We start from the raw sequence: 144,179 nt of genomic DNA, 5'->3' as shown, positions 1-144,179 counted from the left end.
CTTTTCTAATGATGTTCAAGAATACGTAATGAGATGAGAAGTTCTTAAGAATTATAACTTGAAAGATCAAACCTTGAAGCACAGTTGAATGAATGAATGCCTTTTGATATTCGGAATAGAATTTCCCAAAGACGATGAAAGTAGAATGAAGTGCAAACAATCAGCTCAAGTTTCTCTACAATCTTGCAATACGATGTGTTCTTCTCTTGTTGTGTGCCTTAGTCTTGTTCTAGGGTTTAGATATTTAGTATATATAGTATCTTACGCTTAGGATTGATCTCAACCGTTGGATCAAAGAAAAAGCTTGCGAGTTCTTTTGACAAAAAACAAGTTTTTAAGTTTCCCGCAAGTTTAGGCGCCTAAGGTCGAAAGCCCAGGTGACCGAAGTTCCTTAAGCCTTTGAAAAATCAAGTTGGAATACAGGGTTAGGCGCCTAAAGAGGGAAGTTTAGGCTCCTGAAGTGGGTTCAGATGCCTGAGGTTCCAAGGTCAGGCGACTGAAGAGCCTCTGCCAACTTACTGTGATTCCCATTAATTCTTCAGGCTACCGAAGTCCCCTTTTTCCCAATTTTTCTTCTCTAGTTTTAAATTTTGCTTTACTTCTTTTCTCAGGTCTTTTATAAAACATATTTTCCATGATTTAAAAAAATTTCTAAGTCCATGAATGTCCCCTAAATATATATATATATATATATATATATATATATATATATATATATATATGAAATGCATGAATCCTAAAGTCTTTCTAAGTTATGTTGAGCCTCAAATTAAATCATATGAAAATGTAAGTACATGAGTTCTAAATAACCATTCCCAAGTTGTTCTTGAACTTTGCCGCTTGCATCTTGATTCTTGTACTCTTTGATTTCCATGGAGCTTGCCAAGATTTGTTAGCTTTACTTTGTGACTTCCATGACTCGTTATCCTTCTGTACATGCTTAATATAGTTCTTGTTCACAAGCTCAATGCACAGATTAAATAGCAAATGATTTGTCATTATCAAAACCGGATTGGACTCATAGAGTCTAGACCTAGTTTACCACACCTAAAGCAATTCGGAGTCCCAAGCCAGCACTCATCCCTATGCCTTTTATTACATTTCTGGCATACAGAGTCCACTGCCTCTTTTCCTTTCTTCACTGATCCCTGACTAACCTCTGTTTGAAAATTGGATAGTGCAGGCCTCTCTTCTTCTGCGATGAAGGCTCTGTACTGCTTTGGATACTCTTTTCCAATACCGAAGCCTTATCAACTAGAAATGAAAAACTCTGCACTTGAAACCCAACCACCAGCTCGTATATTCTGCGCCTCATGCCTTTTTTAAATTTCCTGACCTTTCTTACCTCATTCGGGATCAAGATCGATGTGAAGCGAGAAAGCACCACAAATTTCCCTATATACTCTGCAACGGTTATATCCCCCTGGGTCAGATTAGTAAACTTTTCAATCTTTCCCTCTCTGACAGATAAAGGAAAATACCTGTCAAAGAACAGCTCCTTAAATCTCTCCCAGGTAAGAGCTATCTTTACCAGCCTCTGTTTCTCTAGCAGCTTTGTAGAAAGCCACCAACGTTTTGCCTCTCCAATCATCTTGAATGCAGCATAATGGACCTTCTGTTCATCCGTGCAATCGAGTACGGCCATGATCTCCTCTATTTCCTATACTCAATTCTCTACAGCCACTAGATCAGGTCCTCCTACAAAGGTCAGAGGGTTCATCCTCATAAACTTCTTAATGCTACAACCCTAACCTACAGGTGGACAGTTCTGTTCTTTAGGGTTCTTCTTCATTTCTGCCCTAACCTGGCGAACAATACCCCGCAGCACCTTGAAGGTATCAATGTCCTCTTCAGTGGAAGTATCTGAATCTTCTCTTCCTTCAGCCTCTATATTCTTATCTCCAAGATTCGTCCTGAAAATAGGGCAGAAAAGAGATAAGAATTCCATATCATAACCCCAAACAATATAATCATTTAATTAAATCTAATAAAAATCCAAATTCTCCATATAAGGACCAATTTTACGGCTAAGAAACATCACCGTCGATGGATTTACGGTGGTTTTCTGAAACTGCTGACTAAATCAAAAAATCACAGAAGTCTGCCAAGGGATTTCTGTCTCCAAGTTATAAGACAAAATCCTATACTTATCAACACCTAACCTACCCATCTCCTATTTTTCATCCTAACTCATTCCTATATTCTGGTATAAATCATTTCCTAAGTTCTCAAAATCCCAAAATAATTGCTCTAATACCAAATGTAACGCCCTGAACCCTTAAAGTCGGTCCGACGTGTTAAACTTGATAAAAACTCGATAATCCATAACAGATATCATATATGCAGCGGAAAACATAAACATAATCTCCACAGATATAATACCAAAGTTTACTATTTCCATCCATAACCCACAATAACTAATCATCACCTGTATTCTCATATTTACACATATCTCCAAAAACATTCATTATTCACAAACACTAGTATGTTCCAACCATCATAAAATCCAGAAGACTTAGAACATAAAACATAAAACATAACTTATATATATCCCAAAATATCATTAAAATGTTTATACCCTTTTTCTCTTTCTATAATCCCAAAAATGCTATCAACCTTGAGCTCTCTAAGCTCATTTACATGGTGGTTCTAAAAAGATAAATTTGTAATCGGGTGAGACACATCTCAGTAAGAGAAGAAATAATATATATTAAAACAGCGTGTGGTCAACATGAGAATCATAAATAATATTTTAATATCATTTGCAAAATCATTAACATAATTCTGAAATCATTTTCTGAACCTAATCAAATACATGCAAAATATTCACCCACGAGATTACCCAAGGATAGGGGTGATTACCTGCTCATACAAGTAGCACCCCTTTGCTCTGATACATAAGGTAACACAATGGTCACCACTGAAGCATACTAGGACACTCACCTTACTCAGTAAGCCCTCAAGTGATAGATTAATCTCATACTCACATAGTTCATACAAAAGTTTACCGGCGAAGGCCCCTAAGAATAGGGAAATCTACCCGCTCATACAAGTAGTTTCCTTCTGCCCTAGTGCGTCATGCAGTCTACTGCTACATCTGATACTACTAGTGCACTCGCCTTTCTCAATAATCCCTTAGGTGAAGTGTTTGCCCCGCCCTAACGTAACTTGTTCTAGTAACATAAATACTTGATAATACCATAATACATTATTCTGTTTGTCATTATTCAACCATCCATAACTATTCATGTTCATAACTTTACCATTTCATAACATTTCACTTTACGTAACCTTTCACACTTTTTCATCGTTCACATTTCACATTTCATATTCATTTCATTCACATTTCCATTTCATTCATTTTCAATTCATTCATACGCACTATAGCTCCTTTTAGCTGTACATTAATTAATCTACATAGATATGCGTTAGAATCTGCTAACACAGCTCCTTTTAGCTGTCATCAATTAGTCTATAGCTCCTTTTAGCTGTCATTGCATACATGGTAGCATTATCAAACACAAGCAACGTGGTCCTTATAACATTTCATTAATAATGCATTTCTTACATAGTCTGCATCTCATACATATAACATATGTTCAAACAACATTACTATCGACTCATGCCACACATTTTAACAGAAAAGTTCATACATTGCTTGTAAAATAAGGCAACCAACATTTAACGTTTATATACTAAAAATATAATTTCATTTCTTACATAATTATCCTAAAAATATTTTCCACTTTCATCAGTTCATTTTCACATATACGTAGCTAAATAGGCAACCCAAAGCTCAGAAAATATAATTTACATGGTTGGCATTTTGTACCCACATGAACCCCTAAACACATATATAACATAATCCATTTTCATTTCATATATGAAAACCTGATTTAATATATAAAATTTCCCCCTTATCTAAATCCTTGAACTACACCGACAAGAATCCCACATAGATGCCTGCAGCGCTCACCCAGACCATGGTTCAATAATTTTGGTTCAATTAAATCAATCCTAAATAAAATATTATTTTTATATTTCCTAAACCCTTAAATTCCAAATAAATAATTATATCCTCAAATATAACCAATTTATTTAATTCCCCAAATCTCACTCTCGCTTTGAAGTGGTGCCTAAAAAACCGAAATTGAAAATTTACTCTAGTCAAAATGACGATGATCGCGACTAGGATCCCGTGGTGGTAGCTGATCATCAATTTGACTGAAGATTTAAAAAAAAAAATTGAGAAAATAGAAAAAAAGTTACCTTACCCCAAGAATGGTACCTACGCCGTTCTCACAAAAAATCCGCTCCAATAAAAATGTTGGTAGCGAAGTTAGGAACCCAATGGTACCTTACATTTCCCAATTGGCCAAAAATCCGTCGAGAAATTGAGGAGAAAAAGGAGGAGGTCGGAGGAGAGAAAAAGAGAAAATAAAGGAAAAATCCGTGAAAAGTGTGAGAGGTAAAGAGACCTACTGGAGGGTTCAAATTCCTTGCAATTCGATTTCAAAATGAAATCCAATCTACCTAATAGCATTAAAACCATCATTTTCTTTATTATTTTTTATTAACATTGTATATATATACTTATTACTTTAACCATATTTATGTACTTATTACTTTAATCATATATATCTTAACCTTAAATATATATATATATATATATATATTTATATACTATTTAATTTATTAATTCAATTAAATAACATTTTATTAATATTATACATACATATATATATATATATATATATATAAATACCCACATTACTTTATCCTATATGTATACTTATATATATCCATCCTATTATTCATTTCATTAATTCAATTTAGTAATATTTAATTAATTCAATTTTATAATGTTTAATTAATTAATTAATTATAATTAATCTTACATTTTTTTTTTTTCAAGATCACTACAACAACAATAGAAAAAATAATTTGTTGGTGAAAAAAAAAAATTAGCTTTTAGCTTTTCAAGTTTTAATTTTGTAACTTTTAAAAAACTAAAAGTTGATTTTTAGAAACTAAAAAAAATATACTAAAAGTTTACCTACCTTTATCTTTTAGAAAGGACAAGACAAAAGAGGGGAATCAAACTTACCATAAATAGCTTAAATGTTTACCTTATTATTTATGAATTAATATATTATAATTATATATATATATATATATATATATATATATATACATATTAAAATGAAGCGCTCACCTGAGCCATCCCTAATGATTTTCTTTGGTTTAGTAAATGAGTTTTAAAATTAAATTTATGTTGAACTTTTTTAATAAGTGTGAAAATGTTCTCGTAATTTTATTGTTAAGTATGCCCCTCTGAAAAAAATGTTGTTTTCAACATAAATCGTAGGCTTTCGTCTTTCCTGGCCAATGCCTCCGTGAACGAAGCGTCGGACCTCCTCAAAGCATGGCCACTCGTCACGATGCGTTACCAAGCGGTATAGGGTCCAGGACCCGCCAAGGGGAGAGTCTTCTTCCAGGGGTCGAGCGGCCCTGAGTGAGCGCGAAAGGATTTCGAATTAGACAAAAGCACCAAGGGTGACTCTTAAGGATGTGCAGTTCCCCCCGTCACGTTCTGCTGCACCACCCATTAGAGAGCAATCAATGAATTTTACCCCAGGGCTTATAGAGGACATGCCCGCTCATCCGGTGCTATTCTATACGATTAGGCCAACCATGCCATATGATTTTGAGGCTTCGCCTCTGGCGGACATTCCTGACGAGTTGGTGCCGCATCGTATCCTCAGGCCATGCAAACTACCACCCTCCTCTCTTACCCCTGAATTTTGCCGTCTTCTAAAGAAACTGGCACGGGACCGAGACGCCACTAGAGCAGTAGCCACCTCACCTTGCTCGGCTAGTTTTGATTCTGATTCTAACTCTGATTAGGATAGACTAGATGCCTGGGATCTTTTTATGCACTTTCTTTTTTGCTTATGTACTGTGCTCATGCACCATTTGCTTTTATTTTATTTTATTTATTTTTTCATGTATTTTTTTTTTACCATGCTTTTGAATGGTTGTACGTGTGCTTTGATGTTTCTCTCTACATTGTATTGCCTCTGAAATTAATGAAAATACATTGTGCTTTTGGTTTCTACCTGTATTTTGTGCTTCACTATATCATTACATTTTTCTGGCTATTTTTAGAATTTATGTGGATGTTACTTACACAAATAAGGTAGGCAGATAAGTGTTCACTTTTTTTATCCTTCTTGTGCATTCATTTGAGATTGTGCATGGTTAGAAAATCTTTAGAACAACAATGTATAAAATACAGTGAAAGGCTAAGAACTAAACGTCATATGAACTAAACTACCAAATTAATTATTATCATTTCTTGTGTTCATTGAAGTTTAGACCCGTTCAAGAATGGTTACTATACATTCATGCCTCATCGTACATGTGAGATAAAATAATTATTGAAATTCAATTGATTATTAGTCATACTATGTTGACTAATAATCAATTGAACATGTTAATTATTTGTTCACTTACGATTAGTAATGTTTGTATTTCAATCATTCTTGAATTGTCCAATGTGGACAGTTCGGGAAGTTGTATTTACATTGTCGTCATCACTCATGCTTTGTCAATTGTCATTATATATTTCGAGCACGTCTCTACTTGTGTTCTCTGGGTGCATAGTGGGGTGTCGTGATAATTTGTTAGTGATAGAAAACTAGCAACAAAACTAGTAACGCATTCCCTTCCCCCATCTCATGTACTTGGAGAACCATGGGGAGATGCTGCTGAAATTTATAATGACTACGACGAAGGAATTTGAGCAATTGATCGCAATATAAATGCAACATTCCTGAATGGGATAGGATCTGTACCCTTTAGATGGAACGTGGTTGATTATAGGATTCACGATGCGTGCGTCATAAACATTATGAGAATGTAATCAACACCATTTACTTGAACATATTATAAGGTAATTAATGAACATAGATAAGAGTTGGATGAACGCTCAGGGCAGGTTTTTGCCAGAATATGTGAAAGAGGTACATGATTTCATAGAGTTCACGCGTCCTCGTGCAGACAAAGCCAGTAGAATAAGGTGTCCCTGCAAGAAATGCCAAAACATAACATTCAAACACATTGATTTGGTTCATACACATTTATTAGACTTTGGAAAGGAGAAAAGGTACACAACATGGGTGTTCCACGATGAAGATTACGTCAATGAAGATGAGGAGGCAAATATAGTAGGTGGTGATGCACGTTCGGAAGGGTTAATCGAAATATTAGGTGACTTACAAAAGGGGATAGTGGACACGGACGATGTCAGTGTGTCGCGTACTAGTGATGAATCTACTTCAACAGGTACCATACCTTGCGATCCTAGTACGTTGAATCGACTCGGTAAACCATTTGCTAATCTCGTGAGGGATGCACGAGTGTCCTTATATCCAAACTGCAAAAAGTTCTTAAAATTAGAGTTTTTGATAAAGTTGCTTCATGCAAAGACAATGCATAGGTTATCTCATAGCACATTCAACGTGAATTTAAGCCTTACTAAGGTGGCACTGCCTGATGGTGAAACACTTCCGAAGTCCTTTTATGAGGCAAAAACATACATGCATGAATTGGGTCTCGGTTACACTCTAATACATGCGTGTAGGTATGATTGTGCACTCTTTTATGGTGAACATGAACATGCGAACAAGTGCCCAGAATGTCGTGAACCGAGGTATACAACAAATCAGAAGAAAGGTAAAAAGATTCCCTAAAAAGTTTTGTTATATTGTCCATTAATCCTGTGACTGCAATGATTGTACATGTGCAAAACGACTGCTACCGATAAGAGATGGCATCAAGAGAAACTTCTTCAAGATGGAAACACCCTTAGCTATCCAGCAGACTCCAAAAATGCATCTGTGGTTTGTTAGTGATCCTCGCAACATCAGACTTGACCTTGCTTCAGATGGGTTCAATCCTTTCAGTAACATGAACAACTTGTATAGCATGTGGTCAGTTATGATGATGTCATACAATATACCACCATCGCAATGTATGAAAGAACCCTTCATTTATATGTCTCTGCTTATTCCCAGACCGAGGAGACCTGGTAATGATATTGATGTGTACCTGCTTCCGTTAATTGATGAGTTGAAAGAACTATGGGAAAAAGGAGTGGAGACATTTGATGTGGAATCCAGGACAACATTTCGGATGCATGCTACAGTGTTGTGGACAATTAATGATTTCCCCGCTTACGGCAACCTATCGAGTTAGAGCACAAAAGGTTACTTAGCATGCCCAGTCTGTAATAAGGATGCTCGGTCCTTATCCTTGAAGCATGGATGCAAGTTATGCTTTATGTGTCATCATCATTTTCTACTACCTGGACATCCTTGGAGGACTCTTGGCGTCAAAAGCTTTAATGGAACACCTGAACGAAGGTTGCAGTCAAAGTGACTAAGTGGGGAAGAGATATTAAACCAGCTCAGGTTGATTAGAGATGTGAAATTTGGAAAACCACCAACCAGTAGAAAAAGAAAACGTGTAGAGTGGGAGTTGAATTGGACAAAGAGAAGCATCTTTTTTGAGTTGCCATATTGGAAAGATCCTCCACTATGCCACAACTTGGATGTCATGCATATCGAAAAGAACATTTGTGAGAATGTCATTTGTACATTGCTAGATATGAATAGGAAGACAAAGAACACCGCAAATGCTCACTGGGATATGGAAGATATGGGAATACGGCCTGAGTTGCACCTGTTTCGTGATGGGGACAAACTTCTCATGCCATCATCTCGTTACACATTTTCAAAAGATACGAAGAATAAATTCTTTGAATGGTTGAAATCAGTGAAGTTCCCTGATGGATATGCATCAAACATGACTCGATGCATAAACACGAAGGAAGGGAAGATGTTAGGAATGAAAAGTCATGACTGTCACGACGTTCTACAATGGGTTCCATCCATTTTCCTTCGTGGATACTTGACCAAAGATGTTCGCTTGGTGCTGATTGAGTTGGGGATCTTTTTTTAACAGTTGTGCTCCAAAAAATTGAGCGTAAATGTACTTAAACGATTAGAGGATGACATCGTGATCATACTATGCAAGCTAGAGAAAATATTTTCGCCTACATTCTTCGATGTGATGGTTCACTTAGCTGTCCATTTACCAAGGGAGGCCATAATTGGAGGACCGGTCCAATATTGTTGAATGTATCTTATTGAGAGGTAAATTATAAAGTCATTCTATAATGGTCACGTGATTTCCTCGTTTTTTTTTTTTTTTTTCCATTTTGTGTCTACAAGTCAATAATGCTATGTAAAATACACAAGTTCTTGTCCACTTTGAAGGGGTATGTGAGCAATAAGGCAGGGACGAAATGTTCAATCATTGAGGCATACATTGAGAGTGAGTGTTTTGCATTTTGCTTAATGTATCTACATGATATTGACACAAGGTTAATTTGTGAGGAGTGAAATGTAGACGTTCATGCTATTAATGTCAAAGATAAAAAACTGAGGAGCTTTATATTTTGAGAAAATGTTCAGTCGTTCGGTGCACGGGTTTACAATTTCATTGATATGGACGACTTACAAAAGGCCCATTTTTACGTCCTCAATGATTGTGATGAAATTGTTCCATATATCGAGTATGTGGTTTGAAACTTCTTACTTTGCATTGTATTTACATATGCATATTTGTATACTTACTTGACATTAACATATACTATTGTTGCATATAGCGAACATAAAGTTGAACTTCTGACCCAAAATGAAAGGAATGTTGACGAAAGACATAAGAAGTAATTTGTCAATTGGTTTGGGAGTCATGTAAGTAACAAATACTACTTGAGTATGAAGCAATGTACATTTTCAATATTGACGGTTTACTCATCTAAACTCCTGTTTATTTAATAGATGAAAGTCATGTATTACAATAAAGAACCAACATCAAGTAAAGATTTGTATGCGTTGACATGTGGCCCTGATCAACGAGTTAACAGTTACAGTAGTTGCATTGTCAATGGATTACGATTTCATACAAAGTCGCTCGAACTGAATAGAAGAACCCAAAATTATGGGGTTGCAGGCACAGAAGAAGATGGAGAAATTGACTACTTTGGTGTCTTGGATGACATTATAGAGCTTAACTACGGAGTCAACAGACTCGTCAACCTATTCAAGTGTACCTGGTGGGACATTGGCAATAAAAAGACTAAGATAAACACGAATGCCTACTTTACCAGTGTCAATTTTAGAAAGACATCATATCAAAATGACCCTTTTGTGCTAGCGACGCAGGTTGAACAAGTGTTTTACCTTAAAGACGCAAAATTGAAGGGTGAATGGCATGTGGCCCAAAAGATTCCTCCCTGATGTTTGTATGCTATTACAGAAGTTACAGATGGGGAGAAGAGTGTCAGTGAAGCTACATTCCAAGAAGATGAGTAATCTTTCAATGTAGCAGTGCAATCTGCTTTCAATGTTGTCGAAGAATGAGTTGATCCTATACCATTGAATAGGATTGGTTCCTTAGCAGAACATGTAGGGACTGCTGATATTACAATTGAACCTTCTGTAGACGTTTACTTCATCGATGATGAGGAAACTAATGGGGAAGATGAAACAGGGGTCGAGTACTATAGTGAAGAGGAAGACACTTTAGAAAGTGAGGATGATATTGATATTGAGGACGTATAGGTGGGTAAGCATGTTATGTTTGTCACTATGTATCTGGCATGTGTAAATAAATAAAAATATATTTATTATACATCCATCTAATATTCGTACTTCTTATATTTACTTGTCTAATATTTTGCAGACATTGCACCAGGAGGTCGTCGTGGCCGACTTCCTTCCAGGCTCTCGACTACATCGCATAAGGAAGATCCGGCATCCTTGAGACCGGCTGAGCTCATCGGTCCTGATGTGACCATCATTTTCTGAGCCATCAGGACCTCGGCCAGACATGGATACCTCGGCTGGGGATGACACACAGGCTGAGTTGCCCACCATGATGAGTAGTGTTGGTAAGGTTACGATTAATTTATTTCGATGTAAACTATTGATGGTTATTCACGTGTATAATTAAAATATTGTTCTTAATTTAACTCTTCTTTCAGCATCGCCATCCACAGTCAGGTCAGGTCGTGGTGTAGCAAAGAACACGGCACTTAAGAAGCATCTGGAGAGTACGGGTCAGCACATTTGAATCAACATTCCTCCAGGCTTCTCAGCCCTGCGTGGTGCCCAACGTGGACACGAGAGCTTGGCATTATATGCCGACAGTATGCTCCAGTCACCGCCTTTAGCTAGCTACTGGTGACTGAGGTGCAGCATATGGTTCTTTACATGCGCATCTTGGTAAGTAGTCTGCGAACCTTTTTTTTTTTTTTTTGACTTTATATATTAGCCAAGCAACTATTTAACATTCTAATTGTATTACCTATGCAGGAGGAGTTCAATATGGACATTCTCCATGCAGACCATGTGAAGAGGGCGGTGGATTTCCAACTATGCAATAAATTTAAGACCTATCGTGCAAAAATGCGTGAGCATTTTCGTGCGATGGGAGATCAAGCAGCAACCCACCCATACAATAAGATATCCCACTAGGATTAGGAGGTGGTGTGTCGCCATTTCCGCGATCCACACTATCAGGTGATGTGTTTGTATTATAATAACTACTTTAAGCTTTGATTTGGCTAATAAGAAGTCATTACATCTTTTTTGTAGGCTATATGTGAAAAAAATGCTGCAAACCGTAGCAAACTCCCTACGACACATTGCGGTGGTTTAAAGTTATTCGTAAATCATCGAAGGGTAATTTTTATATATTAGACTATCTGACCATTACCTGAATTAATATTAATGATGTTTTATATAATAATTTAGCGTGATCCCGATACTGGAGCAGAGGAGCCACTTTCGGATCTTTATTAGAGAACACACCAAAGGCGATCGGGGGAATGGTGCGACGATGCGCAGGGCAAACATGTAAGTCAAAGAAAATTTGTAGTTTATAATTTAATTCAAAACATCGAAGTTGTATTCTTATTTCTTCCTTTTTATCATTTTCATGACTGAAAATAGGCGAGGATGATCGAGCTAAGGGATGCACCTGTTGTAGAGGGGAGCCAGTAAATGACGGATTACCAGATAACCGCTCAGGTGCTTGGGGAACAAGCGGGGGCCTAGGTGAAAGGTCTTGGAAGTGGATACATCACCCCTACAACATCATCTTCTATGGGTGCGGTGGCTTGTGCTGAGATGGAACAAGCACGTCGAGACATCGAATCTTGGGCGAACGAGATGGTTTAGCAGATGCATACGATGGAAATGGAGAACCAGCAATTGAAAGACATGGTGTCTAACGTCACAGTGGAGAACCAGAGTTTGAAAGACATGGTGTCTAACGTCTCGATGAAGAACTAGAGTTTGAAAGACAAGGTTTCCACCGTTGAAGCCACACTCGCCGCAATTTCAAACAAGCAAGCGTAGTTCGAAGAAATGATGTGCCAATCTCTACCAAATGATGCAGGTAGCTCCTCTCATTAGAAGGTATGTAAAACGTAGTTTGAACTGCATGTTGATAGTTCTGTTACTTGTTTAATTCTATTCATATACTGAATTTTGAATTGGTTGGAGATACTGGAACTGTATTGCTTGTGCTGTTGGGACTTGATTTATCTTTTCTGCAATTTCATATATGCGTAGACAGACCCTAGGTTGTGTACTACTGCTACTTGCTTAGCTAAACCTAGGAGGAACTTTTGTGACTTGCAGGTTTGGGAAATGTTCTATTTACAGATGATATGCTACCAAAATTTTGTTAAATTCCAATGCTTAAGTTTGAATTGGATTAAATGTAGAAGGGTGTCTATGTGTTATGTGACTAGTATTCTTTCCATGAGTAATAGTGTTATACCAACATGTTCAGTGATGCAGGCATAGTGAACAATGAAAATGAATGCATGTACAACTCACCACATTGTTGACACCTATTTTCTATTTAATAGTGGTGGCTTATGTTGTTCATTTAGGTATGCACTGTTAAAAAAAAAACATTTTTTCCTATAGGTTTTGTCATCTCCTTGGGCTAAAAAAATGTTCACTAGCTAAAATATTCTAGATTAACTTGTTCAAAGTTGTTGCCTTTTTATTCGTAATTTTTTGTGTGTGTGCGCGCATGTGTATGTGTGTGCTATTGCCGCCCATGCCTTATTCTTTGAAAAATTGTCCTTTACTATTCTAATACTTGATTCTAAACCTTTCTCAGAAGAGGGATCTGTCTTATTATGGATCCAGTGATATGGTTATATTGTAGTATGTTGTACTTTCAAGAAATTACCTATGGTTTTCTTCAAGCTTAATAGTGTCAATAAGTACACTACAACTTGTATTTTTAGTGTAGAATATTTATTTCATAATTATTGTTACGAGTCATCGTTTTGTGCTTAGCTATTTCTATATGTTTTCATGCTGATGAAATAATGTTGAAATTGGTATTGTTTCCATTCCATGGTTCCCTCAATCAATTCTACGTTCTGATCAAACTGTAAATTTTACAGGTCGGAATTTTTATTGATGTTTTTATGATAATGCTGTAAATGTTTAAGAAACATCAAGACAATTAATTAAATTTCAACTCAGATAGAAATTTTTGGAGTCTTGATTCACAAAAATCTCAATTTCAATATGGACTTCAATTTCATTTAAGAAATGATGGAAACCTATACAAATGATGGCATCCTTGAAGGAACTTTGGGAGATGTTAATGGGCATGATTATGCATAGTTGGGATAAAAGATAAACTCAAAAAAATGAATTCATGACTAGTATATAGTATTTATGGTATATAAATTGCATGTGTCCAGCACATGAAGAAGTAAAGAACATCCAAATCATTACAATAACAATCTTACATTTCTTTGATTGTCCAAAATCATTATTATAAAATGTCAATCCAACTGTATGTTCCTGGTTGTTCAAAATCATTGTTCTTATCCCAGTAACTTAGATATTGGAACGAAATCTTATATTGTTTAGTGTTTATATACTTCACTGATTATAGTTTACAAAATATTGAGCAAGAGGGTACATGAGTATAATATGATCATTATAAATTATTAAATGCTAGTTATCGTGTCATTATATTTTATCTATTTTCTATCACTATAATTTATTTAAATGAATTCATTATTGGCATACTTTAAATTTTAAACATTATTATTACTTATAATGCAGTTTAAGTAAATGTAAACCCCCAACCACATATATAAACGAATATGAAATCCCAATCTCATTTAGAAGAAAAGTAGGAACTAAGAACTATAACTGAAGTTTCATAATTTTTTAAATCATTATAAACTGGAGAAATTTCCCAAAACTCGAGGTGATGTGTCCAAAATTTCAACCAAAATTTTGAAAGAAAAGCAACATTAGTTTTGTTTTTTTTTTTTTAACCACCCTTCAAAATTTGAAATTTTGAGTATATTTTTGGAAATTTTGGTGAAAACTAGTCACATGTATCAAGATGTATAGGTTTTTTTTAAAGAATTGGGTCAAGGCTTCTTTTATATGAGAGTTTGAAATTATTAAGTCATTCAAGACAGCCCAATTTTGAGTATATTTTTGGAAATTTTGGTGAAAACTAGTCACATGTATCAAGATGTATAGGTTTTTTTTAAAGAATTGGGTCAAGGCTTCTTTTATATGAGAGTTTGAAATTATTAAGTCATTCAAGACAGCCCATTACTCTGAATGATTTGGCTTTATATGTTGTGTAGCAAGAGCTATCATCTTATTGCATATGAAGTTATGTCCATATTGAAGTGTGTACTGTGTGCTAGAGAATTAACAAAATGAATTAAGCAACTCACTAGCCACAAGCTTACACTTGTTGGGAGTATTGATAATTTTTCATGGTACAGAAGTAAGATGGTTGAGCTCACTATGTAAAATGCACACATATAGGACCTACTTAACTACATATAAATATAAAATTGATTAGGGTGAGCATTGATTGTAACATCCTCAAAATTTTCACCATTGTTTTTTTATAATAATAAATTACTCCAATACCTGCATGTAATGGGCAACCCTATGCAACGGAAAAACATAAATCACATAACCACATATACATGTATATACAATACTAGAATTCAGTATTTTCAACCATAGCTACATAATACATCTCTCTCTCCAGTGTCAACTACCCAAAAATAAAAAACCCTACACAAAACTTATCCTATAACTAGGGTGACCAAGTGATCTCTATCCGCGAGCCTGATCTGCTCGCCTTGCTGGCTCACCTGAAAAATGTTAAAGTAATGGGGTGAGTCGACGCTCAATAAGTAGAAATATGCTATTACTAGTGTGTGGCAACCAAGTCATAAAATTATAATAATAATATTTAAAACTGCATGATCTGGCAAATCTATAAAACACATGTATAAAAGCTTAAAACATTTGTATCATCTAAGCTTTCTATCATTCATACTATTATAACATACAACATACAATAAAAACTATAAAACAGTATACATATATATAACTGTGTTCTTTCCCTGGGACTCTATATGTCATGATTTAACCCCTCATGACAGGGTTGTGTGGCCCGTAAGCGGGATATAACCTGGTCGGCCCCCCAGGTAAGTAATCATACTCTACAGTACCTCAACCCGACCAAACTACATCCACTCCTAAGCGCGGGACTGGTTGCTACCTCGTCTAACCGGCCCCCTCTACCCAGTGTACTGGGGAGTTGCATCCTCTCCGAGCATGGTTAGACGGTACCCACATAGTATCTGAGATATGTGGTTGCACTCTATCTGTATATAGCAACGATACCGTGCTCTGTAAACTGTATATGTATGTAATAACTCCACAGGGATCTGATACTATATAAGTACATTTATATATATATACCTTTGTTATTTTCATTATGTTTCCAAAATAACCATAACTTTATAATTCTATACTGAAAAATCTGAGTAACTGTAGCATCTCGATGCTATAACTATATAATCTGTCTTTATAAACTGTGTGTTATGGTATTCAGGGAAACATAGCATTCTGTAAAAACTATGATATACTGAACTGAATAAAATCTATATAAATCTGTCTGTTAATCATCTGTGAATAACTATACATACATGTTATATAACATGATATGCTGAAGTACTGTATAAATTTTACATCAGGTAAATATCTACTCAGGCCACACAACATTAAAACATTCATTCTGTAGAAACTGCATAATAACTGGTATATATGTATCTATGAAAACTCTGTTAATATTCTAAAAACCCTGGCATAGCATATTTCTCTTACCTTAACTCTGAAAAGCCCTAGCCCTATACCCGCAGAGTTCTCCACTCAACACCCTGAAAATCAATTCCCCCAAAACAAAACATCAGTATTTCTTCGTGTATTGTATTTCTTAAAACTGAGGGAAAGGCAAATACTGAATAAAATGCCTTACCCTGAGATTGGGACGAAATTCAAGCCAACTCCACCAACGATCAGCTCTAGCAAACTTGCAGAGAACTTCACCAGGAGCGTCATGGTAGCTTCGGATCTTCGATCTAGCGAGAAAAAGGCTCGAAATCGAAGAGAGAAGGAGAGAGGGACGTAAAGAGAGAGAGAGAGAGAAGAGGATTTCTTACGCTGAATTTTGTCTAAAATTCGGGTTTTCACTATTTATAGAGCTGGATTCATCGACGAGACACGTCACCTCATCGACGAGTCCTTTAATAATTTCGTCAACGAACTTCATCCCTCGTCGACGAATTTTAGACTGTCCCAAAAATCCTTTTCGGTATTTTCTCGTCGACAAGGCATGGCTTCGTCGACGAGGCCTACTTATGAGCTCGTTGACGAAGCCTGCTGCCCCCTTCCGTTTCTGTTTCCATTTCGCTCTCTCTTTAATATTTAAATATCATTATATTTCGGGTCATTACATTCTCTCCTCCTTATAAATTTCGTCCTTGAAATTTACTATCTGTATCTCCATCTATACACTCCATCATTTCGTAAAGGAAAAGGGTCTACTTATTTTATTTCCTGCCTTCACTTGTGGGGGAGGAATATCGTGGTTACATTTATGTTCTGGGAAATTACACATATAAAACTAAAAACTATCTACTAACTAAAATCAATACATGTACCTGCAAAAGAAACTTATCTAACTATTATGTGTTACCTGAGTACCTCTATACCTCTTGGAACAACTGCGGGTATCTCTGTCTGATCTGCTCCTCGAGTTCCCAAAAAGCTTCCTCTGTAGCATGATTCTTCCATAAAACTTTTACTAATTGAATTTTCTTGGTGCGCAGTACTTGTGTCTTTCTGTCTAAAATCTGTACTGGTATTTCTTCATAAACTAATGAATCCTTCAACTCTATCTCTACATAATTGATTATGTGGGACAGGTCTGCGACGTATTTCCTTAACATAGCAATATGAAACACGTCATGAATTCTAGCCAAAGATGGTGGCAACACTAGCCTATAGGCAACTTACCTTATTCTCTCAAGTATCTCAAAAGGGCCAATATGCCTAGGGCTCAACTTGCCCTTCTTTCCAAACCTCATAACTCCTTTTAGAGGAGTTATCTTCAAAAAATACTCGATCTCCCACATCAAATTCTAACTCTCGGCGGCAAGTATCTTCGTAGCTTTTCTGCCGACTCTATGTTGTACTTATTCTTTCTTTAATTAGTCGGACCTTGTCACAAGCCTATTGTACTATCTCTAGACCCAAAACTCGCCTGTCACCTACCTCGTCCTTAAAGAGAGGAGAACGACATCTCTTACCATACAATGCCTCGTATGGATCCAGGCCGATACTAGCCTGGTAGCTGTTATTCTAAGAAAATTCAACTAACGGCATAAACTGAATCCAACTGCCTCCAAAATCAAGCACACAAGCACGAAGCATATCCTCTAGTGTCTGAATTGTTCTCTTAGTCTGACCGTATGTCTGGGGATGGAAAACAGTTCTAAAAGCTAACTGTGTACCCATAGCCTCTTAAAAACTTTTCTAGAATCATGAAGTAAACTAAAATCTCGATCAAAGACTATGGATACCGGCACACCATGGACGCGAACTATCTCCTGAACATGTATCTCTGCCAACCTGTCCATGGAATAACTGATTTTAATAGGGATGAAATGAGCGGTTTTTGTCAGACGATCTACAACCACCCAAATCGCATTCAGTCCCTGTCGTACTGGTGGTAACCCCGTAACGAAGTTCATCGAAACGTGGTCCCATTTCCATTTTGGAATGAACAGTGGGTGCAACTGTTCTGCCGGTCTCTGGTGCTCAGCTTTAACCTGCTGACATGTCAAGCATTGCTGAACAAACTCGACTATCTCCCTCTTCATTCCACTCCACCAAAAATACTCTCACATGTCCCTGTACATTTTAGTACTGCCAGGATGGACCGTGTATAAGGATCTGTGAGCCTCCTCCAGTATAGTTCTCCTGATCTCAGTATCTGCATGAACACATAGCCTAGTATGGAATTGCAGAGCTCCGTCATCTGATATGTTGAACTCCTCTCCCCGACCATCCCACACTCTAGCCATCACCTCTGCCAACTTTGCATCATTGCCCTAAGCTGCTTTAACCCTCTCATATAGTGTAGGTTGAACCACTAGACTGGCAATAACTGCCTGAGGACTCTTCTTTACCAATTCTATGTTGAGCCTTTCCAAATCCATCAGAATTGAGTGCTGAATCTCCATAGCTGCCAGTACAAGTCCGGGTCCCCCAGATTTCCTGCTCAGAGCATCTGCCACTACATTTTCTTTTCCTGAGTGGTAACTAATCATGCAATCATAGTCTTTAATAAGCTCTAATCACCTTCTTTGCCTCATATTTAACTCTTTCTGGGTAAAGAAATATTTTAAACTCTTATGATCCATGAAAATCTCGCACTTTCCACCATATAAATAATGCCTCCAGATCTTGAGATCATACACCACTGCAGCAAGCTCTAAATCATGGACAGGATAATGTTTCTTATATTCTTTAAGTTATCTGGACGCATATGCAATGACCCTGCCGTACTACATCAACACGCATCCAAGACCCTTCAAAAAGGCATCACTATATATTACGAACCCATCCTCCCCTAAAGGAATAGCCAGTACTGGAGCTAAAACTAACCGCTACTTTAACTCTTGAAAACTCTGCTCACAGTCATCAGCCATTCAAATTTTACATTTTTTCTCGTAAGTCATGTTAATGGACCTGATAGCCTAGAGAAACCATCCACAAAACACCGGTAATAACCTACTAATCCCAAAAAACTCTTGACTTCCTAAAAATTTCCCGGCCTTTCCCAACTCACCACTGCCTCTATTTTACTTGGATCAACTAATACACATGCTTCTAAGATCATATGGCCGAGAAATGTGACATGTTTTAACCAAAACTCACACTTCTTAAATTTTGCATATAATTTACTTTCTCTCAATATCTGCAACACTAGCCTTAAATGATGCTCATGCCCCTCAAAACTCCTCGAGTAGACCAATATATCATCAATGAACACAACCACAAACTGGTCCAAATACTAATGAAACACTCGATTCATTAGATCCATAAATACTGCTGGTGCATTACTCAACCCGAATGGCATCACTAAGAACTCGTAATGCCCATACTTGGTACGAAATGCGGTCTTCGAAATATTTCCTGCTTTAACTTTCACCTGATGGTAGCCTGACCGTAGATCAATTTTAGAGTAAACCTGGGTCTCCTAGAGCTAATCAAATAAATCATCGATCCTAGGGAGAGGATATTTATTCTTGACTATCAGTTTGTTTATCTCCCTATAATCGATGCATAATCACATGGTTCCATCTTTCTTTTTCACGAACAAAATTGGCGCACCCTAAGGCGACACACTGGGCCTGATGAAACCTTTATCCAGCAATTCCTATAACTGTTCTTTCAATTCTTTTAACTCTACCAGGGCCATACAGTATGATGCTTTCGATATTGGTGCAGATCCCGACAACAAGTCTATAGTGAACTCAATCTCATGATCTAGTAGCAAACCAGGCAATTCTTCTGGAAATACATCTAGGAATTCCCTCACTACTGGTATGTCAGTTTGTCTCAATTCTTCTTTTGGAAATTCTTTTATATATGCGACATACCCGTGGCAACCACCTTGTAACAATCTCCTTACCTGAATAGCCAACACTAGCTATGGTGAGGCACGTACATGTGAACCCGCAAATCTAAATTCTGACTTGCGTGGGGGTCTAAAAATTACTTCCTTCAGATGACAATCAATACTTACGTGATAAGTTGTTAGCCAATCCATGCCCAGTATCACATCAAACCCCTACATATCAAGGACCATAAGATTGGCTAACAGCACTGTCTCTTGAATAATTACTGAAAAATTCTGGAGTACCCTCCTGCATCTAACCACAGGTCCCATCAACATACCCACAGATCGTTCTACATCTAGTAGCTTAGTCTCTACCCTAGTTATTCTGACATACCCCGCTGATATAAAGGAATGGGTGGCACCTGTATAAAAAAAAACAACAATTGTATATGGTAAAGCAGTAAGGGTACCTGTGACCACGTTTCCAGTAGTTTCAGCGTCCCCCGGTGTCAATGCGTAAACCCTTACAGGCGCGGTATTTCTCTGCTGACCTCCGCGGGGCATCTGGTATCCTCCCTGAAATGGCATAGGAGTCAGTACATAACCTGGTGTCATCTAATAGGATCGAGCCATATGACCGGGTCTCCCGCAGCGGTAGCAAACATTATCCCCTAATCAATATTCACCCGGGTGTCTCTATCCACATCTGGTACAAATGGTAGGAGGCTAACTACCCTGAAATCCATCCTGCTCTACCATCTGTCTCTGACCTCCGCCAGATCTACCTCCCCTCTAAGGGCCTCGGCTGGGACCCGCCTGAAAGCTCGAGGGTGCAGTCCTCTTCTTCTGACTCTATGTCTCAATCTCTTTCGGTAGACTCTCCTCTGCTATAATGGCCCTGTCAACCAACTCTATAAAATCCTGGATCCTTAGTATTGCCACCTGCCTATAGATATCAGCCTCAAATTCCTCTCGAACATTCTGGCCTTCTTTACTTCATCGGGGATGATATATGGGCAGAAAAGCGAAAGCTCGATAAATCTCGCCGCGTACTGCTGAACTGTCATCAACCCCTGGGGCATGCTCAGGAACTCCTGAATTCGAGCCTCTCTGACCGAAGCAGTATAGTATCTATCAAAGAATATATCCCTGAAACGGGCCCAGGTCATCGGCACTGGAGTCGTCCTCTGCTCTTCCAATAGTTTAGTGGTCGTCCACCATCTCTCAGCCTTCCCTGCCAATCTATACGTAGCGTGCATAACTCTCTGCTCGTCAGTGCAGTGAAGTACTGTCAGGATCTTCTCTATCTCCCGCACTCAATTCTCAGCAACTGTAGGGTCAGTCACGCCAGAAAAAGTTGGCGGATTCATCTTCATGAATTTCTTTATGGTGAATCCCTGAACTGGAGATGGACCTCCCTACTCTCTAGAACTCCATGAAATTAGGAATAGCTTGCCAAGAAGGGGGGTGAATTGGATTCTTTTTTATTTTAATAATTTTTGAGCTTTTGACACCAAGAGAAACACAATTAATAACTGATAATCACACTTGAAAATACTGAAATTTAAATTGACAAGCCAATCAATGAAACCAAAGCAATTCAACCACTTAACCAAGAATATTAGTACTTTTTTCAATTTCCCTATGAATGTTTACCACCTTCTTTGAGTAACCTCTTCGTATGCACTTCTCTTGATCAAGATTTCCGTAGATTAACCAACATACTCCCTTTTGGGTTTCCGCAAACCGTTAATCAAAATGTACTTTCTAAATATCAAAAGTCTTTGTTTATGTCTAACTTTAAAACCTGCAACATGCACTTTAAATCACACAACAACAACTAGTACAGAAAATAGAAAGTAAAGAAGAGAGAAAGACACAAGATTTTTTACGAGGTTCGGCTTCAACACAGCCTACATCCTCGCCCTTGGCAAAACACTGAAGGGTTCCATTATAGCAGTTCCGTTACCGGGTGGAACAACTCCTGTTTACAATTACTCCTTGGCCAAGTCTAGAGCCCGCCTTCTCCAAACAAGGGTCAACGATCCAACAGCCTGGAATCGTCCAAAATCTATAAGAGAGATATCAAAAAGCTGGTGTACAAAAGATGCTCACACAAAGAGCAGATTAGTACAAATTGAAACTATGTACTTCAAAAGATAAATATCAAGAAAGAAATACACTTTTGAAGCTTAACAAGAATTTCACCAAATTCCTTTTCTCCAGATGAGAAATCAGTAATCTTTCTTCAGGAATTGATGAGTATGAATATCAGAATCACAATACTTTTAGCTTACAAGAGATTGATCAAGGTGAGACTTTGAGAGCAAGAGAGCTTAAGAGATTTTCAATGCTTGGTGTATTTTTGATTTACAAGAACCATGTATTTATAGGCTTCCAAGCAAGTTTCCTTGTTGCAAGAGTTTCCTTAGAGAGTTTCCCAAGTTGTTTGAAAATTTGGGGCTCAAACGGCTATATTTTAAAATATAAAATTTTTAAAAAATTTCCCTTTGAACAGTGTTCTGATGTCTGAAGATTCGAGTTCATACATCTGAAGTTCTTGAAACCCTTTAAAAATTGAACTGGACACAGGGTCAGATGTTTGAAGTGAGGATTCAGACGTTTGAGGTGCCAGGTTCAGATGTCTGAAGTGTCGAGTTCAGACGTCTAAACTGCTACTGCCTGTTTCTATTTTGATCCATAAAATCTTCAGACGTCTACACTTATTCTTCAAACGTCTGAAGTAATTCTTCAGATGTCTAAACATGAAGTTCAGTCATCTGAAGTTGCCACTTCAGTCATCTGAACTGAAAAGTTCAGTCATCTGATCTGCCAAGAACCTGTTTTAGAAAATATTCTTCTTTAAAACTGATTTGCTCTCTTATTCTAATTTTTGCAAGACTTATTTTAAAAAAACTTAAATAGGTCTTTAGGTGCTCATAATTTCTTGGAAAAGCTTCAAAACATATTTCAAACGATATTTAACTTTTAAAATACTTACAATATATTTCCTAAAACTTTGTATGCCAAGCTTGACATCTTCCTCAATCTTTGCTTTTGAAGTTCTTTGCTTAAGCTACAAATGTCTTAGTTTCTCTTTGGATCATTAAATAGTTGACCCACACTTGATTCATACTTGATCTTCACTTGAACAACACTTAATCTTTACTTGAACTACACTTGATCTTTACTTGAACCATACTTGATCCTTATTTCCTGAAACACAAAAACTCAACCTTTCCAAGTTAAATAATCATTTGTTTGTTATCACCAAAAACCGATTGAAAGATCTTGTTAGGCCAACACTCCGCGCTATCTCAGCCATAACTTGTTGAGCCACACTACGTAGCATAGCATCTGAATTTCCACCTGCTGCGCTAGAAGGGCCAACACCATCATTCCCACTAACGTGAGCGCTATTGCCTCTTGGGTCCATCTTGAAAACACATAGAAAACAATTTCAGAATTCTATTTCTCTACAAACCCAACTTATTCAACTAAAACTCCAAATTTTCTATTAACCATCCCTTCTAATCCTAACCCCAAAATCCACTCCTGCAACCCAAACACATGACTCGTCGACAGTTTACTATGGTTTTCTTGAAATCTTCACCTCAGGAAAAATTACAGAAAATACCACGAAATCCTGTATCTAGATCACAAAATAAAACCTCAAATCTTTTTCCTATATTCTGGTATTGTTTTCCGCTGCATTCTAGAGTCTACAGAAGCTAGCAACCTCAGCTCTAATTCCAAAAATGTAACATCCTCAAAATTTTCACCATTTTTTTTATAATAATAAATTACTCCAATACCTGCATGTAATGGGCACCCCAATGCATCGAAAAAACATAAATCACATAACCACATATACATGTATATACAATACCAGAATTCAGTATTTTCAACCATAGCTACATAATACATCTCTCTCTCCAGTGTTAACTACCCAAAAAAACAAAACCCTACACAAAACTTACCCTATAACTAGGGTGACCAAGTGATCTCTATCTGCGAGCCTGATCTGCTCGCCTAGTTGGCTCACCTGAAAAATGTTAAAGTAATGGGGTGAGTCGACGCTCAGTAAGTGGAAATATGCTATTACTAGTATGTGGCGACCGAGTCATAAAATTATAATAATAATATTTAAAACTGCATGATCTGGAAAATCTATAAAAACACATGTATAAAAGCTTAAAACATTTGTATCATCTGAGCTTTCTATCATTCATACTATTATAACATACTACGTACAATAAAAACTATAAAACTGTATACATATATATAACTGTATTCTTTCCCTAGAACTCTATATGTCATGATTTGACCCCTTATGACAAGGTTGTGTGGCCCGTAGGCGGGACTTAACCTGGTCGGCCCTCCAGGTAAGTCATCATACTCTACACTACCACAGTCCGGTCAAACTGCATCCACTCCCAAGCGCGGTACTGGCTGCTACCTCGCCTAACCGGCCCCCTCTACCCAGTGTACTGGGGAGCTACATCCTCTCCGAGCACGGTTAGACAGTACCCACACACTATCTGAAATATGTGGTTACACTATATCTGTATATAACAACGGTACCGTGCTCTGTAAACTGTATCTCTCTGTAATAACTTCATAGGGATCTGATACTATATAAGTACATTTTTATATATATATACCTCTGCTGTTTTCATTATGTTTCCAAAATAATTATAACTTTATAATTCTATACTGAAAAATCTGAGTAACTGTAGCATCTCGATGCTATAACTATATAATCTGTCTTTATAAACTGTGTGTTATAGTATTCAGGAAAACATAGCATTTTGTAAAAACTATGATATACTGAACTAAATAAAATCTATATAAATCTATCTGTTAATCATCTGTGAATAACTATACATACATGCTATATAACATGATATGCTGAAGTACTGTATAAATTTTACATCAGGTAAATATCTACTCAGGCCACACAACATTAAAACATTCGTTCTGTAGAAACTGCATAATAACTGGTATATATGTATTTATGAAAACTCTGTTAATATTCTTAAAACCCTGGCATAGCATATTTCTCTTACCTTAACTCTGAAAAGCCCCTACTAAATTCTGGCCCTATACCCCCAGAGTTCTCCACTCAACACCCTCAAAATCAATTCCCTCAAAACAAAACATCAGTATTTCTTCGTGTATTGTATTTCTTATAACTGAAGGAAAGGCAAATACTGAATAAAATGTCTTACCCTGAGATTAGGACGAAATCCAAGCCAACTCCACCAACGGTCAGCTCCAACAAACTTGTAGAGAACTTCGCTAGGAGCGTCGTGGTGACTTCAGATCTTCGATCCGGTAAGAAAAAGGCCCGAAATTGAAGAGAGAAAGGGAGAGAGATGTAGACAGAGAGAGAAAAGAGGATTTCCTACACTAATTTCGTCTAAAATTCAGGTTTTCACTATTTATAGAGTCGGATTCGTCGATGAGTTCTTTAATACTTTCATCAACAAACTTCCTCCCTTGTCGACGAATTTTAGACTGTCCCAAAAACCCTTCTCAGTATTTTCTCGTCGACGAGGCATGGCTTCATCAACGAGGCCTACTTATGAGCTCGTCGACGAACTCCCTGCGTTCGTCGACAAGACCCTGTGTAAAATTTCCAGGTTATTCCATCCAAAATGCAATGTCGTCAACGAACGCAAAGCATTCGTCGACGAAGCTTGCTGTCTCCTTCCGTTTCTATTTCCATTTCCCTCTCTCTTTAATATTTAAATATCATTATTTTTCAGGTCATTACATTGATTCTATGGTAAGTGTGTGACATCCAAATCCAAAGTTTCAAAAGTTTGGAAATCTCTCCAAGTGTGGAGGTAAGATTGCACACATGATGCCTTACGCTAGGTGTTGCACAACATATAATATATATATATATATATATATATATATATATATATATATAGGTGTATGCACACACAAATGCTTTTTATTGATATGTATAAATTTTATCTGTTTCTCACTTCTGTTTTTAGTTAAAATATTTATTTTCTTTTCTCTTAAGTTCACTTTCATGAATCAGTACTGTCTTTTTTTACGCATCTTTGAACCTTACTGTAGAGTTTTTAAGACTAGTGAAATGACATTTCATCTTTAGTTGAGGATAGAACCCTTGACCAAAATAGACTGCATGTGAACTTTAGAATAAAAAAATGAGGTATTGAGTTACCCCCGCAGTATCATTGTTGGGGTTAGTGGCCTGGTAATTAATGGTTCACTGCCAAGTGGTTAAGAGGATGGTAGGTTACAATTTTAGAGTCATTTACATCATGATAATGATTTTTTTTAGGTAAGCTATCAAATCCTAGTATATAATTGTTCTATTCTTGTGCATAGAAAATTCAGCATCTATACCTCATACTTTTAAGTCTAATACTCGTGAACTAGATAAAAAAAAATCATGAATGGGTATACTTGGGAAAACTGATCATGTAAGAAATATGCTTAAATATTGTCAGTTGGTAAAGTTTATACATGATAAACATATATTTATGCCCACCCAGACAGGTGTGAAGAAGTCAGACACCTACATTTTTTAAATAAGCAGATTGCCTTACAATTCACATTTGGTCATTTTTAACAAATCTACCTACAGATACATACATGTACATTTTTTAAATAAGTAGATTGCCTTACAATTCACATTTGGTCATTTTTAACAAATCTACCTATAGATACATACATGCACTAAAACATGTACATATGTATTGATGCAGTGCATGCACACACTCAGGGTGAGCAACCCTTATTCGAAAATAATAAACTTAAATTCTATGGGTTTATGATGCATATAGTAGGTAAGTAATTTCCTAAAAATAAGGATACACACCTTCCTGAAATAACTAATTTGAAATAAAACTAAAAGCAAATAAATTAAAATCAATATCTTTTAATGAAGCATCTCTCTTTCCTGCCATCAGGTAATATACATTCTAAAAATGTGCATGTGTGTACTTATTTAATTCTATTCATATGTTGAATTGTGAATTGTTGGGAGATACTGGAACTGTATTGCTTGTGCTATTGGGACTTGAATTATCTTTTCTACAATTTTATATATGCGTAGACAAACCCCAGGTTATGTACTACTGCTGCTGGCTTAGTTAAACCTAGGAAGAAATTTTGTGATTTGCAAGTTTGGGAAATGTTCTATTTACAGACGGTATGTTGCCGAAAATTTGTTAAATTTCAATGTTTTCTTAATCTCCTCCCAAATAAATCTTCTAAACACTATAACCTACAAGTAATACAGGAGCCTCCCGGCCAACTCCTCAACTAAAGATCTAACAATATTAAACTCCCAACTTAATACTCAATTAGGGAAACAAAGATAAAAAGCATGCATAAAATCTAGTCAAATAAAGATCTTTATGTATGTATATATGTATGTATGTATGTATGTATGTATGCAATCATTACTGGTTGGATTATTCTGAACTGTTTAGTGTAAACACCCAGGTTTGAAACATATTTCTATGGAAAAAGTCCTATTTACAGGGGAAATGCTGCCAAAATTTTCAAAACTTCTATAATTTTGGAAAACATAATCCGATGGACTTTCATGCATATCATTGTCTTTATTTTTGGGTCATAAGGTTGTTTTGAGCACATTGAACATTTGTATGGTGCAAATTTTTTTAAAATTGCATGCTTTTGTGACTTGCGGGTTTGAAAAATGTTTTATTTACAAGTGGCATGCTACTGAAAATTTGTTAAATTTCTCCCAAAATAATCAAAGTCATATACCATATTTGTGAGAATGATTATAGTGTGCTGAATGTTAAAATATTTTTGAAAGGATGAGTGAAATTCAAATGAATTGTGAACTTCATCTCTAAATTTACTTTTGCATATGCTAAGTGAAAATTTTATCAATAATGGACTCATTTGCATTATTTTATTATTATAGTTGTTTTTGAGTTCTAAAGAAGCCATGTAAATCTCAACATCACATTTTATTTTTTCATAAAACTATAGTCTGATATAGATTGTTTATGGGATGCATAAACACATTACATTATTTAATGCTGATTATATGAAGATCTTGTGCACTAATAAAATTTATTAATTGCTAGTTGGATTATTGTGAACTGTTTGTGTAAACACCTAGATTTCAAACATATCTCTATGAAAATTTTCCTATTTATAAGGGAAATGCTATCAAAATTTCTCAAAACTGATAAAATTTAGCAATTTAAAATAGTATCATTTTTTTTTTTTTAACTTTGCCCGAATGTCTGTTTATTTTTCTATCCAATCATTGATACTTATAGTACGTATATGGTCAAAAATTGTATACTAATTTTTTTTTTTATAATTCTTAATTTGCAGGGTTTGCGGCTATCACACCATCAACACCATCACATGCACTATAAAAGGATGCAACTTTTGATCTTTTTTGTTTTTTTTTTTTTTTTTTGTCATTTGAACATATGGGATCCATGTATAAAATATTCAGAATTTGTATAATGTATTTGTATTTGATTTTGAATTAGAATTTTTAATAATTTGTGAATCTTTTTAATAATTATGGTTTAATATTATCTATGCAAAAATGTAATTACAGATTTTCACAGGAATTAATGATTTAAAAAATAATTAAATTTTAATTAATTAGTGACGGTTTCTATAGATATTAGTGAAGGATCAAAACCGTCACTAATACTATACTATTAATGATGAATATTGATCTTTTACTAAATGCCAAGTATTAGTGACAGTTTTCATCATTCACTAAAACCCAACTATTAGTGACGAATTATGATTCTTCACTAGGCTATAAGTATTAGTGACGGTTTTGATCCTTTACTAATACTCAACTATTAGTGACAAATTTAAAACCGTCACTAATACTATACTATTAGTGACGAATTATAATCTTTCACTAATGGTTAATAAGTATTAGTGACGAATTATGATCCTTTACTAAAGGTTAGTAAGTATTAGTGATAGTTTTAATCCTTCACTAATACTCCCCTATTAGTGACAGTTTCAGGATTCGTCACTAATAGTGGATTATTAGTGATGGTTTTGAAATTCGTCACTAATACTGTAGTGACCCTAATAATTATAATAATCAAATGATAATAGAGAGGGAGGAAATAGAAATGGGAAAGGAAAGAGGCAGCAGGCCTCGTCAATGAACACGAAGTTATAATTAGGCTCGTCGACGAGGGTACGTTACGTCGATTAGAAAATACCGAGAGAGGTTTTGGGAGGTTCTAAATTTCATTAACGAGGAGAGGGTTCGTCGACGAGTTGTCTTCATGACCTCATCGATGAGGTGACGTGGCTTGTCGACGAAGGTTAGTGTATAAATAGTGTTAAACGCCATTTTTTGGTGGATTTTGGCTACAGAAATCTCTTCTTTCTCCTCCTTCAATTCCCTACCCTTCTCTCTAAGATCTCGGGCCTATTTTCTGTCAGTTCGACAATCTGAAGCCACCACGACGCTCCTAGGAAAGTTCTCTGCAAGTCTGCTGGAGTGGATCGTCGGTGGGGCTGAGTTGGAAACCATCACAAATCCAGGGTAAGGTTTTCTAATCAGTATTTGGTTTCTTGACAGTCGTAGGAAGTGTAGTACGCGTAGAAATATTAAACTTTAGTTCTGGGGAATGTTATTTTCAAGGTGTTGAACGGGGAACCCTGCAGGTGCGGGGCTATTTGTTTTAGGGGTTTTTCAAGACTCGGGTAAGGGGATAAACTAAATTAGGTGTTTTTATGAAAATTATAAGTATGATTTTATAGCATTTGATTTCAGAGAAGTGTATATTATATATGCATTATGTTGGGAAATACTGCTGAAAACGATAATATGTTCTGATTATACAAAATACCCATTTTGTATGGCATGAGTAGATTTTATAATGAAATACTGTTTTCTAGGAATATGATAATGATATGGATATGATTTTCCGGCATACGGGCCGTGCTATGGATATGATTTGCCGGCGTACGGACCGTGCTATGGATATGATTTGCCAGCGTACGGGCCGTGCTATGGATATGATTTGCCGGCGTATAGGCCCTGCTATGGATATGGTTTGTCGACGTACGGGCCGTGCTATGGATATGATTTGCTGACGTACGGGTCATGCTATGGATATGATTTGTCAGCGTACGAGCCGTGCTATGGATATGATTTGCCGGTGTACGGGCTGTGCTATGGATATGATTTTCTGGTGTACGGGCCGTGCTATGGATATGATTTGTCGGCATACGAGCCGAGCTATAGAAACATATGAAATACCAGCGTGTGGGCCGATGATTTTTATGATATATATAAATATGCAAATTGATACGATGATATTGATTTGGTAATTAATAGTATGAAATATCCACATATCACAGTTTGATTATATGTTATATGTTATCAGAACCTAGTTGGCTTGGTCTAGGCTAGCACTTGCATGGTACCGATGCTATGTGTTCATGATTTATGATGATATTTGTGTTAATACTGTTGTACGAAGTAGCGTGAGGTTGGATGGTCGATGTGGTTTTAAGAAGTGTAAGTGCTCCTAGTGTACGGATCAGGTCTGGCAGACCCATCGGACTTACAGACTATACTTTTGACTTGGCAGTGGTTGGTCAACCATTGTCAGGTTCCGCCTTCGGACCACACAACCCAATCATATGGGGGTAATACATGACAACAGTCAGTTAACCTACCAGGGTTGTTTTCGTATTATTGTTATAATATAAGATAAATTATGCTTGTAGAAATCCATTATGTTCTGCTTTGAAATGAGTATACATGTTTTTCCCAAAAATAATTACATACAGTTTTACTGGTTATGTTTATATATATGATTATATGTATATCACAGGAATACTCATGTTGTCACACACTAGTATTAGTTTATTTCCCTTACTGAGAGGTGTCTCACCCCGAATTTCATGAACATTTTAGGAGCCCCTGATAGAAGAGCGGATAAAGCTCCGTTGACGTAGTACAACTGGTTTGCCCTTCCAGAAGGGTAAGTGTTTTGATAGGATCGGATGTATTTTGTGGGAATGACCCTAGGACTCCTTTTGGGTTGTAAATATAATTACAGTGGATGTAGTAACCCTGGTATTATGATGTATGGTATAATGAGGTATTTATGATTTATGTTTCCTGCTGCATAGACTTCCGTTTTGTGTTCCTGTTATATCCCTGGTACCCACGGATTCAGGATGATTATGATCTGCTGGATTTATTATATTGGTTTTATTATAAAAGGAAAAAAATGTATGAAAATTAAGCAGGTCGTCACAAATACCCTACTATTAGTGACGAATTTGTGCCGAACTAATATAGAATTTATAGTGACGGTATTAGAGTTTTAGTGACGATTATAATCTGTTACTACGACATTATTAGTGACGGTTTCAAAATTCGTCACTAATAATTAGTAGTAACGACAAATATAAAAACTAATTTAAAATCGTCACTAATACTTATAAATTCGTCACTAATACTATTAGTGACGAATTTATAAGTATTAGTGACAGTTTTGATCCTTCACTAATAACCTTATTTTTTGTAGTGACATTAATTATTACAGACCATGATTAATATTACAGGCCCAAAATAAAATAAGAAATAAATACAATTGAAATTATTTGGTCTTCATTTCCTTTACTTCTTCAAATGACACCATATAATGTGAACGTTGCAGTCCTTATGGCTTCCTTGCGTCCTTACCATCCATGCGTGCTAAGGATTAGTTCCTGTTGATAAGCTCAGTACGCAGGTAAGAACTATTGGATTTGTCATAATCAAAACAGGAATGACTCATTGAGTCAACAGAATTTATGACTTGTAATCCAAATTTTACTTGGAGAGGGTATAAATATATGATTAGTTTCAGTTATAATGGACTTTCAACACATTCAACTCAATTCAAGTAATGTAACAAACAACTATTACTTCAGCCTCCGTGCCACATTATCCTTCTATTTCTATATCTTATTAACTCTACTCCCCTAATTATATCTCGTTCTCTCTCCATCTTCTTATCTCTTCTAATCTAATTCGAATCACCTCCCTTATTTTCTTTCTCCTTTCTATGACTTCTACGACTCTCTCATTATGCCTATCCTTACACACCTCTTATGAGAACTGACATAACAAGTCCATTCATAACCAATCCACTATCTCCCGTTTCAATCACATTATCACTTCAAAAGGTGCTTAATTTTCTATCAAATGGTCTTGGATATTATCTCCTAATTAGATCTTCGAGTTGATAATCTACTTTGGCTTACTTGATTTTCAATTTTAGAGTTGAAAAACATAACTTTTTGAGCATGCATGTATTTATTCATCTTCTTTTTTTTTTTTTAAATGCTTTCCTAGGCTGCCCTGTAAGTCTTCTCACTAATAAGCTTCATTTTTCTTTTCCAATTTATTTCTCTTTTTTCTCAAATTTCAATCTTAAAAGTTGCAACTTTAATTCATACTCTAATATATCAAACATAAAAGCCATGATTGGAATCATGACCTCGTGGAACATATTGTGATACAAGATAAACTTAAAACAACAATAAGGGTATAAGAAATAAAGGGAAACTAGGCTTGAAAATCCAATTGTTCTAGTTGTGCCCTAGCATGAATACAAAATACAAGTTGATAAAGAGAAAAATTTTGGGAACTTGTTATTTTTCAACAAGCTGCATGTATACGCATGTATCTAACATAGGCTGGGGTTCTTATGTAATTGGAGAGAACATGTTATTCATGAGCTAATTTCTTTCGAGCTAGCATTTTCTACTCTTTTAATCTCTCTCTCTCTCATTTTGGGTAGATTCATTTGTCTTTTTTCAACTGCATTTGTTTTTCCTATTTCTATATTTTTCTCTTTTTTTTTTTCCAATATCAAAATTATATATATAGCTAAGAGCAAATTTCTAGAGAAAATCTTTTGAAAAGCTCGAAGGATTAGCAATTGTCAATTCTACTTATTAAACAAAGGGATGGGGATTAACCAATTGATGACTGTCCACTAGTCGATCAAAATCCCAATCATCCTGCTAGCATTAAGGTTCACTTTGGAGGAGAATTGAGAATTTGCAAGTAGGAGTGATTGAAAAAAAAACCTTCAGTTTTTTTTTATGGTCATTCTAGTCTTCACATTGAATTCCTTCCTAACAATCAACATGTTCATCCCTATAAGGGAGTTGATCCTTGTCCAGTGTTCAAAAAAAAAAAAAACTTGACTTGGGACATGAATGGGTTTTTATTAATTGTAAAGATATCGTCAAAAATGGTCATCATTCTTCATTTCTAGTTTTAATTGCTCAAATATTTGAAAGGTTTTTATTTCATTTATGTGAAATGCAACTTCAGATGCACGACGGGTAATTAATTTGCATGCATGTTTTTAGCCATTTTCTAAAGCCCAAGTGGATGGTGATGGCAAAGTTACTCAGATTGTGGTTAGGGAGAACCACTTGACTTCAAAAATAAAAAATAAAAAAAATTAGGGTGTCAATGAATTTTAATTTGTTGTAGAAAAATAGCGAGAAGATAATTATTCTTATTTCCACACTCATTCTAAAAGCTGAGTCTTTTAATACGTGAAATGAAACTTCAAATAGAGAATATGTAATATCACAAGTATTAAGAGCGACTTGTGATTTTGTGACCTCAAAGTTATAGATTTGATTTCGCTTGAGAGTTTATCCCAATGAATTACTAGGGGTGCGTCAATGGGTAGGGCGACTTTCACCCCTTGAGTTTGGTGTTGCACCATAGTGCCCAAAGTGGCACGATGGTGACTATACATTGCTATTTCTAAAGTCTAAAAAATAACGTCGGGAAGGGTACCCAAATTATCGCAAGGAAAAATAATTTGACTAAAGGAAAAAGAAGGTTTTATTTAACAAAAGGGATGTTATATCATATAATAGTGATGACTTGTACACATTCACCAGATAAAAACACAAATGCAACCACTAAAATCATGGAGGCACATCATAGATCATAAATGCACCTAGTTAGTAGACATGCGATAAAAGATTGAGACTTGCATACTAGTTAAAGGTTTCAGGATCAAATTGCATGAAGGATAAGAACGGATATGGAATGGGAGATGCCCTTCTAGTCCAAATGAAATCCAATAGACTCAAAAAGGAAAAATGGCCTTATGTCTATCTCTATAATATTAGGCTTCTTATAAAAATATTTTTGTTTATTACCTTAAATTCTAGTACACCCTCATTTCTTAATTTCCTGACCTATGCATTTTATATATCGACTGTCGAAAGCCCCCATACAAAATTCAAAAGTTTTCCAATGGAGCTGCACCACTTTGGAAGTAAAGTGGATACAGGTCATGGCGGCTTAAGGGTGGCCAATTGTCAAAGGGGTGACACTACACATGTTAAGCTATAGAACAGCAACTGGTTCAATTTCATAATTCCTTTCTTTGATGGTTTCAACACTGGCGGCAGCAGCACAAGGAGGAGGTAAGGTTGACAATAATGTTGGTTAAACCCATTAATTAAGTTAATTCTTATTTGGTGGTGGGTGAGAGTATGACATGGGCAATTGACACGTGGACTTGTACTGATGAGCAGGTGGTGTAGCTGGCAGCAAGGAGTAGCTAGGTCTTGCCTTTGGGAAGAGCTTGGGGCAATCACCTCAACATCTCCATCTCAGTTCTTATCCTCATTTTGGAAGAAGGATTTCCATTAGACCCCAACATCTTTCTATGAATCTTTGGCCAACTGACTTGATGGCGTTATTCCATTGACTTCCAATGAGAGCAAAATTTAAAAAATTCATTCCCAATAAATTAAATTCTTAATGCAAACGGATACTAAAGATCTTAGCATTCTTTTTTTTTCTTTTCACCTAACATTGAATCAGTAATATTTCAAGGAAGTCTAAGAAGTACACAATATCTATGTGAAGAAATCTGTTCTGAACAAAAGTAGTCACACGTCATTTGGTTGTATACAAAGGCAATACGTATCAATCTTATCTTTTTTCATGTTTGAAGTCCCCAAAATCCATATATAAGGAGGCTAATTTTTCTAAAAAGTAGCATAAAAGAATAAATATACTTCTTCTTCAAGTATTTCAATAAATATCGATCTTATATTTGTTTACATATCTAAATAAATCTTCGATCAAATATTATGTGTTTTCCTAGTAAGTAATGTTTAATAATTAGTGTGTAAATATTCATGTTTCTAGTGATTTCATTGAGTGGTATCAAAACTAAAACATAACTATGCTCTAATGAAAGTATGATCTTGTGAATTATTTTCTATATGTTATGACAAATTAAATGTTATTATTTAGGTGTTATTGAAAACTTGTGTATGTTATCAAGGTCTTGCTAAAAAAAAGTATTTATTGTAAAAATCATAGGTCATTGTGGAACTAATTTCTAGATTTGTTGTCCCGAGACTACAACTAAACATATACTTTCAAGAGCCTAGTGACTCGTCAATTAGTTTTAGAAATAATTTTTTATTTTCTATTTTTAATTCAAAAATAACGTATTATTTTCTAATTTTTAATTACTCATATATAAAAGATGAAAAATAATATAAGGTCACTTTTAGGGATTGATGCAAACCAGATGGGCCAAAAAAAATATTTTTTTGAAAGATAGAAAAAGATTAATAAAAATGAGAGAAAAAAGAAGGGAATATACAAAAAGCGTGAGCCAAGATTTTAAAAATGTTATAAAGCTACAAAGTTAGATTAAGAAGAGGGGCTGGGAAATTGTTCCATTTAAAGAAAGGTAAGTCGAACTTTAGCATGCTCAATCTTAATTTTTTTTTACCAAGTCTAGCTAGAGTCAAGTTCAAATTAAGTTTGAATATACTTACTTAAAGCTTGTTATTATAAAATGAACGATGTAACAAACTATTATGAGTCAAAATACTGAAATGCTAAAAAATAGTTTGGTTTTTTGAACCCTCTCACTGTGAGAGATGAAAGAAAGGGACTTATAGCAATACTACTTTAAGGTTTCTTTTGCCCCCACAATATAACTTATTGGTCTTGGGCAGTGGTCCTATTATTAAATTTAGGTTACAGAGTTTGAGCTAAACAAGCTAATGTCCAGACAACTCCTACTTTTAAGTCCACTTTTGTCAAATGAAGGACTTTTAGGGATTTGTTAGGCAAAAGGATATAAAGGGGCTTATACCAATACTACTTTAAGGTTTCTCTTGCCCCACAATACAACTTATTGTTCTTGGGCAATGGTCCTATTATTACATTTGGGTTATGGACTTTGAGCTAAACAAGCTCATGTCCAAACAACTACTACTTTAAGTCGGCTAAAGTCAAATAAAATACTTTTAAGAATTTGCTAGGCAAAAGGGTACGAAGAGACTTATACCAATACTACTTTAAGGTTTCTCTTGCCCCCACAACACAACTTATTGTCCTTGTGCAATGGTCCTATTATTAAATTTAGGTTATGGAGTTTGAGTTAAACAAGCACATGCCCAAACACAACTTATTGTCCTTGGGCAATGGTCCTATTATTAAATTTAGGTTATGAAGTTTGAGCTAAACAAGCTCATGCCCAAACAACTCCTACTTTTAAGTCCACTATAGTTCGATGAAAGACTTTTAGGGATTTGTTAGGCAAAAGGGCACAAAGGGACTTATACCAATACTACTTTAAGGTTTCTCTTGCCCTCACAATACAACTTATTATCCTTGGGAAATGGTCCTATTATTAAATTTAGGTTATAGAGTTTGAGGTAAACAAGATCATGCCCAAACAACTCCTACTTTTAAGTTCACTATAGTCATGCCTAATTCAACCTTGTTAAGCAAGGCCATCAATGAGCATAATCAAACCTATTAAGCGAATCCAACCAAGTCTACAACCAAGCCATTCACGAGCCAAAATTAGTAGAGGTTGTTCATGGCTCTGCTCGTTTATTTAACGAGCCCCAAAGTTAAACTTAAAATCGCTCATTTATATAATGACCAATCCTATCTTCTAATTAAAGAAGCACTTACTCTCATTTACCAAAGATGGCTTATCGTTTGGATTAAAAATTTTACTTGTGAAAAGGAAAGGAAAGGAAAATAAAGAGGAAACTCATTTTCCCTTATATTTTCTTTCTCTATTAAATATTATCCAAAATGAAAGTTTCTTTCAATATGATTAAAAACTAAGAAAAAGTAAACATTAACGATGTGTAAAATCAAAATTTTATTTATGAATTTGATATATTTTTTATTTTTTAATGACTTTTCTAAATAACCAAATATGAAGATGGGAATTTTTTGATATTTTTCTTTTATTTTATGAATATTTTCTTCCTTCCAAACCGGGCACAATGAAACATGCAAATACAATAGGCACGTACGTAGGTATTTGGTTATCACACCCATGTATGCTAGCTGTCCGAATCAGCCCAGTCTAAGCTAATACTTTCATTATATTCTCAAGCAGAAAAATCTAACAACTATTATGGCGCACCTCCATCACCACCATCCGAAGTGCTTGATATATTCACACGCATACAAGGACGCATGGCCTAGCTTCGCTTCGCTTAGCTTTGCTGCCTACAACACACACACACACACACACACACATGTTTATCCTGACGATTCCTCACCATCAACCGTGCCCTGCAAGTACAATATTTTCCAAACCCTGTCGTCTGATCTGACATAAAAGTGTATAATGCTGGGAACTTAATCAACCTTTTTAAGCGATCATCGCATGGTGGGTGGGTCGTGGGCGTGGATTCGCTTAGCAGCGCAAGTAGCAAAGGGAGAGCCCTTTTGGGGGAAGGGATCTTTGATATTAGCCATTGCATGCACCACAAACAGTTGTCTTAAAAGATTAGCTTACTTTAATTAGCATCCCTTTACATAATTTATTACATGCTACCGACAACTACATGGATGGAAGGAGGGCAGCCCCTCATGATACCATAGACATGGCACACATGCATGCCCCATGTATATTGCCAGTGAGATATTTGTGTTTTGTGTGGAGTTGTAACTCGGATTTAGAAGGATCATTCATTTTTAAGTGTACGTTACGTGGGTCCAAGATCTCAGACATCATCGTCTCAAAAACAAAAAAGTGGGAGGCTTTGCGCATGAACCTGACTTGATTAGCACCTCCATGTATGAAACTTTAGCTTGAGCGATGTGAGAAAGCTCCCAAGATACAATAGGGTATTGAGATAGTTAGTTAGTAACTTTATATGGTTGTATGAGGGTATTTTGAAATTTTTTTTCATATAAATACTTTAACAAAGAGTTGAAGTCTTTAGATAATTTTAATTGATGATATAGCGGAGATCTTATAGAGATACTTTGTGAATATACACACACTAGCTACCAAACCACCTAAAAAATTGTTGTGTTTTTCTTGTTTTCTTTTGTTTTTAATTTGAGTTATGCTATTTGTGTGCACAAAATCCTTGGTGTGCTTCAAGACATGTTCATTTAACTTCGTTGATCTAAATATATAAGGCACGCTTTGAAGATTAATGCTTTCCCTTTTTGAAATTTGATCAATTGGCGTATGTGACCTCAAGGTATAGCCTTCTTTACTTTACGGATGCATTCTCAAGTTAATATTAGATCCAATTGGCACTTAAAAATTATGGAATATGTCCTTCCTAACCAAGCAGGGGACATATGCTATCAGGTTATGCCATTTAGGCTAAAAAAATGCAAGACAAATATGTCCTTCCTAACCAAGCAAGGGACATATGCTACCAGGTTATGCCATTTAGGCTAAAAAATACAAGACCATCTTCCATACGTAGGTGATCTAAATCTTTGATCAAATACCAAATAGGCCACAAAATAGAAGCATACATGTACAACATTCCAATAAAAGGTTCCAATCTAGAGGATACGTGTAAAGACCCAAAACTTGTATAAGCTGGATTCATCGACGAAGGGTCACGTTCGTTGACGAAGTCCTTCAGAGCCTTGTCGACGAAATTCAGAGCCTCGTCGACAAGCAAATACCGTGCGGGTTAGGAAATATCCGGAACTTGACCTCAGCGACGAAGGGATGGCCTCGTTGACGAGCTCTGTGGCAGATTCGTCGATGAAGACGCCGCCTCGTCGACGAATTGGATTTGGTCAAAGGCCCTATAAATATCCAATTTGAGTTGCTTAAGAGCTAAGTCTCTCCCAAAAGCTCTCTCTCTCTCTCTCTCTCTCTCTCTCTCTCTCTCTCTCTCTCTCTAAGATTCTTAATCGTTCGTCGTCCGTTTCCAAAAACGGAGGGTACCACGTGGATCAGAAGAGAAAACTCTACAATATTAGCTGATCGGATCATTGTTTTGGAGATTTTCGAGTTTTCCCAAAAATCGAGGTAGGCATCTGATCTTAATTTTGATTGGATATTTGTATAGTAGTAGAAAATATAGTAAGATTATATTTTGTGGTTTTAGGTTTCCAAGATCCCGGGTTGTCAATTTGGACCGTGTTCGTACGAAATTTCATTTCGAGTGTAATGTAAGGGAAATTTGATTACAACGGCATTTTTGGAAAAACCAAACCGCTAAAAAAACTAATTTATGTTATTATGTATGATTTAACTGTTTATTTGCTAAATTCCACCGAGTAGAAATGTTGGATTTATGATTTTATGATTTTTGGTAAAAACGAGGATTTCGGCGTATGATTTCTAAACTTTACAAAAATCATTTATTTGTGTTTATACTATAGAAGGAGATGCCCAAATCCTTTATTTATTCATTTAAATGATGGTTACTGGATTTCTATCATTTAGCGGTTTTTGGGATTAAATTTGTGTGATATATAATGAAATGGAAATGTATGAATTTTCTATACTATTGATGTAGATATGGGAACGAAGTTCCAATTTGTTATACTGAGAATGTGAAAAACAGAGGCCGGTGATACACCGAACTGAATCAGTAAACAAAAAGGGGTAAACTGAGTGGAAAGGCGCCAGTTTGAACCCAATGTGATTATCTGAATTTGTGAAAAATACTAGAATTGCACAGGTTATTGTTTTGCTATAAATTATATATATGATACTGGAACCATAGCTTGTGACCAAAAGAAGTTGAAAGAAACTTCAGAAAAAGGGGTTGAAAAATACTCCAATTCGAGGGTTGAAATAAACTCCTAGGGCTAGGTACCGATGCTGGTAGTGCAACCATACATAAGAAAATCAATATGGGTATATTAGATGGTTGACCTGCGAGGAGTTAGTAAGCTGCTGGTAAAAATAAACCAGGTGGCGGTCGGATCATAAAGAATGCTCGGCTTTGTGTGCACGAACAGGACATTGTCAGAGGCAATCAGTGCACAACTTGTGCCATGGGGTAAACAGGAAAATTGTCATACCAAGCTGGAGATGTTCTAATAATCATATGCATGATTTAAATATTTGATGTGCAGATAAATGTTATATGATACAGTATTATAAACAAATGTTTCAAATGTATGAGTTTGTATGAAAATGTGCATATATGCAGTCACACACTGTTATAACACTTTCTTCCTTACTGAGAGGTGGCTCACCCTATTATACAACTCATTTTTCAGGTCCATCAAGACATCGGTCCTAGTAGCAAAAGGGGCTGGGAGATTTTTTTTGGTTAACTTACGTAAGCATTTGGATCTTGTATTAAACTTAGGTGAAGTTCCTTTTTGGAGGGTTGTAATAACTAGATTTATTCTAAGTTCCAATTTATGTAAATTGTGGATGTATTAGTAAGCTCTGGTATAAGTCTAATAGAAATCCCAATGAATGTTTATTTTTTTCCACAACATTTACATTATTATTATGTATGAGTTACACTGGTATGTCCCTGTTTAGGGCGGGTTGTCTATGTATCTAGAACAGGTACAGGTATTATATATGAGTGAGTGACACCTGGGTCCATATAAAGGATCGGGTCGTTACAATACGTCACTGACCTAGTCAAGGCCTTCAAGATCTTGAGAAGATATATACCAAATGAAATCGAAATCCCACCAAATGTGTTTTTGGAGTCCTACAAGAAGTTCTTCGATTTGTTGGTAAGCCACGGAGGAATTAAGGAATGTCTAGAATAGAGAATAAGCCTTGATGGGCATGATCAAAGATCCTTGGAATGTGTATGAGGTACAATGATTGTGGGGATTGAGAGTGGCAGCATGGAAGATATTCATTGCATGACTATCAACAGGTTGCACCTTTTTATCAATATTACAGGAAGGTACCCCAAAATCTAATAGATGGAACAATACCAACAAACCTTCAAAGACTTGAAAAAGTTCTTAGGATCACTCCCTAGTATTTTAAAGAGCAAAACACATAAAAATTGTTCCACTCTATTTGTTTACTTCATCCCAAGTCATTAGTGTGACGACTTGCTTAACTTCCTCATTTTTTTTAATATAATAAAATCAATATCACAAAACTCAACAGATCATAATCTACCTGGACCCGTGGGTACCAAGGATACATTAGAAACACAATGCGGAAGCCTAAGCAGTAGGAAACATACAATCATATACATCTCATTATAGCATACATCACAATACCAGAGTTACTACAATCACTGTATTTATATACACACAGTACACAACCCAAAAGATATCTTAGGGTTATCCCACAAAATAAATCCGACCCTGTCAAAACACTTACCCTTCTGGAAGGGCAGATCAACAGTACTAGATCAGCGAGGCTTTCCCCGCTCTCTTATCAAGGGCTCCTGAAATGTTTATTAAATTTTGCGGTGAGACACCTCTCAATGAGGGAAATAAACTAACACTAGTGTGTGGCAACGTGAACATTTCGGTGATATACATATAATCATAAACATAACCAGTAAAACTGTATATACATCATTTCTAGGGAGACATGTATAATCAAACATGGCAGAACATAATGGTTTCCATAGCATAATTCATCTCATATATATAATAATACGGAAACAATCCTGGTAGGTTAGCTGGCTGTTATCATGTATTATCCCGACATGACTAGGTTGTGTGGCCCGAAGGCGGGACCTGACAATGGTTAGCTGACCACTTCCAAGTCAAGAGTACAATCTATAAGTTTGATGGGTTTGCTAGACCTGTCCGTATACCAAGGGCGCTCACACACTTCTTAAAAACTACATTAACCATCCAATCTCACACCATTCTGTACAGCGGCGTTAACACAAATATCATGATCATGACGACCATGGACACATAGCAACGGTACCGTGCAAGTGCTAGCCTAGACCAATCCAACCAAGTTATGATATCATATAACATATACTGAAACTGTGAAACATGGATATTTCATATCATTAATTATCAAATCAATCATATCATTTTGCATATAAACGTATATCATGAAAATCATTGGCCCGTACACCGGTATTTCACATTTTACCATAACTCGGCCCGTACGCCAGCAAATCATATACATAGCATAGCCCATACGCTGGCAAATCATTTCCATGGCTCAGCCCGTACGCCGGCAAATCATATCCATAGCATAACCCCTACGCTAGCAAATCATTTCCGTAACTTGGCTCGTATGCTGGCAAATCATACATATAACTCGGCTTATACGCCGGCAAACATATATAAAAATCTCGGCCCATGCTCTGGTTTTTCATTATAAAAATCCATATCATTAACACATTCCCAGAAAATAGTATTTCATAACAATTTCTACTCATGCCACACTAAACAGATTTTTTGTATATTTAACATACCATCATTTTCAACAGTATTTTCCCAAATATAAATCATATATAAATATATTTATTTTCCTGTAATCAAATGCTATAATATTATACATACTTTTTATAAAATACTAGCTTAATTTATCCATTACCTGATTCTTGAAAAGCCCCTAAGAAAATTTGTCTTGCACCCGCAGGGTTCCCTACTCAACACCCTGAAAACAACATTCTCCAGAACTAAAGTTCAGTATTTTTACACGTACTACACTTTCTACAACTGTCAAATAACCAAATACTGAGTAAAAAGTTTTACCCTGGATTTGGGATGGTTTCCAACTCAGCCCCACCGACGATCCGCTCCGGAAGACTTGCAGAGAACTTTCCCAAGAGTGTCGTGGTGGCTTTAGATCGTCGAACCGGCAGAAAATCGGCTTGAAATCTTAGAGAGAAGGGTAGGTAACCAAAGGATGAGAGAGAGCGAGGTTCTACGCAGAAAATGAACTAAAAAATCACGTTTAACCCTATTTATAATGCGGGATTAGTCGACGAGCCACGTCACCTCGTCAACGAGTCCTGTAAAAAGTTTGTCAACGAACTTCAACCCTAGTTAATGAATTTCAAGCTTCCAAAAATTCTCTCTCGGTATCTTCTCATCGACGAGATAGAACTTCATCAATGAGATCCTGAAGAACCCTCGTTGACAAAGCCCCTATGTTCGTCGACCAAACTTGGAAAATTTCTTAGGATTATCCCATCCAAAATTCAACGTCGTCGACTGCCTCCTTTTGTTCCTGTTTCCATTTCCCTTTCTTTTTATTATTTAAATAGCATTATTCTTCGGGTCGTTACAATTAGCACTGTCCTAGTTCAAGATAAGGCCTTAACACACCATTATGTTTGCTGTAACAAATCACCTCCTTAAGGGACTAGAGCTAAATTACTCAAGGATGGGGAAGATGGAATTCACTCTAATCTTAGCATCGTTAAATTAGAATCCCTACAAACTCTCTTAATGATCATGTTAATAGACTAGCCTATTAGATGAGTCCTATAAAAGCTAGAGATATTGGGAAGGTTGACAAAGTGAGCCATGGAGTTAACTCAGTTTAACATCCTACATCAATCATGCATGGCTTGCCATAAAGACTCAAGTACTTATTGAATTCATTGTCAAGTGCACCACCCTAAATATTAAAGTAAACTGATTTCATCCACTCTAGAAGTTTACATTGAAATGGGTTTCAATAGATAATTTAGGGGAGTAAGCATAATATTCATTGCATGGGGACCACCAAACTAGCTCTTTGATTTGGCTTCAAAATGACAAACAACAAAGCGAAATATGATGCCCTTATCTCTAAGTTGCACCTAGACCGAATTATGATTGTCAACCATGTAGAAGCTTTCATCAAACACCAACTAGCGGTGAACCAACTCCTTTAAAGGCTTAGAGGTGAAAGAGCTTGTAAGAAAACAATGAGTAAGGCTTGCACTGAAAAACCATTCCTCAAGAACAAAATGCCTAGGTAGATGCTCTCTCCAATTTAACAATGCTACAACTTCTAAGGGGAAAATGACAGTAATTGTAAAGAATTATTGACTATACAAAATTAAAGATGAACTAGAGGCCTTATCAGTCACGCGAATACAACAAATCAAGTTGGATGAACCTATTATCAACTACTTGAATTGTAAACACCTCAAAATTCTCACCATTTCATATATATATATATATATAACCATATCTACGCAACGGATATACAAGTCATGCAACCATATATACCAAACAATATTAGAATTCAGTACATTCATACCATAGCCATATACAATAACTCCCTCCAGTATCATCTACCACAAAAATACAAAAACCCTATCACAAACTTATCCTACAACCAGGGTAACCAAGTCAACTCTCTACGCGAACCTGATATGCTCGCCTAGCTGGCTCACCTGAAAAGTGGTAAAGTAATGGGGCGAGACGACACTCAGTAAGTGGAAATATGTTATTACTAGTGTGTGGCAACCGAGTCGTAAAACTATAATAATAGTATTTAAAACTGCATGATCTAGCAAATCTGTAAAACACATGTATAGTAGCTTTAAATATTTGTACCATTTGAACTTTCTATCATTCATACTGCTATATCATACTACATATGACAAACGATGTAAAATTGTATACATATACACATATATAACTGTGCTCTTTCCCAGGGATTCTGTATGACATGATTTGATCCCTCATGACAGGATTATGTGGCCCATAGGAGGGACTTAACTCTGGTCGACCCTCCAGGTAAGTCATCATACTCTACACTACCATAACCTGGCCAAACTGCATCCACTCCTAAGCTCGGGACTGGCTGCTACCTCGTCAAACTGGCCCCCTAAACCCAGCGAACTGGGGAGCTGCATCCTCTCCGAGCACAGTTTGACAATACCCACACACAATCTGAGATATGTGGGTGCACTTTATTCTTTATATAGCAACGATACCATGCTTTGTAACTGTATCTGTCTATAATATTTCTACAAGGATATGATACTATATACATATATACTATACTTTTTTCACTATTTTCATTATGTTTCCAAAATAACCATAACACAATTAATATAAACTGTAAATACCATAATATCTATAGCATTTTGATGTTATAACTGTATAATTTGTCTGTATACTCTGTCTGTATAATCTATCTGTATACTCTGAGTGTTATGGCATTTAGGAAAACATAACTTTCTATATACACTGTATATACTGATCTAAATAAACAACTATATACTGTTGTATATATCTATCAGTGTAGTCGTCTAAATAAAAACTATATATGTATACATATTCTGTCTGTATAAAATCTGTAAATATCTAACTATATCTGCATAACTTGATATACTGAAAAATGGTATAAAACTTCATATCTAGATAATATCTACTCAGGCCACACATACTTTAAAAAATTCATATTCTATATAATAACTAGTATACATGCATATATATATATATATATATATATATAAAATTTCTGATCACGTAAGTAAATCTCCTAGCATAGCATATTTCCCTTACCTAGTTTGTGAAAAGCCCCAACAATACTCTAGCCCAACACCCGCAGGGTTCTCCACTCAACATCCTGAAAGCGACATCCCCCAGAACAAAATATCAATATTTTCCTGCATACAACATTTCCTATAACTGCAGGGAAAGAATATTCTGAATAAAACACCTTACCCTGAATTTGGTATGGATTTCAAACCACTTCCACTAATAATCAGCTCCAACAGTCTTGCAGAAAACTTCATTAGGAGCGTCGTGGTGGCCTCGGATTTTTTATCCGGCGAGAAACAGGGCTGAAATCGAAGAGAGAATGAGGGAGAGGCGTTTAAAGAGAGAGAGAGGGAGGGAGAGACAGAGAAAGATTTACGCCATTTTTTTGGAAATTAACTTAGGTTTTTACTATATATAGGCCCGGATTCGTCGACGAGACATGTCATCTCGTCGACGAGTTCTTTAGTGATTTCGTCGACGAACCTTACTTCCTTGTCGACGAATTTCAGACTGCCCAAAACCCCTCTTGGTGTAGTCTCGTCGACGAGACATGGTTTTGTTGACGAGGCCTTGTGTAAATCTTCTGGGTTATTACATCTAAAGTGCAACGTTTGTTGCCTCCTTTTGTTTCTGTTTCCATTTCCCTCCCTCTTTATTATTTAAATACCATTATTCTTCGAGTCATTACATGAATGATGGAGCACCATGCATCCAACAATAAAGAACCATAGAGTGTCACCTTGGCAACTCAATATACCCTATAGGGGGCTAGTTGTACTAATTGTCATACACTATTGGCTTCTCTTTGAGGGGCCCCTCTCAAGTAGTCAAAAGCCTATTGCCCTTTATAAATTAATCTCTTACCTCCATTGGTCTCTCTTTTATGAAGATGCACTAGAGATTGTGTAAAGACTCAGAGAATTTATAGCAACTAAATAAAAAAAGAATAGAGAGAAACAAGAAATTTTAAAAGGGGACTTAAGGGTCTCGTCGACGAACGCAAGGCGCTCGTCGACGAGCATCCTTCTTGGGTTCGTCGACGTGGACACGTATCTCGTCAACGAGTACTTACTGAGAGGCTGTTTTCAGGTTCTGAAACTTGTCGACAAGGATTAAGTGCTCGTCGACGAGGTGATGTGGTTCATTGACGAGGTCACATGGACAAGCTTTCTATATAAGGCCGAAAATCATTTTTTTCTACGAGAATTTTAGGCAAAATTTTTTCTCTCTCTAAAATACATTTTCTCTACCTTCTCTCTATGATTTCGGCTCGGTTTCTCCCCGGTTTGACCATCAGAAGCTACCACAGAGATCTTGGGGAGATTATCTACAACATAGACGAAGCAAAATGTTGATTTGAGAAGTTTGGGAACCATACCAAAACTAGGGTAAGTAGATTATTTGGGTATTTTTAGTATCACCAGGTTTATTTGAGCATAGATTTTGTATTATATGAGAATATACTGGAGTTTTGTTAACTAAAATTAGGGTATTATATTTTCAGGAATAAAGTGTTTTGGGACCCTGCAAGCATGGGTTGAGGACCTCAGTGGGTGATATTTTAGGAACCCACGTAAAATGATAAATGGTTTATAGTCTAAAAATTGTGCATATGTGGATTTGGGGAGAATATGTATGTGATAATTATCTAGGTCAATTCAGTTGTTTGATTGGGAAATTAAACGTATGTTATCTCAAGATGTTGAAATTATGAACGCCGCATGCGTGAGATTGTAAATAGCATTTAGTACTCAGATAGTCAGGTAAGGGAAATATGCTATGCCAGTTAAATTAGTAATATTATCAGTAGGTTTATGTGTTTCAAGAAAGTATAGATTTCAGTACAGAAACTTCATATTTAGTTGTGTGGCATGAGTTAGTATCAGAACAGTATAATATTTTTATAGCTTTCAGATATCATGATTTACAGTATATTATCAGAAAATATTATTAGATTGAATTTATACGAATTTCAGAATATCATGATGTACGATATATATATATATATATATATATATATATATATATATATATTTGTACGTAAAAATATCTATAGATAGATAGATACTCAGATTTTACAGAATCACATTTTATGGAATATATTCAGAAAAAAAAATAATACAACATTTTCAGTATACCATGATTTTCAGATTTCAAAACCATAACACCTAAGATATTCAGTATTCAGATATACAATTATTCAGATTACACAGCATGTACAGATCAGTTATTTCATGTTATGGTTATTTCAGTTATATCAGAATCATGGTAAAACAGTAATATAGAAATATCAGTTACATATATATAGCTATTTTCAGTTCAAAGTACAACCACATAACTCAGATAGTATGTGGATTTTCAGTAGTTGATTGTGCCTATGTTGTGGACAGGCTCCCCGTCAGTTAAGGTTGAGGAGGCCGATCTGACTTTCGAAGTTCAGTTGACTTATCCTGGTCGGCTAGCCAGTGATAGGTCCCTCCTGCAGGCCGCACAACCCTGTCATAAGGGGTTAAATCATGATTTTCAATTATCCATCTAGGGAATTTTTATCAGTTATTATATATACCCTGATTTACAGAAATCGTTGACATACCTATAAATATTAGAAGTATTATGAATAGAATATTCAGAAAAACAATTTATGTGAAGCAACATAGGCATGAGCTATACTGTGTATTATTTATACGTGTTTTCTCATACTCAGTTATTTGTAGTACTTTTAAATCAGATTTTACAATATGCAAACTCATCTGCCACACACTGGTAATAGCATATTTCGTCTTACTGAGAGTTGTCTCATCTCAGTATTTCATATTTTTTCAGGTGAACTAAATAGGTGAGCAGATTAGGCTCGCAGGTAGAGGGGACTACAGTACTGCCTTGTTTAGAGGGTAAGTATTTTGGGAAGTCACTTTTTGAATAGTCCCTAGGTTCAGGTGAAGGTATTTTGGGAATGGTTAAGTATGTGTACTTTGGAGAGATACTGACTCTCTGATATTTTATATATTTGATGTGGGTATTTGCTTTCCGCTTTCCGTTGCATAGGTAGTTTATGGTTATAAAAGTTCCACGGTCCTTACCTGGTCCGTGATGATGTTATGGTTTATATTAGAAGGTATCAGAACGGTGAAATTTTACAGTTTATATATGTGGGGAAAAAATGGCATTAAAATCAGGTCATTATAGATTGAATCTCCATGATGAAAGACCAAGGATCCCCTTTTTTCTTATTGTCATTCAAAAGGAAAATAAAATATAAGGAAGATGCATAAAAGAGGGGGAAGCTCTCTAAGAAATGATAATAAACACCGACACTATATATGGACCCCTTTAGAATACTGAAAGCAAGACCTAAGGAAGATAGAAGATGGCACCAATAGTGTACCCAAAGGCTAAGGAGAAAAGAAAGGACAATGACCTCAAAGTGAGGTCATCAAGAGAAAGATGAGAGTTAGAGTAAGAGATAGGAGTAGTAGAGTAAATAAGAAGCTTGAAGATGAAAATTAAGGAAGAAAGGAGAAGGAAGCAAAGCCTCGTTAAATACATGTAGAAGGGATAGAGACTTGACACCCTTGACACATGGCAAGCTGTAAAAGCATGAAGAACCCAAACAATGGTGTATGTCCACTATATGTGTATATGATCTCCGAAATTAAAATAAAATAAAATAAACACTTAAGGAACACGTAAAACTAATGTATGAATCTTAAGGGAATCCCCACCAAAGTGCTTGGCTAATGATTAGCTATACGCCGCACACAAAATCGCCCAAAGATCATTGCACATTAGGTAAAAGGTACCTTCAATATTAGCCCAAACCACAACACTTCATACTAACCTAAAACTAGACCAACCCCAACAACCCACAAGAAAAGTCACCTTTGACCAATAGGCTTGAAGGCAACTAATGAGAGTAAAATAAAATAGTCACATGCAAGTGTGCACATGCCCTACAGAAGGACAATGGCTATAGCATGATGAGAGGGTAAGCATGGGCAATCACAACCTAAATATAGTGATGCTTACAGTAAATTCGAAAAGTGGGTGCAAAACACAATCATAATCTCTTATAAATGTTGCGATGAATTCAAGGGTGACTAGGGGGCAGCCCCATTATTTAGATGAGTATTGGGTTGGGCATCACAATTTGATTTTTGTATCTTCTTTACAAATATCTATATATCTTGTTCCAAATTTTGAATATATCGTTTTTATGATCAATGTATGTGGTGTTGTTCTAAATCTTTAAGAGCAAATTATCTTCCATTAAGGTATATAACTAGAATATCTTACAAAATTTTTTAAATATTCATTTACTCTTCCGTTACATGAAACACTAAAAAACCCAAATTACCATTCTAACCTCAAAAATATTACTTTACTTCAACTTCTCTTTCAACTAAGCTTGCTTTTATATTTTAATAAAATTTGCTAAACTGTATTATTTTGATATCACAATAAATTACAACAGAAAACAAATATGGTTACTAAATAAAAATAACTTTTCATAAGTTTATAGTAACATTGACATAGTTAGGTTTCAATATTTTTTTTATTTTTCACATTTATTTTTTAAATGAATATATTCCATTTTATTTTTTGTATGATATATATACAAAAAAAATTGTGTATATAATATATGTGCCTTTTTTTTTTGGATAAAATGGTTTTTTTTTTTGTTTTTTCTTTAAATTTTAGGCATTAAATTAACAAATTCACAAGGATAGGATATGTCCAAAATATATATATATATTTTTTAAATAGTGCATGTCAGTATCAAATATTAATGTTATAAATATAATTAAAATTATTTATTATATATAGACAAATTTAAATTTTGATTAAATAAAATTTTTTAATCAAAGTGTAATAAATGTGAGAGCAATATAAAAAATTTTATGATTTTTTCAATTTAAATATAATCTCGATCCCACTTTCACAAAATTATGGCCCGCCATTGGCTCATTAAGTGTGATAAAGGGGCAGATCTCAAAAATCCCACCCTAGAAGTTAATGGGAGCCAAGTATAAGTTAGCTCGATTTGTAAGTCTCTTTACTATTGTTCTATTAATTAACTTAAGCTTTGGAGAGTTTTCCAAAACCAAACTATATTCACCCCGCTTGTTCTTCTACATAGGAATTCACGTACCAGCAAACTACTTATTATTGTCACAATCTTGATTGTCAATATTAAATTAGAACAATAAAAACAAATATCATAGACGTATTTACCTACAAATTTCCACTACCATTTAAGTACTATTTGGTTTATAAATAGAATTAGAATCAGACTCGGAACTGGAATCAAAAATACAATTTCAGATTCTTCTATAATGTTTGGTTCAGCATAGAATCGGAATAAAAAATGTATTATAATATTTGGTATATATAAACATAGGAATCGAAAAATAAGTCAAATTTATTTATGATGACATTATAGTATAAAAAGTTCATTCACTTAATTTAAATTTTTACAATAAAACATTTTAATAATCATGTACTTGATATAATTTGCATATTATATTTTATCATATTTATTGTTAACTATACTATTAATATTACATTTTATCTTATATTTTATAATTATATTATATTTTAATATATAATTTTATTATTAAACAGAAATAGAAATCTCATGTATTATAATATTATAACATAATTTATTATTTAATGTAAAAAAATAATATAATAAAAAACAACCGTAAGATTTTATTTCATTACATAATAGTATTATATTCTTTTGTATATTATATCATTATTAGATTTACTATTACATAATTATATTAAGTATTAACAATATTAATAATTAATATTTTATATTATTTTAAGATTATATATAATAATATTATAAATAATTATACCATAATTATGTCATAGTATTTTACAATTTAATACTAATCTATTATTTTTTGTTATAATATTATTACATATAGCATAAATATTAATAATAAGGGTTATAATATTTTATATTAAAAATATTATCATATATTTATATTTAATGATATCATGATCTTAATATTAGTTTTTAGATATATATATAAGATATATTATATTATTGTGTATTATATTTAACATCATATGAATATTATTTTTTAAATTTATGTCATATTTATTATGCACCCGCATATATATATATAATATAATATAATATAATATAATATAATAGTATTATATTTTTCGTATACTATATCATTATTAAATTTTATTATCATATATATATATATATATTTGTAATTAATGATAATAATAAATATTTTATTTTTTTTATTTTAAGATTAAAATCAATAATTATATCACCATTATATCATAATATATTAATATTTAGCACTACTATATTAATTGTATATATTATAATATTATTATTATATATAATACAAATTTTAATAGTGATGGTTTAATATTACATATTTATGTTTAATGATATCATAACATTAAATTATACAGCAATTACATATGGACAAATAATAAGTGCTATAAATCATGGGGGTCTAAAATTGTGCAAATGAACTCAAAATACAATCCCAAATGAAGAATGAATTTAAAAAGAATATAGGAGAATTAGGAGATTTTTGTACTCAATATAGGTATGAAAGAATCCAAGTTCCATCAAAAGGACATAAGCATCATAAAAAGAATTATTATAAAAAACCATTTAAAAGGTATTATAAAAATTATGACAAAAATTACTACAAAAGGAAAAAGAAAAATTATTCAAAAGATTCTAGGCAAACAAAGAGTAAAACAAAATATAAAGATAAAAGGGAAATAACTTGTTTCAAATGTGGAAGAAAAGGACACTATGCAAAAGACTGTAGAATTAAACAAGAGATTAAAGAATTGAATCGTAATGATGAACTCAAAAGAAAAATGATTTCTTTAATCTTAAGTAGTGAATCGAAAGATTTATCATCTGAATCATCTCTAGAATCAAAAGAAGTTATTCATAAGGTAAAGGAAACCTCTTCCTCAAATTATTTAGAATCGTCAAATAAAGAATCATGTAATGAAGAAGTTGAATTTTATTTTTGTAACAAAATGTTCAAAATCAGTTAATGTAATTTCAAAAGAAAGTGAAGTAATGTTAGAAATGATTGAACATATTGATGATCTAAAAGTTAAGAATAAATATCTAACAAAATTAAAAGAGTAGTTAATTAAAGAAGAAAAACCTAAGTTTCGAAAAGAATATGACATTATAGAAATTATCAACAATTATAGGGAAAAAGAAATTTTGGTCAGTAATACAAATAATCAGCCAACTACCCAAGATTTACAACGAGAAGTAAATAATACAAAGGAAGAGATAAACAAGATAAAATCATAAATGAAAAAGTTACAAATTAAGGTTCATTCATTATGTGATAAAGGAAAAGCCATAATTGAAACAAAAGATAAAAAAGAAGATGAAGCAAATAATTTTCAAGTTGACTTTGAGAAAGAAGCATTTTTAGGATACTTATCAAAAGTCAATATACATAAGTGGTACACAGAGGTTAAAATTATAATTAATAAGACATTTGTTCTTATTGCTTGGGCCTTATTGGACACCAGAGCATACATAAATTGTGTGCAAGAAGGACTAATCCCAACTTAATACTATGAGAAAACTACAACACAATGATATGGTGCAAATAATACAAGACTACAAATATAATACAAAATTTCAAACGTAGATATTTGTAATCAAGAAATTTTTCTAAAAACTATTTTCATACTTGTCAAAAATATGTAATAAGAAATTATTCTTGGAACAACATTTTTTACATTGATTTATCCATTTCAAATTAATGAAAATGGTATTCGTACACAAATAGATGGTCAAGAAGTATCATTTGAATTTATTGAGAAAATGAAAGAAAATGAAATAAATAATTTAAAAGACCTTGCAGTCAAAAGAATTAATCTAATTAGGCAAAAAAGAAAGCATATTAAACAGTTATCGAAAGAAATATATCATAAGAAAATTGAAGAATTATCATATATTTCTTATGATATATTTCTAATTAATCTAATTTGTCAAAACAATTTTCTAATTATACAAACACCCATCCTACGCTTTATTTTTTCAATATGTGACAAATCCATAATTATAAACATGTTTTGACTAATTAGAAATATATCATCAGGAATATGCTTTGGTATAAGTAATTATCAATTGACACTTGCTACCAACGCAAAGCAAGCCGCCAATGTGTGGAATTCGCAATGGTCATTGTTCCAAGTTTGCAATGATAATAAAGTTGAGTTGCTTTCCGGGCAACGGACGGACGGGAGGAAAAAGGGGAGATGGTGTGTGGATCTTGTTCAAGATTCTTCAAATGTGACTCAATATCACCCTGCAATAATGATGATAATGATGGAATCTATGCCCATGCGCGGGCCATCCACGCTTGTGAGATTGGTGGTGGAGGCGATGGAGCCGCCGCCGCCACCGCCGTTGCTGCCACCCCTCTCACTATGGGTGTCATGGATTGGGCGAAAGGGTTTGAGTACTGCGACTTTTTGGAAGTGCCCTTTCTACGGCTCCTTCATATTGGGTGGGCTGGTGAAGGGGGGGGACTTCGAGGAAACCCTGAACGGTTAGTTTCTGCTCCTTTTTGGAGTGCACACCATCTGTTTGAAGAAAGTTGTTATCACATTTTTCTTCCTTCATGGTTTTTGTCTTTAATCTGCTATGGTTAATTATGAGTAATGGAGAATGAGACAAGAATCTCTGGGAATCAAGGGAATGATAAGGACTTGTTGTACTACAAACCAGCTTCCATGAACAATATCATTAAGTGCAAGAAAATGAGAGTCCATTTTTGACTTTTTAAATCATCTGAATTTGACTGAATGAAACACAAACCTAATAAGTAAACTAAACCTGCATTAAAAATTATATAAGTTGATTAGTTATATACGAGGGGCAATGTTTTTGGCTTATTGCAAGTTTATTGGCTGGGGGCACGCAGCAACTCAGTAGCTCATTACCCATCTCAGATTGTCTTTCATCGTATCAATCTCTATGCTCTGACTAGTGCAAATTGCAGTACGTTTAGCTTGGATACCCAATTCAATTTAGGCAATTAATCAAACCCGTGTGGTGCCTGGTAAAAAATAAAATAATTTTTTTAAAGTATGGAAGATGGGGATTTGGTATATTGGGCTATCTAAAATGATTATCATTGCATAATCATTCTCAAAAGGCTATAATTAAAATAGCAGCATTAGTCTACACTCTAGAATAGAGCTCAGGAGTATTCTTACGCTTGAGAAATCCATGAACAACACCTGATTAATATCTAAACTATACTTGGTCTCAACAAAAACTACTGTTGTCATTGTATTTCATCCAATGATAACTTATTGAAACAAAGGATTTTTATTCTTACTTTTTTCTAATTGCCTTTTGTTTTTAATTGTTGTTGAATTGATGTTTTGCAAAATATAAATCTTAATTTTCCTTTTGTTTTGACCCCCCTTTGTGAAAATATTTTCTGCCTCGTGGGGGTAGTGTGCATTTAGGATTGTTTCTCTCTCAAATTTTAAGTTCCCACTCTCATCCCTCCCATCTTTCTTGTGCATTCATGCTTCCATAATAAATAACACACGAGAATTACTAATTGGAAAACTAAAAAGTTACATATTGAAAAATCCATGAAAATTACAAAAAAGAAAATTTTAAAATGTAAAAATAACAAGAGCCCTTGATTGTTTGGGAATGTGTAGATGCCGCCACGGACACCCATATGGCACCCAGGACCCCTATAACCCAAGCCCACCTACACATAAAACAAACAAGACCGACCCAGGAACTAAACCAAAGTCTAGCCCAAAGCAGTAGACCAACCCACAAACTAAAACAAAGCAAAACCCAAAATAAGATTTGGTCCAATAAACAAGCCCAGATAAAACAAAACCCAGCCTAAACACATGAGCCAGCCCTCATAACCAGTAAACACCATACTTCAAACTCTGAAGTGTTGGTATTTTGCACGTATTAGATATCGATACCTACTTGACACTCTTTGACATGTATCCAATAAGTTCTGAAATTTAATTTATTTATTTTTATTTTTACGCATGACCGAGACATTTTTTGACACAAAAAAGGACACCTTCAAAACACTTCTTGCACTGAATGTTGCGCTTATATTGCCCCTTTAATTTTATTGACAAAGCCCCCCCTCCCTAAAAAAAAGAATAGGTCGAGAGATCGAGATTCAGGTTCTCTAACATTGGAGAAGTTGGACTTTGCCTAGCGCCTATCAATAGTTATAACAAACCCAGCTAAATTCCAACAGATTATTCCTTTCTATTTTGTAACTTTCTGTTTTGTAACCATTTTTTATTCTTTTTTTGATTCCCTCTGTAAGTGTATATAAAGAGCTTCGCATATGAATAAAATCACCACTACATAGCCAATGTTCATTGGCTTCTTTCATGGTATCAGAGCAGTCGAGATCCATGGAGCTGTCCTCTTCTTCTTCTTCTATCCCTGCATCTCCCTCAGCTTCTTCTCTCTCTCACATCATCACAACCAAACTCACCACAGAAAACTATCTTCTTTGGAAAGCTCAGATTACAACATATCTACAGGGCCAAGATCTCTTCTCCTATGTTGATGGATCAACCTCCTCTCTGTCGGAATTTCTCCCTGGCTTTGCCGGACAACCACCCAGATCTAATCCTGCATACTTCGTCTGGCGACGCACTGATCAACTAGTTCTCAGTGTTCTGTTCTCTTCACTCTCCGACTCTATTCTTGGCCATGTATTCTCTTCCTCAACCTCTCGAGACCTCTAGTGCTCTCTCTCTACCATGTTCTCCTGTCACTCACAAGCCAGAGAGTTTCAAGTCAGATTTCAACTCACCAATCTTTCTCGCGGGGACCTTTCAATCTCATTTTTTTTGGCAAAGTCCGGTGTCTTGCTGATTCCATTGCTGCAACTGGAAATCCATTGTTTGACAAAGAGCTGGTTTCATACATTTTAAATGGTTTTGGTCCCTCCTATGAATCCTTCGTCACTTCCATTACCACCAGAACTGATCCCGTGTCCACTCATGAACTATATCAACTACTTCTCATCCATGAAAATCGTCTTTCCCATGTCTCCACAGTCACACCTCAGTCTTTAAAACTCTCTGCAAATTTCACCTCTGCTACTGGTTCACGAGGTCGCCCCTTTCATCGTGCTGGTAGACATGGTCGTGGTCGTGGGAGACACTTCTCTCACAATCATGGAGCTCGCAATACTGTTAACCACTCATCCCAGCAATTCTCCACCACTCGCCCAACTTGCCAGATCTACAACAAGTTTGGGCATATGGCACTTCAGTGCCGAAACAGATTCAATCATGCCTTTCAATATGACTCACCTCATGGCAACTTCTCAGCAAATTTCACTGCCTCAGATTCACCTTCAGACAATTTATGGTATCCTGACTCTGCTGCCACTCACCATATTGCCCATGATTTATCGAATCTGAACCTCTTTGCAGAACAATATCATGGTGTTGATAACATCAAGGTTGGAAATGGCTCTGGACTTCCAATTCACAATTTCGGTGACTCCTCTCTTTCTACTTCTTCTCCCTTTATTCTCAAAAATCTCCTTCATGTTCCATCTATCACTAAGAATCTCATTTCAGTTCTTCGATTCTACACTAATAATAACTGCTTTTTTGAATTTCATTCTTCTCATTTTTCTGTCAAGGACTCACAGGCGAAGAAAATCCTCCTCACCGGGCCAACTTGTGACAAACTCTATGTTTTTCCTCCCATTCCGCCATCCTCTCCTTCCACTCATGTCAGTCAGCACACTTCCCTCCAACAATGGCATCACCGATTGGGTCATCCCTCCTTAGCTCTCGTCCGTCGCATTCTACACACCAACTGCTTGAAGTATTGCACCTCTGAAGGCTCCCTCTTATGTCTAGTTTGTCCCCTTGCAAAGTCCCACCAACTCCCCTTTCCCCCCAGTCAGACTGTCTATCAGCGGCCCCTTGCATTAGTTTGTTCTGATCTTTGGGGCCTATCCCCCTTTGTATCTCGTTTGGATTACAAGTATTATGTTTCCTTTGTTGATCACTATTCCCGTTTTACATGGCTATTATCTATTAAACAAAAATCTGATGTCATTCAAATATTTTCCAAATTCTTACCCTTTGTTGAGCGACTGTTTAACACAAAATTAACTACACTCCAAATTGATGGTGGTGGTGAATTTAAACATGTATCCTCTATGTGTCAAAAATTGGGCATTTAGCATCGTCTCTCTTGTCCTCACACTCATCAACAAAATGGACTCATTGAGCGAAAACATCGCCACATTGTTGACACTGGGCTTGCTCTCTTGGCCCAAGCATCACTTCCTTTCACTTATTGGGCTGATGCCTTCGAGACCGTTGTTTACTTAATTAACCGTCTTCCCACCCCTACCCTAAACCATTGCTCCCCTTTTTCAATGGTGTTTAATCATTACCCCGATTACAATTTTTTGAAGGTCTTTGGTTGTCTCTGCTGGCCCAATCTTCGCCTATATCTCCCTAACAAATTTAATTTTCGGTCCCCCTTGTTTATTTCTTGGCTACAACTCCTCTCACAAGGGTTACAAATGTCTCAATCTTTCAAATAATAGACTCTACATTTCTCGTGATGTCACCTTTGACGAATCATCTTTTCCTCTCGCTCACTCTCAACCCAAAATCCCTACCCAGCCCACCTCAACCCCTCCAGCCCCTTTACCCATTCTTTCTCCCTCTCTTCTCGGCCCAGCCCCGCTATTACACCCTGTCAGCCCATCTTTTGCCTCGCCTCCATCTATACTTGGCCCAGCTCCCACCTCAAACCCTAATTCATCTTTCCCTAACTCTTCAACTCATGTTTCCCCCTCACCCTCCAACCCCCCTGCTGCTCCACCCATCCTCATCTCTCCTCGATCTCCCATCATCACTCGGTCCCAGACTAATTCCTCCAGCTCAAAAGTATTCTCTCGTGGCACCGTACCCTACCTAGCTCTTCAATGCCTCCTCACCATAGTTCCCATTCCGGACGACCCCTCGAGCTACACAGTCGCCTCGAAATTTTCCCAGTGGCGTGCAACAATGGCTCACGAATTTGATGCTCTAACCCGCACTTGTACTTGGTCGCTTGTCCCACCAAATCCCTCTTTCAACATCCTTGGTTGTCGCTGGGTTTATCGAACCAAGACCAATGCCGACGGTTCTTTTCAGCGTCGGAAGGCCAGACTTGTTGCCAAAGGCTTCCATCAGTCGCCTGGTCTTGATTATCATGAAACATTTAGTCCCGTCGTCAAACCTTCCACAATCTGTCTCATTCTTTCTATTGTTGTGTCTCAGCACTGGCCATTACACCAACTTGACATTGAGTGTGCATTCTTACATGGAAATCTCACAGATGATGTTTTCATGCAACAACCTCAGGGTTTTGTGGATCCTGCTCATCTTACTTGTTGGGAATAAAGAACAAATTCCCGAAACCTATGAGAAACAAAATAGAAGAAAAATAACGCCAAAGAAAAATCAATCACACGCACAAGACAATATTTACGTGGTTCGGAAATTTTGCCTATGTCCACGGAGTTGCAGGGATTTCAATATTATCAGGAAGAAAACACAAAGAGTGCGGCGATACAATGCTCTCCCTCTCCCTCTTTCGCAGGTACAACCACGCCAACCCTAATCACCAGAAAGCAATCCTTTTTATATGTTGCGCCTAGGGTTCCGTTCCGAATGGGCTCCAAAAAATTTCCCAAGGGCGTTGCCCCCGGACCCCCACGAGTACGGCTTGCGCCGCTTAATCCATGAGCATTGCGGCTTGGGTCCTTCACTCTATGGACTAAGCCTTAGGATAGAAATCTCTAATTAAGTAGAGGTCAGGTCATCATTCAAATTAAAACACAACTAGGCTCCACAAAAGCCCAACACTACCTATGCCTGTAAGCTTCACAAAGCTCTTTATGGATTGAAGCAGGCTCCAAGGGCTTGGTTTGATCAGCTCAGGTCTTGGTTAAGTGAGTTTTGTTTTCAAGTTTCCAAAGCTGATCCCTCCCTTTTCATCTTCAACACCACTGCACAACCACTGTTCATTGGCTTCTTTTAGCGCCCACTACACCAATCTTGTAGACCATTGTTGGACCTCCCAACCCCCAAAATGCCTCTCCATTTCCCCCCCCCCCCCTCCACGACTCTTTGTAAAGTCTTTACCATTTTGCTAGTCTTTGTACTGAAAAGTTAGAAAAACATCTTTTTATTACTTTTAAAACTTCTAATTTTGTACTTTATGTTTAGGAGCCTGAAATTCAAACTTTGGATGTAAACTTTGTGTGAATTATAACATAATTTCTATTAGAGTTCTTCCAAATTCACACAAATTCAAATTCAAATCCCACACATGATTTCACATATTAATTAATTTTAAAAAAATTTAAAACTCAAGTTTTATTTTTTGTAATTATTTTAAAATTTAGGGAAAAAAATGGTTTAGTACAACTAAGTAAACTCTATTTTTTTTATTTTTATCTTTTTTTAATAAGAAACTTTAAAAACTAAATAATAATAATATAAAAATAAAAATTAAGAAATATTTTTTACAACTAAACATGCTCTTAAATTTGCTCGGAGTGCCAGTTAATAAAGGATTGTTAAGAATTCTACTCGTAAGTTTGTCCCACACTGAAAAATTTGAGTAGATGATGGGTGCTTACACACATGATTGAACCTAAAACCTAATAAACTTAAACTTTTAGGTTAAGTTGGTGTTCACTCATGTGTATCAATCCCACTCGTGGGCTCCTTCGGCGTTAACAAGTGAAACTAAGGCATTTATAATCCAAGTCCACCTAAATAAAATAGACCATATTGACCCTATGAACTAAACCAAAATTCACTCGAAAGCACTAAGCAGACCAACCCATAATTAGAACAAAACAAAACCCAAAATACAATTTGGTGCAACAAACAAACCCAAATAAAACAAAACTTAAAATAAAACATAACACAAAACAACCATTATAATCATTATGTGGAAGGATAGTCAACCCTTCAAGCCTTCGCCAACCCTCAATCTCGAGCATTCAAGCCTCAAGAAGGGTAGTCAAAAGCCATTTGGTTCAAAGGCCCTCTAGTGCAAGTCCTCACTTCATTAATTCTCTATATGCATCACTTGATTTGGAATTGTAAATTGATTTTTATGCTTGGGCATGCAATAGGAAGTGTAAATGCATCAATGGTGCATGTAAAGGTGAGAAAGTGAGTTTCCACTCACTATAATCACAAAAGTGTGAGCATACATATTTGTAGTAGGAATAGCCAAAACTAGTGATGTAAGGGAACAATGGTGAAACTGTTGTAATTAATCGAATTATATTAATCTAAATTGAAATTAATCGATTTTTTATGTTACCTAGTTTGGTTTGGTTTGAAAATTCATAAAACTAAGTGTTTCGATTCAATTCCCATTTTGTATACTATGAAATAAAAAAACTAAGCTTAATAGAGAAAGATATATGTAGTGCTTAAAAATATTTGTGACATTTTTTTATTGGTTAGCGTTTAAACAATATGGAACCACAAAACATAAGATTATTTCCTAGATTCTAATTTCCATTAAGCCCTAAAACCAAAATTCAAAAGATAATTAGGTAATGAGCCTCCTACCCAACTATTCAAATTATAGCAAGCATGACTTCTCCCCTCTCCTTATGAAGCCCAAAACCTATGAGAGGCGTCACATCTAATATCCTTGTATCATAGAAACATCACATGGCAATCCATCATATACTACAAGTGCAAGTTAACAACACACAAATATTGTATTTTACATAACTGATCTTTTCAACAATAAAGATCATAAAGACCAAACACAGATGGAACAATCATAAACAAACCTAAATCAAAATTTTGAATATGATATGTGGAATCTTCTTAGCCTAAACCTTTAGATGCCTATATCTCAGGATCCATTTAAATTTTCAAACAGTTTTAATTAATTTTGAATATTTAAATATTTTGAAACAAGTTGTTAAAAACATTTGAAAACCATAATGTTTTGATTTTTAATTTTTTTCCCAAACAATCGAAAAACAATAATGAAAAAAATAATTAACAATGTAAATAAGCATGTTTTTATGACCTCTTTCTTCATTGTACAAAAATGAAAATAAGAAAAATAATTAACAATGTAAATAAATATTTTTCTGGCTCTACTATAATAATTAAGGTTTGTGAATTAAATCAATCATAACATATAATTTTTAATTAAAATCAAATAAAATGACCATGCGAACTTAAAAAATAATTAGGTTCTTTGAAAAATAATTTACTATTTCTCCATTTTTTCATGTATATTATATTATTCTTGTAGTTAAAAGTGAGCCTTGAAATATAATAATCAAGTAAAATATTTATGATAATTTTTATTTTAATTGTGCTATTTTTAATTTTTATTATTTAAATTACATTTTTAATTATTATTTGATTGAATGAAAAAAATAAATATTTTTTAATCGAGTTTTTAATTTTTGTTAATTTTATAAACAGTAACCAACCATGCGTTAATGTTCAATTTTTAATTTTTAATTCCTAATTTTTAATTTTCGTTACTAATTTTTATTATTTTCATTATTTTTAACATTGTGATCAAGTAATAAATAAACAATTATTTTGTTAAAAATAATTTAAAAAATAAAAACCCTAAAACGGCTCCGCGGGCACGCTCTCTCCCTCCCCAGCCGTCCCGCGACATAGCGCCCACCACCCCCCCCCCCCCCCCGCCCCCCCGGGTCTCTCTCCCTACGGCACCCTTGAAGTTGCTGTCGGCAATCGGCTAACCAGCAAGCTGCTGGAATTTCCGGCGGTGCACGATCTTCTTCCACTATCATTTATTAGCGTCCTCCAGTAGTTGCGTCGCGCACCATCACATGTATGTTCTCTCTCACTCGCTCTCTCTCAAATGCGCAGGGTCGTCGTCTTCTTCTTCTTCTTCTTCCTTTTCTTCTTCTTAACGTTTTGATTTTGAACTGAGGAAGAGGACTGCCCGCCATATGTTTGTTTTTCCGTTTGTGATGATGTTGCTACTTTATCCAATGAAAACTGATAGCCCCCCAATGCTAGCTGGTTTTCATGATTCCTCTATTAGTTTTTTTTTTTTGGAATTATCAGTGAATTACATTGCTACCTTCGAAATGAATTTACTGGTACAAGGATTTATGTTTTAGTATAGTACATACATTCTGATATGCTTGGATAGCCGTTCTCATATTTTGAGGTTTCTCTCTCTAGATTAAAATATTGCTGTCAAAAATGATAGCAGCAATTTCATGGGTCCGGAAAGGGGTCGCAAAGTCTTTTCCCGATGTGGCGGAGCCACCTTCAAAAGAGGAAATTGATGAGATCTTGAAGTGTGAAGCTTTAGATGGGAGGTAAAGCTTCTCATTGCCCTCTCTTTTTTTCTTTTACCCAGGCTGGTGTTGCACATGAGGATTGAGAAATGTTATTTTCCTCCCTTGATTCTTTTTATTTTGTTAGAGTGCATTTTAGTGAACTGAATTGGATTACTTACATGCCATATCACTTGTTCTGCTTCTTTATTATTCCCCTTTTGATCGAAAATAGCAGCGAAAACCATAAAAACTTTATGTTTTTAGTGTGTGGATGTGTAATGTGAATTTCTATTACCTCTTTTCATAGCATCTTAACCAAAATTTAATGAAGAAAAAAATATTTATGAGTCTATGCAAAGAATGAAAAATTAGGAGAAGAGTGATAATAGTACAAAAGAACTCTGAATACCTGGGTGAAATAAGAAAAATTTAGGAGAGTGATTACAATTCAAAAGAATATGACTTCTGGAATGAAATAAAAGAAGCATAATTGTTAAAGCTTGATATGCATTGTTGGCCCACAACCTAACAGTTTAAGCTTTTAGGTAAAGTGGTAATCTAACATGGTATCAAAGCTGGTTACTAGGAGGTCCTGGGTTCTAGTCTTGTTGCCCGCAATTTTAAAAAAAAAAATATTGCATTCCTTATTATGGATGCTATTTATCATGTGTTTATCTCTTCACATGCTATTGAGCTGCACGTGTGGGGGAGTATTAAAACTTGATATACATTGTTGGCCCACAACCTAACAACTTAAGTTTTTAGGTAAAGTGGTAATCTAACAATAATGACCAAATGACTGAAGCTTATATTTTTAAGGAGTGAAATTTCCTTAAAGCATTTTTTTAGGTGATAACTAATAACTTTTTGTTTTGGAACGGGATAACTTGCTTCTTAATTTATTTGTTGAATTCATAGAATTTTGTGGGTCATGTAGATATACAATTTGACAGGATTTCTCCAAGAGAGATCTGATGGCTTCTATTCAGCCTCGTTCCTTGAGTTTTGATAAGTAGGCCTAAAATAGTGATGCTTGCTTGGTGATGTCTGAAGTTCTCTTTAATATGTATAATTTTATAGGGTAATGGAAAAAAAAAAAAAAAAGGTTATTTTTAAGGGGGCAAAAATATACACTAGCAAGATAAGGAAGTCAAAGGGTTGCTGTGGGGGTAAAATAGGGTGTGCAAAAAAAAATGGAGGGAAATGAAGGGTTGTAACCTCCCAATTAAAAGATCTTAGCCCTATAAATAGCATTTAAACTAGGGAAGGCTCACCTATAAAAGGCGAGGTCAAGTTTAAGGTAAGGGGCACTTATACTGTTATGGCCTACATTTGAACTTCTTTTCTCTCTTCACTAACTTAAGAAATTGAACTCCCTTTGACCTAAAGTAATAAAAAGTAAATTTAGCATTCAGGTTATTTATGGGATACTAATTTGGGAATAAGATGTTCTCCTTGGAGGTGTATTGCTCTGAGGTTTTGTTTATTTGTTCCTTATACATGTCTTGGATTTGTTTTTGGGAAGACACTTCGGTGGGGAATTCTGCACTTTTCATCCCTTTTACTCGTTTATACCATCGCTCTTTGGTGCATGATGATGTCATTACTTCCTTTCTTACCTAAAATGGGTCTACTTCTAGGGTTTTTCATGTTTTTTGTAGGTCTCTAAATGATAGGGAGGTTGAGGAACTCTCTTCTTTGATATTGTTGGATGGATACCTTCTCTCAAATGTGGGGGAGGGGAGTTTGTTACGGTGCTTGGGTTTTTTTTACAAGTCTATGGTTGTAAATCTTTTTTTGAGCATTTAATTGGAACTTTATTGCCTTTCCTCTTCATTATACGATTGGAAAGCCAAGGTCCCCTCTAAGATAAATGCTTTTATTTGGATGGTTTATCCTAATAGAGTTAACACCAACAATTTGTTGCAGAGTAGGAGGCCTTTGAAGGTGCTAGTGAAGATGTTTGTATCTTATGTTCAAATAGCTTAATATTTGCATCTCATTTTTTTCCCTTTTTTGCATGCTCACTCTCTTGGGGGATTTGGAATAGTTGTTTGGTTTATTTGAAGAGAATTAGGTTTGCCAGGGTTTGAGAGTGGAGTTGTTGAATATTCCTGTTACAGGCTTTGGGCCTTTGGGAAGAGTAGAGATGGTTTAATTTTGTGGATTTGTGTGTTCTCTGCAGTTTTATGGGATATTTGATTGGAAGGGAATGAGAGTATTTTTACAGGGAAGGAGGTCATTTGTCCTTTTCCATACGAAAGGATTCATTACTTGGCTTCTCTTTGGTCCTTAGGTGATTGTTTTAAAGGGGTGTCCTTTTTGGATCCATAATTAGTTTTGAAGGCAGTGTTATTTTTATTGCTGTTTCTTCTTTTATGTTTTCTTCTTTTTCTTTAATGAAATCTTGTCTTTTTCTATATAAAAATGTTTTTGGAAGCTCCAGTAAGTATTTTAATGGTTCAAGCATTAGCGGTTGGCAAACGGTAAATGTTATTTTTTCTAAGTGTTTTTATTGTCATGTAGGGAGCATTGGTTAGAGAGGAATGCTTGTATATTCTGAGATCAGGTTTTATGCATTGATTTGATTTGTGATCTAGCTTCATTGTGGGTAGTTGCAGAGAAATTTGATAGCTTTGCTAGTTTGATTAGGGCCTTTCTGTTTTTTTTTTTTTGTTTTTTTGGTTTTTGTTTTCTAGTTTTTCAATTTTGTTTTGGTTTGAAGGATTTCTTATCCTCTTGTACATTCCTTATTTTCTTTTTATAGTTTCTTTTCCATCAAAAATAAATAAATAAATAAAAACATAGTGCTAAAACTTGACATACATTGTTGGTCCATAAAAACTTAAGCTTTTATGTAAATTGGTATTCTAACATGGCATCAAAGTTTGTTACTAGGAGGTCCTGGGTTCTGGTCTTGTTGCCTGCATTTGTTGTGCAGTGTTCATCTCTCCGTGTACAGTGTTTTTAAAATTATTGTAGTCCCTGGCATGTGTGTTTTTTATTGTGTGTTTATCTTTCCATTTGCTGTTGGGCTGCATGTGCAGGGGAGTGTTGAAGCTTGATTTACATTGTTGGCCCACTACCTAACAGCTTAAGCATTTAGGTAAAGTGATATTCTACCACCACCATCATGAAAATAAGAATTCAGTTTTCTGGCAGCTTGTTCGCCTTTGTCCTGGCCTTTGACTTACTTAGGTCCTCCTTTTTGGGGTGATCTTAGATCTTCATCTTTTTGGGATCCTGGGTGGAGTGCGTGCATAAAAGATTTAGAGGGTTGGAAGTGGGGGGTCGCATCGCTGTCATTAGTACTTGGCTTTTGAGTCGGGGGGTCACATCGCTGTTATTAGTACTTGTCTTTTGAGTCCCTATATATTTTTTGTCTCTTTTTAGAAATCCTGTTGTTATTGCAGAGAGATTGGAGAGGGTGATGATAGATTTTGGCATGGGGGAGGATATGAGGGATCATATTGTTAGTCAGGAGATGGTTAGAAGGCCAAAGTTAAGGTGGTTTCAGTCTTGGAAATTTGATGTCTAAAACCATTTCTTTAATAGGAAATGGTTGCAAAGGCTTCTTTTAGAAACAAAATTCCTTCAGCACAAGGTTATAAAAGGTAAGTATAATCTTTTATAAGAATAGGTGAGATACCAGGGGGAGCATTTATGTGACTCATGCAAGCTCTTGGAAGTCTGTCTTTCAGATTTCTCTCTCGCTTTTTTTTCCCCCTCTTGTACATACTGCTTAGGAATGGTAATTGTTTTTGTGAGGATCATTGGTTGGCAGAAGCATCTTTGTCAACTTTGTTCCCTCATCTTTTTAAACTCGCTGCCATACATGAAGAATAATTCTTCTATTTCTTCTTTTATTCTCCTATGGGACTTCTCTGTTGTAGGATTTTCATTTTTTCTGAAATCTTACTAGAAGTGGATGAACTGGCCAATTTGATGATGGTAATTCTTGATTCTTTTTTTTCCTCATCCTGGAATGATGGTCATGCTTAGAGATAATTCTGGTGTTCTTTTCAGGGTTCCTTTTTGGCTCATTTGATATAATCTGCAAATTCATTTTTTTTTCCCCCATGGTGAAAGTTATTGGAAAGTTAAGTTGTCCTCTAAGATTAATGCTTTCATCTGGATTTGGGTGTTGAAAAGAGTTAATTTTTGCTTCATTTTTAATTATATTTCCCTGATGGAGCACACTGAATTTTCATTTTTTTTAGAAGTAATCATATTCCTTTTTATTATGTCAACTTTGTTTTATTACAGAATATGGTAAGGATTCAGCTTACCGCAATCAAAGATCTAGATTACATGTATCTTCTTTTTTGGTTAAATTTGTGCTGATTCTACACTCCGACGGTTTTGGTCTATCCAGGAGAAATAGTGAGACTGAGGAGGATGATGAAGATATGGATACTGATGCTGCAACAAAAGTTGATAAAGTTGTCCAAGCATTAGGTGCCGCAGATGCAGTTGGCCGAACTTCCAGTGACATAACTTCAGGGACAAATTTTAGGGACATCACTGATGGTTTGAGGGAACTTGACATGGAACATTACGATGAAGAGGATGATGGTATATTTGTATATCCTGCACATTCGCATGCTTATATTTTTTATTAGTTAACTTGGAGGAGGTATTGAACTCCTTTGATTCCCCCTGCTGAACTTCAGACTAGACTTGGCTTGACAACATTATTAAAATTATGATCATGCTGTTTTTTCTAAGTCATTCTGCAAAAATTATTTTTGAATTGTATCATGCTTTAATTTCATGCAAAAGATGTCACGTAGATGCATAATCATGCATGTGTTTTGTTCCTGGTTGATTTCAGGAATTGAGCTGTTCAGCACGGGGCTCGGGGACACCTACTACCCCAGTAATGAGGTGGATCCCTTCCTTAAGGATGTAAGTTTGACATCTCTTTTTTCATTGTTCAAATTACATTCTTTTTTTGTCTTGTAGTTCTAAAATTACATTTTGTTTTCCCATTTTATCAGGATAATGACTCAGAAGACCTGGAGGACATGGCAATAAAAGCAGAAGATGGCATCATAGTTTGTGCTCGTACTGAAGATGAGATGGGTCATCTTGAGGCATGTATAACTAGCTTGAGAATGTGTGCTTTAATCTCTCTCTCTCTCTCTTGATGGTGAGGTTAATGTGTATAAGCAGGTTTGGATACTTGAGGAATCAAGCGATGGTGACTCAAACATGTATGTTCATCATGATATCATTATTCCAGCATTTCCCCTATGCACAGCATGGCTTGATTGCCCACTTAAAACTGGAGAAAAAGGTGTGGCGTCTCTACACATTCTGGTTAAACTTTAGTTGTTGTGTGTTTCTATCTGCCTTTTCTTGTGTACACCACGTTCTTTTGTATTTTCTGTATGGATTAGAACAAATTTGTTTGAGAAAAGGACAAGCTATTTTCATTGTTTATTAATGGCCAGTTTGGATCAAGGATTTTGTTTGGGAAAAAGAAAGAAAAAGAAAATGAGAAGGAAATTCCTTTTCCACTATATTTTCTCTCTATATCAAATACCATTTAAAATAAAAAATTGTTCTAATATGATTAAAAATTAAGAAAAACCAAATGTTAAGGATGTGTAGAATTATAATTTTGTTCATTGATTTGGTATATTTTTTATTTTATTTTTCACTTTCCTTGACAACCAAACATGAAAAAGTGAAATTCTTCTTATTTTCCTTTCCTTAATGTTTTCCAAGTTCCAAACAGGCCGTAAGTTATTTTGGAAAATGAAAATTGTGAACTCAAGGGAAATCTTTTGTGTTGCAATAAGCTCCACTCCCCTTCCAACCATTCTTTAGATTCCATATCTCTTTGAAGACTATGTTTGAAGAACATGTCCACTAATGATCTATAATGTTGTCATTTAGTTCTTTTGTTTCAATGGGAACTGAAATCCTGGAATGCAATTATAACACAACTCTACGGATATGTATTTAGAGCTATCCCAATAGTTTTATTATGTTGTATTATTTACCTGAATAAGATTAGATGTGCAATGTCCCTTTTTGTGTCATCTCTCATTTATGTCTTATAAAGAGAAAGGAATGGTTGAATATTTCTTTCTTGATTCTCTAATGGAGTTTTGTGGAGTTCTTTTGGATCTTTAAGACTTTGGCTGTTGATATTCTGTTTTGTAATCCTCACATGGATGCGCGCTGTGTCTGCTTTGGCACCTGTAAATTGTAATGCAGGTTTGCACTCAATTTCCAATTCAAGAGCACTTTTCTTGTTGTATCCTACAATGCGTCTGAGCAAGAGGAGAAGATGAGGAGAATAGAGAGAGAAGAAAGATGAAGGGAGAGAATCAGGAGTTCATATATGTGATTATATTTCATATCTACTGTCCTGCTAAACCTTAAGAAGCAGCTTTTACATAGGAGCCTTAGACACCATAATTGGAAGTTAAATTAAATTCAAAGTTGAATCCCTAAAATCTTGTGTGTGCACATGTGTGTCCTACTTGTTTCACAAGAGACTTAAATGCTAGCTTTCTTAGATTTCTTGTTGGTGAAGCATATCCCTCTCTCTCTCTCTCTCTCTCTCTCTCTCTCTCTCTCTGATTAACACATTTCTATTTTTGCAGGAAACTTTATAGCTGTAGGATCAATGGAACCTTCCATTGAAATTTGGGACCTTGACATGGTATGTTGGTCATGGACCTTGATCTCGCTATATCATTTGCTGATAAAACTATTAGTAGAGATGTATGCTTTGAAATTTTACTGTCCAAAAAAATTATTTAAAAATATTTGTTTCCGACATTCTCAGATTGATGAAGTCCAACCACATATGGTATTAGGTGGCATTGCCGAGAAGAAAAAAAAGAAAAAGGTCAGCTGTCAAACTTTCTTTGTTTCTGCATCCTTAAAATCTCGAGCTTTTTGTTTTTATTTTTTCCCAATACTCTTAAATTTCCCTCTCAATATCCAGATTCGTGACAGCATGATCTTGTGTCTTCTATATTATGACCTAATATCTCAATACCCATATCACAATTTCCCTCTTATCATAGAAATTTTGACTTATAATAAAAATTGACTGCCATTTCAGTTACATAGGCGGTAGAAAGCTGAATTTCAGATGGAAATTTTGATAATTTTGTGGAAGTTTAAGATCATGAGGATAATGTCATGGTAATTTAAGTGTGAAGAGACTTGTTCAAACATTACAATCTTGAGTCATCTCATAAAATCATACCAATCAAAATAATCATCCATAACGGCAAGCGAATTTATAGGCCTGAGAACACCTTCTCCCAAACACCATCAATCCAGCATGCTTGATTTGCAAATATGAAATCGGCTAGGCATGTAAAAGTGTGGTGGAGAAGAATGGGTTAAGGCCTGAAGTACGAATGAAGTTACTCACCAGGCAAGCCTAGTATGCTTTCTGTATGATTCTAAGGTAGTTAGATCACAAACCACTGCCAGCCAGTAAAAGGTTGAGCCCTCTAGCCAGGGAGATAATTTCTAAAAGGGACCAGCTCAAGCCAGACCAAGGTGGAATCTTTTCCTTATAATGCTGTTTAACCATCTAATTCTTGCCCTTTAGAAGGATAGGAACAACTAGGATGGGGAGATGCAGAAGGAAAAGGAGTTGTAGATGCAAAAAAAAAAAAACGTGTTTGGGGGGGTGGGGGGGGGGGGGGGGGGTAGGGAATGATGCCGAAAAGAAGTGTTTTTAAGTGTCATGGGTGGGGCACTCGGAACTTTTATGTGGCACTTATAGATGGAGGTAAATAGGTGGAAGATAATGTGTGATCAAGAATTTGGTGATGCCTTGGATGAAGTTTCTAATGGTGAACACATGGTTGATCTTTCTTATATTAATTTAGGGATTGACAATGAAAAGAAGTGGTTTAAGTGTCATGGGTGGGGCCATGGGGACACTGTATATTAGTCTAAGAGGAAGTTACATGTGGGGCTTTGTGACTCGTAGATGTTGTTAAAGAGGTAGAATACATAGTGTGTGATCACGAATTTGGTGATGATTTGGATGAAGAATCTAATAGCGAACTCATAGTTGATCATTCTATTTATTTATTTTTGGATGGAAAAGAAAATTCGTTAATGAGATTATAAGAAAGAATTACAAAATTTAGAGAACAATACAGCCCCATGGGAAAGGCTAAAAGCAATTACAAAAGCACATCCTTTCAATCTCTTTGTAGATTACTGACTCTCAGTTAGATATTCTAAATTGTGACCCTGTTTGTCCTAACTATTAAGAATTGATTAAAATGAATGACCTAACTTGAAGATAGGTCTCCCCCTCTATTTATAATACAAATGAAATACATTCTAATGACAATAATACCCTTACTAACTCTCACAAATTAGCATACTAATACACTCAATACTAATAATACTAAAAGACATAAATAACCTCTAACACTCCCCCCCCCTAGCTGGAGTATAAATGTCATATGCTCTTAGCTTGTCACAAATGAATTTAACATGAGCACCCCTGAATGCTTTAGTAAACAAATGAGCAAGTTGCATGTCAAACTTCACATAAGCGGTTGTAATGAGCTTCTGGACAAGTTTCTCTTGAATAAAGTGGCAATCAACTTCAATGTGCTTCATGTGCTCATAAAAGACCGGGTTGGAGGCAATATGAAGAGCAACTTGATTATCACACATCACTTCTGTCGCGACGTCCCCGGGAGCGAAGGTGCCTTGAGGAGGCAATTAAAAATAATAATGTTGATTTTCGGGAAAACATGGAAGTTTGGAGTCACCAAACGAAATCATCGACGATTTTAGTCAAATCGTCAACAGTTTAATGTCGAGATCTATTTCTCTTGTAGACTGAATCCTAAAACCGTCAACGGTTATCCTCCTACAACCTTCACTCTTGTTCTTTGCTTCACCATGCTTTCCCGACGCATGCATTCCACTCAATATGAGCTACATCTCGAACAATCTCCACCTTGACTAATGTTCACCACTTAGGAGAAATTCAAAAGCATACCCTACTGCTCCACCCGGGACAGTAGATGGGACCGCCTCCCGTGTAGCACCTGGAGACGTAAACCAAGTCCAAGCAACGCTTGAACTTGTCCGTGGTAGAGGAACTTCACCTAGCTGAATACCCAGCTCCTTTAACGATCCTTTAAACCACAATGCCACCTTGACAGCCTCAGCCACTGCCAAGTACTTCGACTCAATTGTTGAAAGTACAACCTGAGACTGTATCTTGGACTTCCAACAAATAGGTCCTCCCACAACATACCCTATTGTAGGTCTCGTCATCCAAGTCCCTTATATAGTCTGCATTCGCGAATCTTAGAACTGATGGATTACGCTTTTGCTTGCTGAAACACTCAATTGCACTGGCGTAGGGGACCTTTGACATGACCCTAACATCATTGTTTGTCCTTGGGTACTGAGCGGTTGACAGTTTACATTGATTTGTCACCGGTGTACCACCTTGAGATAATCACAATTTCCCTGTGGTTATGTCCACAAAGCCACCCTGAGATAATCCCAATCTCCCTATAGCTTTATACTTGCGAATTTCCAACCCAAGAATCTTTTTGGCTGCACCCAAAACCTTCATGTCAAATTCATTTTCTTAACGGAGTTTCCAACTAATTAACCTCAGTCGAAATCTTCCCAATAATTGGCATGCCATTCACATAAAACAATAGAATAATTATCCACTTCCTATCACGCTCTTCCTCTTTGGAAGCCCCACCAACTCCCACACCTGATTCTTATGTAGTAACTCCATTTCCTCTGCCATAGCACTTGTCTATCTATTTTTCCTTTTGCTATGCACCGCATCTTGAAAAGTAGTAGGAACCTTGCTGGTAGCGATGAATGCATAAGACATAGGTCATCAAACTCATACCTGAGTGGTGGTCTGATAGTGCACCTGGGCTCATTGTAATCTTGCTGGTCTCCTGAGCTAGAACTCCTTGTAATATGAACAATGTCATCTTTGCCTTGAGTCTGTAACTCCACTTGCATCACAATCTCCTTTCTGCTCCAGTTTATATAGTGATACTGCTGGTCTCCTGAGTTAGAGCTCCCTGCACTTCTGTCCTGAGTCTCCAACTCCACCTACACAACATGCTCATTGTTGCTGCATCTTTCTGACCTATGTTTCTCTTCATCTACCAGAGTACGTTGCACCATTACTTTAATCTCAAAAACCATGTCTCCACTGATCACCACCTTATTTGCCGTTGGATCCCACAGCATGAACCCTCCTTTCTGATACCCTAGAAAGATATACCGTATGGACTTTGCACAAAGCTTAGATCTCACCTCATTAGAAACGTGCATGGTTGGACCTTCAAACTCTATCAAACCAGAGAAATCTACCGCATAACCTGTCCAAACCTCTCTTGCAACTCTCCCATCTAGTGATACCCTTGGCAATCGGTTAAACGAGAAACATGCCATACTTGTTGACTATACCAAGAAGTTCATTGCAAGCCCTGCATACAACTTGTCATGCTCACAAAACTCCTTGATCACTAGAGTATCCAGCTTCAATGTTTGACCTAAGGAACTTTCTCCCAGTTTGGCATTTCACCTCAGCCACAAGTTAAACGTGGCAAACATCTCCAACTTGTGTTGCATGGAGTACCCCCAGACCTTTCGTGATAAACTCATGAAGTACTTATGTTCAACTTGTGATGTTACTCTCACCGGTCCCCAAACATCCAAAATAATGTAGTTAAGAATACCCTCCGTTTTTTGTGTGGTTGTTTTACACAAAACGGTATTATCTGACTCAGAACTTTCAGCTGCGGCTCTACCTACAACTATGTTGCCTAGCAGTGCATAGAGATTCCCTGCTAACCTCTGTCCCTTCATCACCTTTAAAAGACGCCTTTATGCACCTTCATTGTCCCACTTTTAGACTTGTAACTATACCCGTTACAATCCAAAGTGCCCAATGATATCACATTCTTCCGTAGATCAAGTACATGCCTTACACCACATAATGTCCTTACCACACCATCATACATCTTGATTCTGATGTCCCCCATTCCGATAACTTTGCAGACAACATCGTTTCCCATCAGAACGAAACTAGAACTCACCAATCTATAAGTGGTGAACCAGACTTTGTTGGGCGTCATGTGAAAGGAACATCCCGAGTCTAGGATCCAAGAATCCATGAGGCGTTCTGAACCCAATGAAACAGAAAGTATATCACAATCACTGCTCCTTGAGTCTCCTTCTTTCACTACAGTAGATTTTGACAAACCCTCTTTGAGTTTCCGCATTCCTCTTCTTCCACTCTAGACACTCCGGTTTTTTATGCCCTATTTTTCCGCACTTAAAACAGCGAACGTCCTTCCTCCTCTTGGACTGCGACTGAGTTTTATTACCACTCGATCTGCTCCAGAATTTGTCTCTCCCACGATCCCAGTTACCCTTCGCCACAATCCCTTCACCTTGTGAACTCTCATCACTGGCGTTCCTCCTCTGCTGGAACCCCAACAATGTACTCGTGATATCCTCCAGTTACAGAGTTTCTTTTTCCCATGTCAGAGTCGTAACCAGATTCTTGTACGTAGGAAACGTAGGTAGGGAATTTAGCAGGATCAACACTTTGTCTTCTTCCTCGAACTTCACATTAACTCGCTTCAGATCACTAATAATCTAATTGAATATGTTGATGTGCTGAGTCTGGTCTGAACTCTCTACCATCTTAAGCCAATATAGTTTTTGCTTAAGATACAACTTGTTCGTTAATGATTTGGACATGTACCAGCCCTCCAATTTCAGCCAAACTGCTGCCGGCGATTCCTCATCCATGACGTGATATATCACGTCATCGGCTAGACAAAGCTTGATAGTAGACACAACTTTCGCTTCCAACTTCTTCTAACTCGTGTTGTCTATGCCTTCTAGCTTCTTTCCGTCTAGTGCCTTCACCATACCTTACTGCACCAACAAGTCCTTCACCATCTTCTGCCAAAGTCCAAAATTTTCCGTTCCATCAAACTTACCAACATCGAACTTCACTGAAGAGATCCCAGCCATTGCAACCAATAGCTCTGATACCAATTGTTGATGCGAATGTGCAAAGGAAAATCTTGCAAACTCAAATCAATCCGGAACAAGTAATGCAAACACTCAACGATGAATATACGAAACAAGCAATCAATTACAATGAGAATAATGGAAAGCAATAAAATCAATGACACAAGAAATTTACGTGGTTTGGCAATTTGCCTATGTCCATGGGAGCAAATGGCTGATTTTCACTATCTAATTGTCAAGTTTACATCAAGGGTTACAAATATTGATTAAATACTAACCCTATGCGTATAATAGACTTTGACTATATTTAAAACACTCCTATAGCAATCCCTAGAGGAAAATCCTCCAAAACCCCCAATCTATTGATCTCCCGATTCAAATTCCGTGACATGCGCCGAACGAAACCATCTACGGTTTCAAGCAATTTGTCGATGGTTTAATGCCGAGAGCTATTTCTCTTGCAAACTGAATCTTGAAACCATCAACGGTTATTATCTTGCAACCTTCTCTGTTGTTCTTTGCCTCACCATGCTTTCTCGGCACATGCATTCCACTCAATATGAGCCACATCTCCAACAACTTCCCTAATCCTACTAAATAAATACAAATAGACTTAGACCATTGAACATATTTCTTTCTATCAAACTTTTGAGTTATTTGTGGCAGCGATGTAGGAAACAAATTTTTGGGATTCATAGATTTTATCGCAGCACTCACAAATCAGCAACCACACCAAAAAAAAGAACAATCAAAACTAATTGGGACAATCACAAACTGTGTGAAGCACTAATACAACCACGGACAAGGTGAACAACTCACCGACGGATGTAACACTGCCACAGCCTCACAACTGAACATATGAATGCTGCCGCGGCTCCAAAAACTCACAAAGAAGCCTTCACAAACCTTGAACAGAAATTAACAGAATGCCGTGAGTGCATAGTTGAAAAAGGTTGAATTTTTTCACAAAAAACTAGCCTAACAACTGATATAGTCTAGAAAAGGAATCAGAACATGGCAGAGGAAAAGAAAGAAGGAAAAAAGTGGCTGGCCAGAACTTCACACATGCGCTGGTGCGTGGGGTTGGCCCTGCGACATTTGGCCGGCGCATGGGGGGTTCCTTCGGTGATGGGGTTTCATAGGGTGAGTTGTTTTTGGTGGGGGGGGGGGGGGGGGAATATTTTTATGGTTGTATGGTTGGTTTTGTGAAATAATATGAGATAAAGGTGGATCTAGGAAGGACAGCCACGGGAATGGTGTTTTTCAACGATGGCTAAGGGGAATAGGGTTTAGGTTGGATCATGCTCTGATACCATGATAGGTCTCTACCTCTATTTATAATACAAATTAAATACATTCTAATGACAATAATATCCTTACTAATTCTCACTAATTAACATACTAACTCACTCAATAATAATACTACTAAAAGACATATATAACCTCTAACATTTACTTTTTCGTTATTTAATTGCAATGTCTTTGTTTGGCTGTTTGTTTATTCTTTCTATGTTTAGATGGATTTAAATGTGACACAGTCAGCTTCCATTTCTCTTACCATTTTTGCAAACTTGCTTTTGTTAGAAATCAATTAAATACAAAAAAGACAGCCACACCGATTCAGTACTTGGTCTTGCTTGGAACAAGGAGTTCAGGTCTGCAAAGTTACTGTCATGTTTTGGTCTTTTCTTGTTGTAGGGTGACTTGTACTATGAATTTAATGCTTTGCTTGTTTCTAATGAAATGCTTAAATACAGGAATATACTTGCTAGCGGTAGCGCTGACAAACTGGTTAAGATTTGGGATGTGGCTACTGGAAAATGTGAAACCACCATGGAGCATCATACTGGCGAGGCAAGCTTGCTTTTGATCTTATATTTTATCTTGATCATTTATATGTATGAGTAATGCAATTGTTTATTGCCCTTTGCTTCATCTTCCTAAACTACTAATGATACATGATCTAGGTGTCATCTTAATAGTTCACTGTTTTGGCTAGAACTTAAAGCAGGGATTGACACCTGGATATTATTTTTAAGACAATTCTTCAATGCAGTTGTATCTGAACAATTTGAAAATGATAAATATGGGTTTAGAATATCAGAATTATGAACAAATACCAAAATTTTCTTTTGAAAAAAATGCTAGTCACTCGCTAGTACTAGTTGGATCGATTCAAGCTGTGTTTTGATGCATTGAACTTGATTTGGACTCCACCCGCTTCCTACCGCCAAAAAGAACTACCATTCATAGGTCAGACATTGCAACGACTACTTAATTTGTTTTAGATATGCTGGATATACACCCATCATTAAGATGATGACGTTACATTTTGTCCTCCTTTAGGTTGATTTTGTATAGGGTTATATTTGTTACTGTGCGGTGGATTGCTCATCTTGATTTTTTTTTTTCTAAAAAAAAAAAAACAAAAATTAAAGTAATTTCTTCAAGGTTCCCCATCCTTTGGTTGTACTTCACCCTTTCCTTCTAATAAAAAAATTTCTAGGTTCATAACCGTGATTCCGTGAAAAAAAAGAGAGGAAGAAATAGCTACATCTACTTTTTTGTGAGATGCATTTTGGGAATTCATGTAAATAATTTTTTTTTTGTTTGATTTCCAACCCTGTCCTTCAATTGTATTTCTCCTTTCTTCCCAAAAAAAAGTTGTTTTTCTTAACTGAAAAAGGAGAAAAACATCATGGATCCCTGAACCAGTGTTTCACAGTATCTTCTCTCTGCTATATTTGGAATGGTTGAAGTTATTTGAGCACCTTGTATTCAATACCATGTGATGTTGGCATTCCTTTTTCCCTCAAGAAAAATTATGGAGGAAGATAGATACACTACTATTTTAAAAAATAAAAAACTTAATTATATTTGTATTATCATATTATGCATAACTTAGTGATACCAAGGCACTAAGTGCATCCCAAATGATTTGTAGTCTTGGATGAAATTCTGGTAGTTTTCTCCAGTTGGCCCTCTTTCATTCATGCACTCTAGGACTGGTATGAGGATGACAAGAACATCTGATTTCTCTGTGCCACCCGTGACCTTGCTCTTTGAGTTGTTTCCGAGGAACCATTCATCTGGGTCAGTTAAAAGATTGTGTAATATTTGGAGCAGCTTATAAAATTCAAATTTTGTATGTATGAGTTCAATGTTACTTTGGAAAAATACTGAATGTTATTTATTAGGTTGCTTTTCCTATTTTGTTTTTTCATTTTTTTTTTCTGGTGCAGGTTCAAGCTGTTGCATGGAATCATCATGTACCACAAGTTCTTCTTAGTGGATCTTTTGATCGTTCAGTGGTTATGGTAATGAACACGGGTTCTTGCTAGCTTATTATTTCAATTCACTGTGAACTTATACATGTTGAGGCTTTCTAGAAGTTTACTAAAGCAGTAGTTTGTGGTAATAATTAGGTATTTAACAGTGGATGCTCTCTATCTGATCGAGTTTAAGATAGTAACGGTGATGAGTTCCTCTATTTCGGGGATGCATAGTAATATCACCAAATATCCCATTGTCACATTCTTTGAAGAGCATGAGTTGGAGATCTGGAGTTTTATGGGGCTTGCTAATCTATGGACTATTCTAGGGTTGGATCCCCAAAAGATTCCAACCAAAAGAAATACATAAAAGAAACTAATGGTCTGAAGCAATTTTAGATGTCCCTTTTTCACATTTCGTTTCTCTTATGCACTTTTGAGTTTGTCAAAATGCCCTCCTAATGCCATAAGCTGTATTGAGAGTTCAGCTCTGTGAAGTGCTTTCTAGCATCTTTTTGAAACTCATACGTAACTGAAGAAAATTCCTAGTTTGGTGAAACAATGAGTGAGATTGGACTTTCCAAAGCACATTCACAAAGATTTTTTTCTAAATTTTTGTATGAAAAGCCTAGGACTTGGTAGATATTCTTTCAAAGGACTTAACTTTTTATTCGTAGTTATGTATTTGCTAGTTATGATTCAGCAAGGGGATTTAAAGGTTCTGCTTGGAAGTTTTGATTCAGTCAACTTGGCTGTATTCTTAGATTGTCTTGTGCCTGTTCGAAGGGATGTCTGTATGGCTGGCTTCTCATGTTCCTCTGGAGAATAGATATCCTCTGGAAAATTAATCAGTTGTCAGTTTTATGAATTTATTTGAAACTATGAAAACTTGATTTTTTTCATATTTCTTGTGCTCTGCAGAAGGACGGGAGGGTACCTTCGCACACTGGTTTTAAGTGGTCAGTTACAGCTGATTTTGAAAGCTTGGCATGGGATCCACATGTGGAACATTCATTCGTGGTCTGTATTTTTGACATTATATCTATGGTATCCTGCTCAAGTGGTCAATTTTTTAATACTGTAAAGCAGAGGGAGAAGCTAATTTTTTAAAGGGATATTACTGAACTGTTCATTTTTTATTTTATTTTTTCTGGGGAAGCCTAATCAGCATGTGAGTCTATCTTCAGGTGAGCCTTGGAGATGGTACTGTTAAAGGCTTTGATATTCGGACAGCCACGTCTGAACCAACTGCTGAGTCAAAGCCAACTTTTAATCTCCATGCACATGACAAAGTTGTTTGCACAGTCTCTTATAATCCTTCAGTGCGTAATGTAAGTGACCTTCTCATTTCCTTAGCCTATTTTTTAAGATGTTTAATTTCCTCTCTTTGATTTATTGACTTTTCACTTATATTTTTCTACAGTTTCTGGCCACTGGGTCGCAGGATAAAATGGTAATCTAATTCTAAGAGTTTGTTTTTGTGTGTGTGTGTGTGTGTGTGTGTATGTTTTCATTTGGTTTTCTGCAATTTCTGATTGCTTTCTACTTTAATTTTTTCATTTGTTGCTCATTATTGTTTGCAGGTTAAACTTTGGGATCTTTCAGATAACCAACCTAAATGTGTTGCATCTAAGAATCCTGAACTTGTAAGTTATTCATTTGTTTAGCAAGTTTGAATTTTTGTTTTTGTTGTTGTTGCTGTTGTGCTGCCTGATGGACCTTTGGGCCTTGAGTCGGTAATAATTGTGTCGATCTTCCAGTTCGATTACATTAGTGTATTTTGCTTCAGTGTAATTGATACAAATTTTGCACAAATGTGATCAGGGAGCTGTCTTTTCTATTTCCTTCTCTGAGGACAGTCCCTTTTTGTTGGCTATGGGAGGCTCTAAAGGGAGATTAGAAGTGAGTGGGAACTTTGGAATGTCTTGCTTTTTGTACTTATTGCTAATATTCCTGCAACTTCGATGTATTTGAGGGTTTTGATTCTCCTTTGAGCATGCAGGTGTGGGATACCTCGACTGTTTCTGGAGTCTCCCGATTATTTGGGAAGAACATCAATCAGAACAGATCCTAATCAGAATCTTGATGACCAAATTTAGAAAAAATAGAGATTCATGGTTTTCTTTTGTATTTTTCAATTTTAAATTTTGATGTGGAAGGGGCATGTAATTATTGTTTGAGAGGTAAAGTAGTACAGGCCAGGTCAAGACTAAAGTTTGTAGACTTCAGAATCTGTTGTAGCAGCAAGATTGAAATGGTTAAAAAGTATTTTAACAGGTTGAAGAGACTTGATATGGGGTATGGAACACTTCGCAGGATACCAATGGCTTGAAGCCAGTTGATTTCCTTGTTTTGGAGAATTGTATGTGTTAAATCTTTCTTTTTAATATTTTCCCTGAAACTTATTTCAGCAGTTTTGGCCGTGAATTTGAGCAAACTGAATATTATTTTTTGCTACATTTTGTCTAAATCGATGAATTTAAATTCAACCATGAATTCTTGAATCCATCTCCTAAATTTTGTCGGGCAAAAATTGGAAACAGTGCTTTGACTCACTTTATATTCACTAACTTTTCTTTTTTTTTCTCTATAATATTTGGATATGCTATCATCCTTCATTTTTTTTAGGAAGAAATTACAATGAAATAATTATTTTCTTATCCTTTTTCCCTCCTTAATCCTTAGTCCCAACAAACTCTAACATGAGGTTGGGCACTTTAAAAAATATAAAACATGAATTTAAATTTAGTCGCATAAAGAAATGTAATATATTAAATTAATTTTGTGCAAATCTATTCAAATTCAAATGTCTACCTGTTTGAGAATTTGCTTTTGTCTGGTGTAATTAGCATAAATGAAAAGTTGCTCTCAAATCTCAATTAACTGTTACCATTCAGAGAAAAAAAAAGAGGAAGAGATTAATTGCCCTATGCACAACGTGCCTTTGGGAATTGTTAGCAATTTATATTGCTAATCTCCATAAGTGTAATAGGGAAAACACACAATTCAAATAGATAAATTGGCTCAGAGAAATCTAATGGGGCAAATGCCGCAGCCCCATATAAAAATTAATGATAGAAATTCAACCAAAAAGAGAGAGAGAGAGAGAGAGAGAGAGAGAGAGAGAGAGAGAGCTATTTTAAATTTATAAGGGACATTTGATTTTATTTCAGTAATGGTTTTTTGTTTCAAATACAACCCAATATCATCATATGATCAAGGCTACGAAAAATTCAAGCAATGTTGCAAACAATAGTAACATATAAGATACTTGACAAAACAAGTAGGAGGAAAAATTCAAGTACATCTTTTTGAATTACCCTTCTCTTGTGTCAATTTAGTAGATAAACATGATACCAAGTTGTAATCCATAGCTAAAAGACGCGCAAGATAAAAACTGTAACTAAAATAATATGAAAAAGACGAGAAGGAAGAGAAAATACACCGGGATTGGCTTTTGAACTTAAAACGTGATTTTTATATAGATGAAACCTATGATATATAATTGTTGAGTCGACCAAATATAGAAATGAAATGTGAAAGTAATTTCTTCCAAAGAAAGAAAATTATATTTGGATTACTATTAATTTCTTAAAAAGAATCATTTTAGGTATGAAGCATGGTTGAAACTAGCTTGAGCCCTAAGTTAATTCACATGTGCTCAAACAATACAATTCCAAATTGGCACCAAATGTGTGGTTTATGTAAGGTGACACCAAATATATATGTATGATTAGTATGAGTTTGTTATAGAAATAAAAGCCAAAAAATCATTTCATCCCAAAAATTACATTTGCATATATTATACAATAAAATAATTAATTACATGGACACGATTCTTATTCTCATGATCTCAAGAACAATATTTTTTCAAGAACAAATTTTCTTTTAAGCTCGTGATCTCAAAAGAAGAAAAAGGGAAAAAAATCAGATCATGTTTGTAAAAATCAGATTCAAGAAATCAATGGAAAACAAGAATAAATATGAATATTTGCTTCATGTATATGACCATGAAAGATTTGAGTTATGACTCTTATACCAATTGATAAATTTATTCTTGGGCAAAGCACAACAACGATTTCTAGAAATTCTAAAATAATATCTTTAATCTATCATAGGTATATAATCACGAAACATCCATATGCAATGATGTTTCTATTAAGTAATTTTTTAAATTTTTTTTTATTAAAAATGAAATATTATTTAAATATGATTATAATTAATCATTTCTATCTTCCTTTTTTCTCATTGACATGTTATAATAATATTTTTTTCTCCCTTCTCCTATGATTCAATATGAAATAGTGAATTTTTTCATATTCATAAATACATATACACATATATCAAGTGAAACCTAAATATTTTTATTTTTTAAAAGCCAGTTAAGCTATATTTTAAGTACATTAAAAACTTTACAACTGAAATCCAAGTTTCACTCTACGTGACGTTTAAAACTAAGATTCTTTTGATTCACACAATGTTGATTCTTAATCATCGAATAAAATAAATAAGAAATTTCTCAACTTTTACCATAATAAGTCGAAATTTTATTCATATCTAATTACACATTAGGTGGAATTGCATTAATTCTTATGTTTATTATACTTTCATCGTATTTCATTTTATCTTTTTAAGCATTTTACAAACTAAACATAATCTAAATCTCCTTGATGTTTTAGTACTCACAAATCCATTGTTGAAATGAACTTTTCCAACTAATATAAATGAAACCACCGGATAAATTAAACACAAACGATCAATTATTGGTGAAAAGAAAATTTAGGTGATTCAAGATAAATAAAAAAAGTAATTGTCCCAAACTAATTTAACAAGATGATCAAGCTGTTTATTCCAAATATAAAGTAGTATGCCACTACTAATGTCGAAGATACAAATACATTTGAATCAATCCATTCAAGCAATGAACTTACAAAAGATAATGAAATACAATAAAGTTGATAAAGCAAGTGCAAGGAAAAATCCAAGCACATCTTTCTGAATTATCCTGAACAGCAACCTCTTCTTCTGCCAATTCAGTTGAACCATAGACAAACGTAAGACCAAGTCGTAATCCATCAGTAAAGAATATAATAAAGATTGTAAGCAGAAAAATAGGGAGAAGAGATAGAGAGGGGGAGTTCGACTTTTGATATTCCAAGTAGGGTTTATATAGAAGGAGTCAGATATGTGCATTTATTGAGTAGGTTAAATGTACAAACAAAATTGGAAAGTAACTTCTCCTCCTGAATGGAAAAGAAGTAAATTAGATTTTCATTGATTTCTGAGAAAAAACTATCCGTTATATTTGAAGCATGGTTGAATCTACCTTGGGCCTCACGTTAACCAAATAATTAATTTGGAGCCAAGAATGAATGACATTTATGCAGTACTAATATATGGAAAGTAAATGCAAATTTTCCTTTTCCATTGCACATAATTCCTTTTCCCTTTTCTATTTTTTTCCCCTTTTGGTGTGGGGTTCGATTAGACGTTAGCGGCCCACTCGCACTGGACTGAGATAAGAAAAAATACTTTATGTTTTGTGTGGGTACATGAATTTCAGACCTTTGATTTGAATTTGGGTGAATTTGAACAAAGTTCAATATAAATTTATATTACATTTTATTCGAATCCAACTATCAAACATAGTGTTAGAAGAAACTCTCTCCATGTATAATTTAGAATTCACCAATCACAAGGTATTATATTTAATGTCTGAATTCAATAAAATATGATAGACCCGCATCATTAAGATCATGCCAAATAATATTTCTAACTTGTATGAGTCCAAGTATTAAAGTGACATATTACTATTAGTGGATACCAATTTTTATGTGAAGGAACTACTTCTTCCATCACATATCCTTTCCCACTCATCTTAGAATTCAAATCCAATACTTCTATTGTGGAATTCTCAAAAAAAAAAAAACAAATGTAAGGTATAGTTGCATTATTGGTAGTTGTATTTGTGGGCTACCATCTTGACTCATGAGAATATTTTTATTTTATTTGCGTTATGGGTTTTCCCGATAACACATAAAGACGACCATATTAATGTCTGATTTAAGTTTTAACATGACAAATATTTTTTAAAAAAGTTAACATTACATCTTGACTGGTGTATGAACAATATATAAATAATTTATATTTTTTACACAATTAATTAAGTTCATGACTTAAAAATTCCAATAATCGTAAATAAAATGTTAACACATAATAATCCAATTAACCAAAATAATGGATGCAATGTGATTTCGACTTTTAAAATTACAACTATTATGTTATATTATTACATATCATTTCTATTTTTTTCTTAATAATAACATGAAAGAAAATTATACTATGTGAGTTTTAATGTCCCGGCCAAAATAGCGAGGCTAATTTAGTCCAAAAAAAATATGACACTCAATGGAATGAGATTCTCATAAAACTTATCGCGAGAAGCATGGGATTAAGAAATCCTTCATCCCAAAAAATGTGAGGTTTCCATCATATCAGTTTCGGACCCAAAACAAATGTGATGTTTCATTTCCAAAAATGTTAACGGCCTATTTAATTGTGAAAAAGATAATTTCAATTTTTATTTTAGTTTCTCAAAGAATTACAATAAGTTAGTTTATTTTACACTTTGCAACATAAATTTGTCATTTTTTAATTGTGAAAAGATTTATATTTTCAATCTCTAGTTTTTCAAATAATTATAAAAATATATTTTTATTATTTAAATTTTGTGAATTTACACAAAAAGTTGAGAAATATATTTTTATTATTTAAATTTCTGATTTCTTGTAAATTTTACGAAAATAATATGGTGTCTTTTCTATAATTATCTGAAGATTTGGAAATAAAAATAAAATATATTTTCCACAAATTTAAAAATATTTTATTTTTTCACTAACGAAAATATTTGACAATTAAAATTAAGTTGGTATTTTATTTTTTAAACAAAAAAATAAATGAAAACTATTTTTAACACTCACTTCAAATTTAATTGAAGAAAACCCTTATAAATCTATAAAAATTAACTAAAAACTTCTTATGTGCAGCAAAGATCCATGAACACTACCCTCTCCTTTATATTCACCGAATACAACGCTAATATTATATTTTGTAATTCGTGAATTTCAAATCTTATGCGAAAAAATATATATGGATATGTTATACACTTTTTCTAACAGAAATGGTTCTTTATAATTAGCAAATATTTTCAAAATTTTTATGATAATAAATAAGAAATAATAGGATAAGGTTTGTTGTCAAAAACAGATTTCACTTTTTAATTTCAATTTTAATTTTTCTAAAAAATACAAAAATAGCACCTTACTTTCTGGTTTTCAATATTCATATGAAGAATATGAAAAACATCAAAATCTTTTTATTAATTAATTAATTTTGCCCCATTACACTAGCTGCAACTGAGCAAGTAGAACAGTGTAAACGCATGCAAAAGTACTGCATGCAAAGCAAAATGGAATTAAATTCTGGGTCGCTCACAAGCACCCTGCAGATTGGGGTGGAGTGCATTCCCAGTGCTATGAGGGCGGGCTATTCTCTTATTCTCTTTTACAGAGTAGATTAGGCAGTATATGAAAACATGAATTGAGACTTGAATTTGAATGGATAGATATCAATTGTATCGTGTCATATCTAAATTCAGACAAATCCAAATTCGAGGTCTCAATTCCATGCTCCTAAACATCAGAGTAAATGCATATATAATTCATATCTCCTTTCCATAAAACAAAGAATGGAAGGAAAGAAAGACCAAAAATGCAGAAATGTCATTGAAGAAGAAGACCAAGATAGGGAGCCCTAAGAAGAGGCTTCACAGTAGGGCACAGAGGCAGATAAGCTCACTTTCAAATATTTAAAATCTTTAGCGTAAACACTTTTCAGTAATTCCATTGAACGTATTGCTATTCAATCAACAAATCAGAAGTTCATAAATAGAAGTGCAGCCCGGGAAAGAAACCTACCTACTCATACGTACAATAGCTTACACCGCACAATGGGACTCTAATCGGGCCTTTGATTTAGAGCTGTTTGGAATTGTACAAAATGTATTTGAGAACATGGATTTCAAGCTTTGGGTTTGGGTTGTGGCAAATTCAATAAAATGTTTGTATGATGTTTCCTTTAATCATTAACTCTCAAAAGCTGTTGTCTTTCTGTGTAATTTTAAATCTGTTTCTCCCAATTCTATCTCACAAACATAACATTAATAATGTTTACCTGCGGAACAATATTTCTTCACACACCTCAGCCACTCCAATTCACATAAGCTGATCTTGGGGTTGGCTGATTGACTGCACCAACATCAATTTATAATTTTCAACCTTCTTGGTTTTTCAAGGAAAGTTGCCCGAACGGAGAACTTGCACAGCATAATTCTCCCACCGCAATATGAGCACCTTTCATTCCAGGTATCTTCGACAGGAAAAGAAAAAGGTAAAATTCAAATTCTCATGCAGCTGCCCAGTTAGTGGTACAGCAGCTCAAATGCAAAACAACTTAAGTTCCCTGTCACAGTTCCTCCGAATTAAATTTGTTCCAAGCTTCCTGTTTCAGTATCACAAGCAGTCAAAAAGAGAACAATTAGCTGAAACAACATATGTAAAATTCGACAGACCAAAGAAAATGTTTTTTTTTTTTTTTTTGCTGCTGATAAGAGGTTCACCATCAAGCCATGAGAAAGACTATTGCAAGATTACACAAAGTATTTGCTCTTCAAAATCACATCATTTTCTTTTTATACGTCAGATTTAATTTTTAGCTTGGTGAATGGGCAAATTTCAGTACCAATGTTACTGCTACCTAAACATCTAAGCAATGTGTCATCCACAATTATTAATTGTTGATAACATATAAAATGGTTTATAAAGATGTCAGAAAATATGACCAAGATTCATTTATTAATTGTGAATAGCCCTCAAATTGTTTATAAACATGACAGATAGCATGTCCCAGATTTATACTTGTCAGCAAGCAATGGTCAAGCTCCAATTGCCTTTTCATCTTTCTTCTTTCTGTCTTTCTCTCTCTCTAGAAATTTGGTCCATGGAGGGAAGAAATCAATCTTCCAAGTGAACCATAACCGAGGAAAAATAAATACTCAAAGAAAAAGAAAGTATAATGATGATACTAAGTCATTTTATTTATACTTGTGCCCATTGATAAAAGAGGAAGAAGGCATCTTTTCGCAGCAGTAAAAAGAGACAAGAAAATAAACAGTCCGGTAGAAATGTGGATTGTGCACATGCACGCACATAATTCAATTCCTTCAGCCCAAGCAACCTAGGAAGTGGGCCAATCAATAGGTGTGTGATGGATAGTCATAATATCCCTAACACGCTTTCATGTTGCTTCAGTAGAGATCTCAGAAAAATGAATGAATTCAGCAAGTCTTAGTGCTACAATCAAATTCCAAGCCACCAAGAAGGCTATTTTAAGGATGCAAAGGAATAACATACTCCGGTGACCAACCTTTCACCTAAGCTCAGGAAAAGAAAGAAAGAAAATATCATGGAATGAACTGGTTGTTCCTGATGGAAGTAGAGGAGGTAGGTGTAGACCTAAAATAATATGGAAAGAGATAGCAAGGAAGGATTTAAGCTAGCCGAGGAGAATGGTCTCGATCGTGCAAATTGGTAGGAAAGGATTCATGTAGCCAATCCCACCTAGTGGGACTTAAGGCTTGTCCTTGTTGTTATTGTTTGCTCTTTATTGTTATTTTCTCTGTAGCTTCTAGACTATCGTCCTATTCACCAGGTAGCTTCAAGAACAGGCTGCAGGAAACAAATTTTTATTCTTTTGTTTATTTCTTTAAAAAAATTACCAAGTATTATTTGTAATGTTCATTTGCCCATGTTTTAACGTTGATAGCATGCTATACAGTTGTCCCATCATAGTTCTGAATTAATTTGATTTACCCCTTTGTCTTTCTTTACCCATGCCTACTCACAATTTAAAATAGCCCAATTTACGAAACAAAATAAATATATGGATAAGGTGGATTGATACTATTCCCTGTACCAATACAGTCCAGATTCTTTTATCAATCTCCATAATATCATCTATTCTCAATTTATGTACTTACTAATGAGAAAGCTCTACTTTAAGAGTTTTAAAACTCAACGACACCTACAACCCATAAGATGTTGGGAATAAGGAACAAATTCTCGAAACCAGTGAGAAACAAAATGGAGAAAAATAATGCAAAAAAAAAAAAAATCAATCACACGCACAAGACAATATTTACATAGTTTGGCAATTTTGTCTGCGTCCACGGAGTTGCAGGGATTTCAACATTATCAGGAAGAAAAAACAGAGAGTGCGGCGATACAATGCTCTCCCTCTCGCTCTCTCGCAAGTACAACCACACCAACCCTAATCACCCGAAAGCAATCCTTTTTATATGTTGCGCCTAGGGTTCCGTTCCGAATGGGCTCCAAGCCTTCACTCCATGGACTAAGCCTTAGGATAGAAATCTCTAATTAAATAGGGGTCGGGTCGGCATCCAAATAATTAAAACACAACTAGACTCCACAAAAGCCCAACAAATCTCCCACTTGGAGACTAGTTCAATCACCAGTATCAACCGCAATCCTCCTAAACAAATAATCCCTCATCCTTGCAACTCAACCTCCTCTCCTCAAGCTACAAGACCAACTGAAGCTGCACATAGGTTCAGTTTCTCAATAGTAACACCCTTAGTCAACATGTCTGCTAGGTTCTTAGATCCACATATCTTTTCAAGTATTACCAGCTTATCTTCAACAAGGTAACGGATAAAGTGGTATTTTGTTTGTATGTGTTTCGACTTTGAATGGAAAGTCGAATTTTTGGCAAGAAAGATTGCACTCTAACTGTCACTGTGTAGAATGCCCATCTTCTGCTTCTTACCCAATTCTTCTAAGAAACCATGTAGCCAAATCATCTCATTTCCAGCTTCAGTTGCTGCAACATACTCAACTTCTGTAGTAGACAAAGTAACAATCTTTTGCAAATTTGAAGCCCAAGATATAGCTGTACCACCCAGAGTAAATACAAATCCAGCAGTACTCTTTCTACTATCATTATTACCAGCAAAATCAGCGTCTACATAACCCTGCAGTTTCAAACTTGCACCAGTGAAGCAAAGACATGTATCTGATGAACCCCTCAGATATCTCAGAATCCACTTTACTGCCTCCCAATGCTGCTTTCCTCGCCTACTCATGAATCTGCTCACAACTCCCACTGCATGTGCAATTTCTGGCATTGTACACACCATAGCATACATCAAGCTGCCAATAGCTAAAGCATAATGCACCTTACTTATATGGTCCCTTTCTTCTTCTGTCTTCGGTGACTGTTCCTTGCTTAGTTTGAAATGACTACCCAAGGGTGTGCTCACTGGTTTAGATTCATTCATGTTGAATCTGCTGAGAATTTTCTTCACATACTTTGACTGTGAAAGCTTCAATGTACCATTAGCCTTGTCTCTAAAAATTCTCATTCCAAGGATTTGTTTTGCAGCTCCCAAATCCTTCATTGCAAACTGTTTTGACAATTGCTTCTTTAGATTATTAATCTCCTCAATGCTAGACCCTGCAATAAGCATATCATCTACATATAGCAGTAAAATGATATAAGAGTTGTCAAAGAACTTAACATAACAACAGTGATCAGCTTCACATCTCTTGAACTCAATTTTATGCATAAAACTATCAAACTTCTTATACCACTGTCTTGGAGCTTGTTTTAGACCATACAAGCTCTTTCTCAATTTGTAGACTAAATTCTCTTGTCCCTGGACAATGAACCCTTTTGGCTGAATCATGTAGATGTCTTCCTCCAAGTCACCATGAAGGAATGCCGTTTTCACATCAAACTGCTCAAGATGTAGATTTTCTACAGCCACCATTCCCAGTACCAGTCTAATTGTTGACATCTTCACAACTGGAGAAAATACTTCTGTAAAGTCAATACCTTCCTTTTGCTGAAACCCTTTGACAACTAATCTGGCTTTGTAGCGCTTGCTACCATCATGTTCGTTCTTTATTCTGTATAACCACTTATTGTGCAGAGCCTTCTTCCCTACTAGCAATTCAGTTAGTTCCTATGTCTGATTCCCTAACAAGGAGTCCATCTCATCCTTCATGGCTAACGCTCACTTTCTTGAACTTTTGTCCTGCAAGGCTTCATCATAACACTCTAGCTCACCACCATCAGTTAACAGAAGATAATTTAAAGCAGGTGAATAACACTGTGGAGGTCTAGTGGCCCTGGAAGATCTACAAACCGCAGCTACAGGTGTAATTTGAATTTCCTGCGATTCTACACTCTTCCTATCATCTTCACCCCTTTCTTGGACAGTATTTTCAGTCAACTCATCTAAGTTAATAAACTCAGAATTTTTCTGGTCTATCGCTGTGACATTTGACACTACGGTTGACCTGTCCTTGTACATAACCTGTTCGTTAAATATCACATTTCTACTTCTGATGATTTTCCTATTTTGTTCATCCCAAAACCTATAGCCAAATTTCTCATCACCATAGCCAATGAAATAGCATATTTTGGACTTTGCATCAAGTTTACTACGAGCATTAGAATCAACATAAACATAAGAAACACAACCAAAAACTTTTAAGTAAGAAAAATTTACCTCTTTATCACTCCAAACCTCTTCAGGAAGTCTAAACTCCATGGGAACTGAAGGTCCTCGTTTATCAGATAAGCTGCAGTCCTGATAGCATCAGCCCAACAAGTTTTTGGTAGTCCAGCATGTAGCCTCATACTCCTAGCACGCTCGTTGAGAGTTCTATTCATGCGCTCAGCCACACCATTCTGCTGTGGTGTCCCAGGAATGATCTTTTCCATTTTGATTCCATGTGTAGCACAATACTCTCTGAACCCTCCATCTATGTACTCTCCTCCATTGTCCGACTTCAAACACTTTACTTTCAAACCTGTCTCTGTCTCAACCATAGCCATCCACTTCTTAAATGTTTCAAATACATCATATTTATTTCTCAGAAAATAAACACATACCTTTCTGGTTGAGTCATCAATGAAAGTAACGTAGTACCTTGAACCCCTAAGGGATGCAACAAGAGAAGGACCCCATAAATCTATGTGCACTAACTCCAATTTTTCAGCCTTCGGTGTTCTGCCACTTTTCAAGAAACTCACCCTTTTCTGCTTTCCTAAGATGCAGCTTTCACAGAAGTCAAAATCAACAGACTTCAATTCCGGTAGTTTCCCTTTTGACAGCAGCATCTTCATCCCCTTCTCACTTATGTGACCAAGTCTGCGGTGTCATAAGCTTGCATCAGTACTTGCTTCAGCAACTGCAATTGTATCTCTTGGACTTGAGGTCATGTATAGAGTACCAGATTTCTTTCCACGAGCCAATACTCTAGCTCCCTTTGTAACCTTCCAAGTGCCACTAGCAAACAGCATCGCATGCCCTTCATCATTAAGCTGTCCGACAGAAATCAAATTCCTTCTCAAGTCAGGAATATGTCGTACCTTCTCTAGTAACCAAACAAACCCATTTGGCAGTGACATCCGGACGTTTCCCATACCCACAACATCCAAGGCTGTACCATCAGCCAAATACACCTTACCAAAATCTTCTGCTACATAGTTCTGTATAATTTCATGGTATGAAGTAGTATGAAAGGAAGCTCCTGAGTCCAAAACCCAATCATCAAGTGGACTGTCTACTGCAAGAAGTAGTGCATCATGTACCTCTTCTGTTACAGCATTAGCAGAATCATCCTCACTCTTCTTCTTAAGACTTTTGCATTGTCTCCTAAAGTGACCCATTTTCCCACAGTTCTAGCATTGTCCCTTTTGGCCAGGTCTGGATTTACTTCTGTTCCGATTATAATTTCTGGATTTTGATCTACCCCGATCTGAATTTCGGTCATTACCTCTACCTCTGGTCTCAAGGTTTAGGGCAGAGCCGGATCCTGAGGTTTCGCCTGCATCTCTTCTGCGAATTTCCTCAGCCAGAATTAAATCCCGTATATCATTATACTTCAGTTTTTCCTTTCCAGTAGAGTTGCTTACTGCCATCCTCATTGCCTCCCAATTGTTTGGAAACGAAGCCAAAACGATCAGTGCACGAATCTCATCATCAAAATCAATTTCTACCGACGATAATTGATTTGTAATAGTATTGAACTCATTCAGATGTTGTGCTACAGATGCGTTTTCTGCCATCTTTAAATTAAATAATTTCTTCATCAGATGTACCTTGTTATTTGCTGATGATTTTTCATACATACCAGACAAAGCCTTCATTAGACCTGCTGTAGTTTTCTCCTTCACGACGTTGTGTGCAACAGACCTAGACAAAGTTAATCTTATTACTCCCAATACCTGTCTGTCAATGAGAGTCCATTCCTCGTCCTTCATAGTAGCAGGTTTTTCTCCTAGAAGCGGTAGATGTAACTTCTTCCCATAGAGATAATCCTCGATCTGCATCCTCCAGAATTCAAAGTCTGTGCCATCAAACTTTTCTATTCCAGACGCCTTTCCTGCTTCCTCTGCCATTGCTCCCACTCGAACCTAATCCTATGCTCTGATACCAGTTGTTGGGAATAAGGAACAAATTCCCGAAGCCTGTGAGAAGCAAAATAGAGAAAAATAACGCCAAAGAAAAATCAATCACACGTACAAGACAGTATTTACGTGGTTCGGCAATTTTGCCTACGTCCACGGAGTTGCAGGGATTTTAATATTATCAGGAAGAAAACACAGAGAGTGCGGCGATACAATACTCTCCCTCTCGCTCTCTCGCAAGTACAACCACACCAACCCTAATCACCCAAAAGCAATCCTTTTTATATGTTGCGCCTAGGGTTCCATTCCGAAAGGGTTCCATTCCGAATGGGCTCCAAACCTTCGCTCCATGGACTAAGCCTTAGGATAGAAATTTCTAATTAAATAGGGGTCGGGTTGGCATCCAAATAATTAAAACACAACTAGGCTCCACAAAAGCCCAACATAAGACAATTTTAAAAACCATTTCTAGACATTACATTATGCCTCCTTTTTGGAGTAACATCTGAGTCCACTTCCTTTCATCCTTCTCCATTTTTATTCCACTTAGGTCTCTGTTTGGTTTCATATTTAAACAACAAAGCTAGGTAGGCGATCCATAGTTATCAATATTTTAAATTCCCAATAAAATGCGAAACCACCATGGAGCATCATACTGGCGAGGCAAGCTTGCTTTTGCCCTTATATTTTATCTTGATCATTTATATGTATGAGTAATGCAATTGTTTATTGCCCTTTGCTTCATCTTCCTAAACTACTAATGATACATGATCTAGGTGTCATCTTAATAGTTCACTGTTTTGGCTAGAACTTAAAGCAGGGATTGACACCTGGATATTATTTTTAAGACAATTCTTCAATGCAGTTGTATCTGAACTATTTGAAAATGATAAATATGGGCTTAGAATATCGGAATTATGAACAAATACCAAAATTTTCTTTTGAAAAAAATGCTAGTCACTCACTAGTACTAGTTGGATCGATTCAAGCTGTGTTTTGATGCATTGAACTTGATTTGGACTCCACCCGCTTCCTACCGCCAAAAAGAACTACCATTCATAGGTCAGACATTGCAACGACTACTTAATTTGTTTTAGATATGCTGGATATGCACCCATCATTATGATGATGACGTTACATTTTGTCCTCCTTTAGGTTGATTTTGTATAGGGTTATATTTGTTACTGTGTGGTGGATTGCTCATCTTGATTTTTTTTTTTCTAAAAAAAAACAAACAAAAATTAAAGTAATTTCTTCAAGGTTCCCCATCCTTTGGTTGTACTTCACCCTTTCCTTCTAATAAAAAAATTTCTAGGTTCATAACCGTGATTCCGTGAAAAAAGAGAGAGGAAGAAATAGCTACATCTACTTATTTGTGAGATGCATTTTGGGAATTCATGTAAATAATTTTTTTTTGTTTGATTTCCAACCCGGTCCTTCAATCGTATTTCTCCTTTCTAAAAAAGCAATTTTAGATGTTCCTTTTTCACATTTTGTTTCTCTTATGCACTTTTGAGTTTGTCAAAATGCCCACCTAATGCCATAAGCTGTATTGAGAGTTCAGCTCTGTGAAGTGTTTTCTAACATCTTTTTGAAACTCATATGTAACTGAAGAAAATTCCTAGTTTGGTGAAACAATGAGTGAGATTGGATTTTCCAAAGCACATTCACAAAGATTTTTTCTAAATTTTGGTATGAAAAGCCTAGGACTTGGTAGATATTCTTTCAAAGGACTTTACTTTTTATTCGTAGTTATGTATTTGCTAGTTATGATTCAGCAAGGGGATTTAAAGGTTCTGCTTGGAAGTTTTGATTCAGTCAACTTGGCTGTATTCTTAGATTGTCTTGTGCCTGCTCGAAGGGATATCTGTATGGCTGGCTTCTCATGTTCCTCTGGAGAATAGATATCCTCTGGAAAATTAATCAGTTATCAGTTTTATGAATTTATTTGAAACTATGAAAACTTGATTTTTTTCATATTTCTTGTGCTCTGCAGAAGGACGGAAGGGTACCTTCTTGCATACTGGTTTTAAGTGGTCAGTTACAGCTGATTTTGAAAGCTTGGCATGGGATCCACATGTGGAACATTCATTCGTGGTCTGTATTTTTGACATTATATCTATGGTATCCTGCTCAAGTGGTCAATTTTTTAATACTGTAAAGCATAGGGAGAAGCTAATTTTTTAAAGGGATATTACTAAATTGTTCATTTTTTATTTTATTTTTTCTGGGGAAGCCTATGTTGGGAGAGATATCAATAAACAACCACAGCGGAATAATTCTTCTCCCTATATGCAAACAAATATAGTGTATCTCTACTTTTATACGTGCTGGAAATAATAAGAGAAATAATCAATCACACCAAGCCACAAGAACACTAGCAGTTTTTTACGTGGAAAACTTCACCGGTGTGAGAAAGAAAAACCACGGGACATAGTCTAGTTAAAATCTCCACTATCAATCAAATAATGGGTACACAAAATCTTCTCTAATCGTAATTAGAGGAAACAAAAATCTCTCATCAAGATATCTACAATCTTGGCAAATACAAAGAGAATTTGAGAGAATATACTAAATTCGTGGTTACTGTTCACGGAAAAAACCTCAACTCCGAAGCTCCAAATCCAATCTCTAACGTTCATATTGTAGCTCCTTGAGTCGTGAACTTCTCCTCTAAATTTCAGCTCGATCGGACCACAGACGAAGCGGAATTTGAGTCTTGATGAAATCTGAGCAGCATGAGAAAAAATCATGTTTTTCTCTCTTTCTTTTGAGAAGTGACGGCTCCTCTCTTCTCCCCTCTCTTTTTACAACTTCCTTTAGGTTTTCCACACAAAAAGGGCTGGGCTTTGATCTTTTAATAAAGCCCACTTGAGCTTTCCTCCACATGGAAGGAAATAACCCAACAAATCTCCCCCTTTCCGACTATGTGGAGGGAATCGCCATCCTGGCGATCGAACAATAAACTTCAAACTTCTCCCTTGGTAGTGTCTTTGTCAACATATCAAAACCATTATCATCAGTGTGAACCTTCTCAAGTTCAAATAACTTATCGTTCAACACATCTCTGATCCAAGGGTATCGTACATCAATGTGCTTCAATCTTGCATGGAAATTGGAATTCTTAGCAAGATGAATAGCACTCTAACTATCACAAAACAGCATATACCTCTGTTGCTCGAAACCAAGTTCTCTCAAGAACTTCTTTGCCCATAACAACTTTTTAGTCGCTTCCGTTGCTGCAATGAACTCTACCTCTATCGTAGAAAGAGCAATGCACTTCTGAAGTCTCGATTGCCAAGCTATAGCCCCACTTGCAAAAGTTATCAAATAGCCCGAAGTAGACTCACAAGTGTCCACATCCCCAGCCATATCTGCATCTGTGTAGCCAACTAACAATGGTTGTCTATTTCCCAAACCAAGTCTCAAACTGGAAGTGCCTCGAAGATACCTCATGATCCACTTCACTGCATTCCAGTGCTCTCTTCCTGGATTTGACAAGAATCGGCTAACTACACCAACTGCATAGGCTATATCTGGTCTTATGCAAACCATTGCATACATCAAACTTCCTACTGCTGAGGCGTAAGAAACTCTTTCCATGTCTTCCTTTTCCTTATCTTTAGAAGGACATTCCTTTGTACTTAGTTTGAAGTGGATAGCAAGAGGAGAGCTAACAACTTTAGCTTTGTCCATATTGAACCTCTGAAGCACTTTCTCAATGTACTCCTCCTATGACAAATACAATTTATTGGCACTCCTGTCACGATTGATTCTTATGCCAAGAATTTTCTTTGCTGGCCCTAAGTGCTTCATAACAAATGACTTATTCAATTGCTTCTTCAACTAGTCAATCCTTGAAGCATTCTTGCCAACAATTAGCATGTCATCCACATAAAACAGTAAGAAATAAAATCATCATCAGAGAATTTCTGAACAAATATACAGTGATTTGAAGTTGTCTTCTTGTAGCCTTGCTCCCCCATAACAGACTCAAACTTCTTATACCACTGTCTAGGTGCTTGTTTCAAACCATTTAAACTTTTCTTTAGTTTGCACACATAATCCTCTTTCCCTTTCACTCTGAAACCCTCTAGCCGCTTCATATAAATCTTTTCCTCCAAATCACCATGAAGGAAGGCAGTTTTCACATCCATTTGCTCAACTTCCAAGTCAAGACTAACTGCTAAGCCAAGTACTATACGGATCGATGACATCTTTACAATTGGAGAGAATATCTCATCAAAATCAATACCTTTTCTCTGACCGAACCCTTTGACAACCAATCTAGCTTTGTACCGTGGTCGTGAAGAGAACTCATTTGGCTTCTTCTTGTAAATCCACTTGTTCTCCAAAGCTCTTTTTCCTTTAGGCAGCTTCACTAACTCAAAGGTTTGGGTATCATACAATGACTGCATCTCATCTTGCATGGCCTCAACCCACTCTGTCTTGTGTTCATCTTCCATGGCTTCGGCAAAACACTAGGGCTCTCCCCTATCAATCAATAACACATATTGTTCTACTGAATACCGAGTGGAAGGATGTCGGTCTCTGGCTGACCTCCTGGATGAAAAATTTGGTGGAGTCTCTGGCACTATCAATTGCTCATCAGTCTCAACATCTCCCTGAACCTGTCAGGGAATATCCACATCACCTCTACCCTGGTGGTCATCTTGAACATCATCCTCAACTTGAGAAGAAAAATTCTTCAAAGGAACTGGATCCACATCAGTTAAACTGTCACCCTGCTGAGACATAGGTTTCTCTGCCTTCTCAATATCCTGAATCGTCTGATCTTCTACACACACGACATCTCTGCTTCTCACAATTTTCTTCTCAACTGGATCATAAAGCTTGTATCCAAATTCATCTTAACCGTAGCTAAGGAATATACACTGTCGCGTTTTCTCATCAAGTTTGGACCTTTCATCTTTTGGAATATACACAAATGCTTTGCACCCAAAAATACGTAAATGATTATAGGAAACATCCTTACCTGTTCAAACTCGGTCTGGCACATCAAACTGCAGAGGAACACAAGGTGTAAGATTTAACACATGAACTACAATGCTCAATGCCTCCCCCCAAAAGGATTTTGGCAACCGGGCATGTGAAAGCAAACATCTCACTCTCTCAAGCAGTGTTCTGTTCATCCTTTCTGTTATGCCATTCAATTGAGGAGTTTTCGGAGGAGTCTTTTGATGCCGAATACCTTGCTGTCTGCAATGCTCATCAAATGGACCAGAATATTCTCCACCATTGTCAGTCCGGATGCACCTCAGTTTCTTCTCAGTCTGTCTCTCAACTAGGGCTTGAAATTTCTTGAACTTAGCCAACACTTGGTCTTTTGACTTCAAGATATATACCCACAACTTCCTTGAATGATCATCTATGAAGGTCACAAAGTATCTGGAGCCACAAAGTGTTCTCGTCTTCATAGGACCACACACATCCGAATGTACTAAATCCAATATCTCTGACTTTCTCGAATGAAGGGAATTCTTGAAGGAAACTCTGCTCTGCTTCCCTGACAAACAATGAGTACGCCTTTTCTGAAGTGTACTTTTCAGTCCACATAGTAGACTTTTCTTTCCCAGTAGAGCTAATCCTTTCTCACTCATGTGAGCCAATCTCTTGTGCCACAACTCTGCTATACCATTATCCTCCATCGCATTTAATGTCATTGGAGATCTTTGCTTGCAGAATGTACAATGCAAAGTGCTTCATGCCTCGAGCCACAACCATAGCACCCACGGTGAGCTTCCACTGGCCATTATTGAAAGTGCTGTAGTACCCTTCGTCATCAAGTTTACCTGTAGAAATCAAATTCAAACGAATGTCATAAATATACTTCACATCTTTAAGAACTAAACTTGTGCCATTATTTGTCTTCAGATACACATCCCCAATTCCAATGACTTTAACCCAGCCATCGTTTCCCATCTTTACTGTTCCAAAGTCACCAGATCTATAGGATGTAAAGAAATCCTTCCGAGATGTAGCATGAATGGAGGCACCACTGCCAATCACCTAACTGGTCTCATGATATGCAACATTTATCATCTCATCATCATAAACAATGAGGAATTCTGCAAGAGTGGTAGTAGCAACTATATCATCACCATTTTTGTCATCTCCATTCTTCATTCCCTTCCCTTTCCTATTCTTGTTTTCTCTCTTCAATTTCCTACAATATTTCTTGATGTGTCCCTTTTTCCCGCAATGATGACACTCAACATTTGCAAACTTGTTGGACTTGCTTCTGCTGTTATCTCTGTTCTTCGGACCTCCCCTCTTACTTCTCCCCCTCTTTTCTGTAACCAAGATCTCTAACTGTGAAGAGGACCACTGTGTTTTTCTTCTCATCTCTTCATTTAGCAAACAGCTCTTGGCCATATCCATTGTGATTACACCTTCTGGAGCGGAGTTAGATAATGAAGTTCTGAGCGTCTCCCATGAGTCCGATAATGAACCAAGCAATTATAACCCTTGTATCTCATCATCAAACTTAATACCCATTCCAGCCAACTGGTTAATAATTCCATGGAATGTATTCAGGTGATCTGATAAAGGAGTCCCATCTTGGTACCTCAAAGCCATCATTTGTTTAATCAGAAACAACTTATTATTTCCAATCTTTCTAGCATATAACTGTTCAAACTTATGCCATAGAGAACGTGCATTTGTTTCTCCACTAATATGATTCAAAACATTATCATCTACCCATTGCCTGATATACCCACACACCTGTCGATGTAACAAAGTCCATTCCATATCCGACTTTTTTTCTGATTTTTCAGCACTAACTACTGATAGGTAATAATCTTTCACATAAAGAAGATCCTCCATTTTTCCTTTCCATATGTGATAATTTAAACCATTGAGATTAATCATTCTACTAGTATTTGCTTCCATAATTCAAACTGCCAACCTGACAATCTGGAAACCTGTCTCTGATACCACTTTGTTGGGAGAGATATCAATAAACAACCACAACGGAATAATTCTTCTCCCTCTATGCAAGAAAATATAGTGTATCTCTACTTTTATACGTGCTGGAAATAATAAGAGAAATAATCAATCACACCAAACCACAAGAACAGAAGCAGTTTTTTATGTGGAAAACTTCCTCGGTGTGAGAAAGAAAAACCACGGGACCTAATCCAGTTAAAATCTCCACTATCAATCAAATAATGGGTACACAAAGTCTTTTCTAATCATAATTAGAGGATACAAAATTTCGGTTGCTGTTCACGGGCAAAAACCCCAACTCCCGACCTCCAAATCCGATCTCCACTGTTCATATTCTAGTTCCTTGAGTCATGAACCCCTCTTCCAAATTTCAGCTCGATCGGACCATAAACGAAGCGGGATCGGAGTCTTGATGAAATTTGGGCAGCATGAGAAAAAAATCACGTTTTTCTCTCTTTCTTTTGAGAAGTGACGGCTCCTCTCTTCTCCCATCTCTTTTTACAACTTCCTTTAAGTTTTCTACACTAAAAGGGCTGGACTTTGATCTTTTAATAAAACTCCCTTGGGCTTTCCTCCACATGGAAGGAAATAACCCAACAGCCTAATCAGCATGTGAGTCTATCTTCAGGTGAGCCTTGGAGATGGTACTGTTAAAGGCTTTGATATACGGACAGCCACGTCTGAACCAACTGCTGAGTCAAAGCCAACTTTTAATCTCCATGCACATGACAAAGTTGTTTGCACAGTCTCTTATAATCCTTCAGTGCGTAATGTAAGTGACCTCCTCATTTCCTTAGCCTATTTTTTAAGATGTTTAATTTCCTCTCTTTGATTTATTGACTTTTCACCTATATTTTTCTACAGTTTCTGGCCACTGGGTCGCAGGATAAAATGGTAATCTAATTCTAAGAGTTTGTTTGTGTGTGTGTGTGTGTGTGTGTATGTTTTCATTTGGTTTTCTGCAATTTCTGATTGCTTTCTACTTCTTTAATTTTTTCATTTGTTGCTCATTATTGTTTGCAGGTTAAACTTTGGGATCTTTCAGATAACCAACCTAAATGTGTTGCATCTAAGAATCCTGAAGTTGTAAGTTATTCATTTGTTTAGCAAGTTTGAATTTTTGTTTTTGTTGTTGTTGTTGCTGTTGTGCTGCCTGACGGACCTTTGGGCTTTGAGTCGGTAATAATTGTGTCCATCTTCGAGTTCGATTACATTAGTGTATATTGCTTCAGTGTAATTGATACAAATTTTGCACAAATGTGATCAGGGAGCTGTCTTTTCTATTTCCTTCTCTGAGGACAGTCCCTTTTTGTTGGCTATGGGAGGCTCTAAAGGGAGATTAGAAGTGAGTGGGAACTTTGGAATGTCTTGCTTTTTGTACTTATTGCTAATATTCCTGCAACTTTCATGTATTTGAGGGTTTTGATTCTCCTTTGAGCATGCAGGTGTGGTATACCTCCACCGTTTCTGGAGTCTCCCGATTATTTGGGAAGAACATCAATCAGAACAGATCCTAATCAGGATCTTGATGACCAAATTTAGAAAAAATAGAGATTCATGGTTTTCTTTTGTATTTTTCAATTTAAAATTTTGATGTGGAAGGGGCATGTAATTATTGTTTGAGAGGTAAAATAGTACAGGCCAGGTCAAGACTAAAGTTTGTAGACTTCAGAATCTGTTGTAGCAGCAAGATTGAAATAGTTAAAAGGTATTTTGAACAGGTCGAAGAGACTTGATATGGGGTATAGAACACTTCGCAGGATACCAATGGCTTGAAGCCAGTTGATTTCCTTGTTTTGGAGCATTGTATTTGTGTAATTAATCTTTCTTTTTAATATTTTCCCTGAAACTTATTTCAGCAGTTTTGACCGTGAATTTGAGCAAACTGAATATTATTCTTTGCTACATTTTGTCTAAATCGATGAATTTAAATTCAACCATGAATTCTTGAATTCATCTCCTAAATTTTGTCGGGCAAAAATTAGAAACATTGCTTTGACTCACTTTATATTCACAAACTTTTCTTTTCTTTTTTTTCTATAATATTTGGATATGCTATCATCCTTCATTTTTTTTAGGAAGAAATTGTATTGAAATAATTATTTTCTTATCCTTTTTTCCTCCTTAATCCTTAATCCCAACAGACTCTAACATGAGGTTGGGCACTTTAAAAAATATAAATCATAAATTTAAATTTAGTCGTATAAAGAAATGTAATATATTAAATTAATTTCGTGCAAATCTATTCAAATTCAAATGTCTGCCTGTTTGAGAATTTGCTTTTGTCCAGTGTAATTAACATAATTGAAAAGTCGCTCTCAAATCTCAATTAATTGTTACCATTCAGAGAAAAAAAAAGAGGAAGAGATTAATTGCCCTATGCACAACGTGCCTTTGGGAATTGTTAGCAATTTATATTGCTAATCTCCATAAGTGTAATAGGGAAAACACACAATTCAAATAGATAAATTGGCTAAGAGAAATCTAATGGGGCAAATGCCGCAGCCCCATATAAAAATTAATGATAGAAATTCAACCAGAGAGAGAGCTATTTTAAATTTATAAGGGACATTTGATTTTATTTCAGTAATGATTTTTTGTTTCAAATATAACCCAATATCATCATATGATCAAGGCTACAAAAAATTCAAGCAATGTTGCAAAAAATAGTAACATATAAGATACTTGACAAAACAAGTTGGAGGAAAAATTCAAGTACATCTTTTTGAATTACCCTTCTCTTGTGTCAATTTAGTAGATAAACATGATACCAAGTTGTAATCCATAGCTAAAGGATGCACAAGATAAACACTGTAGCTAAAATAATATGAAAAAGACGTGGAGGAAGAGAAAATACACGGCGATTAGCTTTTGAACTTAAAACGTGATGTTTATATAGATGAAACCTATGATATATAATTATTGAGTCGACCAAATATAGAAATGAAATATGAAAGTAATTTCTTCCAAAGAAAGAATATTATATTTGGATTACTATTAATTTCTTAAAAAGAATCATTTTAGGTATGAAGCATGGTTGAAACTAGCTTGAGCCCTAAGTTAATTCACATGTGCTCAAACAATACAATTCCAAATTGGCACCAAATGTGTGGTTTATGTAAGGTGACACCAAATATATATGTATGATTAGTATGAGTTTGTTATAGAAATAAAAGCCAAAAAATCATTTCATCCCAAAAAATACGTTTGGCCATTCATGAACTCACATATACTATACAATAAAACAATTAATTTGGACCAAGAATAGTAAAATTTAAAAGATTGAATGGAAAATGTTGTGCACATTAAAAGCATGCATTGCACTGATGTTTCTATTAATTAATTTTTTCTCCCTTCTCTTATGATTCAATATGAAATAGTGAATTTTTTCATATTCATAAATACGTATATACATATATCAGTGAAACCTAAATATTTTAATTTTTTAAAAGACGTTAAGTTATATTTTAAGTACATTAAAAACTCTACAACTGAAATCCAAGTTTTACTCCACCATGTGGCATTTAAAACTAAGATTCATTTGATTCATGCAATATTGATTCTTAATCATAAAATAAAATAAATATGAAATTTCTCATCTTTTACCATAATAAGTCGACATTTTATTTATATTTAATTCCACATTAGGTGAAATTGCCTAAATTCTTATGTTTATTACACTTTCATCTTAGAGAAGGAAAATAAAATATAAGGACAAATTCTTATGAACATTAAATAAAAAATACAGACATACTTTTATTGTAAAGTAGTATGCCACTGCTAATGTCGAAGACACACAAATTTGATTGATGAATGACACCAACCCATCATCTCTCCTCTTCAAGTAATAAATTTATAAAAAATAATGAAATATGTAGATGTTGGTAGAGCGAGTGCAAGGAAAAATCCAAGCACATCTTTCTGAATTATCCTGAACAGCAACCTCTTCTTCTGCCAATTCAGCTGAACCACGGACAGACATAAGATCAAGTCATAATCCATCAGTAAAGAATAGAATAAAGATTGTAAGCAAAAAAATAGGGAGAAGAGATAGAGAGGGAGAGTTCTGACTTTTGATATTCTAAGAGTGGGTTTATATAGAAGGAGTCAGATATGTGCATTTATTGAGTAGGTTAAATGTAAAAACAAAATTGGAAAGTAACTTCTCCTGAATGGAAAAGAAGTAAATTAGATTTTCATTGATTTCTGAGAAAAAATTATCCGTTATATTTGAAGCATGGTTGAATCTACCTTGGGCCTCATATAACCAAATAATTAATTTGGAGCCAAGAATGAATGGCATTTATGCAGTACTAATAATATATGGAAAGCAAATGCAAATTTTCCTTTTCCATTGCACATAATTCCTTTTCCCTTTTCTACTTTTTTCCCCTTTTGGTGTGGGGTTCGATTAAGAAAAAATACTTTATGTTGTGTGTGGGTACATGTATTTCGGACCTTTGATTTTGGTGAATTTGAACAAAGTTCAATATAAATTTATATTACATTTTATTCGAATCCAACTATCAAACATAGGGTTAGAAGAAACTCTCTCCATGTATAATTTGGAATTCGTCAATCACAAGTTATTATATTTAATGTCTGAATTCAATAAAATATGATAGACCTGCATCATTAAGATCATGCCAAATAATATCTCTATTAGTCCAAGTCTTAAAGTGACATATTACAATTAGTGGATACCGAAGAAACTACTTTTTCCATCACATATCATTTCCCACTCAGCTTAGAATTCAAATCCAATACTTCTAATATGGAATTCTAAAAAAAATATATAAGGGTATAGTTGCATCTTGACTCATGAGAATATTTTTATTTTATTTGCGTTATGGGTTTTCCCGATAACACATAAAGACGACCATATTAATATATGATTTATGTTTTAACATGAAAATTCTAACATATTTTTTAAAAAGTTAACATTACATCTTGAATAGTGTATGAACAATATATAAATAATTTATATTTTTTACACAATTAATTAAGTTCATGACTTAAAAATTCCAATAATCATAAATAAAATGTTAACACATAATAATCCAATTAACCAAAATAATGGATGTAATGTGATTTCGACTTTTAAAATTACAACTATTATGTTATATTATTACATATCATTTCTACTTTTTCTTAATAATAACATGAAAGAAAATTATACTAAGTGAGTTTTAATGTCTAGACCAAAATAGCGAGGCTAATTTAGTCCATAAAAAATATGACACTCATTGGAATGAGATTCTCATAAAACTTATCGCGAGAACGCCGAGAAGCATGGGATTAAGAAATTCTTCATCCCAAAAAATGTGAGGTTTCCGTCATATCAATTTCGGACCCAAAACAAATGTGATGTTTCATTTCCAAACTCTTGAGGGCCTATTTAATTGTGAAAGAAATAATTTCAATTTTTATTTTAGTTTCTCAAAGAATTACGATAAGTTAGTTTATTTTACACTTTGCATTTTGCAACATTTGTTAAAATTATGTAAAAAAATAAAAAAAAAATTTTCATTTTTTAATTGTGAAAAAGATTTATATTTTCAATCTCTAGTTTTTCAAATAATTATAAAAATCTATTTTTATTATTTAAATTTTGTGAATTTACACAAAAAGTTGAGAAATATATTTTTAAATTTCTGATTTCTTGTAAATTTTTTGAAAATAATATGGTGTCTTTTCTGTAATTATCTGAAAATTTGGAAATAAAAATAAAATATATTTTCCACAATTTTAAAAAAATTTATTTTTTCACTAACGAAACATTTGAAAATTAAAATTAAGTTGGCATTTTATTTTTTAAACAAAAAAAAAATGAAAACTATTTTTAACACTCCCTACAAATTTAATTGAAGAAAACCCTTATAAATCTATAATAATTATTTAAAAATTTCTTATGTGCAGCAAAGATCCATGAACGCTACCCTCTCCTTTATATTCGCCAAATACAACGCTAATATTATATTTTGTAATTCCTGAATTTCAAATCTTATGCAAAAAAATATAAATGGATATGTTATACACTTTTTCTTATAGAAATGGTTCTTTATAATTAGCCAATATTTTCAAAATTTTTATGATAATAAATAAGAAATATTAGGATAAGGCAAAAACAGATTCCATTTTTTAATTTCAATTTTAATTTTTCTAAAAAATACAAAAATAGCACCTTACTTTCTGGTTTTCAATATTCATATAAACAATATGAAAAACATCAAAATCTTTTTATTAATTAATTAATTTTGCCCCATTACACTAGCTGCAACTGAGCAAGTAGAACAGTGTAAACACATGCAAAAGTACTGCATGCAAAGCAAAATGGAATTAAATTCTGGGTCGCTCACAAGCACCCTGCAGATTGGGGGGCAGTGCATTCCCAGTGCTATGAGGGCGGGCTATTCTCTTATTCTCTTTTACAGAGTAGATTAGGCAGTATATGAAAACATGAATTGAGACTTGAATTTGAATGGATAGATATCAATTGTATCGTGTCATATCTAAATTCAGACAAATCCAAATTCGAGGTCTCAATTCCATGCTCCTAAACATCAGAGTAAATGCATATATAATTCATGTCTCCTTTCCATAAAACAAAGAATGGAACAAAAGAAAGACCAAAAATGCAGAAATGTCATTGAAGGAGAAGACCAAGATAGGGAGCCCTAAGAAGAGGCTTCACAGTAGGGCACAGAGGCAGATAAGCTCACTTTCAAATATTTAAAATCTTTAGCGTAAACACTTTTCAGTAATTCCATTGAACGTATTGCTATTCAATCAACAAATCAGAAGTTCATAAATAGAAGTGCAGCCCGGGAAAGAAACCTACCTACTCATACGTACAATAGCTTACACTGCACAATGGGACTCTAATCGGGCCTTTAATTTAGAGCTGTTTGGAATTGTATAAAATGTATTTGAGAACATGGATTTCAAGCTTTGGGTTTGGGTTGTGGCAAATTCAATAAAATGTTTGTATGATGTTTCCTTCTAATCATTTACTCTCAAAGGCTGTCCCGTCTTTCTGTGTAATTTTAAATCTGATTCTCCCAATTCTATCTCACAAACATAACATTAATAATGTTTACCTGCGGAACAATATTTCTTCACACACCTCAGCCACTCCAATTCACATAAGCTGATCTTGGGGTTGGCTGATTGACTGCAGCAACATCAATTTATAATTTTCAACCTTCTTGGTTGTTCAAGGAAAGTTGCCCGAACGAAGAACTTGCACAGCATAATTCTCCCACCGCAATATGAGCACCTTTCATTCCAGATATCTTCGACAGGAAAAGAAAAAGGTAAAATTCAAGTTCTCATGCAGCTGCCCAGTTAGTGGTACAGCAGCTCAAATGCAAAACAACTTAAGTTCCCTGTCACAGTTCCTCCGAATTAAATTTGTTCCAAGCTTCCTGTTTCAGTAACACAAGCAGTCAAAAAGAGAACAATTAGCTGAAACAATATATGTAAAATTCGACAGACCAAAGAAAATGTTTTTTTTTTTTTGGCTGCTGATAAGAGGTTCACCATCAAGCCATGAGAAAGACTTTTGCAAGATTACACAAAGTATTTGCTCTTCAAAATCACATCATTTTCTTTTTATACGTCAGATTTAATTTTTAGCTTGGTGAATGGGCAAATTTCAGTACCAATGTTACTGCTACCTAAACATCTAAGCAATGTGTCATCCACAATTATTAATTGTTGATAACATATAAAATGGTTTATAAAGATGTCAGAAAATATGACCAAGATTCATTTATTAATTGTGAACAGCCCTCAAATTGTTTATAAACGTGACAGATAGCATGTCCCAGATTTATACTTGTCAGCAAGCAATGGTCAAGCTCCAATTGCCTTTTCATCTTTCTTCTTTCTGTCTTTCTCTCTCTCTAGAAATTTGGCGCATGGAGGGAAGAAATCCACCTTCCAAGTGAACCATAACCGAGGAAAAATAAATACTCTAGGAAAAAGAAAGTATAATGATGATACTAAGTCATTTTATTTATACTTGTGCCCATTGATAAAAGAGGAAGAGGGCATCTTTTCGCAGCAGTAAAAAGAGACAAGAAAATAAACAGTCCTGTAGAAATGTGGATAGTGCACATGCACGCACATAATTCAATTCCTTCAGCTCAAGCAACCTAGGAAGGGGGCCAATCAATAGGTGTGATGGATAGTCATAATATCCCTAACACGCTTTCATGTTGCTTCAGTAGAGATCTCAAAAAAATGAATGAATTCAGCAAGTCTTAGTGCTACGATCAAATTCCAAGCCACCAAGAAGGCTATTTTAAGGAGGCATACGAATAACATACTCCAGTGACCAATCTTTCACCTAAGCTCAGGAAAAGAAAAAAAGAAAATATCATGGAATGAACTGGTTGTTCCTAATGGAAGTAGAGGAGGTAGGTGTAGACCTAAAATAATATGGAAAGAGATAGCAAGGAAGGATTTAAGCTAGCCGAGGAGAATGCTCTCGATCGTGCAAATTGGCAGAAAAGGATTCATGTAGCCAACCCCACCTAGTAGGACTTAAGGCTTGTTGTTGTTGTTATTGTTTGCTCTTTATTGTTATTTTCTCTGTAGCTTCTAGACTATCGTCCTATTCACCAGGTAGCTTCAAGAACAGGCTGCATGAAACAAATTTTAATTCTTTTGTTTATTTCTTTAAAAAAATTACTAAGTATTATTTGTAATGTTCATTTGCCCATGTTTTAACTTTGATCGCATGCTATACAGTTGTCGCATCATAGTTTTGATTTAATTTGATTTACCTCTTTGTCTATCTTTACCCATGCCTATTCACAATTTAAAATAGCCCAATTTACGAAACAAAATAAATATACGGATAAGGTGGATTGATACTATTCCCTGTTCCAGTACAGTCCAGATTCTTTTATCAATCTCCATAATTTCATCTATTCTCAATTTATGTACTTACTAATGAGAAAGCTCTACTTTAAGAGTTTTAAAACTCAGCAACATCTGCAACCCATAAGACAATTTTAAAAACCATTTCTAGACATTACATTATGCCTCCTTTTTGGAGTAACATCTGAGTCCACTTCCTTTCATCCTTCTCCATTGTTTATTCCACTTAGGTCTCTGTTTGGTTTCATATTTAAACAACAAAGCTAGGTAGGCGATCCATAGTTATCAATATATTAAATTCCCAATAAAAAAAAATAAGCCACAATTTTAAGAACACATTCAATACCAAGAATTAAAGAGTTCAAGGATAGCGGGTAATTAATGTAAATACTTAGGCCAGCAAACATCTTTCCTACGGAATCAAGCATCAGGTTCACCTGTAGTCCACATTTTCAACCCACACTATGCAATAAGAATACCTACTTTAAGATAATGAATTTAAAAAAAAAAAAAAATCATATATTGAAATTTCTAGAAATTAGAATACTCATATAGTACCTTGAGAAGGTCAAAAACCTTTTCAGCAATATATTTCTGTTGAATATTGGCACCCTTCTGTTGAACCTTATCAGGATGGACATATAAGGTTGCCTTTTTATAAACCTTTTTGACTGAGGCAGAAGTAATCAAATCAGTCAATGAAACAGGCTGCCAACCACATTCAGGCCAAAGCACCTGCCCATCATTCCAAAAACAAAAACATTAAGTAAAATACACAGCATAAGCTTCAGGTGTTTACATCATTTATGAATTCTTGAGTCAAAAATACACTAAAAGAACCAGATGCTAACATTGAAAAAGACATTTATATTTACAGTGTAATTAGTTTGGCATTTTTTTCAATCTGTAAATTTGAACCGTAGATTTCTCACATCTCCATCCTGACGTTTCACCACCTGAGTTGGACCTCAGGAGCAATAGTTTAAGGTTTCTTGGTCCTCAGTGGTTGTTTGCTTTACCTATCTCAGCCCCATTTACTATGTTCTATCATTTCCTTGTGATATCCCTGCTTTAGGCATTCCTCCCCAGCCTGTTCTTTAACAAATTCATCATCTAACAGAAGAAAGCAGAGAAGAGGAATAAACTCCATGATTTCCACAAACTAGACCACCACTTGAAGCCTAGAAAAATAAGCCACACACAAGCACAGCTCAGCAGTTGAAAAAGGTTATATGGATGAATAGCCAGACTCATCAATAGCACCCTAATGGATGAAAAGCCCTGTAATAATAAGAAGACTCATCAAAAGCACCCTATCTTTCTTTCATTGGTTTCATTTATATCACTCATTTCCCCTAAGCCATGGCCTTCCAAATAGCACTCTATGTGTCTAAAACCTAGGAATCCAGATCAAAACTTGCACTTAATTTGACTTGTTTCAAGGATCAAATCCACATATTGATTTTTGAAATGTCCAGGCCTCAACTTATGGTAATCAACTTCTATAAAAAGCATAAATATCTAATTCGACTATATACTCAAACTAGGAAAATGTGAACAGTACTTCAAATTGTTTCAAGTGATACATAAATCAATTTTCACGAATATATATATATATATATATATATATATATATATATCAAACATGGTAATTGAAATAGGATGGGGAGATGGAGGAAGATGTAGGGTTGGAGGAGGTACACAAGGAATTGAGCCCCAACTCAACCTCAAATCTGGACTCAAAACTCAATAGGCAATGGTTCAATGTTTAATGTTCATGGCCATCTTAGAATGGGGGTCCCTTAGGACTTACATAAGCCCCCCCGAAGCTGTAGCTAGCTAGATCTGAAGAACTCAAAGAAAATTCAGTGGTTGTCATAGCTAGGAGGCCTATTTAATAAGCCAACCATCGATTTTTCATGGAACATATCAAGAAATTCCACATGTTGCCACTTGCAAGGGACAGGTGTTACAGGCCGACTATTTCACACCTTTGTGAATGGACCGTGCAGATGGTAACACACCTGATTGTGAGTATTGTTACCACGACGATGTGGGAGCGCATCAAAGAGAATTTAGCCAAAGACCAAGTTGTGCAGAATCTCTTGAAGCTGACTAAGGAGGGGAAAGCACCTTGTTGAGCGTGCGGTAGTCTACACACATCCGCATGCTCCCATCATGTTTCCTCCGAAACAACATTGGTGCTCTATATGGTGCTTTGGAAGGGCAAATATTTCCCGTTTCCAACAACTAATCAAGTTGTTTTCTTAACTCTGCTAGCTCTGGAGACGCCATCCGATATGGCCCCTTAGCAGATGGTTTCATTCCTGGCAACAACTCGATCTCATGTTCCACACCCTGTCGTGGAGGCAAGTTATAAGACAACTTATCCAACATCACCTCCTTGTACTCATCCAACCATAGACCCCATCTCTTGGCCTATTTCTTCATTTACCACCACTGTGGCTAAATATGTCTGCTCACCCTTTCTCAACCCCCTTTTGAGTTACATGGCTCAAAGGAACTTCTCATCGTCTCATTTCTCTGCAACGACTTGCACCATGCACGGGTGATCTCCCCTCAAACACAAGGAACCAGCAGAAGGCATCAGCACTGCCTTCATTCCCCTCAGGAATTCCATTCCCAAAATGACTTGAAAGTCATCCAATGGCACTGCTATGAAATTTGCATGACCTGCCCACTGTCCAAGCTTCACAGTCACTTGCTTGGCTACTCCCAGAGTAGGCTGCGCTACAAAATTCACCGCTTTCATGTGTTTTGAATCGTTCTCTAAGGATAAATTGAGTCTCCTTGCTTCTACTTGTGAAACAAAATTATGAGTAGCCCCGATATCCACCATAGCGCGGGTACTCTTCCAATTGATCCTCAAGTCCACAAACATCATTCCTTTTGCTTGGGTAACTTTCGGTCTTTTCGCCTACTTTTCCAATGCGTTCACCAGCTGCATTGCACCCATCATCGGGGTATCCTCATCTTCCCCATCACTTTCCCTTACCTGCTCCGCAAAAGAAGCTTGTAAGGCATTAAGTGCTGCCCTATGAGGGCATTTAAAAACTCTATGAGGGCCTCGACACAAGTAGCATGAAAATATACTTTTTCCATTGAATGTGTTGAACCCTCAAGACGATGAAGCTTCTTTTGACGTTGATGCCTTATAGTCGGCTGCCCCACTTTTGAGCTTGCCCTTCTTGAAATACTTTTCGATGTTCCCCCCTATGCCAAACACTTTCGACGAGGCGGTATTATCACCAGCGTAGTCAATCAAGCATTCTGCGGCAACTTGTGCGGTAGACAAGTCTTGAACTCTTTGCCTATGAAGTTCTGTTCTTGCACACAATTTCAACCCCTCAAGAAAATAGAATAGCTTATCCTTTTCCGACATGTCCATGATATCCAACATCAAAGTAGAAAATTGTTTCACATATTCCCTAATTGACCTAGTATGCTTGAGGTCTCACAGCTTCTTAGAATTGTACTTAACATTCTCAGGAAAGAATTGGGCCTTGAGCCCTCTCTTCAAGTCTGCCCAACAATCCACAACACAACGTCCATTTTCAATTTCATTGTACTTAGTACGCCACCACAGTTTGGTTGGTGGCAGCATCCACTTTCACCTATTCTGAGTCCGTCCTCACAATGTGAAAGTAATGCTCCATATCAAACAAGAAGTTCTCCAACTCCTTGGCATCACGAGCACCCCCATATGTCTTGGGTTCTTGTACATTGGTCTTGCTAAACCCCGGAGTTTTAGAGTTTTCCGTAGCAAGAACCACCAAACTCACCTATATAGTCAAATCAGCTATTTGAGCTTGCAAGGTTTCCACAGTATAGTGAAAGTACCCTGACATTTCACCTATCAAACTTGCTTGATGCTTTTGTGATCCCACCACTTCATCAATAGGTTCCCTCAATTGGGCCATCTGCGTGACCACATTGTTGGTTGCTGTCTTAGCTTGTGCTTCCAGCACACTAATTCTCTCAGCATTGGTTGGCACCATGGTCATTCACTAAAGCTTTCCCAATCCCACAATGAAGGCAACTGAATTCACATAGCAACTAACCGAGCTCTGATACCAGGAATCACGGGCCAACTATTTCACACCTTTGTGAATGGACCGTGCGGCGCTAGCTAAAACACTCTTGTTTAACTAGCCAACCTATCGTTTACCCCAATTTATCCACAAAACACTTTCATTATCATTCAATTAAAAGTAAGCAGAAGCAGTAAGCAAACATGAAAGTAGTGGCAAGTAAGCAATAAACATTGAAGCAATGCAATTCATTAACAACAACTTTGTTAACATTATGTATCTAGCGAGGAAGGCAAGTAGGCTAAACACGTTGACAATATCTAGTGAGTTTTACAAGTTGATGAACACTCACCCTCCCCTAAAGAGCTTTCTATGTAATTCTCACTCTGGTACTAGGAAACATCAAAGTGACCAAGGAGTCATACTGTCTTTTTTAGCATTGGGCGAAACTCTTCAGAAAAATAAACCTACACTAGTATTTACATGATGGAAACCCATCCCCAATGCATGAGACAAGCGGTCATAGGCAAGCATAATGCCCTGAACAAGCTTGGCTCGGGACAAGGCAATGAATTTAACTCTTAAGTTCAGCCTTAGCATATTTTAACCTCATCCATTATGAGGCCAGCCTCCTGTCCTACCCACCAACTTCAGTCTTTACTAGTTCAAAGCCATCTAATAGTCACTAGCAACAGGCCAACTACCAATTGCATGCCAAGTGTAGAAACTCCTTTGGTGCCACTTCTAACTTAGGCAAGTAACAAGGCTCATAAAGCTAGTCATGAGGGACTTCAGCAACCTTAACAAGGTCAAGGATAACAATCACCCCTACTGCATCTATGGCTAGGAGGTATCTGACTACTAAGCGGACCTAAAGGAGGCAAATAGTATGAAATTGAACATCACATAGCACCTCAAGGAAGAGACCAATGGTGCTTGAATGCATGGTTCATATAGCAAGATGATAAACAGCCAAGAGTACCATTTAGGAATCTCAAGAAAGACCTATTGCTAGCCATCTTAACTGAATGACAGACAATTTGTAGCAGGAAAGAAATCATATTGGATTTAATGGAATATGAGAATTCAATAGTGTCAGGCCACAAGGATCACCAACACCACAACTAGTAAGGGGGCAATAAAATTGCAAGAAATATAAGAAAATTGAACAACCACACAACCACAAAACAAGTTTACATGGTTTGGCATTAAGGCTATGTCCACAGGCAATCTTGCAAGAATTTATCACTCCTTTTCCCACAATTGTGAAAAATCCACATCCTTTTTCTAACCCAAGAAAAAGAAATATGGAAGAACTTGAGGTGAATCTCTTTACTCTCTTTTGGCTTGACTCACACTCCATAGGGGCACAACTCACATACATGACAATGACACCACACTCCTTACATAGACCCTACATGCATATAATGATCAACCACCCAATAAAAAACCATGCTACAATATTTATACAATTGCAAGCGAAGACATGACTTTGAAAAAAAAAATCAAAACACTCTTGCATGCTTGGGAAGAGTAAAAATGCACATTATCTAGAAGGAATCTTCAAGAAAGAAATCACCAATTACAAAAGTCAACCATGCATGCCTTGGAAAGACAAACTACCACTAATGCATAAGCAAAGCCAATACTAATTAATAATCTTGAAACAACAATCTTGACATGGTAATTGTGCCTATGTCAACAAAACAATTATGTCTCATGCAAGGTTCATCTTCCGGGCTACCTTCTTCCGTTTCATCTATTTTTATTCATTTTTTTTTATGATTTGAATAAGTTGGGTTCCATCCAACCTTTCAAATCTCCACCTCACGCATATGTGGTGCCATCACCAAATGCATAACCTCCACCTTTCACCTTTTCCCCGAAGAGGACTTCTGGTTTTTTGCCTCCACCACCTTTCACTTCCTTGGAAAGAATTTCCTTTTTCATGCACTTGAACCACCACTTCTTTATTACCATGGTACAATTAACTTGAGCAAGTTTCCTAATTGGGATCCCTTCATCACCACAAGTGCACCCTTTGGTATTTTAATGTACCCACCTTGACCAATGAACTCATACTCTCTCGAATCCAATTCTACAAGTGAAATCAAATTTCCTTTCGAAGTCTAGCATATGCATGACATTTTCAAGAGTTCTCACAACACCTTATATCTTTATTCGAACACAACCAACCCCTACCACATTTGATTTTGAGTTGTTTCCCATTGTTATAGTATAAGATTAAAACCATGACCTCTATGAGCACGTATGACGAGTTGCACCACTATCAAAAGTCCATTTTTTATGAGTATTAGAACTTTCGCCATCACAAACAAGTTACCATTTCGGATTTTTGAATGGCTTCTTGATAATGTCCCTCTTTCACTCGACCGCCCTCCAATAGCAAATGCTTCATTTCCACCAAACCTAGAGCTCTCTACAGTTGCATTCATCCGAAGTTGCCAATAAAGTGGTTGGCACATCGCCTAATTTTCCCTGGAGTAACTAAAGTTATCCTTCGACAACATACAAAGCAAAGTCATCACCTTATCTTCATCTTGCAACATCACATCAATGCTCTCCAATTGACTTAATATGTCATAGAAAGCATTCAAGTGATGCAACACTTACACTCATCTTCAAGGAATAGAGCTTCCTATTCATAAGAATTTGATTGAAGAGAAATCTAGCTTAATATAAGTTTTCCAACCTTTTCCATTAGTTTGCAGTTATCTTCTTAGATTTTATATTAAAAAAGATATCATATGATAGACACGAACAGATTGTAGAACCCACTTTCATGTCCATTTCTTCCCAAACGTCATTAGACATCTATTATGCCTTTTCTCCATACCAAGCAAGGTGTGTTGCCCTAGTTGTATAAACAAATCATGGACCTTCAACTTCCATAGTAAAAAAGTCTTTTTCTGTTGAATTTCCCCACCTCAAACCAATTTCTAGCAACTTTCTCCATCTTTTTCTCTGAAACAATTTTGTTAAACTCTTTACCAATGAAAATTGTAGCTTTGATGCCACTTTGTTAGACGGCAAGGATCACCCACATCACAATTGGCATATAGGGGTGAGCAAACGGTCGGTTCGGTCAAATTCGGTTAATTAACCAAATTAACCGAAATTTTCAGTTAATGAGAACTGTTAACCGAACTGACCGAATAGAGAGGCCTCACCGAACCGAACTCGACCGAATTACCTTTTCAGGTAATTCGGTTAACTGAATTTAATCGAATTAATTTGAAATTAATTAATAAAAACATAATATAATTGTAGATTTTTTTACCAAATACTAATTAACATATTAACAAATTAACATATACAAATTAACATATTAACAAATTAGCATATACTAATTAACATATTAACAAATTAACATATACTAATTTATATTTAAATTTTAATTAATTACTAAATCGGTTATTTCAGTTAACCGAATTAACATTCCTTTTAACTGAACCGATTAACCAATTAACCGAACTTTGTAAAATCATAACCGAACCGACTGATCTTGTGTTCTTGACCGAACCAAACCGACCAATTTCGGTCGGTTAATTCGGGTTTCCCCGAATTATGCTGACCCCTAACGAGATACGATAAAATTGCAAGAAATAAAAGAAACTTAAACAATCACAACACAAGAAGTCACTAGGTTTGGCGCTAAACCTATGCCCACAAGCAATTTGGCAAAAGAGGTCAGAATCAAACAGAGAAAAATATAACAAGAGAGTTTATCACTCCTCTTCATACAATCATAAAAAACCAACCACCCTTTTTTAGCCCAAGAAAATAAGTTCATAGGAGGAAGAACTCAAGGTGAACCGCTTTACAAACTCACTCACTTTTGGGTTTTGGCTTGAACTTACACTCCACAAAGCACAACTCATCTCACCCACATGGCAATAAGATTCCACTCCTTCTATAGACCAACATGCATATAATTATCAACCACCCAATAAATAACCATGCTATGTCCCCAAAGCCAAGACAAGACTATGAAAACAAAACTCTTGCATGCTAGGAAAAGTAGCCATGCACATTATCCTACAAGGAATCTTCAACTTCAAAACTGTTGGGTGGATCTAGGAACAACAATCACACACAAGCAAAAATTGAACACCAAGATTTAACGTGGTTCGGCCCAAATTGACCTACGTTCACAAAGCACACCAATCTCACTATAAACTAAGAGAATAAATACAAGGAGGAGGAGTCACTGCTCAACTCAACTCTCTCACTCAACCAACACAGTTTCACTTTGTTCCTCACACTCTTCGACACTCTGTTCTTACCACACAAATTACACACACACACATCTGCTATATATAGTCATTAATAGGGGGGTGGAGTAGTTGACTTAATTTCAATCAAAGTGGGCAGGGTTGGTGGAGGTGGCTTCTGGTCTCCCATTAAATTCAGCAGAAGTGGCTGGTTTGGTGGCTGCCGACATCTCCACCTATTGCAGCTCAACAATCTCGCACTTGGAGACAGAGACACCATCTCAACTAGTGTATAGGTAAATGATGTGCTCACATCTGTTTTCAAGCATGAAGACCAACTGAAATTGAGCACAACTTCAGCTTCTCTGTAGTCACCACCTTCTTCAATATGTCTGCTGGATTCCTGCTACCTTGAATTTTTTCAAGTGCCAGCACTTCGTTCTCTAATAGAGATCTAACGAAGTGATAACGAAGTCCAATGTGTTTGGTTCTAGAATGAAATGCAGAGTTCTTTGCCAGATGTATCACACTCTTACTGTCGCTGTGCAAAACATTCCTTTCCTACTTTATTCCAAGCTCTGTCAACAAACCTTAAAGCCAAATCATCTCTTTGCTGGCTTCTGTCACTGCTACTTACTCAGCTTCTGTAGTGGATAGGACAACAATCTTTGTATCTGTGACATCCAACTAATAGTTGTTGTGCCAACAGTGAACACATATCCGGTGGTACTTCTACGGTGATCAACTTCACCAGCAAAATCGGCATCTACATATCCTTTAATTTTCAAGTCTACTTTACCGAAACATAAGCACTTATCAATAGTGCCACTTAGGTACCTCAAGATCCACTTCACTGCTTCCCAGCGAGTCTTCCCTGGATTTGACATGAACCTGCTGACAACTCCCACTACTTGGCCAATGTCTAGTATTGGACAAACCATGGCGTACATAAGACTTCCAATGGCTGAGGCGTAAGGTACCTTAGCCATGAAATCCTTCTCTTCATCTGTATGGGGACCCTAATCCTTGGAGAGGTGAAAGTATCTGGCCAATGGTGTATTTACCGCTTTGGTGCTACTCATGTTGAATCTCTATAAAACACGGCTAATATACTCCGACTGAGATAACCGCAACGTTCCCTGTTGCTTATCTCTAGAGATTTGCATTCCAAGTATCTGCTTTACTGAACCTAAGTCCTTCATGTCAAACTCCTTTAACAATTGCTGCTTTAATTTTCTGATCTCTTATATATTTGGTCCTGCGATTAGCATGTCATCGACATATAGCAACAGAATGATATAGCTAGACTGATACCTCTTGATGTAGCAACAGTGGTCGGCATTACACTTTTGAAAAACATTCCTATGCATAAAGCCGTCAAATTTCCGATACCATTGCCTGGGAGCTTGTTTGAGACCGTACAAGCTCTTCTTCAATCTGCACACAAGATTCCCTTTACCTTTCACTAAGAATCCTTCTAGCTAGTGCATGCAAATCTCCTTATCTAGATCATCGTGAAGAAATGTCATCTTCACATCCAACTGCTCGAGATGTAGGCCCTCCGAGGCAACAATGCTCAAGATTGATCTGATGGTTGTTAACTTCACAACTGGTGTAAAGATGTCGGTGTAGTCGATTCCTTCCTTCTGCTCAAGCCTTTGACTACCAACCAGACCTTGTACCTCCTGAAGCCATCATACTCCTCTTTGATCCTGTACACTCACTTGTTGTGAAGAGCCTTTTTACCTTTGGGCAACTTAGCCAGCTCCCACGTTTTGTTGGAGGCGAGGGACTTCATCTCGTCCTTTATCGTAAGCTCCCACTTGCTCGAATCTCCCACCTGACATTCTTCATCATAGCATTCGGACTCTCTTCCATCTGTAAGAAGTAAATTATCCATATACCTTTTATTCGGTACATGGGGCTGAGAAGATCTCCTAAGCTCTAGAGCTGGAGGCGGTGGTGCAGCGATCTACTCCACTGGTTCCTCTGCCTAAGGATTCTTAGCATTTTGCTGTTATACCCCGACACCTTATGGGACATCATCCATGTCTACATGGGTTGTTTCATTTTGAACTGGTTTTGTGGATTCTATTGTACGTCTATCTTTGTACATCATTTTTTCGTTGAAGATCATGTCTCTACTTCTGATCATCTTCTTGTTTTCATTATCCCAAATGCGATACCCATACTCAACTTCCGCCTATGGATGAGACGGTCGTCGGTCCCCATATATCTAAGTGGACTAATTCTAATCTCTCCTTCTTTGGGGTACGGATGTATGTCTGGAAATTGACCCCTTTCTATTTCCCGAGTATGCAATCCTCGCACATGTCAATTTCTACTGACTGTAGACAACTCAATTTTCCCTTTGAGTGCATCACCCTAAATCCCTTCTCACGCATGTGACCAAGTCGTTGGTGCCAAAGTTGCTATCGTCATTTCCTGTAGCAACTGAAATAGACATGCAGGCATTGGAGGTCAGATAAAGTATTCTAGTTTTTTTTACCTCGTGCAATTGTCTGTGCACCCTTTGAAATCTTTCATTCATCGCCAATGAATGTTGTGATGTACCCCTCATCTGCCAGTTGTCCGACTGAGATCAAGTTCTTTCTCAAGTTTGGAATATATCTGACATCCTTCAGCTTCCATACCATAGTAGTTAGAGGTGCGAGGCGAGCCGAGGCGCAAAGGGTCTTTAAAGCCGAGGCGCGAGGCGCGAGGCGAAGGCGCGCGCCTCATAAAGGTGAGGCGCACAATTATTAAAATGGTGTAAAATGTCTATTTGGGGTAATTGATATATGAACATATGAATATCTAGTAATATTAGAATTTAAAATGCCAAAAAATTCAATTACAAAATTGAAAATTTAGCCCAAAAGCATCAACAATTCAACATAGTTCAACATCAAAAGAAAAGAGTACAAATCAAAAAATAGTAGCTAAATTTCAATAAAAAAAATAAATATTATGTATTAATTATAATTTATAAACTCACATTAATTAAACTAAATATTACAAATTAAAAAATAGTAGCTAAATTTAGTAAAAAGAATAAATATTATGTATTAGTTATAATTTATAAACTTGCATTAATTAAACTAAATATTTAATTAGTAATTACATATAAAGAAGAAGAGGAAAAAAAGTAGCCAAATTTCAATAAAAAGAATAAATATTATGTATTAGTTATAATTTATAAACTTACATTAATTAAACTAAATATTACAAATTTAAAAACAGTAGGTAAATTTCAGTAAAAACAATAAATATTATGTATTAGTTATAATTTATAAGCTTAGATTAATTAAAGAAAATATTTAATTTATAAGCTTACATATAAAGAAGAAGAAAAGGGGAAGCAGCAGGCAGCACACAACAGTCAGCAGCACGCAACACGCAACAAGTAGGCAGCAGGAAGAAGAAGAAGAAGAAGCAGAAGAAGAAGAAGAAGAGAAGCAGAAGGCAGCAGGCAGCAGGAAGAAGAAGAAGAAGAAGAACTCGCGAGGGCTCCTGCTGGTTGGAAACGAAGTCGCGAAGGGCATGCTTCTTCAAAATGTCGAAGACAAACTCACGATCCTGGTTCGAAGCTCGAAGACGAAGTAGCGAAGGCTTCCAGCTGGTTCAAAGGCTCGAAGACGAGCTCACGTTGCTGGTTCGAAGGATCGCGAAGGCTCCTACTGGTTCGAATGTGCAAAACGAACTCACAAAGGGCTTCGAAGGGCCGAGAGGGGCTAGGGGCTATGTTCGTTCGAGTCGAATGAGGGCTACGGGTCTGGCTGTGGCTATTTCTCTACTTTAAATGACTAAAAATTCACAAGGCGCGACTCACTGCACCTGTCGCCCCAGTGCGCCTCGCCTCGCCTAGCGTCGCCTCTTGCAGGTCGCCTCGCCTCACCTGGTTTGAGGCGCAAGCCTCTTCGCTTCACTGTGCCTTGCGCGTAGGCACGCCTCAGGCATGCTTTTAACTACTATGTTCCATACTAAACTCGTTAATCTTGATCTTCACAATTTCCTTGCCGGTTATGTCGCAAGGTTGATCATTGCCAAGGTACACCTTACCAAAATTACCTAGTGCATACTCTTCTAGACAATCTCTACTGCAAGTGACATAAAATGAGGCCCTGGAGTCTATGACCCAAGACTCCTGCTTGCTCTCCAAAGAGCATAACAGGGCATCTCCTCCTGAAGAAGAGGCAAGATTTGCTTCTGTCTTTGCCTCAAATTCTTTTCTTGGACCTTTGCACTGGTTTCTGTAATGCCTGATCTTTCCACAGTTCTAGCACTCAATGTTCTTTGTACCCTGGGAACCTCTGGAATGTATGGATCTGGACCGCCTGGTCCTTGATTTGCCGCAATTGTTTGATCACCCATGTCCGCTTCCTTTCCCTCAACTTTCCACGTTCAAGGCTGAACTTGAAGTGGAAGCATTGTTTGATTGCAACCTAATCTCTTCCATCAAAATCATACTGATGACCTCGTCATAATTCAGTTTTGATTTTCCTGCGGAGCTACTGATTGCTGTAACAATACCTTTCCAACTTTCAGGCAACTGACTAAGAATAAGAAAGGTACGAATTTCATTGTCAAACGTAATTCCAACTGAGGCAAGTTGATCCGACAACTCATTGAAATTATTCAAGTGTCTACTAAAACTTTCACATGCGGATATGTTCATGGTAAATAACATTTTCATTAAATGTGTGCCTTATTGGCGGCTGATGGCTGCTCGTACATGTTGGAGAGCGCATCCATAAAAGACTTGGTGGTTGTCATGTGCTTGATATTGAAGGCAACAGAATTTGCTAGCGTCATCCTGATAACTCCGAGAGCTTTTCGATCAAGCAACTCCGACTCGCCCTCCTTCATGGATTTTGACTTTCCTTTCAATGGTAAGTGCAATTCCTTACCAAACAAGTAGTCCTCAATCTGCATCTTCTAGAAATCGAAATTTGTGCCGTCAAACATCTCGATATTTAAGCTTTTTTTGTTCGACATCTCGATTCGCCTATCTAAAGATGGAATTAGCTCAAACGGATAGCACAGTTGGATCCGAAACGGTCGAAAACCTACAAAATGGTTCAAGTTGTTCGAAAAAAAGACCTAAAATGGCTCCAAAAATCTGGTCAAACTCCGTTAAACTTAACGAAATATTCTCCTCTTTAATGGAATATGCTTGACGCCGTTAGTTGATGCCGTTAATTGACATCGTTTGTTGACGTGGCAATATGGACCCACTTGCTGGAGTGGCAAATATGGGTCCCAGTGATGTCGTGGCACCTACCGTGGCAATGGGTGCTGGTGCTAATGTGGCAGCTGACTGGGCTGATAGCGATGTCACATGGCCAGCTGACTGGGCTGGTGACTGGGCTCTGACATGGCGCTGACTGGACGTTGACGTCAGCCTTCTTCAACCCTCAGCTCTCGCCGTGAGCTCGCTGGCGTGTGTGGGCACATGAGGGTACTCACCGACTACAGGGAGGCGCGTGAAGGCACGTGGCAAAAACGGTGGACTGCCGGAGGTGCATGCGAGCTTGTAGGACCTCCGTTTGAGCTCTGGTTTGCACGGTTGGCTACGTCTTGTCGATAGGAACACGTTGGTGGGCTCAAAACTCAGTTTTGAGATACTAGATAAAGGCTCCAATCTGGTGATTTTGCTCCAAGCTGGCTCTAATACCAATTGTTGGGTGGATCTAGGAACAACAATCACACACAAGAAAAAATTGAACACCAAGATTTAACGTGGTTCGACCCAAATTGACCTACGTCCACGGAGCACACCAATATCACTATAAACTGGGAGAATAAATACAAAGAGGAGGAGCCACTGCTCAAGTCAACTCTTTTTCTCAACCAACACAGTTTCATTTTGTTCCTCGCACTCTTCAACACTGTTCTTACCATACAGATTACACACACACACACATTTGCTATATATAGTCATGGATTGGGGGGTGGAGTAGTTGGCTTAATTTCAACCAATGTGGACAGGGTTGGTGGAGGTGACTGCTGGTCTCCCCTGGAATTCAACAAAAGCGGCTAGGTTGGTGGCTGTCGACGTCTCCACCTACTACAGCTCAACAAAAACCACCAAGTTATGCGAGTTAACCATACATGCCTTGGAAAGACAAGCTTCCTCAAAAACATAAACAAACCCAAGGCTAATTAATTAGTCTTGAAAACAATCTTGACATGGTAATTATGCCCATGTCAACCCAACAATTATGCCTATGCAAGGTTCATCTTCCAAACATCCTTCTTCCTTTTCATTTATTTTTTATTTTTATTTTTATTTATTTATTATTTTTTATCATTTGAATAAGTTGCAAACAAATAAAGGCTTGAAATCTTCTGCAAATTGCTCTATGGAGTTATTTTCAAGAAATTGAAACATTTCCCCCAATGCAAGCTCAAAACTATGAGTCTATGACCAAGCAAACATGCAACTTTTCACCACTCCGCCAAAGCTAACATGGACGTCCCTACATCGCCACTATTATTCTCCTCCATTATCTGTCATGTGCTACAACAAAGTACAATAATTGTACAATTGTGGCTGCTTAGTTAAATTCTATTAGTCTTAGTGTAAATTTTCTAATACCTACACGAGGCCATTCACCCAATAGGGTCTGAAATCATCATTCTCCATGGCCAAAGAAAGTCTGCTCAACCTTCATCATCAATAACCAACACAAGCATCAAATAAAGTGGACATAAGAACATGGGGATTGTGTTTTTGAATAGGGAATACTCTTTAAAGAATAGCTTCAAATTAGAACACTAGGATTAATCTACTTCTACCAAGAATATAAGAAACAACATTTATCTCCTACAGACACATATGCACACATGCACAAACAGAGAGAGAGAGAGAGAGAGAGAGAGAGAGAGAGAGAGAGAGATCCATATTCAGTCCCTAGCCAAACCTTTTCATTGCCATCTAAGAATGACTAATGATGTCCAAAATTGGTCTAATATTAGCACCTAAAACATTTTTTCCATAAGTTGAGTTAGAGCTTACATAATCCATTAGCATTATGAATCCAAATTTTAAGATGCGAAAAGTCTATTATAGGTAACTGGTGCAAATCCATCAAATTCCAATACTCAATTTTGAACAAATGACTAGCAGATAGGCTTAGTTGTTTAGTACACCTTTGTTGATTGCACTTTATCAAAGTTACCGAACCTAAATTTATTGTCCAAGAATTTTAATAAATTTCTAATTTTAATTTTAATTTTAAAACAAGAAGGCAGTTAATGCGTAACCTGTTCACAGAATATTTCAAACACAGAACTTCATTCCCCATAAAAACTAGGTAAGCAATTAACATTAAAAAAATATAAAAAACAAAACAAAAAAGCAATGTGGTGAGAAAAGACTTGACGTGTACCAAAATGTTACATGATAAAATTAAAGAAACAACAATAGATGAATAAATAAATAAATTTAAAGAACGCACAAGTTGTAATGATGATAGTAGTGCGCGCAAATTGCCTTCTTTCCCAGCAGCCCAATGTTTTATCTCAGTATTCAGAGTTTCGGCAATCCTCTGAAATCAATGCATATTAAGAGAGGGTGGGGGGGGGGGGGGGGTGCGCAGCAGTCAGATATAAATCTTATGCAATGCAAATATGCAAGTATAAACGAAACAAATTAGTATGTATGCATTCACATAGCCATATATGCTTGTGTGTGTGTGTGCATATAGTGCAATTTAGGAGAATCAAGTTCCACATAATCCTGGCAAATTAAGAACTCTTCCACAAACTTACAGATACTTACATGCCTCTCTTCTTGCTCCTGTTGAGTTTGAAAGTCTCTCTGGTTAATGTCAGCTACTGCTTTTGCCTGTGCATTTGAAGAGTCAAACAGAAGTCTGATCTTATTAGCATACTAATAGAATCTCAACAATCAACTAGGTCGCAAATCTGACAATCAGGTCTCAATGAGCAAAGCTCTAAATCTCTTGTCAGGATGCCTCTAAGAACAAATGATTTTTGTTTGGACCACTTTCTAACTTGTGTAATGATGATAAATATTTTAAATGGAAGAAAAGCTCATAACCCAAGGCAAAAGTAGTTCCAAGCATATTTCGTCAAAATTTCTGCTTTTTCAATCACCCTTGAAATCGAAATAGCAGCCGATTTCCATCTTACCTAATTTCTGCGAAATTTCGAGGAATCATCTAAAATTTATCAAAATCTCGACATTTTAGCGAAATTTTGTTGAAATTTTTACTATTGTAGAATGAAATCCCCTTGGAATTAAAATGTGAGATTTAGATGCAAAGTGAAATTTCCCTTCTAATTTATCTTTTTTTCTTTTATCAAAACCGAAGATTATAACAAGGGCTTTTGAAATTATATGAAAAGTAAACTTGCAACAACATTATATTTAATCACTCATGTCTAAATTATCTTTATTTGTTAAATAATATTAATTGGAAAATTAATTTCATTTATATCAACCAAATATGCTTAATATGGAAGCCCCCTGGGGCAGCTATGTGGACAGGGCAAACTGAAGGCAGTTAAGTGCCTAGGTCCAAGTCAGACTACAGTGCCTCTTTTACCCAATATGCCCCTTAGACCGGGCCATGAGAAATATCCCCAGTTCTCCTAACAGGTGCCCTACCCTGGGTGGTTTCTGGGTCATATTTAACATACAATTATTGCACCTCAAACACAACACAGAAGTACTTAATTTATAATATATTGGTACTCAAACTTACATAATTAAGTCTATTAATCATTTCTACAGTTTCATGAAAGAATTCCATGCTTTACTACTAATTTCCATCATTTTTTCAATTCGAAATTGACATTGAAATCGAAATTTCAATCAAAATTTTTCATACTTTTGGAGCTTCGAAATTCTAGTCAAAATTGAAATTTAAGACCTTGCATACATTTGTAGGCATAAATATTTTCAAATTTATAGTGACTGAATTGATCTAGAAGAAAGGTGTTCATTGTTATCTTATCCTGACACCATACACTGACTTTTGTTTTGCTCTATGGTTATATGGTTATATCATTCATTAGGAATTCTCTTCCAACTATACTAATGTTCCCCACATCATCCTCAAATAAATAAATAAAAAATCAAGAAGACACCAAGTTAACGCCACTTAAAATAGTAAGCCTTTTCGGTGTCCAAATAAACAAGTTGTCAAATGGCAAAAGGGATAAACACATACCATGCGTTCCTTAGTCTCCTGATGGCGTTTCAATCTGGCTATCCGTCTTTCCTCACTTTCTCCTTCAATTTCCTGAAATTCTACAGATGACACAGCAACTTCTCCAAACAAGAGAGAAGAAGAAGAAAAAGAAAGAAAAAAAGATCAAAGATGTCAAGAAAAAATGAAATTTAATCCCCCCCCCCCCCCCCCAAAAGATAAAAATAGAAATAATAACAACTTTTAAAATGCTGTCCATGAAAGTTGCATAATGCAGTGAAGTTACCTACAGACATAAAAGAGAAGTCATCAATAATATCTGTCAAGAAAGAATCCTTCTTCATTCTGAATGCTGCCTCAGCAGAAGTACTTTGAGCTGCATCAGGCTCTCGTCTTTTTTGAAAGAGTGTATCAAGCACAGGATCCTGAAACATACAGCCAAACAGCAAAAGATAGGATCTATTAGAGTTGCATCAGTAACTAAAAATATGAGAGTGCTTTTCTAGCAATAGGTTCTCACCGAAGCTCTAGTCCTTGGCCTTGGAGCACTAGTACTTCTTGTTTGTACACCTGCTCTAAAAAATGATTCAAAATCATCCCCACTGATTTGTCGATTTGTTTGTGTAGCAGCAGCCTCTCCACGAACAGCTTTTGCACTAGAACGGATATCTGAATGATTCTTAGCACCATTCTGCACCCTACCCCTGGCAAAGTCCTCGAGTTCATCCATTGATGAAGCAACCGAGCTCTTATTTGCATCAGCAGCTGTCTTACTACTGTACAGATCATCAAGATAATTGGGGAAAGAAGAACCCCCATTAACCTTCTTTTCTGCATTTAAGGAGCCAATAGAACCTGGCGGTGGTCTAAGAGGACGGATCCTTGATGGTGGTGAGGTGCTATCAGATTTCTTGAATGATGGACTTTTCGATGTGCTCAACCATTCATCATTCCCCATTTCTACTTTCTCTTCAGATGCTGAAAATGATTCTAATACTACAAAGGGGTCTTTTTCTGATGAACTGGCATTAATTTAGCAGAAGTTAATGTCATACATACATACATGCCCAAATACATAAATAACACATAAACACATACAAACACACATGCATTTTTTATGAGAACCAAAGAAAACACCAATCATTTTGCTCACATGAAACTTCAGAAACATGTCAGAATGCGATTAACTGGAGGAAAGACATAAATATTGTAGAAATTCTTTTTATCCCTAACCAATTATGCGATAAATTGTGATTTTGGTTCAAAATTAATTGATTTCCATACTAAATTATAATTCTACAATTTTGGCAGGGGGTGGCCCCTCTACGCTCGTGCATTTGGGATTGATCAAAGAATACATGGCAGGGTCCACAATCAATCCAAGGTCCCAAGATGTTGTAGACAGATTAGGCTTGGCAGGTTTTAATCAGGGCCCATTAAGGGTGGCCATCTCCCTTAACCCTTCCTTAGCCAGCTCAAGTCTCACCCACAAAAAATGTAACCCTTCCTTTGCGGCCATGTGTAGCCATGCCATTAGATAATTTGAGTCCTTCTTTCCTATTGTCCAAAGCCTTATACACAACCTCCCCTCATTTGGATAATAACCTCACCTCTAGCATTATAAATGCCCCTCTTGACCCAATTTCACATCTTTTGGCCAATATCCTCACCAGAGACTTTCTTCCTCTAACACAGAGCTTCTCTTTCTAGAGCCTTACATAATTTCTGCTACCGTACAACCAAGGACATCCTTTTACACCATCCATTGAGGACAGACATTTCTCGATTACCTTTGCATCATCCCTATTTCATCCTCCCGCCACCTGACACTTATACTTGAGCTCCTACATCACCAGTTCTCCTCTCTCAACAATCTCCATTACAACCCATTACTTATATGTAACACTGCCTCTCATTCACATCAAGAAACTGCATCTATAAATTTCTATACGTGAATTACTTCAAGATTTTCTTTCAAAATAAAAAAACAAAGATTAAAAGCTTCAGTTTTAAGTTTATTTAACACATCAGGTTACAAAGCAACCATCTCAAAGGACTTCACTAACATGTACGGTATACTTCATACACAATATAACTATGTAGTTATATAGATTTGCACACATTGCCATGTCCTCTTGTGTACCTACTTGGGTTCCAATATCCATACCCATGATTCCTAGGTTATTAACCTTATATTTTAAAATATTTTTGACACAAGAACCACAAAAAGGCAACTCTCCTAAAGCTCAATACAATCATTTGGCTTAATTGAGGAAAGTCTCCATCCTTGGGAAACCAAGAAAATGTAGCATAAAATTATTTTCTTTATCTTACTTATGTTTCTTACAACAATGAAACAGACAATAAGTTCAAGTGGTGTGGCGCTTATCAATTATTAGACCCTCCATAATATTAGTTTAATGCTTAGAAGCAAGAGAATTGGACATTGGTTTTTTCTTCTTTTAAATAAAGAAGACATAGGCACATTAGGAAGGAAGAAAGAACATAAAACATGAGAATAAGTTATCCTCCAAAAAAATACAAAGTAAACCAAAAAAGATGTAGAAATATCTGTCAGACAAGGTCTTAAATTTTGATTTTGACTCAAATTTCAAAGCTCCGAAAGTATGGAAATTTTGACGAAAATTTCAATTCCAATGTCAATTTTGATTTTGATTTGAAAAATTAATGGAAATCAGTAGTAAATCATGGAATCCTTTTATGAAATTTTAGAAATGGTTAATAGACGTAATAACATAGGTTTTAGGACTAATATATTAAAAATTAAATAAATCTATGTTGTGTATGAGGTGGAAAAGTTGTAATATAATTTGTGTATAAGATAATGTGCATTAAAATTATTTAGTTAATGCAAATGAAATTCCTAAATCATTTAAATATTATTTATTATACAAATAATGATAATTTAGGAATACGGAGTTAGAACAGGAAAGGGAGTTGGTGTTTCCTCTCGGCACAGGATATGCAGTCGATGCTGTCGTGCGTCGATTGGTTTCTCCACCAAAGATCTGCAAGATCCCCCACTTGATCGTTGCAAAGATCTCCCTTGTTCGGCATCAGTCTTCTGACTAATCTTGGCCTTGCTCAGTCGGTGAATCGCGGATGAAGGAGGAAGGTGTTTGTGGGTCTTGCTCCTCAAGCCAACAAACTAGGGATCAATGTGAGGAGGTTGTTCGATTAGCAACAGGGTCCTAGAGGGCGGGAAGCAAGGGAGATCACGAAATGGAGTAACCTTTTCTCTATTTCGTTGGGAAGAAGCCTTGATTTGGAGTTCTTCAAACCTAAGTTCCACGAAGGTAAGACCCACGTTGCTCCACCTCCTGAAGTCTTTGAAATTGGTAAAAAGAAATGGAGTGGCTCACTTATAGGGCATTTTCTTGGTAAAGCCCTACCATTCTTGTATGTGAAGTCCATTATTGAGAAAATTTGGAAAAGGTTCCAAGGTATTGAAATCTTCTACTTGCCGTTGAGAACATACATCTTCAGATTCAACAAGAGAGAAGAGATGAAGTGGGTACTTGGGAATGGGCCATGGTATGTTAGCAGCAGTCTGATGTTTCTGTCTAAATAGAACTTCGATTGTGAGAATAAGGAGCTGCTCCGCAAACTTGATTCAGAAGATAAGCTTTCACCCCCTCAGTGGTACTACAGATAAATTAAGTTGGGAAGGGGGATTAAATGATGATTTCAGTTTCAGATCAGCTTGGGAAGCCATAAGATAAAGGGGACAGATAGTGAGCTGAGCAACGTAGGCTGGTTTAAGCAAGCTCAGTCGAGGCACTCTTTGATCTGCTGGTTGGCAGCATTGCACAGCCTTTCAACTAGGGATAAAATTCTTTCCTGCAACAACATAACTAATGTAAATTGTGTTCTATGTAAGAACCACATGGAGACTAGAGATCATCTATTCTTCCAATGTATAGTTGGGAAGATTATTTGGGAGAATTCTTTGGAGGGAATCACCTTGACTACCAGAAGCCATAATTGGGAGGATATTTTAAATTGGATTGAAGGGACGTGTGGTTGTTTGAGACAAAAGGTCAACACAATATGGGCAGCCACCATATATTTTTGAGGAAACTTAGGAATGATATAATCTTTAGAAGTAATGAGGGTCTAATTAGTTTGATTAACAAGGCTATTGTAGATATTAGAAGATATAACAATAGAGTAGTAGTGTTGTAAAGTTTTGGGTCTGTGTCTGTATAGTTTCCCGTTTGGTTCATATGAAGGTTAACATTTTCCAAACAAAAAAAAAAAGGGATAATTTAGACATGAATGCTTAGATAAAAAATGTTGTTGCAAGTTTATTTTTCCATATAATTTCAAAATCCTTTGTAATAATCTTTTTGGTTCAACCAAAAAAAAAACATAAATTAAGAGAGAAATTTCACTTCGCTGCTAAATCTCTCATTTGAATTAGGAGGAAATTTTGTTCTATAGTTAAAATTTCGACAAGTTTTGCTAAAATTTTGAGATTTCAATAAATTTTGAACGATACGTTGAAATTTCGCCGGAAATTATGTAAAATGAAAATTGACTGACGGAAATCAGAAATTTCGACAAAAATTTTGACAATTTCGTGGAAATTTAAGACCATGCTGTTAAATTACCACTATACCTAAAAGCAAAAGCTATTAGGTTGTGGGCCAACAATACATATCAAGCTTCAACACTACCCCCACATGCAGCCCGATGGCATGTGGAAAGATAAAAAAACGATAACATCCACTGCAGGGAATATAATAATTTTAAACACCAAACAATAAATGTGGACAATAAGACTAGAACCTAGAACTCTTAGTAACTAGCTCTAATACCATGTTAGATTAACTTTACCTAAAAGCTTAAAAAATTAGGTTGTGGAGCAACAATGCATATCAAGCTTTTACAATATCTAATGATCAAACCATTCCTCTCCATCAAAATAGAAACATAGGGAAAAGCCATGGGTCTCAAAATCTGCAACAGACTATTGGTGCCAATTTTACTAAGGACCGCCACAAATAAAAGCCTCTATCACAGAAGACACTTTAGCCTCCCAAATATTATTTGACAGGAAATATTTGAACTAGTATCCCAAACAAGGAAAAAAAAAAAAAAACATGGATGGGTGACTAGAATCAAGAACATCAAGCAAAGAAATAAGATCCTCTTGCTCCTTATTATGAAATTTCTATAAAAAAAATTGAAGATTTTTTTATAATGATGCACCAAGACTGTAGAAACAGGAATAAGAGAATCTTTAACACAAGAGATGATGAAGATGAGGAAATTCTTGAGAAAAAAGAAATATCCCTTTCCACATACCTTCTGAAATTGGAAGAAACAGAGACAGAACCTATGACATAAATTCCTAAGGCCCGACTCTGGTCTTAGCATCCCATTCTTTTCTTTTCTTTCCTTTTTTTTTTTTTGGATGTTACACTTTGAATCGCCTTGTGCAAGAGAAACTCATGCTCTAAACAAAAATACCATACCATACCTATTATCCTATCAATGTGACGTTCTTCTACACCAATAGACCAAGGTCCACCTCCCCAACCCCAGCCACCTAGGGCTTTCCTATCCTCCAAATACATAAGCAAACCAAAAAAAGGAATAGAAATATTAAAATGCATTTTTCTCTGGATAGGCCCACTGCTCTCCAGAAATACGAGAAAGATTATTCCAAACATTCTTGGGAGAGTACAGTGCAAGAAAAGATCCATCATCATCTCATTGCTGTTGCAGCACATAAAATAAATGTCATGAAACAAGCCATCTTGGGTATCCAAATCCGCAACAAACTATTGGTGCCAATTTTACTAAGGACCACTGCAAAACAAAATTCTTAATCATAGTGTCGATGCGTCCCAAGTCGAGGCCAAACTGAACCACCTCGACCGAGATGGCGGCCAAGCAAGTGATGGAATGAGATTAAAGGTTTATAAATATTCAGAAAAGTCGACAGGAACCTGTTATTTAACTTATTTTCCTAAGTGTGGCTAGATCACCTAATTTCTCTTGGTTTCTTAGTCTCTAAACTAACCCTAGGTCAGAACCATGAACCAATAGTGTTAGTCTATGTAACCAGCATAAAGTTCGAGAGTACGGTCATTCGAGGGGAAGGCATCAACGTCCCTACACAACTGCTCCATGAATGCTACTTGATTAGTCAATTATTAACTTTAGAACTAAATCAATCAAGACTCGTAGCTCTTCCATGTTTATTCAATTATCAGCCTTTAAATATTGCACAACCCCACTATTGCAGAGATTGCTTGCACCTTGAGAGTCTTGAAAGGATGCCATTGCCCTGCTTTCAAGTTCCATTGTTGGATTGATTATATAATTACAATTAAAAAAAGAAATAAATGCAATAATCAGGCAAACAAGAAAGAAAGTACAAATATCATGCAAATTATACCAATTCAAAAAAGAAAATACAGTAATCATGCAAAAGGCAAAGAAAGTGTGAATATCACGCAAACTGTACCACTAACTACCTAATACAATCACTGAGATAATTCTAAGTCATTGTGCTAGCCTTAGAATAAAGTAGATGAAGTCTAGATACCCTATTCCTAATTCTCCTATCATTAGGGTTTTCTCATATGCAAAAGATGCTAAAATGAAGGATGGATGCAAAATGACATGCAAAAGCATTCAACAGTTTAAAATCTTAGTCTCATTTTTTAGGTTTCCAACAATTTTTAAACTTTTTTTTTTGGGGAAGGGGGGGGGTGGTTTGAAAAAAACAGAATAAAAATAGTAGTGATAAACATTTTAGGGAATGGAAATATTTTTAGTATTTTCTTCATAACAACAATAACATCACCAAAAATGACAACAACAATGATAATAGCAACGTTAAGAATCATGATATTAATTAAACATAAATATGCACATCAACATTCACAAATGCAAACTCACATGTACAAACATACCAAAAAATGCATGCATGCATGCAAAAACCATATCCATGCACACACGTTCACGTGCATGCATGTCCATCTTCATATACACACATATACACTCACTAATACATCAAATTTGCAAGCACTAACACACATGCTTCCATGCATGCAAACTGATGCATGCATGTGCACATGCATGCATTAACATTCACATGTGTAAACTCACACACAAGGAATAACTCACACACAAGGAATAATCCACACACTCATCCATGCACATATACACACTTGCATGCGTGCAAACAAATACGTACACTCTATGCACATATACTCACATATGTCCACCCATGCAAAATCATGCACATGCATGTTCATATACACAGATACACCATATATGCATGCTCATATGCATGCACTCATACACCTCCACTAACAAAACATGCATACATTACAACAAACATTATGAATCCACATCAAATGCACTTTTACAAACATACATGCTCACATGCATAACACATATGCACTACCCTACACGTGCGTGCACATACTAATATATGCACATATGCACACTATCACACGCCTCTACATGCAAAACCATGCATTCATACGTGGGCCACATATATACAAGCTCACATCTAGGCATGAGTAATGCTATGGGTCATGTGTGGCAGTGGCATCATATGAGAGGTGAGTGAATGGGACTCACAGCCCCTCTTCTCCTCACCTGAGTTGCCATATGAGCTCGTGATGTTATAGACCCATAACCCTATCCATTTTTCATATACCAATACATGCATATGCTCCTATGTGCATCATATGCATACATTTCACATTCATTCACCACTACCCATCATGCAAACATATAGGCACTCTCACATCACCCATACACACGCTTTGCACACACACACACAATGAATGTGTGTGTGTGTGTGTGTGTGAGAAAGAGAGAGAGAGAGAGGGAAATCTTATAGCAGGGAGGCTCTCAGATTGAGGTGGTCTCTAATATTTATGGGCTCAATTAACTGTTGGAAGTGAGAGTGGGAGAAAAGAGCGAGAGAGCAAGACTTATAGAGAGAGAGAGAGAGAGAGAGTAGCCAATAGAAAAAGTAGCAAGGTGGCATGGAGAATGAGGCCATCATGGGCTCGAATGGTGATACTTAGGAAAAATTTCATGGATGAGGGTGGTGTTTGGGAAGGAGGAAAGAAAAAGAAAAAGGGGAATGGGTCTAATGTGCCAAAAAGGAAAGGGGTCAAATGTAGTGATCCAAAATAAATAAATAAAATTTAAAAAATTAAAATTAAAATTAAAAAATTAATTAAAAATTAAATTAATTAAATAATTATTATTAATTAAATTATATAATATAATATAAGATTATATATATATCAGAATTGTAAACTGAAGGATAAGATCCTTGAGGAAGGAAATTCTCTCAGAGAACTGCACCCCCCCCCCCCCAACGTCTCTCCTCTGTCTCCGTCTCTCTTTTTCCTCATTTCTCGGCGGATATTTGGCCGTTCGGGAAACGGAAGATATCGTTGGGTTCCTAACTACGCCACCGACATTTCTACCTGAGTGATTTGTCGTGGGAGCAATGTAAGCACCATTTCTAGGATAAGGTAACATTTCCCTATTTTCTCATTTTCTCCTTAAATCTGTCGCTAAATCGACGATCGGGTACCACCACGGGGTCCTAGTCGCGATCATCGTCATTTTAGCCGGAATAAATTTTCAATTTAGGTTTCCTAGGCATCACTCCAAAGCAAGAGTGGGATTTGGGGAATTAAGTAAATTGGTTATATTTGAGAGTATAATTATTTATTTAGAATTTATAGGCCTAGGAAATATTAAAATAGTATTTTTATTAGGATTGATTTAATGGAACTAAGATTTTTTATTCAGCGTTAGGGTAAGCACCGCAGGTATCTTTTCGAGGTCCCTGTTGGTGTAGTTCAAGAAACTAGGTAAGGGAAAAATATATATTAAATCAGATTTTTATGAATTAATTGAAAAATGAAATATGTTATTTATATATATATATATATATATATATATATATATATATATATATATATATATATATACACTTATATATGTTTTTGTGTGGGTTTAAAATGTCAACCGTTTAAATTATGTTTTCTGAGCTTAGGGCTATTTATTAGATATGTATAAGTGAAAATGAACTGATAAAAGTGAAAGATATTTTGAGGATAAATGTGTAAGAAATGAAAGATATATTTTCACTATATAAATGTTAAATGTAGGTTGACTTATTTTACAAGGAATATATATGAATTTTACTGCTAAATAGTGTGACATGAGTAAATAGGAATTCTGTGTGGAATTATGTTATATGTATGAGATGTAGGATATACAAGAAATGAACTGAGTATGAAAATGTTATATGAAACACGTTGCATGTGAGTGTTAATGCAACCATGTAAAACAGCTGAAAAATGTTGAGTAAAACAACAGAAAGATGCCGAGTAAAATAGTTGAAAGATGCTAGATATGTGATGAAATGAAATGAAAATGGAAATGAATGAAACGAAAATGAAATATGAAATGTAAACAACATAAAATGGGAAAGAGCCACGTAAAGTGAAACGCTACGAAATAACAAAGCTGAAAACATGAACAGATGAGAATTACAGAGAAATGACAGACAGAATAATGTATTGTGGTATTATCAGTATTTATGCCAGTAGAACATGTTACGTTTGGGCAGGGCAGACTCTTCGTCCGAAGGCTTGCTGAGAAACACGAGTGCGCTGGTAAGTATCTGATGTAGCAGTAGGTTGTATAACATACTAGGGCAGGGGGAAACTATTTGTATGGGTGGGTAGATTTCTCTATCCTCGGGGCTTTCGCTGGTAAACTTTTGTATGAACTGTGTGAGTACGAGATTAATCTATCACTGGAGGGTTTACTAAGTAAGGTGAGTGCCCTGATATGCTTCAACTGTGACCTTTGGGTTGCCTAATGTATCAGAGCAGATGGGTGCCACTTGTATGGGCGGGTACTCTCTCCTATCCTTAGGTAATCTCATGGGTAAAATACCTTACATGTGTTTGATTAGGCTCAGGAAATGATTTCAGAATTTATGCTAATGGTTTGCAAATGATATAAATATGTTATTTTTAAATCTCATGTTGACCACACGCTAATTTAATATACTGTTTCTTCCCTTACTAAGATGTATCTCACTCGATTACAAAATTATCTTTTTCAGGACCTCCATGAGATCGAGCTTAGAGGGCTCAAGGTTGTTATATCATTTTGGGATATAGTAACAGAAAGGGTATAATTTCTGATGATACTTTTGGGAATGTATAAATTTTATGTTTTATGTTTCATGTTTTAAGTCTTCTGAGAAATAGATGATTGTGAATACTGGAAGTCGTGGATTATATTTTTGGAGATGCGTATGTATGTGATTACAGGTGGATGAAAAGTTGATTTTGGTATATAGATAGAAGTAGAAAACTCTGCTATTATATTGTTGGAAGATTATATTTATATTTTCCGCTGCATAAATGAGATTAGAATGTCGGTTAGCAGGTAAATGAATGGATTAGTAGCACTCCGGGCACACTTAGAGGGTCGGGGCGTTACATCAAATGTGTTAGTGAACGGGATGAGGCACAATGCAAGGGAAAATGGCAAATTATCATTGGAAAATGGCTAATCGGATGGGAAAGATAGTAGGGAAGGAAGGTTTAAGACAATAGGGGTGAAACAATGCCATTGAGGCTCCTGTTTTATTATTATATTTTTCATTTTATGTTTAGTGGAACGACAATGTTTTGGTGTTCAATGGACACATGCTCGCGAATGGGCACATGTAAGTGGCCATATGCTGGCCCAAGCATCCATGCACCAACTAATTATTCTTTTTTGTGAAATTTTTTAAAATTTTTCAAAATTAAAGAAAAATCAAAAGTAGGGCCTAAAAAAACATCCAAAATTCTAGAAATTTCTAGAGAGGTTAAAAACAACAAGAAAAGGGGAAAGCCTTAACTAGATAGAGGATTTCTTTATTTTCATGCAAAAAGCCCAATACCTCTCCAAATTGTTCCATACCATATCGAACCACCCTAAACTACAAAAATGGCTAAAAAGGATGAAAATGGATCAAATGAAAAAAATTGGGTTGGAAGAGGGGGCAATTAGGGTTTGGCGGTTTCTCACGCAGTGTTTAGGGTTAGCCCAGATAGAATTTTGTGTTAAAGCATAGCAGACACTTTAGCCTTCCAAATATGATCTGACAATGATTATTTGAATCAAGATCTTAAACAAGGGAGAAAAAACAGGGGGAAAAAAAACGCATACACACACGCAAGCATGCATGGACACGTGACTAGAATCAAGGATAACAAACAAATAAATAAGATCCCCTGCCTCCCTGCTCTAAGAATTATGAAAAAATGATGATCGATTAAGATTATAGAAACCATAAAGAAGAGAATTTTTATTATTAGAGATGACAAAAGAGGAAATTCTTAAGGAAAAAAAAAAAAAAAATACCCCCTTCCACATACCTCCCAAAATTGGAAGAAACGGAGGAAGAACATATGATGCCTTAGCATCCATTCTTTAATCTTTGTCCCCCCCCCCCCCCTTTTTGAGGGATATACTATACTTTGAATCACCTTAAGCTAAAGAGACTCACACTTTGAATGAAAATATGATAACTATTACCCCAATGAGTGCCAGTGCCATGTTCTTGTACACCAAATTACCAAGGCCCACGTCCCCCCCCCCCCCCCCCTCTCAATACTTACAAGAACGCTCCCAACTAACCAAAAATAATCATGCTTCATGTCCTCTTAACTGTACAAAGTTGTATCCCTAATAAACTTCCCCAACCTAATAGCTACCTAATAGACAATCTAAATGAGGACAAATTAAAGAAGTGACTGTTAGAAGATGACTAAACAAATGTAACATGACCATTGAGGGGAAAAAAAAAAGCTCTTATCAAATAGTTCAATTGTGTACAAATCCTATCTACTATCAAATCCAAAGAAGCTACAACACATGAATGCCCTATGGTGAAACGCCTAGATAAGAAAGAGAGTTAAAGACCACCCCCATGGTTGTCAATGCCAGTTTACTCCCTTTGTTATATATATATATATATATATATATACACACAAATTGGGGGGATGGGGTTATTCTCAATGAGAATGCAAAATTTCAGAGAAAAGTTTAGCATTGTGCCGCATTGTAGATAAAATTAGGAAATAAAGCTCAACTAGATATATACATTTTTTTTTAAAACTAGAAGAGTAGGTTGTTTATCATGCAAGAATTGTAATGTCATCCTAGGTGAATGTTTAGCTGCGCAACATAGAGTCTTAGCGTTAGATATCTTCATTAAAAAATGGAAGATAAAAGGTAACGTAAAACAATGCAAGAGAACTAGGTGGTGGAACGTAAAGGGAGAAAATATATTAAGATTTAAAGATAAAATGGTTAAATATGGTGATTGGACAACAGGAGATAGCGTAGACACCAACACTCTATAGCTAGCTTTATTAAAAAGATAACAAAAGAGATTTCAAGTAAATCAAGAGGAAGATTCTTGGGTAGTAAAGATAATTGAACATGGGATCAAGATGCCCAAAAGTTGTGAAGAGAAAAAGAATTTTGTTTAAAACATGGCAAAAAATACAGAAACAGAAAATTTTAAAAAGCATAAATAGGCAGGAAAAGATGCAAAAAGGCCTCATACTAAACATAAAGCATATGATAATCTGTATGGCTATAAAAAAGAAGGGGAAGAAGCATATCTAAGATTGCAAGAGCTAGAGAAAGAAAGAGCAAGGACTTAGGCAATATAAAGTGTATTAAAAATGAGGATGATGGTGTTTTGATTAAAGAAGAAGATATAAAATAAAGGTGAAAAGTTACTTTAATAAACTATTTAATGAAAACCAAGTAGCTTAAACTTAGAACTAACAAACAAGGAAAAGGCTCAAAATTTCAAATTTATTTGCAAAATTAGAGTCGAAGTTAAACAAAGGAGATATTCAAAATTGCAATAACCGTCGTGAAATTAAAATTATGAATCACTCAATGAGACTTTATGAAAGGGTAATTGAGCAAAGACAAGGTTAGGAACGAGGTTGCAAAAAATCAGTTTGATATTATGCGTAGGAGATCAACTATAGAAGCTATATATTAAGGAGATTAGTGAAAAAGCTTAGGGAAAAGAAGAGGGACTTACACATGATTTTTATTGACTTTGTACAAATGCTTAGGGAAGTTTTATGGTAGATCCTAGAAGAAAGGGAGCATGCAGTAGGAATGTATCATTAGGACAACAGTTTTAAGAGTAAGGAAATTTCCAATGAAATAGGTATACATCAAGTGTCTACTTTGGGCCCTTTTCTTTTTGGCTTTAGTGATGGATGAGCTTACTAGGTTCCGTGGTGTACGTTGTCTGCAAATGATATTGTCATGATTGATGAAACTAGAATCTAAGTAAGAATTACGGAGAGAAGCCTTAGAATGTAGAGGTTTTAAGATATGTCGAAATAAGACACAATATGAAATGTAATTTGAGTCATAATAGGCAGAATATTGGAGATAAAAGTATAGCTTGACAGTCAAGAAATTAACAGCATTAGTAGATTTCAATACTTTTGGATCGATTATGCAAGGTGAAGAAGATGAAATAAATAGAGTTAAAGCACGTCAGGTAAAATGGAGAAGTGCTTTGTATGTGTTGCTTGATCGTACATTACATTTAAAGTTAAAATTTAAAAAAATGAAAAAAAAATCTATAAAATGGTTATAAGACTGACAATGCTATATGAATCTACATGTTAGGCAACTAAGGAACAACAAATCCAAAGTCAAAGTTGTCAAGATGAGAATGCTATGATGGATGTGGTATGACATCAAAAGATAAATTAAGGAATGAATAAATAAGGTAGAGGAAAATGAGATGGGTTTGGACACACGAAGATTGAGATAATAAGGATTTAATAGCCCTCCAATTGTCGAAAGAAATTTCCCAAGATCATGTAAATTGGTGGAAGAGAATTATGTAGCCAACCCCACTTGGTGGGACTTCGTTCACTTTTGTTTAGCCCACGATCATGGTACATTGAAGATAACAGTGCAAATGTGGGGTGTTAGTTAGCAAGAACTTAATACATTTGTCATAATGCACCAACAATATCTACTCTAAATTGTAAGAAAGAATCACTTGCAATGGCTTCATGTTGTAGGTATCACTAAATTAAGACTATTTTCCACCAATCTATTTATTTAATTCACTCACACATTTGCCCACAATCAAATGTCAGATGTTAGATAGTAATTGTCTAATGATGAAGTCATTTGCACAAAGGGGATGCGAACCACTACATATTCCCCAATAATCTCCATAAAGTCACATCATACTAAAGTAACCAACTTGAATATATAGTGATTAAATTCAATGAAGATGTGATGGAAAGAGAGACAGTAACGGCACCTGTTAAGACAATTATAGTTTTAAATTTTCAATCAATCCCAACTCAAAATTAGTCTAAGTTCCTGTGAACCCCGTACTTTTGCCCACTTCCAGCCAGCATAAAGTTGGATCAGTGCTTTTTTTTTTTTTTTAATGTTTGGTACAATAGTTAGTATTAGAGAGCATATCTTTGTCTCTTCCAGTCTCAAACTAAGAGCACTGCATGTATTAACAAAGTATACTCACACACGTATAACCAATTTTAATGTTCAAAGACATTAAAAATAAAATAAACAGATTCTGTCAATAGAGAATGATCAACAAATAATAGTTACCTATCCTGAATTGAACTAACCTATATTTCCAAATCTTGCCAAATACTGATAGCTTCACTTTTCTTTTTTCAATTTTTGCATTAACATTTCAATGGTTCAATCAACCAAATTTCTCTAGCTGTTTGTAAAATTTTCATGTTCTCACTATGACTTCATGTGAAATACTAGTCAAGTAAATGATTAAAAGAGAACAACTCTGTAATGTGTCCCCATCTATTGAAAAGAATGTCCAAATATTCTATTTTCCAAAATGTTAAATATCTCCATTGATTCACATAAATTGGCGGAAAATGATTCATATAGCCGACCCCACCTAGTGGGACTAAGGCTTGGTTTTGTTGTTGTTGATTTGCACTGAAAAAAAAAACATGATGCACTGTAAGAGAAGTTTGCAGCTAAATTATTGGCATTCAAATAATAAAATTAATCAAAATCACCAATCAATTTGCAATTCACTGCATACCCATTCTTTAGGGCACTGCTTCCACCAAACCCGGATATGAGATCGTCAAAACCAGCTGCAGTCTTCTTTGCTTCTCCAGAATTTTTTCTACTCAAACCATTCAATTCCGACCCCATTTTATTGAAATTCCCCAACAGGTCATCAACTTGCAAATTAGACGTTGGAGGCGACGTCATAGAAGCAAAAAAGTCATCGTTCTTGACCGATGCCGAGCTCTTCCTGAACCCTGGCACTGAATCAAATATACCATCATCGTAGGGCAAAGATGAAGACTTTGATGCCGAATCATTTGAACCCCCAAATATGGAATCGTAATTGAAAGAAGAACCCCCACTACGACCATCCGGCGACTTCGTCTGCTTAAAGGGTCCCCCAAATACATCGTCGTAATCATCCAAACCGCCAAAATTTTGGGGTTGCCGACTGGTGGTGGACGGAAAAAACCCATCGTAATCGCCGTTAAAAGACCCACCAATCGGGGACGAATTAGGGACCGATCGTGACGAATTGGCACCGAAACTTCGAGCTCCCTTGGATGCAGCCATTGGAGCCGATTTGCCCTGAGGTTTGAGCCCAAAACTTTCTGTCAAGGTGCCAAATTCATCCATGGTTGAGGTACACTAGAATTTACAAGAACGGAAGAATTGGAAGAAAGGTGTAGAACAATTTTCAGATGAAAACGACGAATGAAGAAGATGAATTCATGCGGGCATTGGGTCTCAACCATTCACAAGAATAAGCGAGTATTGTGTAACGAAGGAAGGTGCAGAATCTGTACGATCTAACGCTCTCTCTCTCCCTCTCTCTCTCTCTTCCCATTTTAAATTATTCAGGCTTCGTGGCTGGCACTGCTTCTCCGACAGTGGCCTCCCGGGCAAATAAGTTTATACTTTCACTCCATCTTTTGTCACATCCACTCCATTGTGCGCGTATTACTTACTACTTGTCATTTGTCAAAGCCCTGTGGTGGTGCCCAATTGGCAAAAACATTAGTGAAGAATAGGAATTTTTTAAATGTTGTGTTGTTATTTTAATCATCATGCCTGTAAAAAAAAAAGTTAATTTAAATAAATTTATATCAAAATTTATTGTCATATTTTATTTGTTTAAAAAAATAGCAACTTGTTTTTTTTTATTTAGGTGAAAAAAGTAAATTATTATTCTAAATTTATTATTAGAAAAAGAAAAAGAAAAAGAAAAAGAAAAAGAGAAAGATCTTTTGTCTCCTCTTTTGATTTTTCAATTATTTATTTAATTTTTTTTATTAAGCCTTTGTTTTGAAATTCTAAAAATATTAGGGAAAAAAAAGAAAAATGTTAGCGAGTTTATATTTTTTATCTTTGGTTATCAAGGAAAATGAAAAAGAAGATAAAAAATATATCAATTTTATGAACAAAATTTTAATTTTACACATCATTAATATTTAATTTTTCTTAATTTTTAGTCATACTAAAATATATTTTTATTTTTGATAGTATTTAAAAGAGAAGGAAAAATACAAAGAAAAATGAATTTCTTTCTTATTTTCTTTTTTTTTTTCCCTTTCCCTAAGCAAAATCTTAGATATGAGCATATCCTAAATACTATCAAAATGAAATTTTATTCTTATGTGACTAAAAATTAAGAAAAATTTAATATTAGTGATGTGTAGAATCAAAATTTTGTTCATAAATTTAATATATTTTTTTCTAGTTTCTTCTCACTTTCCTTAATACCCAAATATGAAAATACGGATTTCCTGATATTTTTCTTTCTTTTTCCTAATATTTTTCAAATTTCACTTGCACCTTTAACGGCCAATTTGGATAACCCTTTGGAAAAATGAAAGAAAAGAAAAATAAGAAGGAAATTAATTTTTCACTACATTTTCTCTATATATCATGCATTTAAAATAAAAATTATTTTAATATGATTAAAAATTAAAAAAAAACAACTGTTAAGGATGTCTAAAATTAAAATTTTGTTCATTTATTTAATATATTTTATATTTTCTTTCTCACTTTCCTATCCTTCTTATTTTTCTTTCTTTCTCCAATATTTTTCAAACTCCAAACAAAGGAAAATATAAGAGAAAATAAATTTTCTTCTTAATTCCTTTTATTTCTTCTTTTTAAATAAAATTATTGATCCAAACAAACCCTAACTTCCTTTCTACTTTCTCATATCAAAGAAATAAAAATAATGCTACAAAATCTTTTGATATTGATTTGCTAGCTTCAATGGTCAATGAATGGTAGATTGACAATATTTTAAAAAGGGGAAAAAAATAAGAGCTTTCTTCTTCTTTTTTATCACTTTTTTTTTTATTTAGGTCCTAGAATGTCAAACCACTTACCTTCTTTTTGTCAATTCCTTTTTAACTTTAGTAAAACTCTTGTAATAGCACAAACAATAGCGTCTAGCATAAAAAACACAAATACAAAGTAATGGCCTTCAATCCAAATTGTTAGTTAATCGAGAGATTTGATTCATTGATTAAATTGATTTAGTTATAATTTGAAATTGACTAACTTTATATTTGTGGAGATCTTAAATTTGAATTT

The 144,179-nt window shown here is 35.8% G+C and overlaps 3 protein-coding genes across 3 annotated transcripts; 2 read left to right on the top strand and 1 right to left on the bottom strand.

Annotated features, from left to right (window-relative positions):
* The first annotated feature begins 62,586 nt into the window (after positions 1-62,586).
* Positions 62,587-80,985, top strand: LOC131161928 (uncharacterized WD repeat-containing protein C17D11.16-like). The gene is made up of 17 exons (XM_058117961.1): positions 62,587-62,786; positions 63,146-63,285; positions 67,622-67,821; positions 68,081-68,154; positions 68,247-68,342; positions 68,422-68,545; positions 69,867-69,925; positions 70,052-70,114; positions 76,876-76,946; positions 77,049-77,145; positions 78,534-78,608; positions 79,485-79,583; positions 79,751-79,894; positions 79,987-80,016; positions 80,147-80,209; positions 80,388-80,465; positions 80,566-80,985. The coding sequence occupies exons 2-17, from the start codon at positions 63,167-63,169 to the stop codon at positions 80,635-80,637; spliced, it is 1,464 nt and encodes a 487-aa protein (XP_057973944.1). The 5' UTR covers positions 62,587-62,786; positions 63,146-63,166; the 3' UTR covers positions 80,638-80,985.
* A 10,773-nt stretch (positions 80,986-91,758) lies between these two features.
* LOC131162564 (uncharacterized WD repeat-containing protein C17D11.16-like) lies at positions 91,759-101,633 on the top strand. The gene is made up of 7 exons (XM_058119179.1): positions 91,759-91,801; positions 95,116-95,216; positions 100,720-100,863; positions 100,956-100,985; positions 101,115-101,177; positions 101,359-101,468; positions 101,537-101,633. The coding sequence occupies exons 1-7, from the start codon at positions 91,759-91,761 to the stop codon at positions 101,631-101,633; spliced, it is 588 nt and encodes a 195-aa protein (XP_057975162.1).
* Positions 101,634-106,831: 5,198 nt separating this feature from the next.
* LOC131161927 (auxilin-related protein 1) lies at positions 106,832-142,494 on the bottom strand. Its single transcript, XM_058117960.1, has 8 exons — positions 141,637-142,494; positions 126,970-127,471; positions 126,736-126,874; positions 126,471-126,568; positions 125,054-125,119; positions 124,731-124,820; positions 109,539-109,715; positions 106,832-107,518 (listed from the first exon to the last, which is right to left on the bottom strand). The coding sequence occupies exons 1-8, from the start codon at positions 142,242-142,244 to the stop codon at positions 107,483-107,485; spliced, it is 1,716 nt and encodes a 571-aa protein (XP_057973943.1). The 5' UTR covers positions 142,245-142,494; the 3' UTR covers positions 106,832-107,482.
* Between the last annotated feature and the right edge of the window lie 1,685 nt (positions 142,495-144,179).

Source organism: Malania oleifera, chromosome 8 (assembly GCF_029873635.1).
Source record: "Malania oleifera isolate guangnan ecotype guangnan chromosome 8, ASM2987363v1, whole genome shotgun sequence".
In the NCBI taxonomy this organism is placed as follows: Eukaryota; Viridiplantae; Streptophyta; class Magnoliopsida; order Santalales; family Ximeniaceae; genus Malania; species Malania oleifera.
Note: the sequence above shows the minus strand (reverse complement) of the source record. Positions and strands in the feature narration are given on the sequence as shown.

Coding starts and splice junctions, on each gene's coding strand:
- LOC131161928 (XM_058117961.1), top strand. CDS start 63,167: ATGATAGCAGCAATTTCATGGGTCCGGAAAGGGGTCGCAAAGTCTTTT. Junction 63,286..67,621: donor TGTGAAGCTTTAGATGGGAG/GTAAAGCTTCTC, acceptor TGGTCTATCCAG/GAGAAATAGTGAGACTGAGG. Junction 80,210..80,387: donor CATCTAAGAATCCTGAACTT/GTAAGTTATTCA, acceptor AAATGTGATCAG/GGAGCTGTCTTTTCTATTTC.
- LOC131162564 (XM_058119179.1), top strand. CDS start 91,759: ATGCAGCTTTCACAGAAGTCAAAATCAACAGACTTCAATTCCG. Junction 91,802..95,115: donor ATCAACAGACTTCAATTCCG/GTAGTTTCCCTT, acceptor TGTGCTCTGCAG/AAGGACGGAAGGGTACCTTC. Junction 100,864..100,955: donor ATAATCCTTCAGTGCGTAAT/GTAAGTGACCTC, acceptor ATTTTTCTACAG/TTTCTGGCCACTGGGTCGCA.
- LOC131161927 (XM_058117960.1), bottom strand. CDS start 142,244: ATGGATGAATTTGGCACCTTGACAGAAAGTTTTGGGCTCAAACCTCAG. Junction 126,875..126,969: donor GGCCAAGGACTAGAGCTTCG/GTGAGAACCTAT, acceptor TGTATGTTTCAG/GATCCTGTGCTTGATACACT. Junction 126,569..126,735: donor CTTCTCTTTTATGTCTGTAG/GTAACTTCACTG, acceptor TGTTTGGAGAAG/TTGCTGTGTCATCTGTAGAA.